We start from the raw sequence: 144,179 nt of genomic DNA, 5'->3' as shown, positions 1-144,179 counted from the left end.
CCCCATCAACAACTTTGGGATGAACTGGAACGCCGACTGTGAGCCAGGCCTGATCGCCCAACAACAGTGCCCGACCTCACTAATGCTCTCGTGGCTGAATGGAAGCAAATCCCTGCGCAGTGTTCCAACATCTAGTGAAAGCCTTCCCAGAAGAGTGGAGGCTGTGTATATTTATATGACTACATTTATATTTCATAAAACCTTCACTTGGAACATGGTTAGTTCTCTAGTCTGCATTTTATTTAATTGTAATGTAAATCACACAGGTCGCCCATTTCTGTGTACCATTGTTGGTTCAGCTTGGATCTGCACTATGAAGTCCTTTAAAATAATTGGTTTTGATGAAAAGTGCTGTATAATTTTAGTTATTGATATTGCCAAACAGTATATTTGTTTAGGTATAACGTAAAGTGCTGCTTTTAAAAGGATTGTCAAATCCATTTTTATTAGCAGAAAAAAAAAGAAAATACATAGCTTCCAACCTATTATAATTACAGCAAAAAGCATTTAGCATACCATTCAACATACCAAAAAATAATACCTTGGCAAAAAAAAGAAGAAGAAAAGAAACATTATACATAGACATTTGGGGGACTGCCTTTTCACCAGCAATTGCATTTCAAAAATAAATAAAATTAACAAGATAATTTAATTTGAACATATTAGTCCAGTAATTTTCTTTTTTTTCCTTGTTTATTATATTACAGGGCCATTCACATATATATTATCAATCAGAGTATGCCTACTAAAAGGTACATTTTCTGTGTTAATCAATCATAAAATGTGTTTCAGCTTATACATATGCTGTTTAATATTAATAAAAAAGAACCCACAAAATCTTAAACCATATCCCCATTATTCTGCTGATAAATAATTCTCTACAGGTTTGTACCGATTAATTACAACTATACACCTCATTACTAAACATTGTACCATTTGAACTTTAAATCTGCATTCCACCTTGTAAGCACAGAATAATGTGTGAGAACCAGCATCTTAAACATTTTGTTAAAGCTCAGATTAAATGTAGGAGGAGGAAGCATTGTTTTCCTTTCTGATTACACTTTGGAAACTAAATGAACTGAAAACCATTGCCATGACATGCTTATTCATGTGTGAAAATAAGTGCCAGTGTACTATCCCGATAATTAACACGTAGCCACCCGTTATTAAGGGGGGAAATATTTAAATAATGGATCATGCTGGGCTGTCTTTGTTATGAAACAGGGCTCAATGGAAAATTGAAATAATGAGTTTGTTTTAGTCTAACAATGTGCTCAAAACGTAGTCCAGCCTTGATCTAGAATAACTGAGTTGTGAGTCTAATTATTAGAAGTGTTTAGCCAAGACCACTTCAGCAATTACACAGGATGTATTAAATTAGCACTACTACCTGTTGAAATTCACAACACTTGTTCACTGTGTGTTGATCCAATACTAACTAGTTTGAAATTAAAAACATGGATTTCCAAAAAAGGAAAACAGAAGTTACATAGCAGTAAAGCACAAAAGCATACAACGTTTTAAAAACTCAAATGAATGAGTGAAAATATTCAGCCAGGTACATGGCAACTGTTCAGTGCTCTGGGACATTAAAGGCTGTGCTTATCTATAAGCATATTAATATATAGGATCACGAAACCATCGTTATTGGTCTTGATTTACATTAAAGCAAACGTCACCGAACAACAGATCAGGAGTCATCTGTGTGGTTTTCTGCAGTCAGGAAGCAGTATGTAGCAGTATCAACTTTCAAACAAAGATTTATACACACACAAAACCAAACAAGAACATATATGTATAAAACATAGTCAAGCAGACCACACAGAATCCATTAAATAATAAAAATAAAAAAAACAGGAAGGGGCAGATGATATACAGTAACCTCATAAAGTACCCTATAGAAGCCTAAACAATACATAAGACAGACTGAATGCAGCAGAAGTATGCACACGTGGAACAGCAAACATGTTTTAGTTTGATGTCCCTACCAGATGACTTAAATAGCAGAATGGAAAAGTGCTTTATCAGACCAATATGAACTTGGCCAAGGCTTTTCTGGAATACTTTCCTGCTGAGCATTTAAAAAATTGAAAATGGACTGAGGACAGTGTAATAGTATGAAAATTGGTAAGAGAAGAGTTTATTTCAGCAGAATATATACAGATGGGTGGAAGGAAAAACCTGAAGAAATGAGTGGAGGAACATAACGAATGCAGATGCCTCCAAACAGGTGTACTGCATGATACAATTAAGCAATTAACATCCTGTCATGCTCTGTGGCATGTATACAAATGCAGAGCAGTCCCAGCTGACCTTGATTTTGGATCAAGATGCCAGTGCATAAACCCCTCAATACAAAGACAAACACACATTTGAGAGTTCAGTGGTGCAAGAACCCACTGGTCTACAGAGATGTAGAGAAAATTGATCTGGTCAGATAAGTCATCCTTCATCATATTCTTGACGAGTGGGCGAGTGCATGTGTGGCGACACCAAGAGAACGGTACAGGCCTGACTGCTTGACCCCTACAGTGAGGGGGTCCAGAGGCTCTGTTATGCTGTGGGGGCCATTTTCCTGGCATGGTTTGGGTCCACTTGTCCCCTTAGAGGGAAGGGTCACTGCAAATCATGACAAAGTTATTCTGAGTGATCACCTTCATCCTGTGGAGAAACATTTCTATCCTGATGGGAGTGGTCTCTTCCGGGATGACAATGCCCCATCCACAGGGCACGAGGGCTCACTGATGGTTTGATGAGTATGAAAATGATGTGACTCATATGCTATGGCCTTCACAGTCACCAGATCTCAACCCAATTGAACACCTATGGGAGATTTTGGACTGACGTGTTAGACAGCGCTCTCCACCACCATCATCAAAACCCCAATGAGGGAATATCTCTTGGAAGAATGGTGTTCATCCCTCCAGTAGAGTCCAGAGACTCATAGAATCTGTGCCAAGAGCATTGAAGCTGTTCTGGTGGCTCATGGTGCCCAACACCTTACTGAGACACTTTGTTACTGTTGCTGTTGTTTTTTCCTTTAATTTGTCACCCATCTGTATTTTGTAAGGTATATCCACCCTTGTTAGCAGTGTCTAGAATTAAACTGAAGAAATGGTTCAGAAAATGTAGCATTTTACTTTACTTTTTTCCAGTTTTGGAGACACTGCAAGTAACAAATATTGTATTGATAGATTAGTCGTATTTTAAACTAGCAGGTTATGCATCAAACACTAGTTTCTATTTGAACATAATTATTTCATTCTTCAGGGTTCTTTTCAGGGTTCTGCAAAAGAATAATAATCAGAATTAGTTTTGGTATAACATATTACATAAAAAGTGAAGCATACTCTGCAAATCAAAAGGATCTGATGATTTGATTACTTAAAGGAAGCTGGTCACACCCACATCTGTTCTAACTTAGGGTTCAGATCTGTACTCTGCATGGTTCTGCAATACGTGAAGAAGTTATGAATTAGTCAATGACATGCAAACAGGTGCGTATTGCTTGGAAGATTTGTTACAATTATGTTCAGGTTGATGTAAATGCAAGAAAAAGCTCTCCAGCATTCAAATTATTATCCCTTCATAACCATTCCAGGATTTCTCACTTGAAAGGTGTCTTTTAGAGTATTACAATAATAATTTGTCTGCCAAATCTTGGAAGATAGACACTGACACTAAGGAACAGCAGATTTCATTTCAGCCCAGATGCTGTCTCAAACTAAGAGTCTTGAAACGGTTCCCATTCCTCACAGTCAAGTTGTCATTAAAGCCAGCAGAACTGGAAAGTGTGTGCAGACTTGGCATCTCAGCTCCCAGGGCCACTTGACTGTACTTCTGAAACTGTCTGGCTCTTATTTACTGTTTTCTGTGGAAGGGGGTCAACTATGCATGGTTAGCTATTATTAGTTGGACTCCAATTTGGGAGAGGGCACAGAATACAAAATTCATAGTACAGTTTGAATTCACTGATTCTTATATATGTATAAATTACTGATGCCACATGCTTTAAATTATGATTTATAAATATGTTAAGCTAATTCTGTTTCTGTCTGACAACATAACTATGCATATTAATGATATTTAATGCATAGTAGAGAGGTAATACTCTACTTATCAATTCTTATCAATCTATTTTGAAACCCATGACATGCTAACCAAATGAGTGACACAGTTGAATTAGGTATTTCCATCTTTAAAAAAACAACATACAATGTAAACATGCGACCATTTTCCTAAATAAAAAGGATTTCAGTGACAGAATTGTTATATATATGCATGTACAAACTATACAAAATGTACCAACTACATCGATATAATTATTTGGTTTATTGATCATATAATGAATTAGAAACTATTAAGATATATATATATATATATATATATATGAGCAACAGCTTACAGATATCCATATATGAAATAACAAGAATACTGAAAAAAAACAGGCAAAATTATGATATTAGTTTCTATTATTATATTATATATATTTCCTAGCAGACACGATTTAAAATTATTAATAATAGATCACTTTATTTGTACATATAATTACCCATTTATATGTCTGGGTTTTTAGTGGGGCACTCTTGGTAAATTACCATACTCAAGGGTACAACTGCAGTGTTCCTGCTTTGGACCTAACCACTACTCCACACTACTGACACTATGCCTGGATTGTCCTGGGATTTTAGTTATACTATCTATACTGTACTATCTGGGATGTCGATATTTTAGATTCCGAATTTTAACACAGGATTCTCTAGCCTGCTTTTGTGCCACATATAATCTCTTCCTCATCAGTGGAAAGGATTTGCATTCACTGAATAGCCAAACTGTGTGGAATCCTAACCGCAACAACAGCCTATGCCAATTACGTGCTCTTTGTCTTTGGCCATGAAATTGTATAACAGACACGTTTTCGAAAGACCGGACAGGTTGGGTTTTGTCGGAAGAGGAGTGTTAGATGCAATTAATTATTTCAACCATTTCAGGGACAAAATTAAAGTTTTTTTTGTTTTTCATATTCATATAAAAGAAAGTCAGGATATTTTAATTTGGATGGGAATGAAATCAATTAATCCAGCTGCTTTGTTAACTAGACAAATATGTCTCCAATAAAGGTATTCCTGGTTGAGAGCTATTATTAGAGCTTGCATGCATGTTGCAATGGAGCTTGTGTGGAAAGCTAAGGAAATAGACAAGGGCACACACTGCATTAGGTGTGGATGCTGTCATATTAAAATGTGTCAACCATGGTTTGATATGGTTTCTAGATCAATGAGATGCAAATAAAATTGAGTTAAGCATCATGGCTCCAATGCACTCCTCACACTTAGAAGGTAATCATAAAGGTATTAGTAGTATTTATATTGTTTGGGATTCTCAAAATAAGTTCTATGAAACATTTAAGGATATGTCTATACAGTATACAGTTTCACTCTTCCATCATCTATATTGTGAAGCAGGACAAGGTTTAAAATGGCTTTGACTCATGACTATTAAATATTTGCTGTTTAGAAAATAGAAATTACATTGGAAATTGATTACTAGACCATAATGAACAATTTAGTGTACTAATGTAGATTATAATAGGCCTATTTTTGGCATGCTATCCAAAGAGCATAAAACACTGCAGACATCTGAAAGGGCATTATCCTTGCACTAAGACAAGAACCTTATGGGATGAAGTCATTGTTAACAAGATATCTGCTAATTGTAACAGATGCATTTTAATTTTATATTTTTTAAATGATTTCCAGAGTTTTTATTTTTGTATCTTTTTTTCCCCCTCATAATTTACACTTTTAATTCCTTTTCATCTCTTTATTTCTGTATAAATGTCCCTCAAATATTCCAATAAAGGGTTCAAATACAAGACTTGAAAGTGATGTCTTTTGATGACATTTATTTTTCTGTGGTAAAGCTGTTTTGTTACAGAGAAGTTTAATCAGCTTTGTAAAAGTTTGTGACACTGTTAGGTTTTGAGGGAAGTTTTCAATAAAGCTTTACTAATGCAAGGAAAATCAAGAATACAACGTGTATTTTGTGTTTCAGATTGTTCATTAAAAATTCCCATGTTTGATCTGTGAAGACAATGGTTATCTATGATCTTAAAAACATAGAAGTCTGGTGAGGTATTTCAGTTGTTTCAATTGATTTGTGAAGATTGGAGTAAAGGTCATAAAAAACATCTAAAGAAAGAAAACACTAAACAGTCCCATAGATAAAGGTAGGTTAGTGGTGATTGCTGTTAGATTACAGAGGCCAGAGACTTGTTTGCAAGTGTGTTTGTCTGTGTGTGTTTGCTTCTATATGTAAAAGTCTAGTATTAAAGGATCTCTTCTGGAGATCTACAGAGAACTTGCAAGTATTCTATATTACTTTCATGTTTTTAATACAATGGACATTTTTATTTTTGAACCTGTTTCTCCGAAAAATCCTTACACTAAGGTATACAACTGAAAAAATAAATCTACTTTGCTGCCAATTTGTGTGACATATACAGCATGCGTCAATGGCTATATATATATATATCTTGAGGAAACACACTATTCAGATTGACAACAGAACAGAAATTGCCAGAACAGGCCTGTGGCTGGTATTGCTATCCCCTTACATTAAAAATTCTTGGGCACAAAATTAAACAACCACAACGTCTATTACTGTTTTGTTAGTGTTACGAATATTTATATAACCATTATTTTGTATTTATTCAGTTATGAAAAGGACATATTGTAAGGCCATTCTGAAGAAAAGCTCTTTTTTATGCCTAGACCTCAGTACAGAAGTGGAATGGAAAAAGCTCCTGTTCTGGTTAAACTTAACTTTGTTTTTCAGGAAGAAGAGACCTGCCGTGTCCTCAAGTCAACTAAATCTATTATACATTTTTTCTGATCGGTCTATCATTTAAGTTGAAACCATTTCAAGCCACAAGCATTTGTAATTTATTCCTAGGACATGTTTGTCAGTCCAAAAAAACTAAATGAACCTTTGGGAATTCACAATGAATCTTGAAGGACTTTTTAACGGAGATGAGAAGAACATCCCGTAGAAAAATTGATCTTAAAACAAAATGCAGGCAAATCTGGTTTATTAGTTTTAAATCATAGTTAGGCTTTTAAATAATAACAAAATATACATAAATGTATTCGGCAACACATACTGTACAGAAAATATTGGATCTTTCATTTCCCCTAAGCTTCAGATGTTGCCAGATACCATTTCCCTGCCATATTTATTTTCTGCTGCTATTACTACTACAATTACTGTTTAGCATGATATAATTAAAACAAATTATTTTTATGTTTTTATTTATTTTTTTATTTAATAAATGGACATTTCAATGTATTAGACATCATTTTTAAGTCTACAGTTGCTGTTCGAAAGTATAGCATTTGTATGAAGATAGTCTAAATTGTGCCGTTTTTGGATCTAAAAAAGTGCATTGCTTGTAAAAAGTAGGGAGTGTAGGATGTGTTTAACAGATGATGTATTATGAAGGAGATTCCTATCGAGGGAGCTGCTGCTATCTGGCCTTTCTTCATGTTTTTTTCTTAGATTTTTTAATATGTTTCATATAGCAGAAAGTATAAAACAGAAATTAGTGGCCAGGAGTCCTGTACAGTTAAGAAGGTGAACAGAATTCAATCCATCAAATTCTTGCAAAAACATGTGTTTTCCTGTTTTGAGAGGATTTCAAACTGTTTCACTGGTGGTCACAATTATGGGGTTACATGGAAATCTCACTGAAGTCCTATTAATAAAGGAAAATTACATATAAGCCAGTTACTTTGTGAAATCACTCTAAAAAGAAAATAAAACAGTGCAGTGGATATGTTTCACCAGCATCAGGTATGATCATGTACTTGTGTCCCTGATAGGATTTTATGGTTAGTTACACTGACCACTGTATACATGTTTTCCCTAGACATGGAAAGATATTCTGTGAGAGCATTATCAGTCAACCCTTAACTCCCACACATTGCCTTCACCAAAGAGCTGAAATGACAATTGTTGTGCCATTTGTCCATAACACTCTGTCTAGGCATGTTTTATCATTTGATTTCCCCAACATAGTTACTTAAAGATGACTCTTTACTGTGTCTTTTGAAATGTAAAGATTTGATATTATACTGACCTTGCCACAGTACTGTAAAGGGATGTAGTGGGGTTGCCCTGGGCAGATTCGGAGGGGCAGGGAGTTTCTGGTGTTTTGGCACGAATCCGTGCCTGTTTGTCTTCCGGGGATCTGCCAATTATGAGCGTGCATAATTGATTGTTTAGCAGTGCGTGCTTGTAGTTGGCGGGTACTGGGGAAGACAGGGTCAGGTTCAGGGGGGAGTTATTGAAGACATTAAAGTTATTATTATTAAAGGTCAGAGTGGTCCATATTCTAGCTGAGTATGTTAAAGAGCAATCAGAATTATGGTAGTTACTGTTTTTTTGGGGTTTTTTTTTGGTTAGCATTCTATATTTTAGTAGCTTTATGTTTAACTTGCAAAAACACTTGTCTTTGAGTATGGTTATAAAGCCTCTGCGTACCTTATTCCAAAAACTTTACAATATGTTATGAGGATCAGCATCAAGAGGAGTACTGGATTAGACTTGGACTTTCAGACAATCAGTCACATTTCTTCTGGTTTTACTATTGTTTCCCATTTTTGTTTGCATATCCATCACATAAGGTGACAGAGCACAGACCTTGCAGGGAGAGAAAAGCAGAGTGAAGCGGTAAAGAAGTGAGGTGTAAGGATGTGAGGTGTTCAGTCGGGGTTGGCATGGAGTGAAGGAGGACATAGCATTGTTTTTGTGGAGAAAACTCTCCCCCTTGAGTTTACAGCGTGTCTTCACCTGATTGAGCCATAAGGGGTCCTGATGAATAGAAGGAAAGTCTGCTGAGAAGTGCTACCCAGAAGAGTCTGGAAGCCAGTGGAGTCAGAGGCACTTATCTGGATGAACCTGAGAAGGCATATCCAAAAGCCTGATAAACATTATTGCACATTTGTTGTATAAGCTTGATTAATTCAATTGCTGCTGTGTTTTGGTTTAGGTGAATAGTACATAGGTTTTAGCTTAATTTAGTTTGTTTTGCATTGGTTATATGTCTTTTCGGGTAGGGTTTAAATGGGTGTTTTATTAGCCCATTTTTATTAAACTTTTTCCGCCCCCAGAGGTTATAACATTGCAGACTTCTCACCCTGCATGCTTATTGTAAAATATTTTTTTACAGTGTGTAAAACTGAAATAAATACTTTAATGTTCTGGCATCATGACCGGACCTGCATGGGGAAGGGTGATTGTGAGGCCCCTTATCCTCATAATTTAATTATCTGGGGTGGCGTAGTCATGTTATTGACGCTGTGTTGTTGTCTACCCAAGACATACCTACCCATTTCTCTGCTTCTGTTGAGTGAGATTTGTACTGCATTCTGCAAAACATTTGGTCTTGTAATTCCACTAACAGATTTACCTTTTTTGTGGAGGATTATAGTGGAAACTTCATAATTGTATCTCTTTAATGTATGACATGTCATCTCAGTATACAATACTATAAGGCATAACAGTGTCATGTGAGAAACTGTGATAAAATGAAAGTATATATCCGGTGTTATATATCATGCAAGACCCCCTGGGTTTGATTAAAGGGGCTAACAAGCCTGTTCTTTTTATCTTCTGTTCCCACCTAATATGTTGTGTGCAAAAAGCAAGAAAAGGACTGTGATTGCACAGGAGGTAGATACACACACACACAAGGGTGCAGAGTGTACATCCCCACCCCTGCACTATCAGCTACCTAACCCCATAACACTCAGTCTAAGGAACATAACATGAACCAAATCAAACTTTATCATAAACACATTACAGGGACTAATTTTAGCAGGGGACCCTCCGACCATTATAACACACTCCCATTGCATGCAGCTTATTCCTATGCCAATATGTAAGGAAGTGTAATCCACAAAAAACACAAACCATATGCAACTTGTCCTAAAACATTGTACATACTCCCCTGACACCCTATAATATTTTCTTTAGTAATGAGTAATTCATTTTTGCAATACCAATGGTTTATGTATAATTTTCTTTGTTTTTGTAGAATTTCAGTACTATTTCCAGGTGATCCAATCATTTTGTCCACTGGTGCATGTTTTTAATATATTAAATATCCATTGTTCCATTCCAATTCCAATAGAGCTTACAGCTTTATTTAAATTTTTTAACAAAAACCATTGGAAATTAATTGGAATTTATACCACATGTAGAATGCAGATTAATTGGGATTTGTGTTTTATCTTAAATTGATATTCCCATCATCATTACATCATGCTCATTACAGGCTAATCCTTTAGACAGCAAACTCGGCCGAGGATTGTTTGTATTACTTAGCATTACTGCAAAGACCTTGGAAACAACAGGATGGCCTAGGAATTGCCTCACACTTCTTAGCATACACAACAATTGCCTGGTGCGTGTACATCTTTAACATCTGATCATTCAGGAGCATTGGCGGAAGCCTTATAAGACTTTGATGAATGGAGTGTAATCATGTTTGTAGATTTGTCTTGAATTCACTTGGCTGAGGGAAACAATGTACCCCCATGGTGTGGATTAGCCAGGAAGTTTGTTGCAAAGGCAGTATTTGGGGAGGATAAGGGGATGTGGGATGAGGGAAAGTAGGGTTTGAGCACCTTATTTATATGTCTTACTGTCAGAGGGATTAGGTTGTGACCCCTTTCCCTGTATTGTGGGGGAGAAACACCCTATTTATTGTCAACCACATTTTTTTTGGATATTTAGGATTATAGAAAAACTTGAATACAGAATCAGACATTATACCTATAATATATCATGTACATCATGGGTCATAACATATTGTGTAGGTCAGGGATCTCCAGTTATGGTCTTTGGGAACTATGGGGTCTTCTAATTTTAGGTTATGGCTCTCAGTTATGTACATTGATAATTATTGCTATAAATGTTCAAGGTTGTCCTTAGTGGATGATTGAGGAGATAAGACCTCAAGGATTAGGGTTCTCCAGGACTAGGGCTGGAGACCACTGATATAGATTGTAGATTCCTATACTATAAAAGTAATTGATCTAAACTGGAAATATCTTCAATAGATATCATAGATGTCATAAAACATGTCTGAAAACACCAAGGCAGGAAGTGAAACAAAATTATATCTAACATATCAAGCATCATTTCAAAGGTTTTGAGGAAGAAAAGATACTGTGATTTAGTTCGATGTCCTTCAGTTTATTTAAAGCCTCGTGTTCCTCACTCTTATCTCAATATCCTGAGCACAGTAAAAGTGTATTTGGCTGAACTTGGCAGTGACAAAGTGACTGACTGATCTCATGCTTGGCCTAGCCTCTGGTTACTACTTAACAGCTGATTTATAAAGAACATCATGCCTTTTAATCACTGTTTCTCAAAGACAGAGAATGTAACCATTTATCTCATGATAAAGAGCACGCTTCTCAAATCAGAACCTTGATTAAAAAAAGTCTCCCTCTATATGCAGAAGGTCACAGTACTGATACAAACTGTGTTGCCCATTGTTTAGTTTTTCACCTGGCTTACAGACATCTTCGTTCACTTTTTTCAACTCTTACTTTGTTGGGATTGCTATGTCTTTCTAGGCAGGGGCATACTCTTTTGAACTGCGGCAATAAATATTATTACATGGTAGCAGTTCTAACTTTTTTCCAAGTATATTTTATTGCTGGTGCTGTCTTTATTTTATATAAAGAACAATGATGTGTTTGTTAAGGCCTGGAATTCAGTCATTTTGAAAAAATACTGGCATGTTTCCATACTGCCTGTAGCATATTAAAATAAGTTAGAGGAGCCACATCAAATGACTAGAAATTAGTAGACAATTGTTGCTCTTTTGCTGCTGTTGTGGCAGGCATCTTGTGGAAATCTATGTGTCTTGAAGGGGTCCTGCACAGGAGAGAAGCCAGCTGTTGTACTGTGAGATCAGCTGTGTCCTGTTAATAAGTGCACTGTACTTGGGGACAAACAATAGCATTTTTCTGCACACACCAATTTTCTGACATTTGTGTCTTAAGGATGAGAAATTCAAATCTGTAATGGCTCAGAAACTTGACTCCTTTGTGGCTACTTTGTTTTAATGTTTAGTTTCAGAGTTAGTCAGAAATTACATCCTCTAGGATAAATTGTTCTGTTTTGAATCCTAAGGAAATCTGAACACACTGGTTCACAGTAAATAATGTGAAGCATTAAATTAACCAAGGGTACAATAACCATCTATAATAAATAGGAGGGGAAAGGGTTTAATGAGAATATCTTAACATACAAACAAACAAACAAAAACATTACAGGGGGTGTTTAACTTTAGTATTATATATATCGCCTTGCCTTTATATGAGAACTTAAGATTCAGTTGGTGGAACTGCATTGACGCAATTTGTGGCATCTAGTGGCATCTAGCTAATTGAGACTGCACAGTACATCACAGAGCAGAAATTGAGTTTTAATAAACTTTAGCATTGTGTCTCTTCAACACAACTTTTATTCTTAGAATTAATTCTACTCTATATCCACCATAACAAATATATGTTTGGTTTTTTTTTAATTTTCTTTAGAAAACATTACTGGCTGTTGACTTTGCAGGGTACAGGACAATCATTGTGTAGCAAAAACAATAGTGTCTTCCTCTAACTTTAACATTTGGATAGGTACTGAAATGAACAATAAAGGAGACATTCAATAACAACAGTGGGATATTGTTAGTCGTCTTTTGCTGTGACTGACTCAGAAAATGTCTGGAATATCTCACTCTTTGCTCCACCCAAGAGTGGCTTAATGCTATATTTGGCGGTATGTTGTTTTACGACCTTTACCTGGAATATTTTATGTTAGTTGTGTATGTTTGTTTGACTATGTTTGTATTTTTGACAACACTATTTAAATGTATATGCTTGACCTATTTTGAGAAACTCCATAGCACACAAGGTATATTACAGGAGAGGCTAGTCAGAAGGCCCCAGATGTCTGCAAAGCGATAAAGTGATAACTGTATTTTTGCAGGTAACCTTAGAAGTTACCTACCTTTGAGATTTTCTTTTAAGATTTGGGTAACACTTTATAATAAGATGCTGTGATTCCTCATTAATATATGAATACCATAGGATTTAAACATGAATACCTCATAATTATCATCTGAGTTCTGATGTTGAGCACATGAACCTGCACTTACCCTAACCCTAACCCTAACCATGTTATACATGTGATTAGCATAAGAACTAAGATGAAGTGCATGATATGTTCATGTGTTTATCCTGTGGTTTTCATATATTAATTAATGCAGAATCACTGTACCTTATTCAATAATGCCTTTATTATAATCTATACTGTCACTGTGATCAGTAGGAACACAAGAACAATATGATTCTGATCAACTGCAAAATAAAGCAATTGCTTCACTAGAAGAACTCTGTTTGAGTGTAGCTGTCTACTTAGTCTGTATACATAGTATGGCCTTGAAATCTGACAGGGTAGTGAAGTTTAACATCTGTTCTGCAGGGAAATGCATAAAGTATCAGATTTTGAGGTTTTCTACAATGATGAACATGATGTGTTCTGCAGAAGTGTCCAACTATGAACTGTAAAACAGGCATACAGTCCTTTTGTCAGATCTCTAAGCAGGAGAATGGGCCTTGAGCAGTTCCCTAGTTTAGAAACAACTAACTAAATGAACAGTACAAAACACCTAAGAAGGGGTTAAAATGCTGGATAATTCAGAATTCAAAAACATGCTACAGCACTTTGAAGATGTTTTCTTTCAATGATGAGCTGTGCTAAAATTAAGATAAAATAATGAACTCTCCTACAAGTTCAGCAGCAAGAGATGTATGACTTCATGCTCGTGTATTATGAAAAAAAACAGTGCTTGCCACTATAACAAAATGTAGTTGAACATCCTAGTTATTTTTGCTCTTCTGTCATTTGCACATTCCATATTACTGATGTAAGCAGATGAAGAAAACAAACAGATTACATTTTTGCTTGATATGCACACATACTTCTATACACACATGTATCTCCCGGGACATTTGAAAACAGCTGTAAAATTATGAGTGAGTGATCTATTCACTCACAGAGGATACTGAAGGAAGGTGGTAAATTATTATAGTAGAAAATGTGTACAAAGTTGTGACAATACTGTATTATGCAGCACTTCCAGCTCAGTTAGGAATGTCACACTGGTTTCCTGTAAATGGTTTAGTCTAATTTTAACTCGTTGGATTCCAAGAATATAGCAACTTTGAATGAAGCAGTGGTCAGAATGTAATATGTATTAGTTATCCTTCTGTTAGGTCTCCAAACATAATGGTATACATATGAAAAATAATATTTTTATTTTTTTAAAGATTGCATATGCTAATGAATCACACTTTGTTTTTTCTCATCAGCATTTTTAAAACAAGACATTTTCCTTGCATTTAAGTTCCCTGTTCATTGAAAGATATCACATTCAAGGCCAGAGTTTACTGACTTCACCTGACATGACATTCATCCATGGCCAAATAATCAGTAGGGCTTGATAAACTATCCCCACGATCCTGAAAGACAATGTATTCCCACTATCTATTTTCATCAGTATGACAGAATGCAAGGTTGTTACAAAATTGAAACAATATAATTTGACAAATAGTGGGCAGCATTGTAGTGCCTGAGTTTAACAGTTAAAATCTAAACCTTTCCAGCTTCCATTTATAGTGAAACCCTGTTTCCTGCCATTGTATGCCAGGAAAACCCAGGCCTCTTGGCTGTTCTCATGTGTCCTGTTCCTCTTGTAACTTCCCTCCCTCCTCAATGGAATGTGTTTTACAATCGGCTAAATTAACAGGAAGAGAAAGTTGTTACTTCATCTCACAGAACAGCCAATGTGTTTTCAAAGGAGGGGGATGAGTTGCATCGGAAAAAGCCATCCAATTGCTTCACCTTGTAAGTGATCAAATCTGAGCACTGATGCCGCATTCGTGCAGTTGGGTTCCTTAGAAAGCACAGTAATATTTTCTGTGCCTTAGAGAAGATATGCTTTACCAGGCAAAACATTGAACAAGCAAGCTAAAGAATACAAGAGTAAAATATTTACGATTAAAGGAAAAATGTGTTCCTTGATTTGTCAGTTTCTTACTGTATTACTCATGTATTTTTTTTTTATTGAAGGTGAACATTTGTAATTTTAGGAAATGTGTTCCACACAGTTATAAATTGTACAGGCCTTGTTCATTTTGTGTAAATATGAACACAAATGGAATTTACCTTGGTGTTCCCAAAAGCCTGCCCAATGTGTTACTGGGGAAAGAGTAATCTAGGCTCATCTAGGTACTCAATAAGCTCTGACCATCAACTTTATTTTAATATGTATTCTATCTTGGTTACGTTCGAATGTGTACATCTTAATTTTGACCTGTAACAGCCAAAATGCAACTGTATGATACCACTGACTGATTAAGGTCATTAACCAAATATGTAAAAAGTTAACAACATTTGGAGTAAAAATTTGGTGCTTAGTTGACTGATAATCTCATTATCATGGCACCTGTCAGTGGGTGGGATATATTAGGCATTAAGTGAACATTTTGTCCTCAAAGCTGATCTGTTAGAAGCAGGAAAAATGGGCAAGCGTAAGGATCTGAGCGACTTTGACAAGGCCCAAATTGTGATGGCTAGATGACTGGGTCAGAGCATCTCCAAAACTGCAGCTCTTGTGGGGTGTTCCCGGTCTGCATTGGTCAGTACCTATCAAAAGTGGTCCAAGGAAGGAAAAGCGGTGAACCAGCAACAGGGTCATGGGCAGCCAAGGCTCATTGATGCACGTGGGGAGTGAAGGCTGAACCGTGTGGTCCGATCCAACAGACGAGGTACTGTAGCTCAAATTGCTGAAAAAGTTAATGCTGGTTCTGATAGAAAGGTGTCAGAACACACAGTGCATCGCAGTTTGTTGCGTATGGGGCTGCGTAGCCGCAGACCCGTCAGGGTGCCCATGCTGACCCCTGTCCACTGCCGAAAACGCCTACAATGAGCATGTGAGCATCAGAACTGGACCACGGAGCAATGGAAAAAGGTGGTCTGGTCTGATGAATCACCAGTTCAAGGTGTTGATTTGGCCTCCAAATTCCCTAGATCTCAATCCAATCGAGCATCTGTGGGATGTGCTGGACAAACAAGTCTGATCCATGGAGGCCCCACCTCGCAGCTTACAGGACTTAAAGGATCTGCTGCTAATGTCTTGATGCCAGATACCACAGCACACCTTCAGAGGTCTAGTGGAGTCCATGCCTCGACGGGTCAGGGCTGTTTTGGTGGCAAAAGGGGGACCTACACAATATTAGGCAGGTGGTCATAATGTTATGGCTGATCGGTGTATATATATATTGAAAGAGTGAAGACATTAAAATGCTGATAAACCAAACATAATGTGAAATAAATTAATCAGATATGGACTAAAGCAGCTATGGAGTCCCAGGAGACTAAAAAGGATCAAAAAGAACATGGGAAAACTAGGTCTGAAACTGACATTACGTGGAAATTATTTGAAAGTCTTGGGGAAGGCCTTCATTCAGCAGTGGATCAACAAAGACTAATGGTGATAATGATACATTGAGTGTGTGTGTTATTTAAAAACAATTAATGAACAACTTAAATAGAAAGACATATCCTCATTGCTGTTACATTGCTGTAAATATTTTTTCACATGTTTTTATTCTGCAGATCTCAACAGAAACAATTTGCTGACTGTGATTAAAAAAAAACCATATGCATAGGAAACACAATTTTGTTATTAAGAAGATCTCCTTGTGGTAGTTGAAGGGGGAGATGTAGAACTCAAAGTATCTGGAGAAGCCATACAAATTGAAACATTCTGAAATCTCAATTTACTGCACACCCCATATTGAATGACATATTATCTTTAGTTATGCTTTCCATTAATTCAGCAGAATTCATAGTCTCTTATTCATCTTCTTATTCTGGAGGAAAGCCAGTTTTGAGCAACATCTTTACACATAAGCATGGATAAAAACACCATATATATATATATATATATATATATATATATATATATATATATATATATATATATATATATATATATATATATACAAAGGAGAAATATAAATCTATCACAGGAACAACCCATTTCTCCATACCTTATGCTAGTGTTTAGAAAGATGTGTTCAAAGATAGACGTATTTCTTACCCCAGTCTTAATGAAAATGATTAGAAAAGAAAAGCAATGTGTATGCATCAAGTTTTGTGTGAAACAGAAATCCTCCAAATGTGAAGAATTGCCTTTGGTGATGATTGGTTGATTAAGGCTGTCGTTTATCAGTGGATAAAACAGTCAAAGATGACTTATGTTCAGGACGACTGCCAACATCATGCACTGATAGATTTTGAAGTGACCGAAAATTAACCATCCGGGAATTTGCTAATGAACTGGAAATCTCCTTTGGATCATTTCATGCGATTTTGACTCAAAACCTTGGCATGTGTCAAGTATCTTGAAAAAATGTGTTCCAAGATTGTTGACGGATGATCAAAGTGTGTGAGGATCTGAAAAGAAGACTAGAAATCGATCCTAATTTCATCACCAGTAATAAAGCAGTTAATGAGACATGGGTTTATGGGTAGCAAAACGAAACTCCAGTTCTCTCAATGGAAGTCCCTATCATCGCCTCGTCCGAAATAAGCATGACAATGTCAATCAAATGTGAAGACAATGTTCATCAAGTTTTTTGATGTTTGAGGTATTGTTCATCAGGAATTTGTACCTAAACAGTCAATAAAGGTTTTTATAAAGAGGTCTTAATTTGATTGAAGGATAAAGTTAGGAGAAACCGCACAAGCTGTGGGAAAATGGTCATTGGTTTTTGCACCACGACACCGCACATTCACACATGTAAGCCGGGGCTCAGGAAACCAGCAGGTAAATCATGCAAATGTGGTGCTTTATTTACAGGACACAGAGTGTATGCTTCAAAACATGCACAAAACTAAATAAACAACTGCTCTCAAGCCTAACTAACACATATAAATTGATCCCTCTCTGCACACAACTAATCATAAACATGAACACTCACAAGACAGCAACCAAGTCCAACCCACATTCCAATCCGTAATCCAACGTTTATGGATTTCCTCCACAAATCTTATTTTATTTTATTTGAATTGTCATGAGATGAATTACATGTTGCCAGGTATTTTTGTGCACAAAACCATTATTGTGGACGAAATGTAGCATGACACAAATGGTGCCTCATAGTCATTTTATAGTTATAGTCCGTCATGTACTCATGTGACCAATTTACGCTTATTGTAATCGTGTTTTATTTGTTAACAGTGCGATGACTTCCAAACCACACTCTCTTTTCCATCATACATTCACATAATGTGCACAATCTGTGTCATTAGTGTGTGGCACGTCATGACTCTGGTGATTAACAGAAGTCTGGATCGTAGTCTGTACAGTCAGAAAGAGTAGGAAAGTTGCTGATTTAAGCCAGAAACATTCATTGACTTTCAGTACAGTGTGCCAGGATTGCCACCCTTTTTGCTGTCACACTTAGGATCACGAACCTGGCTCTCAATATTCTCCAAAACAGTGAAGAAAATGTGGGGTTTGGAGCTTCCTTTCCAATACCTTTTTATTCTGCTATGTACTGTGGGTTTTGGGAGGAATACGGTTTTGGAGTTGAATTATTGCCCATTGTACAATCTGTAATAAAAAATTCAAGTCACAAAGTATCTATGAACCGTTCCTTAAATGCCTGTAGATATTTAAAAATAAAGTAATAAAGAATTGGCTAAACATTACATCAGACAAACTTTTTTTTTTTCCACTGGACATAAGGGTTTGCGGATGGCCAGTTTCCCAGTCGCAGCATCATCTTGCGGTCAAAAAGCCTTCAACATGGCTGGGAGATTTGCCTATTATTTATTTATTTATGTTTCTTGTGAAGAGGCAGTAGAGCGCAGGACAATCACAGGGGCTTGCTGTTTGTGTAATGAGCGGGTGCCAAAGCATGATCCAGGCTGTGTGAAACCGGTGTCTTTTACGTAAGGTGTACAGTAGTGCCAGAGTTCATAAGATTTAAATAAGTGAAACATTCGCTTACCATCATTGTGTCCCTGTGTCCAAGGTTTAGCCAGTTTCCAAATGGAAATGCATATGGAAGGTTTCAAAAGTTGTTTTTCTTCCATGTAATTTTGTAATTAAAGACGTTGTCATTTTATTATGTCACTGCTGTTTTGTAGGGGGCTTTTGTTATCAGAGCTGGCAGACATAAAACATACAACGCTTCAATATAATTGATATAGACAACAGTAATAAGGAGTACATCTCCCAGTTGGCCCGCCACCTGTGAAAACAACACTTACATTTTCAATTCCAATTGCTGACTTCTGAACAGTCAATTACAGGGTGTTTTCTGAGAGTTAAACAGTGGAAATCTGTTTTCAAATAACAGCTTATTATGTGTGCCATTGAGTAGCTCTGATCCACTTGGTTTTGGGTCCGTATGTTCAGTTCATGCATGACTTTACAATGATGTCATATCTTCACGTTGCTTAATAGAAGACACCTGGTCGTGAAAGGAAGAGGGGGAAAAATGAAGAAAAACATATAATAAATGTACATTAAAGTAACAATGGGGAATTTAATTAATGTGCTCCTTAGGTCACCTGCACATCAATCTACATATGTTCATATGTTCAGTGATTTGATTCACACTTACAAAAATATAATGCAGCACACCACCAGTATATTTATCTTACTCTGGTTACGAAAATCAGTCAGCTGTGGAATTAGCCAGTGTTCTCCATAGCCGCAGTAAAAGTAGGTCCTCCATTGCGATAAGTCATCAACAATGAATCACAGTCTCCTGCAGATGCTCCTTTTGCGCTGCCATGCACATTTTCTACAAATCATCAGAAGGATTGTTGAGAATCTTTTCTGACCAGACCACCACTGGGGAATAGAATTTCTCAAAAGGATTGGTCAGCACAAAGTTGCACCATGTCATTTAAGACCATTTTAAACAGCTTTCACCAAATGACTGCCTGCCGTTGTTCTGTGAAAGCTCTGCTGTTAACTATTTACATTGGACTTGATTGTAACTTCAGTCTCTCTGAAGTAAGCTACTAGTTATCTGAACTATTTGGACACTTGGACATCAAGAATAGGTCACTCTGTATCCTTATTTTATGATTTTACTTAACCTCGCTTTTACTGGATGTTGAAAAAAACAACAACTTCAGGTTAAATAAGGTAACGAACAGACTGTAATACACAATCATGAAAAGGGAAATACTTTTTTTAAAGGATTTCTTTAAATTGCAATATAAAAATACTTGAACATACTCCAAGATCCAGTAGGTCACATATTAGGAGAAGAATTTTGTAATGGGTCTCAATAATGAGCAAATAATTAAGACCTTCTGAAGTTTGTGAGCAGTTATGACACTAACATTTGTATCTCAAAAGCAATTGGTGCTATAAATCGTGCTTTTGTATTACGCCTTGCACCTATAAGACGTTTATATGTATCAGCCCATACTTTATCTCTTGAAGTACAGAAACTAAATAAGGGAAAGATGCGGTCTCCAAAAAAAGCAGCTGCACTCGTCAAATACAAACCAGGTGTGCTATTGGAGAGCCTTCACAAGGCAGTCTCACCACTGGATTTTTAACAGCCTGATGAGATTTAAAACACAGACCTTCCCAGCTGCCCCATATGAGTGTGACACTCACCATTCAGAAATGGGTGTAGAAATGTGCCAAATTATTTCAACATTATTTACAATTGACGACATTTTAGCAAATAGCAGGTGAGGCATTACATTATGTCAACAACTTTGTAATATATATATAGGTGTGTGTATATATATATATATATATATATATATATATATTTTTTTTTTTTTTTCATATATAAACCTACTCCTCTTGCAAAAACACATTGTTTATTATTATTATTATTATTATTATTATTATTATTATTATTATTGTCATTATGCAGGTTTGAGTAGTGGCTATTTGTGTAGTGGTGGGAGTTTAATCAACTTAGGAACCTATCTCTGTGGTGCCATGGGATGCAGTTTCCATCCTCTTTAAACTGTGCTCGCACGGAGAAAGCACGACAGGAATGTTATAAGTAAGAGATTAAAATGGAAAATGGAATGCATTAGAAAGGTTTTCTCTCTTCTTGACAGGAGCCAGCAATCTAATCTGGAGCAATATTTTATTATTTTACATTTTGTTTTCACAAAAGAAAGTATTTTAACTCAAAACACTTGCACCCCGTAATGTTCCGAGTTATTTGTGACGTATGATGTACATCTGAACAATGCACAGCAAATGTTTTTGTTATGCAGTGTAAAGGAATGTACAAAGTAATGCAGGGGGGTGAGTTCAAGATAATATTTATTCTACAGAGCAGAATAGAAAAGCTAATCAGTTCACAAGGTCATTCCTCAGAATCATATGTTGTATCGTAGAAGGTTTACTTATTAAAAAAAAGAAGAAGAAAACAAAATGCACAGCAGAGTTTGCATGCATCCGGACTGGTCTCTGCAGCATCTGTTGCATTCTTTAAGATGCATTTAAATGCATTAGGTTTCCATTAATTTACACTATGTGTAGTGTAACGGATCATTTGAAAGTTGTCTATTTGTCTAAAAATCTATAAAATAAAAACAAGGGGCCGGATTAAATCAAAACTTTGACCTACCTGCTAATAGAAAACTACAAATCTATACATAGTAGCGGTTACATTTATGATTAGAAAAAAGTGGCATCTTATTCAAAATGAAGCCGCAACTGAGTAGTACAGTGCTGTAGTTTACTATTAGCAGGTAGGTCACACTTTTGATATAATCCGGCCCAAGGTCCAAAAGTTGGAAAAATAGGATCATCACCTTCAGCATGTTACATCTACCCCCCTTAACCCCCTTCCCCTCACACAAACAAACTCAATTGTGCATTGTAAGAGATCGGTCACACACATATTTTGTAACAGATGTATGTGTTAATGTTTGGTTATTGAAACTGTCTTCAATTTCAATATCACAACAGAATATAGATAAGAAACCCAGTCAATGGCACTGTAATCAATACTGCTTTATAAAGGAGTCAGACCTACTTTGAAGACAAGTATTGGTGCTTTTATCTGATTGCATTTCCTAGGTGCACCTCTGCTTCTTCCCAACAGAGGACACTCTAATCATACACCCTTCCCTAGTCTACATACTATGAGCACGGTGGAGTTAAGCAGCTTATACTGCACATAATCAACTAATCATGTAATCTTGCATACATTGTTATACATCTCAATTAGATCCATGAATGAATTGTACAATAACAATAGAAATGAGATGTCAATGTTAAAATGAACAGAGACCTACAAAATACATATTTTCAAAATACTGAAAACCAACTCGCACACTTCTGAGTGTAATTTAATTCCACACCAGGCTATTTTGTTTACAGTCCACGTTCGGGAATCACTGATGTATTGTTTTTGATTTTGTTTGTACCACTGCATTGTTTTATCTAAACTTAGAATACCCTTACTCATTGTGGCAAGAGTGCTTACAATGTTGCACAATAGCCTTCAAATACAAGACAACCGGGGGAAAACATATATATAGCTTTTGAACATGTACAATGAAAAACACACATTAGCCAAGAGGCCCAGTCCCCCACTTAACAAACATTTTAGTTCCCGTTGACAGCAGAAACCACAGCCAACTTCTATTATATAGATATATGGCTTTCAGCTTGGAAAAACAGGTAATGAAAACCGATAGTTCTGTATTTTTTCTTTTTTTAATCTATCCATTCCTTTCCTAACAGGCTCACATTTCTGTACATACGTGCTTAGAAATGCTCTTCTTCCCTCTAATAAAACTGAAATGTCCAAATCTGATTAACTCATGTTCAAATCAGATGTTTAATTCTTGTTTTATGTACTTCAAATCAAATTAAATAAAAGGGCAAAGGACTCTGTTGTGTTTGTATTAGGACATTGCCCTAGGTTCCCAGGAAGAAGGCTTCAAACAAGAGCATGGTAGATATTACTCTTTGTATTCCCTTTTTGGTGTCTTCAGAGCTCTCACCAAGCTTCCTCTGCTCAGGACAAATCCAAAGCATCGCTATGTAATTCCTACACACTTCAAAGTGAACTTATCACAGCCCAACAAACCTCTGCATTGAGCCATCACTTATCTGTGACTCCCCTGCTACATGTTACACGTCATGGAAACACACCTTGCTATCTGTACTGTCCCGTCATGGAACAGGCAGCTCCCTGTCCCTTTCCCTAATACCCCTACAGATGTGATAGCACATTTGTTTCAGGGAAAGTTAGTTCCCCACAGTCTAAACTTGGCTATTGGAGATCTTCTGTGACTCCAGGGTGAGGTAACAATCACACTTGTGTTTATCTCATCAGTAGCTAAGTGCTCTCTCCCCGTCCGTGTCATTGCCTCCTGGTATCTCTCTTTCGGAAAGGCTAATGGTTCCCATGACCCAGTCTACATTTGCCTCTAATGAAGACAGCTTTTGTCAATAAAAAGTATCTGTCTTTTCTTGACTGAAAGTTATCACTGCTATAATTGCATTTTTCTCTTGTTTTTTCTTAAATGATTGATCAAAAACTTTTGATGGGGTTTCAATTTAACATAATTAGGAATATTTTAGTACTGTTAAGGGAATGATCTATGGATATGGATTTTGTGTAAACAACAAAAATAATAATTTTAAATATTTAAAACACTACTGTAATGTGCATAAAATGGGATACATGAAATTACATGTAGGAATGAAAATAGATTTGAGAGGATCTGGAACAAACTACCCAGCCATGCAGTTGAACCTAACTCTCTGGATTCCTTCAGAAAATGTGTGGAGGAAATTCTGGGATCAATTAGCTACTAGAATCCACAAAAGCAATGTGAAATGAATGGCCTCCTTTTGTTAATTCTGTTTTTTGTTTACATACACTTTATACTCAACTCATATTTGCAATTAGAATTATTAAAATTAACAATGCAGTGCTTTATTTGAAGTATATATTTAAATTTTAAAGGCAGATTAATAAAAAATAGCAGTGGACTCTATGTGTGGACTATGAAAGACATGCATAGCATTCATGGAAATTAGATGTTATCAGCACATTAAAGTGGTTGCTGATTTGGAGTTCGGTTCTCTAAGATTTTTAAACAATTATAGTGACATAACTGGATTCTGCCATATAACTGAAATCGGTACCAGGTTATACATAGGAAGATACTTCCTCTTACTTGCTAATTGCTAATTACTTAATTTTCGTATGTGCTTTAATTGGATATAACAACTGCCAGGAGCCACTTTCAGGTAACAGAATACAAAATAAAAATAAACAATGAAAGGACGCTTGGACTCTGCTGAGGCTGAGAGTACCAATGGCAATACACTTAATTCCTCTGCCATTTTAACTGCTGATCCGCTGAGGTGGCTTTTGGTGCGGCTGTGAAGGAGATCATGTTTATGAATGTCTGCATTAAGTCTGACAGTGGATATTGTATTGCACAGCTTATGGTACATAGATTGTCAGTGGTATAGTTATTTTTTTGTTTTAAGATGTACATACCAGCTGTATCCCACTTTCCAAGCACACTGTATTTTATTGATTGTAACTCCTACACAAGCAGACGGCTTGGTCTGAATATCATATTACATTATGCTCTACCCATTCCTTAGTTTTCCATTCTACTCCTAACTTGTATCTTGTCTGCTACGATGTCATGCTTGTGTCACCATTTCTTTCCCTTTCCATTCCTTTCTTATAAAGCCACAAAAATCCTTCTCAGTTCATGAAACAGGAAAAATCCATTCTAAGGTTTGTAGATTTTACAGAAGATCGTTAAAAATGTTCGACGTACACAACATTATAATGTGACAAAATAGCCCCACTGTGTAGGTTTAGTGTACATTTGTATAGTTATTTACAATATACAATACAATACATATAGTTAAAGTTAACAGTGGAAAAAAAAAAAAGGATACATATTTTTTTCAGTGGGCAAAAAAAGTTTTTCCCCATAAAATAGCAAATGTACCCTATAACTGATTTGAAGATTGTTTTGACCTAAGAGGCACATCGTGTCCCTGAATTGCGTGGTCCCAGGTCAAATTCTAAGATTCCTGAAGACTGGCCTTTGCCCTTCAACAGGCTCCGCTCAAACCATAGTGTTTAATTACTGTACCTCAACTCTGGAATCCAACCCTGAAGCGTATTATTGAGTGTGCTCCGAATGAAGTTAAAAATCACATTCCTGGACCTTAGGCAAGCTAAGTATAGTCTGTACAACAGCCGTCTACTATGATAGCCAGCTCTAGTCTTCCAGGTACGCTATCTCATGGGTTTTCTAGGAACATTTTTTGTGAAAATTGCTGATCTGTGTTTCAAGAACAGCAACGTTTTTTGTTTTCATAGCACATCTTTAGGCCATGTGTTTCTTCAGTGGTATGTATGGTGAGATAAAAGGCAATTCTTACCAAATGGACTAGAATAATGCATTTCACAATTGATTGATTGCTTCATTGATGCTTCCAATATATATATATCAATGCAAAAGTGTCTAATGGTAGCCTCACCATAGTGGGATTAAGCCTAAAATGTATGTCAATTCCCAATGAAGCAAATGGTTATGCACAGCTATTTAAAATACATTAAAACTACACAAATATCACGGGTTTCCCTTAAAAACATTAACTTTTACCCTCCCTTAAAGCAGCCACAACAATGAATACAATAAAATATAAATGTGGAATATAAGACATTTAAAACAGTGAAATACAATATGATCAGTGATAAACAGCCCCGGGTTAAAAGTTAACCATTTAAAACTGTGGACCTAGCCATGCAGGGACCATCAATTGTGAAAAGGTTAAGAATGCTAACACAATAAAAATGTGAGGGCAGCGCTCTGAAATACAGAGGTCGGGAGGGGAAGAGTTATTTACTGGGAGAGGGATCCAAAGATCACCAGGAAAAACTTTATTTTGCACTTAACTTCAAAGTGCTACATTGTTAGGCCACATTATAACGACTGTATTGATGATGTTTAAGTGGGATGATAATACTCTGACATTATTATACAGGGTGACTTTTGGTAAAGATATTACCTTCAGACAGAAACATGTTGGAAAATGTACATTTCAAACATTCTCATTGAAAATCTTTCCTTCTTGTCACTTATGTCCAGTGTCGATGTAGACATACTCTACTACTCTGAAGTACTACAAACAAATGTTTCTTAATTAGATTGACATTTTGTTATACAGAATATAATAACTTTATTTGAGTGTTAGGAATCAGCCAGGTTAGATTTTCTTCTGCTACTCCTGCTTTGGCCTTGCTTTGTGTTAGCAGCTGCTATTCTGTCTTCGGTGAACATCTTGGACATTAGTCATTCAAAAGTGTTCCCTAATATGACTATACTTTAGGTAACACAGCTGTTTGAGCGGTTTCCCACTGGTATTAAGAGTTATTTAGAATATACAGTTATTTGGTGAGTCACTGGTTATTGGTTACATGACTATGGGCCTAATATTGTTGTGCTGCATGTGTTGTAAGGGAGATTTTTCACACTACACTGAAAAGCAATTTTGCATATAAATCACTTAAAACTGGTTACACAACTATTCACTATTGTGCAGTACTGCCTTTATGGACAATCTCTGTTTATGCTTAATAAGAGTGAGCATGGCTTCCAAACAGCTATATCTGAGCATGTTAGCTGAGCAACAGAAGCAAGAAAGTATATACAGATGACACATAACTGTCCATATTCACAAGATTTCACACAAAAAGCTAAGGGTCTTTTTTATTTGACATATTGAGAAGATGCTGCACAAATGCTGTTCTCATATTATTTAGCTATGGGCACCTTCCAGGCACCAGCACTAGACTTAAACCTCTGCCCAGTAAAATAGTATGTCTGCTGTTCTGTACAGAAGTAATATCGTGAAAACACAAATTCTCAAAGCTTGCGTTGGTTGTGATTGTGTTCAATAACTGATTTGTGTATGTAATTGATTACCTGCTTTAATTAAAGTTAAAAAGCATTAAACCTTCTTGCTCTACAGCACCAAGTTTGGAGACTCTTGGTATAAGCTTTTGTTAATGCACTTAACTATGTACAGATTACATTTATGATTATAGGTAATTGTTTCAGTGTTTAAACTTCAACACTGCTTCTTCGGACAACTTGAGTGGATTATCTAGATCTCCTGTTTTGTATACTGTAATTGAAAATAAATAAGACAGGGTCAAAGTTAGTCTACTTAATGTCAGTTCAACCCAGTTTACCTTGAATTGACTCTACGTGTCCCAGACTTTAGTGTTACCACACCACATTACAGCAGCCTAGTCTTACTGTGTCTGTGGGTCGACTACATTCTAAAAGCCAGACTATTTCTTTTATATCACGTTTAACGAGGGGATTGCCATCATTTGCGATGGTTCTGTGTGCAGGCATCTCAATTGACTTGCAATTAACTCCAGCTGTACTCGTTTCAAGCCATGAATCGTGCTCCTGCAGCTTGAATCATCTGACAGGACTGGAATTGAAATAAGCTAGCCCTGTGTGCACTGAAGTTTCTGGGCAGGTTTCCTCCACCCTTTCACATGAGGATATTATATGTCTATGGATTATGCTGAAAATAATCATAATTGGCTAGGGGCACAGAACCGTTTTATAAAGGCTGAGAATCTCATTATTTGTCTCGGCAAACTTGTCCAGTGACTACTCCCTAGAATAGCATGTTAAACAATTTAAATAACTGAGAGAAAGATAATGTAACAAATACACAAGAGAAAGCTTATCGCGAACCCACAATGTATACCCTGGAATCTGCATTAATAACTCTAAAAATAAGTCATATGTCTTGTTGGTAGAGAAGAATAGGCCCTATTTGACAATCCACATTTAAATCTGTCAACAATGAGCTTTCAAAATAAAGTCTTCACAGGGTATAGCTGAAAACTCTGCAACTTCCTTGGAGATAAATAATATTTGATAAGTTGAACAGGTAGTGTTGTATGGGACTGATAGATTTCTACTTATGGAAATGCCTCTGGTACCTGCTAGATCAGTGTCCTGTAACATTGTGCCAGTGGGCCAAAGCTACAGGGGCAGTTTGATAATGTTGTAAATACATTACAGCCAGGGATGCTGTTTCCACTGTTTCCAGCAGATTTTCTCCTTTCATCACAACATGTGTTTTTTGTTTTTCCACTTGTACCACTTTTGCTAGCAGGGTCACAGATAGAACCTGAGCGTGTATATATTGAAAAGAAAGTTACAGTTCAAATACAGTGCTTAATTATGTGTTCCCCCATAATTCATAGAAAGTTTAATATTTGCCTGCAGACAAATTCTGTAAGGACCAGTGTGCCAGATGGGATTCTGGAATCAATTACCTAATAGAGTCTGTTCTACCTTGCCTCTTCTCTCTGTAACATGTCTACAATTTATTATATTTATTTAAATCTCTAGTACTATATTGGAAGACATACTGATTGGGGAGAGTAACCTATTGATTGCTATTAAGTAATGAAGGGCAATATATTCTTCATTCAATTCAGAGGATTCTATTTCAGTGGCAACTGATGTAGTGCAATGTAGCAGGGTAGGATTTGAGGAGACATTAGCGGAAATTACTAAAACATGCTTAATTCTATCTATCTCACATATATACACTCACCTAAAGGATTATTAGGAACACCATACTAATACTGTGTTTGACCCCCTTTCGCCTTCAGAACTGCCTTAATTCTACGTGGCATTGATTCAACAAGGTGCTGAAAGCATTCTTTAGAAATGTTGGCCCATATTGATAGGATAGCATCTTGCAGTTGATGGAGATTTGTGGGATGCACATCCAGGGCACAAAGCTCCCGTTCCACCACATCCCAAAGATGCTCTATTGGGTTGAGATCTGGTGACTGTGGGGGCCAGTTTAGTACAGTGAACTCATTGTCATGTTCAAGAAACCAATTTGAAATGATTCGACCTTTGTGACATGGTGCATTATCCTGCTGGAAGTAGCCATCAGAGGATGGGTACATGGTGGTCATAAAGGGATGGACATGGTCAGAAACAATGCTCAGGTAGGCCGTGGCATTTAAACGATGCCCAATTGGCACTAAGGGGCCTAAAGTGTGCCAAGAAAACATCCCCCACACCATTACACCACCACCACCAGCCTGCACAGTGGTAACAAGGCATGATGGATCCATGTTCTCATTCTGTTTACGCCAAATTCTGACTCTACCATCTGAATGTCTCAACAGAAATCGAGACTCATCAGACCAGGCAACATTTTTCCAGTCTTCAACTGTCCAATTTTGGTGAGCTTGTGCAAATTGTAGCCTCTTTTTCCTATTTGTAGTGGAGATGAGTGGTACCCGGTGGGGTCTTCTGCTGCTGTAGCCCATCCGCCTCAAGGTTGTACGTGTTGTGGCTTCACAAATGCTTTGCTGCATACCTCGGTTGTAACAAGTGGTTATTTCAGTCAAAATTGCTCTTCTATCAGCTTGAATCAGTCGGCCCATTCTCCTCTGACCTCTAGCATCAACAAGGCATTTTCGCCCACAGGACTGCCGCATACTGGATGTTTTTCCCTTTTCACACCATTCTTTGTAAACCCTAGAAATGGTTGTGCGTGAAAATCCCAGTAACTGAGCAGATTGTGAAATACTCAGACCGGCCCGTCTGGCACCAACAACCATGCCACGCTCAAAATTGCTTAAATCACCTTTCTTTCCCATTCAGACATTCAGTTTGGAGTTCAGGAGATTGTCTTGACCAGGACCACACCCCTAAATGCATTGAAGCAACTGCCATGTGATTGGTTGGTTAGATAATTGCATTAATGAGAAATTGAACAGGTGTTCCTAATAATCCTTTAGGTGAGTGTATATATATATATATATATATATATATATATATATGTGTGTGTGTGTGTGTGTGTGTGTGTACATACATAAAGTGCCTATAGAAAGTCTTCACCCCCTTTCAAAATGTTCACCTTTTGTTGCCTTATAGCCTGAAATTAAAAGTTTTTTTGTTTTTCTTGTATCTACATATCCTACCCAACAACTTCCAAGTGAAAATAATATTCTAGAAATGTGTTATATATGTAATGGGGATGTTTCTCATCAGCAGGGACTGACATACTTGTCAGTATTGAAAAAAAATGAGTGGAGGAGAAAAGTCATTGAGGAAAACCTGCTGCCCCCCGAAGTTCTTCATTATATTCATGAAACTGAGGCGCTGACACAGCAGAATGTGAAAAACGTTTATGGAGGTATAGACTTTCTATAGGCACAGTAATGTACACTGAATGTCCACTTTATTAGGTACACCTCCTATTTCCATGAAATAGACTGCACAGTCAGTGACAGCATCATGTGTTCAGACTGTGCTATTTAAAGCAGGTAGGCAGGTAACCTACCAACTACCAGGCTGAATTCAAAGTTTTAAGCAACTTTGAATTCAGCCTGGTAGTTGGTGCCATATGCACCAGTATGAATATGTCAAGAAACGGCACCCCTGCCAGGGGTTTTCATGCATAACAGTATCACGGGTGTATTGAGAAAAAAACATCCAGCCAACGCAGGTCCTATGGTTAGAAACAACTCGTTGATGAAATAGGCCAATCGAGGCTGACACGACTTGTGTAACAGAGGGGTTGCAGTGAGTCAAATAACAGCTGAGTACAACAGTGGTGCCAGAAAAGGCATATTAGAAAGTACAACTCGTGGTACTTTGTCATGAATGGCGTATGGAAGCTGATGACCTAACCAAGTTCCACTCCTGTCAGCGAAAAACAAGAAACTGTGCTTGCAGTGGGACACAAGGAACACAAACACTGGAAAATGGAGAATTGGAAAAATTATGAATCCTGGTTCCTGCTGTTTCATGCTGATGGGAGGACCAGGATATGGTGTAAAACTGCAGGGGTCCATGGATCCATCCTGCCGGTTGTCAAAAATGCAAGCTGGTGGTGGCGGTGTGATGGCATCGGGTGTGTTTTCTTGGCACACATTGAGTCCCTTGATATGTGTAGAGCAAACGTTTGAATGACACATGATAGCTGATCAGGTGCATCCTTTCGTGGCAGCAGTGTATCCATCTGCGAATGGATTCTTTTAGCAAGATAATACTCCATACCACAAGGCTAGGATTTTCCAGGAATGGTTCCATGAATTCAGCTCACTGCAGTGGTCTGCCCAGTCACCAGATCTCAATCCAACCAAGCATCTGTGGGATGAGATGGAATGAGTTATTTGGAGTAGAGATCCACCATCAGTCAATTTGCAATAAATGGGAAGCAATGGAGTCAACATGGGCCAGCATCCCTGTGGTTCACTTCCGACACCTTTTTGAGGCCTTGCCCCGAATAATTCAGACTGTTCTGAGGGACAATGGGGGAGCAACTCGTTATTAAGTTGGCCACTCTTGTCTGTGTGTGAGAGTGTATTTATATATACACACACATATATAACTAGTACCTATGCACAGTTTACTCAGAGATTTTTGTAAATGCCACCTACAAAACTATAAATCAAATGAAAAACTGCAATAGGAATTGAATGGAAAGTTCAACTTTAGTTCAGCTATAAATGGCAAAGAAAAGAAAGCCTTAATTCTCAGTCCAAATGTACTTCATGGTTTGGAAAAAAATGCTTTTGAAACGATGAAATCATGTATTAAAGGAAGGAAAAGTGGACTAATATTTACTTTACTTTGACTGACACACGATGATAGGTTCATTTATGATACAAAGCTATTACTCAACCCTCAGCCCTTTTACTGCTAGATGGTGTATTCCCTGCTCTCTCTTTTTTAGGGGGCTGAAATGCTAGCTAAATCTTGCCCATGCAGTTTTATAGAAATGGGTCGTTTCTATATCACAAACCATCTTGAATTTCTTGGGCAACATTTAGTGAGTTTTGTAAAAGACATAATAACATTAGTTAAAGCTTATGGAAGAGGAATATTAATTTCGTACCCCTGGAGAGTCTACACCACACAAACCACCTGAAATATCAACAGAAAAGAGGAGCATCTGGGTTAACATCAACAAGGTTCCCCCTTTAAAATGGATGGAAATTACAATTAAGTCATTTTTGGCATACTAATGGTGTAATGACATCAACAGTGAGCAAGGGAAACTTTAAAAGCTTAAAAAATAACATGTATAGCTTATTATTTTAACCTTGATGCTGAAACTGGAGATTATAAATTGGAATCATATGAATTAAAATCAACCAAGAAATGAAAACCCACAATGCAGAACAAAGCGTGTTGTTTGGAAACTCTTCAGTGCTTTGTAACTTTATTTTTTTATTACAGTGTGGACAAATTACCCTTTAATTACATGTATAATGCATAAGACAACTCTATTTAATGAGGAGAAAGAAACAAATCAAGGATATTACAACATATTAGAAATGAGAAACAAAAGGAGGCCATTTTGACAACCATGCTCTTTACATGAGTTTACAATGTTAATGACTAAGGGATGTCATGAATTTGGTCGTTGAAAGGTCAGCAGAAATCATGGCTTATTAATTTGTTTACACAAAGAAATGCCTTGTAGCTTTATTCTGTCATCTGCCTCCACTTCATTTCTAAAGCTTGTTTCTTTTTAAAGTGTCTGTGGTGGAATCCTTCTATATTTTTTTTTCCTGTATCCAGTTAACATATCATCATCACTCCACTTTAGCAATTCCCCCACTTCATTATCCTGTCCTTGAAGGTTAGAAAATGTTAGGAGAATAGAGGCAATGTTTACCTTCTTCACTAATATTTCAGACAGAAAACAATTTTCCTAACAATATTTACATTCCTCCTGCTGTTTAGAAATTACAGCCAAATAGCAACATAGTATTTTAAACATTTACTTTAACTATTAAATATTTATTAAGTTTGTTGTCCGATGTTGTTTTCAAATTCCATATAACTATACACGTTTGCGAAAAGGTCATCACAATAAGATATATTAGCTGAGGCAAACATCTGACCTGGAAATGTAAACACATATTCTTTGCATAGAAAAATTATAAAGAAAAAACACTGAAGTGAACAGTCCTTTTCTGTTTGTTTATTAACATGGCACGGCCAGTAGGAGCAATAATTGGTGCTCTGAAAAGTGCCCTGAAATCTGTCATTCTTTTGGTGTGACAAATGTTTGATTTGTACTACTTCAGTCAACAGTTTTGTACATGTGTTTTTGTCCATCCTTGAGGAATGTTTGTTCTTGTTGTTAAAAAAGAAATGCATAGAATATTCGCCTTGTTCTAGACACAATTTCCTAAAGTGCCTGGGAAAGCTGCTCCCTCTATCAGCAATCAGAATCATCCAATACATCAACATTATGAGAGCTTTCCAGACCCGAATAGCCAGCTGGAAAAGGTGCAAGGATCATTATCGGTCATATCCAGGAAGATATACTCTTAATATATGAGCAATGGGGTGGTGGAGCCAGGATGTGCACATCTGAGCTTGTAGCCTGAACATCAGGCAGTGTACATCAGGCAAACGACTCAAGGAAAAGGAAAAGACAGCATGAGAGACAATTACAATCAGGTTCTACCAAAGAAACATGCAAGTTTCCCAAAAAATTTTAAACACTGGGAATTTACTAGTCGTAAATATTCAGGGTGTTTTCTGCAATTAGCTTTTTGTTTGTTTTTCTGAATACATTGTATAATCGTTCCACAATTGTATAAATTTAAGTGCTGGACTTGTCCTTCCCTGTGAAAAGCTTTGGGGAGAATGGAAGTTAAACATATTAATATTTAAATGGTGTAAATGTATCTTAAAATAAATAAAAAACATATCTGCTTTGCCGCTGTCTCTGGAAAATATATTAACTGAAAACTCAATGAATAAAAACTAATAGAATAACGTGCCTTCAACACCCTCAGCAAGCCTATCTTTCCATTTTATAATGACATACAGTAATTAATTACCTGCAACTTCCAAAGAGATTGGACAGAGCCATGCTGAAAAAAGAAAACAAAAATGAAATTACCAGGTGCTAGGCAGATCCTGGCAAAGTAGCAATTTGGCACTATTTCACTTACTGTCTGAGAATAATCTCAGTTCTATACTTTCCCGGATCACATTTCAGACTTCTACTTTAAGTCATAGTATATGATTACATCTGTCTTTACTGAAACCAAATGGTTATCAGTATGTTTATTTTATGTACACAATACTTATTGCTCTATCTTAATGTACTGACTGATTTGCTGAAACATCTCTCAAATGCCTGTCAGGTGTTTCCCTTCTGCTGCATGTCCATATCCAAATATGTCTTTAACAGGATGAAGACTAAAGCTACCAATAACTGACCAGGGTGATCAAAAGCAGACCAAATAAAATACAATAAATCAGTCTTCCCAATACATTAGTGCTCTTACAAAGCAGTTGAACACAGTTAGACTTAATCCCATTACAGTCGACTTTTGAATCTCTCTTAAACCAAATCCTAATGTACAAAGTAGGTCATAGGAAAAAGTGACTTTGAATACTTGATGAAAAAGAAAGCACTGGCATTTACACCTAATGTTGTTTTAATAAAATGGGGTCCCATCTTCCAAATGTAACAGAATTTATAGTGTATGAGCCTGTTAGAGTAACGTCATCTCTCTGAACCTGGTAGAGCATTCAAACCCCCCTTGTCTCGGGTCTGGTCTTTTGGCAAAGTGGGCTTATTGTTCCGTTGGTGCTATGCAGATAGGCACTCTGAGGTAAGCCTGAAACAGCAGTTTGAATCTGAGCTGGGATCCGACCTTATACTGAACAAGGGTTTCGTGAACTGGATCAACAAGATTCATTCCATTCAGTCACGTGCAAAATTATTAATCTCAATTCTGGAGCAGCCAGAGCAATCATTCATCACTCATTCATTCACTCATTCACTGTGCAAGCTGAACAACAACACTGATATGGACGTGTACATCTTCTGTAAGTCAGTACTTAAACAGGATAGGGGTTCACATGATAGTCCGGTATGTACATTTCTAAACTTGAGAGACAAAATGTATAAGCTACATGTTGGTTAATTAGGAACAGTCAACTCACATTGCTAACTCAATTGTACATCATTCAAGAAGTTAAAGTGGAGGTTCCATGAATAAAGGTTCAGAATAATGTAATCAAAACAATGAATCAGCCACCATTTCTAAATCACAAACCCAATACTTTATTATGATTTATTTAGCATGTACCCAATGGAAAAGTATGTTTGTGTTTTTTTTCGTCAATGGCGAGTTGAAAGTTTGAAGGTTTCCTGACCAAAGAGTTAATTAATGTATTTCTGAAGTTGATTATCTTTAATATATATATATATATATATATATACACAGACGGTTGACAAATTAAAAGAAAAAACAACATAAAGTGTCTCAGTAAGGTGTTGGGCCACCACCACGAGCCACCAATGCTCTTGGCACAGATTCTACGAGTCTCTGGACTCTACTGGAGGGATGAACAAAATTCTTCCAAAAGATTTTCCCTCATTTGGTGTTTTGATGATGGTGGTGGCGCTGTCTAACACGTCGGTCCACAATCTCCCATAGATGTTCAATTGGCTTAAATTGACTGTGAAGGCCACAGCATATGATTCACATCATTTTCATACTCATCAGACCATTCAGTGACCTCTCGTTCCCTGTGGATGGGGAATTGTCATCCTGGAAGAGATCACTCCCATCAGGATAGAAATGTTTCTCCACAGGATAAAGGTGATCACTTTGTAATGATTTGCAGTGTCCCTTCCCTCTAAGGGGACAAGTGGACCCAAACCATGCCAGGAAAATGCCCCCCACAGCATAACAGAGCCTCCGGACCCCCTCACTGTAGGGGTCCAACATTCAGGCCTTCCCTGTTCTCTTGGTGTCCCACACATGCACTCGCCCACTTGTCGAGAACACTAGCCAGTTGAGCGTCTTTGTGACTGAAGCTCCTGCAATTCGTGCCCCAAAAATGACTCCTCTTTCAAAGTCACTTAGATCCTTTCCTCTTACCATCTTGATCCAAAATCGAGGTCAACTGGGCCTGCTCAGCATTTTGGTAATTGCTTAATTGTATCATGCAGTACACGTGTTTGGAGGCATCTGCATCCGTTATGTTCCTCTACTCATTTATTCAGGTTTTTCCTTTAATTTGTCACCTGTCTGTATTTGTATTACAAATCATAATAAACAGCCTTGGAGCAGGCCCAATGGAGCACGTAGGATATTCATTTAGTAGTTTACTTAAAAAAATACAATCAGTCCCATTTAATAACAATGTTAAACCGATAACAGAATGAAACTTTGTGTGCTATTATACACACAGCCCGCTTTTCACTTAACCCAAATCATAAAATGTTTTGAAATGTAAAAATGAGCCTAAATGTTTTCAAAGGCTGTTCCCTGTTATATTAAAAACATCTCCCTCACTGGGTGCTTCCCAAGCATAGCAAACACTGCTTGTTGCTTAACAACAACCTTAGCAGAACAGAACTGTTACACATAATCACAGATATCTTTATTTACATACCCGTGTCAGCCCTTTCTATTTCATTGGAAACATGATCGTAGACCAGTCCAGATTGCTAACAGCATGTGCACATTGTTACAACCCTCTCATATTGTTTACTAGTTTTGTCAGTCTTTAAAAATCAAGCCTGGTAGAAACTGCATGTTCAAAACGGATAGAACTCATATATCGCATGGTATTATTTAATTTAGTAATGTTCCTACAGAAGCATCTTTACATCTATAGTAAAACTAATTTGGTGCTGACCAAAATGACTTCCAACCAGTTCTATAAACTTGGGCTGATTGTGAAAAAACAAAAACAAACAAACAAAAAACAGAATGCTCTTGATTGAGTCTGAGGCCTTTATCGTTCATCACTGGAGCAGAGCAGCCTTGCTTGCATAGGTTTGTGTAAAGTTATGAAATCACTGAATTGCAGCTGTTGAGTGGTGGCAGTGGTTTCTGAACTACAGGTTCAAAAAGCTTGATAATTTATATTTCCCATAAGAGCAGCATAAAGGGATCAACGCTGGAGAATGGAAGCAGTCTATGAGTAATGCCATTAAGTACAGTCAAATGGAGCTGGTTTAAAAGTGGTAAAGTCTAACTGCTGCAGTGCTGAAGTCATAGAATTTTAAATCATTACAACCTACCACAATTTTCAATTTTCCAAAGATGACAGGTATGTGTTAAATATGCCCTTTACTACCAGATGCCAAGGAAATCTACTCATGGTCCTTTTTGGTGCACTTAATGTATTTCTTACACCCAAAATATGCTGTAAAGGGAGGTAAATGAGAGTTCACAATGCCACATTTACATAGCTCACCTTGAACAGATTAATGAGTGGAAAGAATCTGATTAAGCATATCTTAGTCAGCATGACACAACTCTAAATGTACTCAATTGATGCCACGTCAGATTCCTTTCAGATTGCAGTAAAATTAAGCTGTTAGCCTGACCTGGCAATGATTAAATCACCATAAAATGTGCTTTACCTATGAAAAGACATAAAAAAGTACAGTCACCTCCAAAAAGTATTGGAAACCTTGATAAAGATCAGAAAAACAGGCTGTATAAAATAATCAACACATGTAATGAGCGATATTTTAAGCTTATAAATATGAGAAAACTATATTATTTTATACTAATACAATTGCTCAAAGAAATAAAAAAAAATGATCTAAAAGATAGGTGCCAAACATATTCTAATAAATAAAATCTGCATTAGCATTCTACTTTTTCCTTACAGGAACTGTATTGTTGCCTTCCATGATTTTGTTTCACGTGTTAAATCCATTTGTCAACTATCAACATGGAATTCCCAAATGAAAATAGTCAAATGGTTGTTAAACTTCATAATTCAGGCAATGGGCTCAAAATAATTGCTAAAAAAACTATTAATACCATTGATCACTACTAGGACATTGTATAGGATGTAGGTGCATCTTGCCCCCAAGCACAGTGAGGAAGATGGTTCGGGAGGCAAAGAAGAATCCAAGGGCCACAGTTGGAGAATTACAGAACTTGGTTGCATCTCAGGGTCACCAAGTCTCCAAATTTACAATTAGACGCCACCTCCATGCCAATAGCCTATTTGGAAGGGTTTCCAGAAAAAAGCATTTATTGAAAGCAACCAACAAATGTAAGCATCAGGAGTTTGCTAAATGGCATTGGCACTTGGATTGGAACCAGGTGCTATGGTCAGATGAGACAAAAATAGAGCTCATTGACTACACATACCAGCGACGTGCAAAAAACCTGGTTGCCTCTGTGGAAGTGGATCTTCCAGACAGGTAATGATCCCAAACCCACAGCAAAATCCACAAATGGTTAACTGACCACAAAATCAACATTTTGCAATGGCCATCAGTGTCTCTGGACTGGAATCCCTTTAAAAATCTGTGGTTTGAGTTGAAGAGGGCAGTCCATAAGTGCAGACTGAAGGTTATAAAGGATCTGGAAAGATTCTGAAATGAGGAATGGTCTAAGATCCCTTCCAGTGTGTCCTCCAATCTCATATTTTCTTTTTAGAAAATGGCTCAGTGCCACGGGGAGGGTGCACAAAGTATTGAAAACAAGGGTGCCACAATTTGTTTTTTGGAAATAAATTGATCATTTGACAAATGTAGAATTGTGGTTGATTTGCTTGAATCATTATTAATACAATATTGTAGCAGGTCAACAAGTGCTACTTGCGGTGCTATAGGGTAAGTCGTATGTGATTAATGTTGTTGTGGACTAATTCTTATATAGAGAGTATTTGTGGGGGATTTGGGTGTCCCATTCATCTGGAGCTACACCCTGTCTGTTTGTTTGGGTTGCCACGAGGCAAGCAAGTAATAATTAAACCCCTTGAGAAGAATTTTGAGATTAGAACTGCATTCTTTTCCCCGCAAATGTTACAAAATACACCGATCAGCCCTAACATTATGACCACCTGCCTAATATTGTGTAGGTCCCAAAGCAGCCCTGACCCGTCGAGACATGGACTCCACTAGACCTCTGAAGGTGTGCTGTGGCACCAAGACGTTAGCAGCAGATCCTTTAAGTTCTGTAAGTTGCGAGGTGGGGCCTCCATGGATCGGACTTGTTTGGCCAGCACATCCCACAGATGCTCGATTGGATTGAGATCTGGGGAATTTGGAGGCCAAATCAACACCTTGAACTTGTGATTCATCAGACCAGGCCACCTTCTTCCATTGCTCCGTGGTCCAGTTCTGATGCTCACGTGCTCATTGTAGGCGCTTTCGGCAGTGGACAGGGGTCAGCATGGGAACCCTGACTGGTCTGCAGCTACGCAGCCCCATACGCAACAAACTGCGACGCACTGTGTGTTCTGACACCTTTCTATTAGAACCAGCATTAACTTTTTCAGCAATTTGAGCTACAGTAGCTCGTCTTTTTGATCGGATCATACGGGCCAGCCTTCGCTCCCCACGTGCATCAATGAGCCTTGGCCGCCCTTGGCCGCTTTTCCTTCCTTGGACCACTTTTGATAGGTACCGACCACTGCGACCACTGACCCCACAAGAGCTGCAGTTTTGGAGATGCTCTAACCCAGTCGTCTAGCCATCATAATTTGGCCCTTGTCAAAGTCGCTCAGATCCTTACGCTTGCCCATTTTTCCTGCTTCTAACATATCAACTTTGAGGACAAAATGTTCACTTGCTGCCTAATATATCCCACCCACTGACAGGTGCCATGATAACAAGATTATCAGTGTTATTCACTTCACCTGTCAGTGGTCATAATGTTAAGGCTGATCGGTGTATATTCTACATTTTGAAAAATAACAATATACCTCATTAACTTTCTATTACAGCATTTTTTGTGTATCTTTATCAACTGAGACAATAATTTTGGAGGTAACTGTGTATGTATATATATATATATATATATATATATATATATATATATATATATATATATATATATATATATATATTCAGCCATATCTTAGCTAGTAGGGGGATACAAGTTGTGAAGGGTGAAGTTGTGTTCAGTATATAGATAGCAATGTGCTTCCAATTGATCTGGTGCTGCAGAACTGAACAATGTCAAGAGGCCTGCAAGAGTAAGATGGAAGTGATCCAAAATCAGTATAGTCTGGCATCTCTTTTTGTGTGTGGAATAGAAAAGTGGTACAGAGTTAATGGTCAACAATTTGAACTTTTATTATTATGTTTTTCAAAATCCCTATGGGGCATGACTTTTGTGACCCGCTGTTTATCGAGGAAGAGGTTCAGCAGGTTGATTTAAGAGCCATAGGCTTTATGAGATCCACTGCCTGCCCTCTTTCAGGAATGCTGAACTTGAGCCTATTCAGAACAGCATGAGCTCTAATTCATTTTTATCACACATTGCTAGACCAACAAAATATGAACATGCTCTTATTTGATATTACGCTGTTTGTTGTGGTATGAGCATATTTGTTTTCACAGTTTGAATTGAGATATGAGCATCACAGACAGATTTCACAGTACTCCAGTTTGTGGTATTGCTTGGTTTTAAATGGGCGATAACACAATCTTAAGCAACTCAGCAAACTTGAGCTGAGAGCCACACAGGCACTATGTTATGTTTTCTTTCCAGAAGCAGAATTTATCTGTATAAGAATGTAAGAAAACTGGATGCCAGTGCCTTATTCTTTGATTTCTGAATCTGATGTCAAGTACAAATATTATAATTTATACTCCCTTTGACATAAAACATTTATTTCTATTAATTGTTTTCAGCTTTCAGGAATTGCAGCATTTACTACTCTGTCAGGGATGCAGGTAGTCATCTAAAGTGACCATCAGGGAAATTGAAATTTAAGAGACAAGGGACCAGATTAAATCAAAACTTTGACCCACCCGCTGATAGAAAACTACAGAACTGTACTCAGTTGCAGCTTAATTTCTAGTTAGATGCCACTTTCTTCTAATCATAAATGTATGATGTACAGGTTTGTAGTTTGCTTTTAGCGGTTGGGTCAAAGTATTGATTTAATCCAGCCCAACTGTACAAAGAACAAAAAAATGAAGGCTGAACATAATTACATTATTTAATTAATACATTTGGTTAAAAAAAAAAAAAACAGCTCTGGTATATCTTTCTAATTTACTGTACGTCACCCTCTAGAGTCTAGACAACTATGAAAGAGTTGCCCTCTGTGTAAGATTTAGAAATACATTTATAAAATTACCATTAACCTTCATCATATATGGTAATTATTTTTAACTTCTGTCACAACTAAAAGAAATACACATACATACACTTGGCTTTTGTGCAATTCCCTTGTGCTTGCTCTTTGATACAAATCAAAATAAATCAAAATACAAAAACATGCACATTAAACATATAATAATAATCTGTCACAGTCACAGAATTCATCGGACTATTACAATGAATCTGTTTTTTTTACAACTGAGATAAGAAGGATTATAATGTACATTATGTTCCATAAACAAAAACAGATGTGACCATTGCATGAAAAAGTAAATATTTGCCCCTAATTTTAATTACTCTCCAATTGTACTCTGAAATTAAGCATTTAAATCATAACTCAAGCAAACAATGAATGTTGACTTCTTTAAAGTGTACATGCAGCAACACCCCCCGAAACACACGTGTTTGTATGTATATATATATATATATACACACAGACACACACACACACACACATATATATATATATATATATATATATATATATATATATAAAATTATATGGAAACAATTTGGGTTAATTAGGCTTTTATTTTTGGTCTAATAATTGGGAGCATTTCAGTTGTTGGTGATGCTTTTTTCTGATTTTTTTGTTTTTACTTTCCCTTTTTTGCTCCCCTTCTAAGAGAAGATCAAAGAGTCTCTAGTTGAATAGATGTTAATGATGCATGAATTTCATTTCTTCGCTCCAAGCCGCTGAAATCTATGAACATTAGAAAAAGCAAGCAATTTAGAGGCTGTACAGGCATGATTAGCACTATTTTGGGGCTTTTTCTGTGAAAGAGACCCTTTAACCCACCAGAGAGGCATCTTTGTCTACCTCTGAACTATAGTTTTCATAACCCTTGCTCTGTCCCCATTAGATTTTTTTTTTAAGTTTGTGTTTTTAACAAACCAATGAATTATTCATGAGATTTGTTTCCAATGAGTTGACATCAATGGCACAGTAAGTACATATTTTTTTTCTAGACAGTTGTCCATATCTAAAAGAAAGACAAAGAAACAATCAACTCAAGCACCAAGATGTGTTGCAGAGCGTAACTGGCAGGGCTCCTTTAAAGGGCTTTACAAAGTTATTTCACTCAATCACTCAAAGTTTTTGTGAATGTTTTCTAAGGTCCTTGCTACAAATAGCTAAGCATGTGCATTGAGTGCATTTTAATTTGCCAAGGCACGCAGTTGCTGCATACAGCTCAAATGAGCGATTGGCCAGCTATTCATCGCAGTGTCTGAGCTTGACGTGAGTATGTGTGCAGAGAATTGTTCATCAGCTATGTACTTGGGAGCTCAAATTAATTAAATACTACCTGCCAATTCAGAAAACTCTAAATTCTAAATTATACCCTAATGGAACTGCTGAAATGTCTATTAAAATACCCTAGGGTTGTTCGTGTTAAACATATTTAGAGTTTGCCATGGTGTGGGGGAAAAAAAACAACAACAAACAACAAACAAAAAACACCAATACAAATGTAATCTTATGTAGGGATTTTAAAACACAAATAAAAGTGCATCTTTTTCCTTCGAAAACATTTTCAAATTAAGAACACTTGGCTGTCAGTACTGTTGACATACATCGATGAATCAAAGCAGTGTAACTTCATAAGCCACAGCATTACAGCTTCAGTTGTCAGCCGTAGTGCCGTTGCAATCAAGGCCTTTAGAATACTAATCAGCTGAATAAGCCATTTGTGCAATATGCAGCTCCTCAGGACGTAGCTTGACAGTAAAATATCTCAGTGTGTTGGTATCATGAGTGAAAGAGGAAACAAGGTGCATTATGTAGGTGGGAGGAAACAGAAGCATTGAAAAACAATTAGCAAGAAGACCAGACCTTGAAAAATAGCACGAGGCCCTGGTAAAAGAGTGTGACAGAATGAAAAGATTCGACTTTGAGAAAAGATAGTGGGGCATGGGAAAAAAACTGAACCGGGAGATTATACAATTGATTGAAGTGCTTAATGAGCAGGAGGACAATGATCTAATTAATGGTACTGTGAAAATGTATTTTCTTTAAACAGCTGCCAAATCTCCATGTATTTCTAAATGTAAGGAGGAAAAGTGTTTTTTTTTCTATTAATCTTAAAATAATATATAGTCTAGTAAATGAAATTGGAGAAGAATAATGCTTCACCTTTTCAAGTTCAGTGCAGGGTCTGATCTAGTGAGAAAAATAAATCTTACCAGTTTATTTTTAGTATTCACTATTACCATAACAAATACACCCTTTCTTATGTATTCTTCTGCTGTTGTATTGAGTTCTGTTCTGTTTCCTGTTATTAAACATATTCTGCCCTTTTACTAGTGGGCATCTTTGTGGAATACATGTTAGGCAGTACTGTGTATTTTGGTATGCATTGCAAAAATACAAAATATGCACAGAATAATTATGTTAAATAGAGCCATCTTGAGATACAGTCAACATAATTGTATACAAATAAATTAAATTACTGTAACCATATAATCAGAGGACCTACAGTTAAACACTAAAAACAGGAGAAATTTCTTTATATGAAGATATTTGAGAGTCTGGACCAAAGTACCCAGTCAAATTATTGAACCCAACTCTACTACACATGATTGCTCAAGGAACCTCTGAGATCTATTAGCTACTGGAAGTCAAACAAACAAGATTGGCTAAATCTTAAAAACCTTTATCAAGTTCACATTCAATGATTGTTCTTTGCCTTAAGGAAACTGTGGTTGCAGAGGTACATATTACCTTATGAGTAACAATAGCTAGTTAGTAACAAATGGTCAGGCAATGCCCAAGCTGTTATATAAATAGATAGTCCGCATCTAACAGTGCTTGCCCCAAATCCAGGGGTCACAAGGTGAGTACACTAAGCCTACAGACAATGTCAATAATGAGGATTCTCGAAACAGACCAGGACATGCCGACAATCCTTGTGCGGTGATGAGTGACCTGTGCAGGTGTCTGTCGGGCTGCCCTGGGTTAAAGCCTCCCTGATTGCCTCGATGACCCGTGGAGAAAATGCGCGTGGCCTCTGGGTTCACAGCCATAACAAATGAACAGCTGTTTATCCACAGCCTGAGCCTGGCCAGTGTAGAATTCCAGCAACCTTAGACATTCGACAAGTATGACAGAAAATAATTATTTTTACTTTGTGCTATTTTCACACCAAGAGACTATATATGTGCGTGTGCATGTGCGTGTGTGTTAATGCAACATGTCTCCAGACCTGAGCATTATAGCTCCACATATACTTTGATCTCAAACTGTTCTAATGCAACTGGATAATAAAGTCAATTCACTCTCTGGTGCTGGTTGTGCATTAGTGAAAATCCACTTACTTGAATTGGGCACCCACTGGATGAGTTTGTGGGGAGGCAGTTGGTCCTTCCCCTGCCCACAGATGACATCTCTGACAGCATGGTTATATCAATTAAATGTGCATGCTTATGTCCTGGAGTTAAAGTGGTTAATGTTTTATGTATTCTTTTTTTGTTTAGAAAAAGGGATCGTAACAAATATACCAAAGCAAAATTCAATTATGATCATGGTGACATAAGAATGTTCCGTTTCTGTAATTTTGGAAGTAATAACTGTGGGCTCGAGCTTGGTCCTGCCAAGTCAACATTTTCCAGGGGGGAATACTTATCTCTTGGGCAACTGGCTCTCATTCGTTGTGGATACTGCCCAAGCCAAGAACTCAATGGTTTTTAAGCAGATCAATGGTGAATCAACTTCTGTCACCACAAAAAAATGTCAAATTTCCCATAGTTTTCCCTGCCTCTATACTTGCAGCTTTTTGTTACTACCATAACCTGAATCTGCTGACTTCCTTTAAGTTATAAACCGCATGCAATTGTAGACACTCTGTGGATCAATGCTTCAGATGTGACAGATCAACCAGTTTTTACATTTGAGATATTTTCTGTGAATCTTTACATATAACTAAATTGCAGCTTTTTCCTAATGAGTAATGCATATGTAATTTTCACTCTGAAATGGGCTTGCAAACATTCACCCGCAATCTGTTTACAAATGTCCTGCAGATCGCATGTTACAAACCCTATTTTTATATTTATAAAAACACTCACACACAGTACTAAAAAATGGCTCCTGGCAATAAATTAAACCGTGATAGGGTACAATTTTGTAATTTGCAATCTATGGGTTGGACAAAGTTTTTATATGGTCTAGGCCTAAGACTGATTGACAAGGATGAAAGTAGTTAGAACTGACTGTGGAATTTCAATTCTATTGTTGGTTATCTTTACTGTAACAAAATATTACTGGAACCAGTAACTAAGCGAGCATGGCCTGATGATTTATACCAGACGTAGTGCTGTTAGTGGTTGTTGTTGTTTTGCTTTGGTCACATACCATTAATGAAAGCAGGATTGTGTTCCCTGTGGATCACTCTGTAACCTTGGAGTTCTTGTTTCTGTTTTCTTGTTTGTTCTGTGGACAGGCTGGTTGTATTTGTTGTCCCACCATGTTAGAATTCTTTTAAAGTTGTGCGTCCACAGATTTATTGCAGGGGTGGGGGGTAAACATTTAGACAGGCGACTTGCCCGCTAAAGCATTATGGTACCAAGTGTTTACATGAGATGGCTACGTTCAGCATGGGTTCCAGTGCTGTTGTTTTTGCACTTTATTTACTGTGGCGTTACCACATTATTTGTGAAATCATCTGGTTTGGCTACTGACCACTGTTGTTTTGATAAGCCTTTCCTTTGTGAAAAAGATCACTTCTGAGAAAGTCTCGGGGATCCCCATTGCTGTTTATGTATGCACTATTCTAATTGCATGACACATTGTTTACAGCTGGGTTGCCATTACATCCTACCAGAGGCACTTCAACTGGAGTGTAATTAGATGACAGGCACACACAATAAAAGATCTGGCTTTTGTGACTCAGAGTCATCTAACTTTAGCTGTTTTTGAGTTTTGGCAAATTAATGATTAATTATCAGTCTAGCCACTTGAGAATAATGGAAAAAAAAAAAAAAACTTGAAATGAAACAATTAGATTTTGAGGAACTTTTCAAAGACTCAAACTTGCAAATTGATCACAATCCACCAAGAACATCTGGAATTATATGAACACATTGTTTATATCTTCTATGTGACTGAAAGTCATCCTTGGTTCATAACTAAGCAATTCCACCTCATCATGAAAACATGAAAAAAACCTGAACAACAGCCTGAATGTCACCAGAATCGACCAGTGCAGTCTAAACTCATTCAGCCATTTTAATGTCTGATTTAAAAATTCCACATATATCAGCCTTATTTCTATTTGAAATCCTTTGCATGATGTTTCCATTTTCTTGGAATATATGGAAATACTTTCCACTGTATAACATCTTATAATGTCTGACTGATATGTCCTTCTAAATCAAAACATATTTTGACAAGTTTTTCACAGTCAAATCAAAGCTGGGAAATAGCATTGCAATAGTAGGCAGATAAAGAACTGCATATCAGTGAAGCTAGGGGTATTCAGTAATCATTTTGCAAATCTTATAAAGTTCTTCCCTGGCTGAGATGGCCCTGGTAAAGTGGTTTTGAGTCCTGTATCTTGTCTGTTGGGAAACTCTGAGATTTGCAATCAGGCTATTCTGCTCTGGATGATCATATTGTCATTTTAACAAGGAAAGCTTGATAATTGTGTTGGATTGTGTCTAACGCGTCTCTTAGAATGTTGTCATCCTGTGGATGCACTGGCACCAGAACAAGAGTACAAATGTGTTAACAGAAAAGCATAAAGCTAACACTGGTTATAATAATAAATACAATAATAATAATAATAATAATAATAATAATAATAATAATAATAATAATAATAATAATAAGCCTACCTACATTACTTACACAAGATGCTAAAATCACTATATGAGACAGAAAAGGCAACTATAGGTCACGGATATAGTATGCTCAAACAAGCAGAAATCGATCATGCATATTTGGGAACACAATGCTTTGGTTACTGTAGTGCCCTCAGCTTTTTGTAATGGACAGTATCACACAATGCCAAACCAGAGAGCTAAGCTGCACTTAAGTCAGCATTCTCCTGAATTAAAAAGAAAAGGAAAAAAAACTGCTGAAACAGCAGTTTGCGTGTAAGAATTCAAAACAGATGTATCGGATTGTGCTGCGCAGAGACTGATGTTGAAGTCTACTGACAGAATTGTGACAGAGGAGTTTTGGACCAGTGCTTTCTGCAATATACCTATCTTAAAGGACACCTCGACCTCAGTTGTTTGGCATCTCAACGCTGTATGAGAATGTAAAACATAATTCTAAAGCAAGAGAAATAAAAGCCAGGGAAGAACAGACGACGTTTCTCCACTCACTGTGAAAGCCACAGAGATGTTTATAGAAAAAATAATTCAAAAGACTGGCAGTGGTACATAAGTAAGAATGTTTGTTTTTAATTTCCCATGGTTTAATTCTCTGTTGCTTTTATGTATGTTGAAAGGCATCACTTGGCTTCAGTACACTTGGTATTTAACAAAAATATCTAAACCGAACCCACAGCTTTTTTACAGATGTGAGTTTAAGCACCCCTTAAGACCGGGTGATAATTTGTAGATCTGCTGTTATTTCAGATGTAAGTACTTACATACAAATGGGTGTCCTCCTGGCCATTTGTCTTAGATTAGAATGCTTTTCAGTTTCGGGTGGTTCCCGGTAGCAGCTGCCTTTGAGATACACAAGTCCATTTCCCTGTGCTGACCTTTAAATATTTGTTAAAGTCAAGTACAACTGTTCAAGAGGGCTCAAGGATCCACAGAGTTAGATGCACATGAGACCCCAGTCATTTACAGTGCAGCTTTAATTATTAAATGAGCGGAGCTGTTCTCAAATATGCCCATTCTAAGGTTTCAAAGACAATTTGATTGTATATCCATAACCTACATATTCAATATGTAGTGCAGACTTTCCTACAGGAAGAATAAAGCGTGAGTTGGAAAGTTCATGCTGATTTAGGATAATTTTTTTGGTGTAATGCTTTGTTATGGATTTATACTACAGATTACCTGAAGGCACAATGTCAAACTTTCGAAATTATCTCAACCACAATCACTACATGCTGATTAACAACGCCATTTGTTGTGTTTTGTTTTTGTATCCCATGGTTTAGTCATGAGAAACCAGTCTCATCCACCTCTGCAATGCAATGTGGCAACCATTAGCTTATGCACTGACCTCAGGGCAAATCATTTCCAATACCTACACTAACGTCGTCCATTCACACGAGAGAAATGGAATTCATGAAGTCACACAAAGTTCAGAGGTAAAATATCTCCTTTGCATCCATTTTCTGTCCTTTTAAATCAGATTAATACTATCAAAGTCATAGTGTACCCCAAGCCACTGAAAAGATGGTGCTTTCTTGCTCCCAAGCAATTCAACCTTTTGATATTAGTTGGTATGGATGGTAGTTGGCGATGAAGATGTCCTTCACAGCTTGTTTTCTGCTCTCTGAACAAAAAGAAAAATGTACAATACATATACCAACAACATTGTTTCAGTTTACATCAAGTTATCAGGATATACATTCGTTTTAATTGTTACATTTCCCCTCCATTAATGTACTATATTCCATTCAACAAACAGAAATCCAATTTCCAGGGGCCCCACAAAAGTGACAGACAATGTAAGAACAACGAGACAGCCTATAGGGTTAATCTCTCCATTTATTTTTGGAGTTTTTATGCTCTTGGGAGGGTTACATCCATTACAGCTTCCCGAAAAATGTGTGTCGGAATTCCAGCATATTTGACCATTGTGCACCAAATTATGAATCAGTAGCTACACATTTTAGTATATAATTTTAGTTTCTGTTTTGAAGATTGAGATACAAGATTTCAGCCTTGGACGATTTTCAAGTCATTAAAAGGCCAACAAAGTAAATCCTGCTAGTTCAAATATACACGTACTATAGCCAAGAGGACCAGAGGCTATTGTAAACTGCAGCATGCAGGACTGAACAAAGGAAAACCTTCTCTAAAACTGTGTATTACTTCAGCAACTGAGGAGATGAACATTTGGGACCCAATATGTATGTGTCGATATGTAAGTAATGGCTACCTTTGCATGTTTAATTATGTTCTTACATCATTTTTAGTTCCTCCACCAACACTGAGAACTTTTTGATCATCCCCAGTGTCAAAAATGGCTGCTATTAACTCTCCTGAACAAACTTTCTCCCAGGTAGACTGTTTTCACTGTTTATTACATTCACACCTACATCTTACCCCAAATGTATCAAGCTATAGGGTGCACCCTTACCAACACATAGAACAGAACACTAACACGCTACAACCACACTCACAGTAGACCCATGCATGCTCCTTTGAAATAGCTTTCCTTTTATTGTTCCTGCAAAACCCAATAAGCACTGACAAGTCATTGCTATTAAGAATTACTGCTCATACTTCTGTGCATATTCATCGTATTGCCTATTATATGCAGAATACATTGATAGGTTGGTTGTACAGTGATTTCGTTGAACCCCTGTGTATAACACTTTCTCATTTAGTCTCAGTTATCTTCAGCATATCACAACAAGAACATGTCTTTTCAGCATTTGACTTTCCTCAGCCAGACCCTCAGACCTCCGTTACACAGATTTTCATTGTCACTCCTCACAGGCTACGCTTCCAGCTTTCTCAAGCTCAGAGTGCTGATGAGGGAAAAGATAAGCATGGCATGCACAGAATCAGTGGTCTCTCACAAATGTTCTGCTCAATAGGCCAGATGTAAATAATTGTTGAAAGCAATACAGGTCTGCATTGTGGACCTTGTGAATGTTGAACTTGGCCAGGAGCACTATAGCTCAGTTTCTGTGAGGTTCTCAATGGTCTTTAAACGGTTTTATTCAATTCAGTATGGACTGGATTTCAACCCAGGTCAGACAGAGGTAGTGTCCTTTGGGTGTAAACATACCTTACCACCCACATAACCAAATGCAGCTTTTCTAAAATATACGGACGCACATATATATGTCAGCTAATGATACAACGATGTAAGATTGTCTATGTTACACAGTTGATGTTATCTTTTCCCCTCTGGATTACTGTTACTTGAGTTCTATTATGAACTGGAACTGCCATTTGTAAATAAATATTTTTATTCTGTTATTGGCCTTTACATGTATAAAGCATACAGTATGTTACAGTTTTATCAAAAAGTGGAAAATACTGATGTTACATAAGTAACCAATGTAAAAAATAAGTACTTCATCTTACTTTCCCTGAAAGTAAGAACATTATTTTCAGCATACGAAAATACCCATACAAACACAGCTTAAGCAATTTAAGTTATTAAACAGTACAAAAAGTAGAAACATTAACATTTTCAAAACCGAACAATGAAAAGTCCTTCAAGAATTTCATTTGAGTCAAATTTACACATGTTCATAGTCTGGTAGAAGCTTACATCCAGATCCACCAGGCACACTTTAGATTTCCCTTTTTCAGGCCTCAGAGAAACAAGAAACCTAGATGACTGTGGCAGTAACATTTGCAAACATCTCATTCCAAAAATGAAATGAAGGAACGTTTCTGGTTGTCTAGAAAATCCTTGTGTCTATAAGGCAGTGGTTTATTAGTCTCTGCTCTTAAAATGCTTAACTGATCTTCTGAGTGAAAACATACAGTATAACAGGCAGTTTTGAAGCCTTCACCTAATATTGGCAGGAGTGATTTAAAGTGCTGGCCAACTTTTATGCTCTTTTTAGCACTAACGGGTGAATAATATACATCATGTCCCGGAGATCAAACACACATGCTGCTTTGAAAACATGAAAGAAAACACTGTCGCTGAAACGGAATGGAAGAATTTGTCATGTAAATTGTACTATCATATTGTCATACAGCATATGTATAATTAAACCAGATATTGGGGTTCAGCAAGGCAAAGTACAGTTTATAACCAATAACCAGATTTGATGGAAATGCAGTACACCAGGTAATTGAGAAATGGCTGCATTTGCATGTTTTTAGAATTCACTTGCTTCTTATGGATAAACAATTAGGTGAAAGCTTCAAAGATGATTATCATTATTGAAGGAGTGAAATCAAAATGTGTAGGCTATTTTGAGCTGGATTTCGATCAAGTTCAGATTTCACAATCAAGATGAATGGTCATCCCATTTGAACAACAACAAAAACAAAGGAATGAAAAATAAATGGTGTATTCAGAGTTCATTGTTCATTGAATTAATTTTTTTCATAGTCAGAAAACTTGAATTGTTCAGTCTATATAAATAACGTCTTATACGTATTGTTCTGCCTCTCCTTCATTTGAAATGGCTACAGCTCCGTCACCACTGTTCATTTCAATATCTTTTGAAGGCGCATTTTCTGGAAGTAAAGCCAGATCCTTAAAGACATCGACATAATGTCCAAACCCAGGACCCCAGTTCAACAGGTTGTCCCAATTAAAACTCCCAGCTTGGGCACCTAGTTTATGGGGTAAGGTATAATGTTCAGTCGAGGGCAATTGTGAGGTGCTTGGGCCTCCTTCTGCTCTGCGACTTGAGTACCTCCTCTGCTTTAGCCTGCCGCCATAATCTTCATCATCTGCATCCGACTCGTTGACCTGAGACAGTTTAGGCATCCTGGAGCTGTAAGCCATGGGCTTCTCTCGGTCGTACTCCATCTCAGAGCAGGTGAAGGAGTCGTGTGAGTCGCTCTCCGAGGAGGACTCTGGGGCAGGAATTCCATCAGCTGGATTCCTGATCCTGGAGAGAGGTCTCCTGCAGTCATCTTCTGAGGAAGATCTCCCGTGATCGGCGCTGCAGATACTGGGGTTTCTCGGCCGAGGGGTATTCAGCCTCTCTACTTCCTCTATAGAGAGTCCGACCGGAGGTCCTGTCTCAAGAGGAATCTGCTCTATTGGCTGTTTAAGGCGACTCCCTGGCCTGGAACCGTGACCCGCCATCGTCTGGGGGCTCTTGCTTCTCCTTCCCAGGCGGGTGGCGTAGTTGAACATTCCAGGCTGGCACACCTCACCATGTAAGTCCAAGGGACTCCCCTCTCTCCTCGCGAGATTCAGTTCCCGCGCTGGGCTGTTGCGGTAGAAGGACGATGGCTTGGAAAAAGGAGCTGGACTGTGCCGAGAGAGAGGATTAGGGGTTGGGCAGGTGGAGTGGCTCAGTGGGGTTGATCTAAGACCCTGGCTGTATGAAGGCTGGTAAGTGTAACTACTTGCTCCCAGTGGTAAAGGGGACTGCCGTGCAAACCCTAGTGGACTATGTCTTTGAATTGAGAATTTGGGTGTGTGGCTCCTGAATTGTTTATAGTGCTGAATGATATCGGCATCAGAAGGGGCAATGCTACTGGCATTATCAATGTCGTAATGCTCAATGTCGGCTTCAGTGCCAACACAGGGAGCACAGGGGGCACTGGGTACAGTCTCTGTATTGTGAGGAATGTCTGTTTCATCATATATAAGGTAAGGATTTTCCCTTTCGATTATATCAGGTTTGGGGTTGCCTTCGGGCTGCTTTCTCACGGTCATGTCATCGCCATAAGGAGGGATATTATCTGGGTCGTCAAAGGCCACATTCTCACTCCCTTTTTTCTTTTTTTCTTTTGGTTTCTTCTCCTCTTTTGGCACCGTGGTCTTTCGCCCCCTACAATGGTTACACAAGATCAAACTCAAAACCACCAGTGCTAAGGCTGTGGCGCAACTTCCAACAATGGCAGGTACTGCCCATATGGGTAAGGACAGTTCATCTGGTCCTTTAGTGGTACTGCAGGTAAAGCCTCCATTGTTACCCATCATGCATAGAGTTCCTTGTGGACACTGCACTCCAAGGCAAGCCACAACAGTCTCACAGGTCCTTCCGGTGTAAAACTCAGGGCAGGTGCAGGTAAAGCCAGCATGGGGACTGGGTTCACAGCTGCCTCCGTTGTGACAGGGGTTGGAGGAGCAGTGCCCTGGGGGAACACACTCGTAGGCGTACCACTGATTGACACACATGAGATCATCCCAACAAGGACTACTGGCACACACATTGGGTCCCCTGCAGCCGATCTTGACAGAAGGATGTGTTTTTGATATTGTAACAGAGCTGTGCTCCCCACTGAAAGGCAGGTTTTCCCCCTTGTATTTAACATAAGCAAAGCAGCCATCGAAACCTAAAAAAAGGAAAAAGAAAAATAAATTCAGATAAGGGAAGTCTTATTTTCATAAATAAATATTATGTATGGGCTTATTTCTACTGTTCCTACATGCTTCCAATTTCCATTGTTAGTCCATGTTAGTTTCTCAATTAAGTCACAGAGATTGAATGACAAATTAGGCATTTATTAATTGTTTTTATTTTTATTAATTACCCTTAAAAAAAAAAAACTTCACTTTAAACTGCAATCTGCTGATACAGGTCAACGCACATATTACAGTAATAAACTAGTCAGTCGGTATGCCATTGTGTAATTCATCCAGTGAAAAGAGACTAAAGCAAATCCTGCAAATAAATTTTTAAATAAAAGTAGTAAAATAGAGTTTTTTCAAAAATAAATACCAAAAAGTACCACGCTCAATCATTTTTGAGTTAAATTAAAGCAATTATTTTTGTTAATGTGTAATGATATTGACTAATTAGATCAACAAGAACAGGAAACATGATTTATTGTTAGAATTATTGGTTAAATGATTGCAAAATCAAAAACAAATATTCCCAATCATAATTTAAGGCAAAATGATTTGGAAATTAAAGAACATATTTTCTACATTGACCTTTGTTGATAAAGAATGCAAAAAAAAAAAAAATAATAATAATAGATGTATCTCTAAGTGTTTTTTTTTTCTTACAAAAATATGTAAATATATATGATTAGTTACATAATATAGAATTATATACAGTTGATTGAGAATAAGGCTTATACTAAAAAAAGAAGAGACAATCCGGCCAGTAGCCAATTTTAACTCTGGCATACACATGTTGCTATAAATAACACGACAAGACACTACAGTTTGTTGTATTGTGGAAGCTGCACTGGGTAATAGATAAGAATTACATCATATAAGCCTGTTAAAATGCTGTGTACCTTAAAGCCATTAAGATGCAATTTTAGAAACTGAAGGTTCTGGCACACAAGTACACTATTAAATCACCAACTACTATGATCTAAGTATCTGATATTGCATATTATATATCTATCATATTGAATACGTTTATTCATTTTCACTCTCAGATAAAACAGGTCACTCTTAGGTTGTGTATTTAAATTCTATTTTTTGAAGTAAATCTGCAGAATATCGGTTTTTCTCAGCCATTTATAATTTACTATGTTAAAAAAAAAAAAAATGTATTCCCCAATACCCTAATCCTAAAAAATATCCTACAAGGATATTGTTAAAATCCCACATCTTTGGGAAATATGTTCAGTCATTCCGCATATTAACCAGGGAACAATTAGGAAGAATTATGGTAATTAAATCTCTTTTAAATTGTGACTTATTATTGTTTCCTAGCTCAAAGCCTTATTCTTGGCCTCATAAGGAAACACTGATCTACAGCTTATTACTGACATCATGATTATCTTATGCCTGGTTGATGCTGCCTGAATAAAATAAAACGTGGAACCAAAACATGTTACTTCACTGTATACAGTCATGGACAACAAAAAGAAACAACCAATCACAAACACGAATAATTAATATTTTGCACATAAAAATTGTACATTTAGAACAATATAAACAAAAACAGGGTATATAACTGATGCACAGTTATTTGAGCCGCTGTTTGTTTAGTATATCAGCAGCGAAGGTTATTGAACTCACCCATGGGTGTTTTCTGTTGAGTTGGTCCCGGTGGAATTCCCCCCAGTGAGAGCGTTAACACATTGACTCCTCCTAAATCCTGAGTCTGGTGAAGTATTTCCTTTAAGTAGGAACCGTCGACACGGAGAGAAGTAATAGAGCCATTCTTCTGCAGCTGGAGCGTATGCCAATGGCCATCTGAGACCATTAATTCTGAGACAGTTCTTTCCACCTTTCCTCCCACACCAGCATCAGAAGTGTAATGCACATTGCCATTCTTGATCTAAAATAAAATAGATTGAGAATGTCAGTGGATTCCCATACACTCAACAAATGTACTTATCAATTACGTATGGTCATTGCAGTCAAATCATTTTAATACTCCCTGAATACATTATTAAGTTGATTAAGATGCATAGGTATTACATACATCAATTTATATTACAATAATCTATAATAAACCATGCTGAACATTCATATTTTGACATTCATGCAATCTTTGTTATGACCTACATAATGCAAACCATGACATTTTTTTATATATGTTGAGAATTAAATCCATGTTTATTTCTGACATTAAAATATAATTTGTATACCCTAATAAAATTACATCTGCAAATATTTGATTTGAGTCCCATCAAAAATAGAAAATGTTACCTTCAATACAATCCCTCTGAACCAATGAAAGGACATAAAAGGCTATCTGGGAAACACATTTAACTGTATCTATTTTGCATCTTTGTTATTATATTTATTAAGTAAGATATCGGATATTATTACTTTAGACCTTACAGTAGTTGTATTCTGGAGTCTAGTCAAAATCTTTGTAAAACAAAACCAAAAGAGACCTCTGTGTCCCCTGGAAAGGACTGGGGAATAGTTAAGAAGATGAATGAGTTTTGTGCTTCTGGAAAAATGCCCAGTTTAAGTCAGACCTCTAATACTGTGAAATAAAAGAGCATGGGGTAATGGAAGAGGTGATAAGGACACACAACACTGCAGCAGTCCAATCACATCAGCTCAGCGTTGGCTTTAATCTTACCTTCACAGTAGTATAATTGCTGCTTTCCTGAACATGAAATAAAATTCCACTTTTGCTCCTTGTTCTGAACTTCACGTCCACATTGTTCAGGCTCACTGGATCATTAAGGGCCGGTCCTCTTAAACTCTGCCCCAGCAGAAAGTCGCGTTTCTTTTTCTGGTTCAAGGAGTAGTCCAGACGGCCACTGCCATCCAGAGACAGGGCTGTGTCAACCGTGATGACTGTAGGAAGAAAAACAGAGCAGGCAAATAAGAAGACCTTCAATACCAGAGAACATGTTGCAGATTATAAACAGTTACACATTTTTTGTGCAATGTATTGAATTGGGAGTTGTTCGGTTAAACTTTTACCCGGTTAAAATTACAGAAGCTAAGAATCCTTCAAATATTCCTTAATGTGCCAGTTAATAAGTATTTAAGGATTCACTTCAAGAACTAAAGCTTAACTTCAATTAATACATTATTTAAATCTGATATGAAACCATAACTGTCATACATTTACAAAGTTGGAAGATGCCACTATTTGCTTTTTAAAATTTTGTTTTTATTGTTCTTCTGGAAAATAAAAGTTTACTTGTCATTTCTTGTATGCACATTGATAAATAAAGTAATGAAAGGAACCAAAAAGGATTCTCACATTTTTCGCAGTATTTTCCAGTAAACCCTTCTGTGCATTTACACTGTTGCCATGACCAGTAGTCCACACAGGTGCCTCCATGCTTACAAACATTTGCTGAACAAGCGCCTTCCAGTCTTGGACATCTAAGGAACAGAAGAAAAATAAATGTAATGAAGAAAAAATAAGACTTTCAGAATGCAGACATTCTCATCCAAGATAAGAGAAAAACTGGCAATATCTGGGGAAAAAGTGCCAGACCTGTCAAGGATCCCATGGGACGCTAAAGCCTGACTCGGCTCCAGAGGTCGTCCATTAACAGCAAACTCCATTATGCAGCCGACAAAGTCGTGGGTTGCAACTTGTCCTTTGCGCCGAAGAACTGGCTCTATTGACCTGACACCTCCTACTGTGAGTCTGTTGGGCTGCACATCCAGCGTCCTAACAACGACAAAAAGCCAATGGGAAATGGGAAAATGCAGAAAACACAGCACACAAACGATAGCTACTCTTGAAATAGACTTTGGGACGACAATGTGTATGTGTGTCGAATCATCTAGTTAACTACAGTATAAGTATCCACAGCAACGACAACACAATGTACATTGAATTAATTCTTTCTGTGCTGTATAATCCGACTATAAACCAGGATTGTATTATAAAAAAGGAAACTGCAGGTTCCCTCACCAGTCAGCATGAACGGCCACATTGCTCACAGTGCAATACCCAGGGTCCTGATCCTCAGAGCACACGTCTACGGTCAGGGACGCGGCCTGAAAACACAAGCAAACAAACAAAACACATTTAGTGCTGGCATGGCAACATCCTCCACATAGTAAAATGAACTTTACTTTGACTGAAACACCTTTTAATAATAATAATAATTCACCATTTAATCCTCTTCCTCAAGCTGTCTGCTATATTTCACTGCTTCTTTTTGGACATAGTACATGCAGATATCTCAAATGTTTAAACAAGATGTTTTGTTAAATGTATTTGGCAGTACTTTTAGCGTCAGATAATCTACATGCATTAATGCAATTACAAAACAAGAGTTATGAAAACAAATGGAGATCATGAGGTAGTTTATATCTATATAAATAATTTAACATATTATGATTTTTGTATCATATTCATCCACTACCAAAAGCAATGAACAAAAACACAGTAGTCTGCTCCAGAAAGAAAGATTCATTTCACTAACTTCAGCTTTTTAATTTTAGTTTAGTAATGATTTCAGAGTTCAATGTTCACAATATACATGGAGTCAAACAGATATCATCATTGCAATGATGTTTCACATTTGTAGTACACTTTACAGAGGGTTTACAGATTTCCTTAGGGCATCTTTGCAGGCTTTTGTGCACAAGCAAATCAATACCTCAAATGCCATTTGTGTTTTTTGCTTTACACTGTTATGACTTTTTTGATTGATTATAAATTAATTAATTATTAATGTATTAAGTCAGCTAATTTTACAAGCAAGCAATTCATATCAAACCAGATTAGCACAAAAACATAACCCATAAATTGCATTCATTTTATAACTCCTGTAGACAATGAATAAGCTGCTGGGCTGACTTTGTCTCTGGTTTGAGTTAAAAGCTCCGGGTTCTGTTTTGTTCAGTCCACAGTGTGTGTGGTTTATGAACCCTAGCAATGGAAAAGGATCATACGGAAATGGAAACTGCATGGATGTATTGGGAAAACACAAATTCCGTTCCCCCACCTGCTCTGGATCACATATAAACATTGCTCAAGGGTATAAAGCGAACGCCAACTATCCAGAAGATGTGAAAACCCTATAAAATGCAACACTGTAATCACTAATGCAGATACCATTTTTTTATAGAAACGGTGACACAAATAGAGATGCTTGGTTTGTGTAAAGGTTTTACTAAGATCAAATTAAAGATACTTTGGTATGTAATGTATGGGCACAAACACATTGCTCCAAAAGCTGGAAACACATTGGGCACTCGATTAATGCATTTCTCCAGCCCATGGCAAAGCATGAAACCATAGACTACACATGCTGTCAGATTTCTCCCACTACTGCAAAGTCTGTCTTTAAAATGCCTTTTAAATTAATATCAAATGCTCCTTTCTGACAGAAGACTGGGAGCAAGTTTGTGTTTAGTTAACATTCAGAGCACTGTATAAACACTTTAAATTAGGAGTGGGGCAGCTTTTCTGCAATAAAATGTCATTTGCTCTGACTGAGGCTAAATTCACTCAACAGCACAATTAGAGACATGCTCATGTTCCTACAAATCACTGTATTTAATTTCCATTAACACTGAAGGTACCAAAGAAAAAAGTGCTTTCTCAATTATATTACATTTGTGTCCGTGACAGAGCACAGCAGAATTATCAAATTTCGAAAACCAAAGTCAACATTATTCTAAAAAACATTTTATTGCAGGACCATTCAATAATGACACATTAAGTTGACTTTTCTCAAAGTGTATGTACAATAAATAATACATTAAATAAATAAATAGCCACTTTTGTGTGGTGTTTTCTTAGAACGATGCACACGGGAGAGACGTGTATATTTACTTTACAGTTAGTTTAAAATTAGGTAGAAAAACTTAAAAATGCCTTTACAGGAACACCTTAATGACCCGCATCACCTTTTCCAAACATGGCAGTCAGATTTGCTTTATACTACCTAAGGGAATTTGCACTTAAAGTACATGCATGCTCTTTTATTCGGTCTGGAGCTTTAACATGGTAATTTCTCAGTCTACACATACTATTGCTGGTATAGTGGGGTGGAATTACAGTCCTCGATACATGTTGTGTACCTTTCCATTGTGTCACTCTGCACTATCTCAAAACTGACAATTTAACGATTTTACCAGTTTCCTAAGAAATCCCAGCGCGCTGTAGGAAATGACAGATTTGAAATCCTGCAGGGGGCTTACATTATACATTTTTTGACATGCTGGTGATTTTTTTTCCTATCTCAGAAAATGACTGAAGAAAGGGTTGATTCTTAGCAATACTAATGCATTACACTGCTGAACCAGTCAGAGACATTTCATGGTCTCTAATGTAAATCTATACAAGCCCAATTACAACCTGAGAAACCTGCAAGCAAAACTCCCAGCATGGGCAGTGTAATTATACATGGAAAGCAATTAGTTCTAATAGATGCAAAAAGCCACTTCCAGACCCTATAGGGTGGAATTAAAATGTATTATTATTATTATTATTATTATTATTATTATTATTATTATTATTATATCCCACAACTTCCAAGTAAGACATTTGTAGAAAATGCATTAAACATAAAAACTGAAATGGCTTGGTTGGATAAGTGTCCACTCCCCTTGTAATAGCAATCCTAAATTAGCTCAGGTGTAAGCAATCACCTTCAGACTCACACACCAAGTTAAGTGCTCTCCACCTGTGTAACAATGTAGTGATTTACATGCTTCCAGGACAAATTCAGCAGTTCCTGTAAGTTCCTGCTGCATTTTAAAGCAAACACCAAGGAGCTTTAAAAATAACTCAGAGGCACAGATCAGGGGATGGGTATAAAAAAGACCAATGGCAATTTTAAAAGAGAGTTACATGATTTGATTGGCAAACTTTGCATGGGACAAAGATATCCCAAGCACACCAGAAATCTGGCCTGTATGGTACTTGAGACATCCCACCTTGAATCTCATTTGAAGTATGCAAAAAGAAAAACATTTTAAAGAAGAATGGTCAAATGTTTTGTATATATATTTCAAAATCAATTTTATCATAGAAGTGGAGTATGGTGTGTAGATAAGTGGAAACAATAATCATTTAAATCATGAAACTCTAGGGAAGAAGTTAAAGGGGGTATAGACTTTCATTACACACTTTGTGTATATATATATATATATATATATATATATATATATATATTTATAATAAAAATCTAGCATTGAGGAACCTTTTTTTTTAAGCAATTCTTTATACTTTTAAATCCTGCTTCCTTGTGAAACAAAATGTATGTGATAATTGTACAGTAAGACAGTATAAAACATATTTCTCACCATTCCTGCTCTCCTTGCAATGACTGTGTGAAACTGTCCATCGGAGACCTTTTTCATCGCCATTAGTTTATAGGTCCCGCTTCCTAAGTTAAAGGAGAATCTCATTCTTCCCTCAAAAATCTCCAGAGCCAGGAACTCCGACTTGTCTCCAGTCTGATTGTCATGGTTGTACATCAAAAGAGCATTGCTCTGAATAGTAGCAAACTTGATGTAGATGTAGTTATTATTGGGATCCAGACTGGGAAACTCCATGTAGGACAACTCCTCAAAGCCATAGCTATTCAGCTCACAGTGCTTTCCAAAGACACCTGAGAAAAGAAAATGGAAGAGGACTTATTTACTGACAATAATGTAGCCCTACAGAGCTTTGTAGATTTTCTATTACAGGAAATCTTAAACACGTTAAGGTAAATACACGTATATACTGCATGTTCAATAACTGTCAACACAATTTAAAAAATATAAATACTCTAACAGCTTTGTTAGCATTATTGTTCAATACAGCAAACAAAGAAATCTATCTATCTCCCACAGGTGAAGGAATAATCATTATACTTAATGTGTTGCAGTAAAAACCTTTATGGTTGTATTTACAAATACTAAGTAAGGTTCATAAATGGTGATTTAAACGGTCTTATTTAATCACAATCTTGTGAGTCTCTAAGGGAACTGGGACTAGGAACTTATTTTCATGTTACAGAAGCTCAGTTCAGTTAATTATATTAAATGATCTATTCAAGGGGATGAAGAATGAAGCGGATTATGAGCACAGCTTCGGGACAAAATGTACACAGATATCACAAACTAAAATACAATAAGACCAAGAGACAATGCCAACGAATACAACCAAAACAGGACAAGACAAATCACAGCTCCATTAATTTAAACACTGAAATGACCACTTCTAGGAGAAACTCAGACCAGGTCTTGTAAGTAGTACTTCTGTTGACCTCAGACGTTCCAATTTAAGCCAGAACTCCAGATAAATTTGACATATTGCATTTTATATGGGCAGTCCAATTTGTTAGGTTTCATTTATCACTTACCAAATGGACAATGACAGTAATATCCATCCACACCATTCTGACAGGATCCCCCATTAAAACAAGGATTACATTCACAGTAATTGATGGCAGACTCACAAGTTTTTCCTAGGTTCACAAAACAACACAAATTAAAATGAAAGATATGGGATGAAGTGACAAAACAAAATCATATCACACACAAGCAGAACTGGATTTGTCTAAATTTTAAAAAGGTATTGATATCATGAAATACTATACATTAAATCAGGCACAAGGTCTATATGGTGGGTGCATTTAGACCAGGTTTTAGTGATTCCCACAGCCTTTAAATGAAGCCCTTCTGAAAGGATGTATAGCAATAAAAATAGAGTAACTATTGTTCCTTGTGAGCTGATGTAATTTACTAAAAACTATTCTGTCTAATACTGAAGGCAAACATTGCTGTCAAGACAATGTGACGGGTAAGATTTGTTCTATAATGGTAGCATAGGTCAAAGGTCAAAAAAGTTAAATAAGAGGATGAAAACAAATCATGTCAATGGGAAAAAAAAACATTCAATAAACGCAGACAGTACAGTATGGAAACGTGTGTATATATATATATATATATATATATATATATATATAAAAAGACAATATACAGAATACACAGTGCAGATGTACGATGTTCCAATGCTAGGTTTATTTTTACAACGTGCAGGCTCTGATTTCTTCAATTTAAAACAAATAACTTAATGAAAGGACATTCCTTCACCATAACCAGGGAAGCAAAACAGGAAATGAAGGGTTCATAGGAAGGGCATACAAACTACTGTAAGTCAAAAGGTATATTTCTTTAAGAAAATACATTCTTCTCCAAACATAGCTAGAAAGGCTCATGGTCATCGGTAATGGTCATACTGCTCAAATATAGTGATGACTAAAGTGTACAATGCTGATGTAATATATCTTCATAGCTCTATCCTGAAATATTATTAGGCTGTCTCCAGGACATGAAGGAAACAGCTGACCAAATAAAATCAATCCAGTAGTTTAATACATCAAAATCTATCTTCGCAGTCTAGGCAGAGGGAATATTACAAACTGAAATTGGCACATATTGTGTGTTTATAAATGTCCTATTTCTTGCTTTTAATATTCATACATTTTTAAAAACACGTGTAGTGTGCATTAGTCTACTTAATTTCAGGTTGATTATTTGGTCACTTTTTTTTCAAATTAGCATACCTGAAAATTAAGTGTGAGACTGTAAACTAGCATCATCTCTTAAAACAAATTAATAAACATGGCAAACTGGTATGATACCCTCCTTTAATCCTAAAAACTCTGGATGGCAACAGTTCTGCATTCACTTGCTGGTGATTTTTCTGTTTTTGGATTTTAGGTGCAAAGCATGTAAGTATTTCTGGAAAAAACATCTGTCGTTTGGCTGCATGATAGATCTCTGTAAGTTTCATTAAATAAAACAATACCTGTAAATCCAGATTTGCAGAGACAGTTGAAACCTCCTGGGAAATTCTGGCAAAGTGCCCCATTCTTGCAAGGGTTTGATAGGCACTCATTGACATCCCTCTCACAAGCCATTCCTGTGAATCCCTCTGGACAGCTGCAGGAAAACCCCCCAACCAGGTTGTGGCAGGTTCCACCGTTGTGGCAGGGAGACGGAAGGCACTCATCAATGTCAGTCTCACACAGGCTTCCGGCATATCCTGGCATGCAGTTACAGACGTAGGGCTGGAGAGGTTCGTTTGAAACGAGGATGACAGGGATGCTCTCCTCAGCCTTCATTTTGGGACTCACACTGAGGTGCTTCTTGCAGCTTCCTCTATTCTGACATGGGCTGTGTGTGCAGGGGTCATGGTCCACCGAGTCGATGCGCACTCCACTCTGCCTGTGAAGGATGTCTTTTATACTTTCAAAAAACGTGGCTACTCCACTGGGGTTGACATACAGATTTTGGCCTCGCTTTACAGCAGCCATTAGGAAGGTCTTGTTATTTTGTTCAAAAGCCCCATAGAGCTGCACAGCAGTTCCCAGGCCAGCGAGCTGAGAGTTCGCTATGCGTAGGAAACTAAGATAGTTATTGGTGAAAAAGTCTCTAACATTTTGCACATTTAGACGGATTAAAATGCTGTTATCAACAGTGATGTTGTTAAATCCCACAAAGAAAACACGGATGTTGCTGTTGACAGCTCCGTGCACCCCATCACTGCTGCGAACTGTAAACTCAAAAGTCCCATCTGTAGACCTCGGATTGGAATTCAAATCGCATGTACCTGCAGTGATGCTGAAAAGATTTGGGACTGCTGACGTGAGAGAACAGCGGAAACTGTCCTGCACATCTGGGTCTTGTGGTTTCACGCTACCCAAACTTCCACCAGGAAACTGGTTACCAAAATAGTGGACAAAGATCTCCACTGTTCTAGCTTCTGACGGGTTGTCATTCTGGTCATTGACCTTGACGTGGACTGTTTCCGTGGAGGACATCTGTGGGACGCCCGAGTCCTTTGTCACCACTGACAGGTAGAAATCACTGATCTGCTCTCTGTCAATCTCTCTGCTCGTGCTCAGCACTCCTGCAGGACTAAGGCTGAAATAGCTTGTGGCAGATCCAGTGCTTTGTAAACTATATGTAAACGGTCCCTGGTTTGGAGGTAGATCGGGATCTGTAGAGCTAAGTTTCATTACAATGGTTCCTGCACGCTGATTCTCTGTCACCTCTCCTCTTGTCATGATCAGTGTGGGGCCATTGTCATTGATATCCTCTAATGTAACGATCAGGCTCGCACTCCCAGTAGCAGAAGGAGAACCGGAATCAACTGCCAGGACAGTCAGATTGTAAACAGGTGTGGACTCTCTATCAAGCTCTGCAGCTACTGAAACCTGACCTGTCTGGGGATTAATTGCAAAAGCATTTTTCTCATTATCAGAGCCCATGAAATAGGAGAACCTGCTCCAGCTGGGTACGGAGTCTGAATCCTCTGCACTCACAAAGGTAACAAGACTTCCAGGGGGGATGCCCTCACTGATCTGCACGTTGTATGATTCCGAAGTGAAGACAGGAGGATCATTAGCATCCAGAATAGTGATATTAACAAAAACTTCATCGATATCTGCCCCCTTTATGCTTCCGGCATTTTTTGCAAGAACTTTCAAATAGATTTTTTCTTCTTTTTCGCGGTCAAGAGGCCCAGACACATAAATCTGTCCAGACTTTTTATTGATGCTGAAGCCCTTCTTTCTGCTTCTGCCAAATATAAGGTAAAGGACTTCTCCATCCACTCCAAGATCTCGGTCACTTGCAAATACTTCTCCTACTATCGTCCCTCTCGGAGCAGCCTCAGACACCTCAAAATAGTACTGCTTGGAGACGAACCGGGGAACATATTCATTTGCGCCCTTTAACTGGATATTGACATTAGCAAAGCTGCAGCGCTCCTCGTCTGGAACGTTGAAAGCCTTCACTGTTAAATGATAAACCTGTTTTGATTCATAGTCCAGGAAACCCTGGGTAGTAATAATGCCTGTATTTGGATCAATCACGAACAAGTCACTATCGGAAGACTGAATGACATACGCCATTACGGAATTTGGTCCAGAATCTTTGTCGGTTGCGTTCATGCGGACAACAGTGGTGCCACTGGGGACGTTTTCTTGCACAACTGGGAAATATTCATCAGCATCAAAGACAGGGGCATTATCGTTTACGTCAGTCACATGAATCGTTATAGTAACATAGCCAGTCTTTGCAATCCAGCCCCCGTCTGTGGCGGTTACTTTGAGTTCGAGATTTTGTTGTTCTTCGTAGTCCAGAGGCTTTGCTAAGCTTAAGGCACCTGACTTACTATTTATCGTGAAAAGGCCTACTTCGTTGCCTGAAGATATATTGTATGTAATGAGCCCATTCATTTCTTTGTCCTTATCTCGAGCTGAAACTGTCCTGATAACTGTGCCCACAGTAAGGCTCTCTGGGATGGACATACTGATGTGGGTTTGGGAGAACTCTGGCGTGTGGTGATTCTCCTCTGTCACTGCAACACGGAGTCTAGCGTGCGACGAGAGTGGAGGGTTTCCTTTGTCTTTTGCAGTGACTTCAATCATGAAAATCTTATTCACATCGGCCGTGAGCAAAGAGGCTACAGTCACCCATCCATTTTGTCTTTCCAGACGGAACTTATTGGAACTATTGCCACCTGATATTAAGTACTCAACTTCCGAATTAAGGCCAAAGTCTTTCTTATCAGTGGCGACAACTCTAATGAGTTTTGTACCGACCTTAACACTCTTTGTGACAGGTGTGAAATAATCGGTTGCTTCAAACTGAGGTGGATTATCATTGCTGTCCACTATATTTACGATGACGGTTGTTTCGCTCATCAGAGGTCTAGCCCCCCTGTCTGAAGCAGTTACAATGAAACTGTGTCGGTTGATGTTCACGTTGCTCACTCCTGATGAATTCTGATATTTTAACCGCTGCTTGATGAAAATCTCTCCAGTGCTAGAATTGATCCTAAAGAATTCAGACTGCGACCGGATGAAATAAAAGATCTTTCCATTGATGCCTTCGTCCGGGTCTGTTGCTGAGACTTGAGTTACGAGTGATCCGATGTCTGTGAGCTCGGGGTATTCTAGGTAGTAGGATGGGCGACTGAAACGAGGAGCGTTATCATTGATGTCTGACACAAATATAGTGACATCGGTGCTGACTGTCCAGCTGTAATCGCGAGCAGAGACTTTGACAATATATCTTTCCATGTCTTCTCTATTCAGTGGCCTACTAATGGTTATGTCACCGGTGTTGGGATTGATAGAGAAGGGAAGACTTGTGTCGCTGATTGAGTATCGGCTTATGGCATTTGCCCCAGCATCCTCATCAGACGTTGTGACATGGGTCACAGTGTAACCTATAGGGGCGTTTTCAGGTACCGTGGCGCTGAAAATCTTTGAAAACCTTGGTGCATTATCATTTACATCCAGCACATTGATAAAAACCTTTACAGCAGTGCTTTTAGGAGGAGAACCCCTGTCGGTGGCTTTAACATTTAACACATACTGAGCCTCCTTCTCCCTATCCAGTGGCCTTGTGCTTCGGATTTCTCCAGTCGCTCTGTTGATACTGAAGCTATTCTCTTTGTTTCCATCGATAATTGCATATTCCAATTGCCCATTCTGGACACTGTCTTCATCAACTGCTGAAACAATAAGCACTCTCTGTGGAGACAAGTTTTCTAAGATATCAGCCTTGAAGGATTCCTTTTCAAAAGTTGGATAGTTGTCATTGACATCCATTATGTTTATTTCTACTTTTTCGTAGGATGAAAAGGGAGGAAAGCCTTGATCTCTGGCTTCAATCCAAAGCACATACTTTGGTATGTTTTCAAAATCCAGAGCCTGTTTGATGGAGAGCTCTCCTGTCTGCTGGTCAACATGAAATGCATCGTCAAGATTTCCGCTGGCAATGTAGTACGACAAGGGTCCCCTTCTGGTAGACGATCCAGAGATTGTAGTAACTAAAGTATGAACTCCCTGGTTTTCAGGAAATTTGAAAACAGTCTGTCCTGGCTTGATGACTGGAAAATCTTCCCCTGTCACAAATCTCACGGTCACAGTTGTTGTGTCTGTTTTGGGGTTTGCCCCACCGTCTTTCACCCGGACAGTGAAGGTAACTTCAGAGCCCCCGGCGAGCATCTCATTTGCCGTGATGGCACCTCGCACGGGATCAATCTTAAACTTCTCGGAGTTCCTGCCCACCAGCGAATAGTGAAGCTGGGCGTTCGATCCTGAATCCTCATCTGTCACTGTGACCGCAAACACAAGGGAACCTAGCAACAGCAACAAAAACACAAAAAGATGGAGTTACAGGATGCTACAAATATCTCTTGATGTATATGGCTCATTTTGAAGTAGAAAAATATATTTATCACAGATTATGTATTAAATGCACCTGATGTGAAAATACTCATTGGAGCAATAACACATTAAACGATAATAGATATAAAAGTATATTGTAGTTCTTCAAAATATGAAGTCATGAAGTACCATGAATTAAATTACTGCACATTGAAATTGAAACTAAATCAATTAGTTCCATTCAATTTCCTCAAGTTATCCCCATTTCTTCACGTTTATAGTACAGAAGCAAGGTTTGGATCATTTTCAAGCACATTGTGTGCACCGAACTAAGTACATACATTCCTGAAATAATATATTTTCATTATCCTAGTGAATGCCAGTGTTTATCGTTTTGTATGGTCTGGTGGACTAAATGCATGGTACCTACAAGTTACTTTAAAGAATGCATTAGCTTATATATATATATATATATATATATATATATATGCTTTATATGTTTTCCAAGGCGATGGCATTTTCTCATGCAATACCATAACTGTGCTATGTTGCCGACTGACTAAGACTGACCTGCAGAAGTAGACGCTGGGACGTGAGTGACATAGGGATGGTGATGGAATCGTGGAGGGTTGTCGTTAACGTCTGCTATCACAACAGAAACCGTGGCAGAGCTTGACATGGCGAGGGGATGCCCACCATCAGAGGCCACAACTACCAGCTGATAATTGCTCTTGATCTCCCTGTCCAGCAGGGTGCTCGTGATGATCTGTCCAGTAGCTGGGTTGATGGAAAATTGACCATTTCCTCCAGTCAGGCTGTAGCTGTCATGAAAATAGTAATACAAAAAGTTAAAATGTGATTAAAACAAATACCGTATAGTATAAATCTAAAACAAGATGTAAAAATGCAGTGGTTTCAGTAAATTGCTCTTATTGTTCATAAATGATTGGCTACACACCAGTGCAAACAGTATCATATAGAGGGCACTACTGGGACCACTTTGCACAAGTCTGGTATCTTAATTCATGTGTAAAATAAACAGAACTAAAGACAGTACCCTCTTAAGTGCCACTTAAGGCAGTCACAATAAATCATAACATTTCACAAAATGCTGAAACCATCAAAGGAAACCCTGCTCTTTGCACTCTTTTTAGTCAATCATTTTCTTCCTGGTGGCTTCTAACCTGGAACAAATACTCAGCACTTATCTAGAAATTGTTCTCTGTATATATATATATATATATACATACATATATTTATATATAAAAAAAACCCTAACAACTTCTCGACAAAGAAGTCATACATTTTAGTTTTCAACAAGTGGCAGAGTATTGTGTTTCACTTTATTTGCACCATGTTCAAATACAATCCAGCTGGTCTGTCAGCATATTCATATTTGAATTTTTCTTCATACTCCGTCTAAAGAATTCCTTAAAACTGAATGACAATTTAGTTAACAAAGTGTGAATTAAAGCATTTTATGTCACTGACTTTTAGTTTCTATGAATATCCAACCTTATATTGTTAAAAAAAGGGGGAAAACAGCTGAGAAGGATTACTTAATAAAACTAATAACTAATTGAGACTAGTGTTGTATTCCATTAAGCACAAGTCAACTCTTGATGGGCACTTCTTGTTCTGTCACAGCCACTTAACATCCTCATTACTACATTTGCTAAATGAGTGTTTTCTCTATCCTAAAGCCAGGGATGTCCCAGTGGGGGGACGCAAATTAAAGAATAAAAGGCTAAATCTGAGTCACGCTCCGACAACGTAGAAGCAGTATCCGCTCTGCACACAGCGGGCAGTATAGACTTACCTGACCACTGCGTTCATGCCTGCGTCGGCGTCGGAGGAGTTGACGAGCAGGACATCGGTTCCTGTCGGTGCATCTTCAGGGACAGTGGTGTGGAATGCGAGTGACGCGAAGACTGGGATGTTGTCATTGATGTCGTCTACTTGAATGGTTACGATGCCGGTACCGGTGAGAGCTGGAGATCCTGAGGGAGAGGGAGAGGGAGAGAGAGATTAATACCTATGTCAAACTGATAGTAGACTATTTAGCCTGTGTTGTGTTTTCTTGTCAGTAACCTATACATCAGAATGTTTCTGTAAAGTCTTTTGACCCTGCTTCATAAAGGCAGACTTTTGATTCTTTAACACAACGGAGAGTTACACCACAAGCTGAATACATTTTAGAGTATTTTAAGTTCTTTTCTGAAGCCTCCTAGCACAAGCAAAGCAGTTCTGACTGAAAAAACAAACCATATTTTCTGCCCCAAGTTGTAACAAGAGTGACACCCACATTACATTTAATAAAATCCACTAGGTTGTTGTTAAATGGATGTCAGATATAAGTATCTACACCAGTTATCTTATGCATAAAATGACACTTTAACTTCAACTGGACTATTGCATTGCCTTATAATACAGTCCCTGTATTATAAAGCACACACCGATAACATTAAACACATATCATTATATTCTGTAGAGTACTAACAGAAGAAGAAAAAATCCTGGCAAGAAACAATTTCACATTTTTCTTCTCGAGTCAAGCATGATCGTTAAGAAAAATGTAAGACAGGGATCACCCAAGGGACACTTTCAATGCATCGTTTTGCTCTAAACGTACACTGGCTGTTTAAGCACATAGTAATTAACACCATGTGCCTTTTCATTCCAAGGACCTTGATTTTATTTATTTTTTTGCATGGCCACAAAATTAACCCTTTGAGGTTCAGCCCTTACATACAAGTGGGTCCTGGGAATTGTACGCACTTAAGGAATGAGCTAAAGAAAATAAAAACCTGAACCAAAGAATCAAGGCCAATTCTTTAGACCATGACAGACATTTTCTTAGGGGGGAAACATCTCTATGTTTTTGTTCTATCTTTATTCCAGAGATCACTTTAAAAAAGAAGACAGTTTAACTGTAGTAGACTGTGCAGCAAACTTCTTAAATTCCAGTAACCTAACATATTTCTGCTTCATAATCAATCTTAAACCTATGGAATATCAATAAATATTCCCAAAATCAACCTTAGAATTTCATTGTAGTACTTTGTACAGATGGATACATTCAAATTGACAACTCCTAAGATTAACTCAACTGAGTTTCTCTCCCCCCCCTTTCACACAAGCTTTCTATGTTGCACCTTTTTGATGAAGCACAGGCCTGGCCTCTTTTCTTCTCAGTCGAGCATTGTCCTTGAAAATGTATAATTGGCAAGGTAGAGATTTCATACAACTGCAAATAATTAGAACTTGTTTCTCGTTGGATCATTACACTGTCCTTGCACCTTGGTCCAAATGAAAGCAAGGAAACAAATCTAAAATGAGGAATTCACATACGGATATACTTTCCAGCATTTTTTCACTTTGTGTACAGGCACACCCCGCTAACTGTCGCCCCTCTCTATGTTGTTCACAAGTTACATTGTTGATTTATTAGTGCCAGTGCTTTACTGACCATCGCCATACACCGATTGTACCGACTGAAGACCATAGACATATACAAGAACTAATAACAAGAACTGCTTCTGAAAGTGCTGTGCCAAACATTTACCAGGTGCAAAGGTCTCAAACCCAGTTCCTCCAGTGTTCCAACTGGAGCTCTCAATTATATAATTAACCTATTCATTTTTTCCAAATACAACATTGTTTAACATTTAAACATTTAAAAGATGGGTTGCTTCAAATGCATTACCTGCAGCTTGTAGATAAGTGATTCATTCACCCAGTTAATCAGCTAATCAAACCGATTAAGTTACTGGAAACTTGAACAAAAGCCTTAAGTCACCGTGGCCCTCGTGTGAGTGCACTGTTTTTGTGTTGTAACACTGAAGGCAAACTTTGTTAGACTGGGAATGTGACTCCTGCCTCATGAGGCCCATACTTACAGCCCTGCCACAGGAGCTGTTTATTTTGACCTTACTGTACTAGTAGTGTATTTGGCTGGACTTCAGGACCCAGGTTTGGATCCTTCTTAGAACGCAGAGCAGTGTCCTCAGTACAGGGTTCAGCAGTTGTACCATTGCAACGTGCCACATAATCCTATTAATTTTATGACCATCCATGACACATATTTAAACGGGTTACCATAAGCAATGGATGAGTCATAATAAGAAGGAAGTTTCCATCTGATACACCTGAGCTGTAATGGAACAAATAATTCTGTAAATGTAAATCTCCTGTAAAGATCATCTGTAGGTCAGCACCTCTGATGAGTTGCGCTAGTACAGCAATATATTATGCTTGTATATTTGTAGTTGAAAGTGTTGACATGGCTCATCCGGAATTAATGTTCGTGATTAATTTAGCTTACAAAAAAATATAGCAGCATAGTAAAAGTACCCTTTAAATTCATGTGCATGTTAAATGCAGAAACAAACCCTTTCCCCACATGGATTCTCTTCTCCTTTATGGAAACATCTGTACTAATATTTACCGTACCTAGTCTGTGCAAAGTGCATTGTTCATATCATCCAGTACTACCACCAAAATAAGTAACCATTTCCCCTCATTTCATCTCACATGTTTTGTCGGGTCCCAGTAAACCAGATTGCGTCAAATTCTACACCTTTATAAAAGTAACACATCTTACATTTGGTTATTCGTTTGACTCGGATACAATAGGTTGGATATGAATTCCCGACCTGTATATCCACAGGGAGAATGAGACACTAATGCCATGGCTGCCCCCATTAACGAACCCCTGCAACCTTGCACTCGATTGAACTCCCAACGAGGCTGTGAGAAGCCAGTTCTGTGTCAAAGCCTCTTCTAATCCCCTCTCTTTCTGTGGGAATTTGTTCTTGCTCTTCATGGACCTGAACTGGGGTTGAACCAATGGCGCCGAAGTGAAGGGTTCAAATGCGAACATTTTTGGAATAGTTTGGCTTTTCCATGTATGAATTTCGGAGAAGAACTGACAGCATTCTAACCTAAGAAGGTTAATTAATACCAGTGATGTGTCAAGTTATTCATGTATCTGTTTCAAATCAGTATTAACAAACACAGTGGATTTCTATCCTTCTGCTAGATTTCAGTTGACCTGTACATTATTTTCTGAACTTCCTACAGCCTCCATTTTAATTGCATTGTAAACAGATGCATTTTTGTTATTTACCCTCACATATATACCTGGTGTAAGAATTAAAAAAAAAAAAAAAAAAGAAATAATAAGGTCTCAAAATCTGCTACAGGTACACTATAAGAGAAGATCACCTCTGTGACTCATCGTTGATGCATTATATGGGGTCAAGGATAGGACTGTATATGGCATATGCCATGAATGAGATTATTTAATAATTTAGGATGGATTTGATGGCAATTATACAAAAATAAACACTCGAATGAAGTCCATGGATTGAACAAAGTACTTTTTGCTAGCTTAGTCCAAGTTTCTGTGGTTTGACCTTGATGTATGTGTTCTGCTGGAACCCTGTGAGAATATCACGAATAAGATCCAAAATTATTGAATTAAGATATGTGAACTTCATACTGTGGCACTTAATATTGATCTACAGGGATATTGTAGTATAGCTAGAATATCTATTGCGCTGGCTGCACACACTGTACTAGTTGAGAGATAAATGGCAGATTACATCATTTAGCCATGGAAAGTAAAATTGTGGAAATTTGCACTGTTAGTCTGTTCTGAGACTGACTGCCATGTATTGTGGTGAGAAATATTGTTTCCATAGGCAGGCTGAGTTCCCAGAATGCCTTTTTTTTCGCTGTACCAGCAGTTCTATGTATTTTGTGCTATTTATGAGCTACCAGAAAACCACAAGCTCTTTTTCCATGTCTCCCCGACAGTCCTCCGTGGTAAACGCTACCGACCCCAGAAGCTAGTAGAAGTAAATGAAGCCCACGGACCCCGTCGTGTGAAATCAGCAGCGATAGGCCCCGCGATGTGTAATTTTATTTAGAATTCCATTGAAATGACTAAGGTGAATTACAGTGTATGCATCTGGTTCCGTGGCTTGTGGTAGTTTTCATGGCAAAATTACTGCATCGTTTTCAGTTACACTTGGGAACACATTAGTCTGAAAGGTTTTTGTGTGTAGCTTCAGAAGGGGGGGAAAAAATTACATAAAATATTCAGAACTGTTTTAATGTGGCATACTCCAATTGAACATAAAAATCCATCGAGTAAAGCTATGAGGCAATGGCATTTTTTTGTTTCAATCTCTCCAAACAGACAAGAACTCTCAGTAGAACCCAGCCTTCACCTCTCATTAATTTATGTAAACTTTTTTGCCAGGTCACTGTAGGTTATTTATAGAAAAATTATCTAAAGACCTGGTTTCTCCAAGCTGAATAGTTATTTTATTTAAAGAAGTTGTACAGTTCAACTATAATCACTATAATTCCTCTTAATTACAAAAATAAACTGTATATCTGTTGCATATAAGATTGGAGTTTCAATTTGATCTAAACCATATTGCAAACAAGTTGTTTTCCTGTTAAGCAAACATCTGAATAAAGACAACATACATTACCAAGCTATACTTCTGAAAAGAGATGTTGTGTTTAATAGCTAACAACACTAAAATGATGCTGTATGAATTCCTGTTCCATGAGTCAAATACTGTAAAGATCTGTGTTCACATCCAAGCAAAACAGAACATGGGTATTAATACAGAACTGGACAGGTCTCTATGTACTGCTGGGACCTTTTTCCATAAAAAATTTGATCTGTTTTATGGAGACCTAAAATGATCATGTTTGGATTAACTGCATGATGCCAATGGATATTACCATACTATGGAATTAGAAAGTAATGTTTCAATGTGTAAATTGTATAGTATATAAATTAAAAGGAGAATTACGCACACAAGTGGCAATTTTGTATAGTTTTGCTCTACTGACATACATACATGCTATTGTTTATTTTTGTTATAGCATATTTGGAATAAGGCATTAAAGCACACCATGCCATCTGTTTCGCTGCTTTATCTTAAACGCATGGAGACGGCTTTCTTTGTTAAACCACCTTAAGCCTTCATTGCAAAGCACTGTCTAGCATAAACATATGGTCAAGTCTAAATACCTTATTAGTATATATTACAGGAGAACCAATTAAGTTTGTTTTAAGCAGTGTGGTATTGTCAACTATTAAATTAAGTTCACGTTTGTGTGTAAATTAAAAATGAGCATGCAAATTGAGAAAAAAAAATGTATTAATTAATTAATAAGAATGCACTTAAAATAAATGTATCAAAGTGGTCTGAACTAACAGCCATGACATGATCACTGCATGGTTCTACAATTTATCTTAAAATTTGGTCTAAACCAGAATCTAAAAGTTCAAAAGTTTATTAGAGTACTGGACTGTAGTTTCTTCACATTGTACTATATTTTAAATCAATCAACCATTCAACTTGGGATCAACTGGTTTATTTAGTGAGACAGATGAATATGTAAATCTATGAGACAGCCATCTGCACAACAGATTAGGGGCTAAACTGTTAATTACGCTTTATGGAGTCCTGTTAGATTGTACTCTTAAGGGGTGCTGTAAATAAAACACATAATTATTCCTAAAAATAGACAGCAATTTTCGGGAAATGGACATTTTTCCCGTTCATGAAATCTGTTGCTTTGCGACAAAGCTGCTTTTGATGCTGCAGTCAAACACTGCTGAATAGATCGCTAAGTTGGAAGTGGTGTGTGAGTTATTAGAGTATTAGGTTTGCCAAACGTAACGAAGTAAACAAGGTTTTTCACACAGTAGATGAGCCAATCTCTCCAAAGGGCATTCCAACACTGCAGTTAAGTTGCGGCCAGACAGTGCAATTTATATATATATATATATATATATATATATATATATATATATATTAACTTGTGAAAACACTAAGTGCTTGAGATGTCTCTCATAAAATAGTACACGTCTTAATTCGTATCCATTTGTTTGTGGAGAGAATGTCTTTTTTGAACGTGCATATTGTTCCCATGTGTTAAACAGAATGTATAATTGTTAGACATCACAGTAAATAATTTTCACTGAAACACATGCAGACTTTGTCAGTTTGTGTTAGTCTGATGCACAAGAACATTTAGCTACATTACATATACAGGATCAATGTATTATAGTTGATTTCAAAGTACATTTTCCAGAATATATTTCTTTAAAACCACGTAGCCTAAATGATAAGAGAAATAAGCATGGAACACACATCTATCTAAATAGCCTGGCCCTCCATTGTACAAAATGATTTGAGTTTGGTTCTGTTTTCTCTCCCTGTTTGTTTCCTAGACAATGGAGTATATTATCCTAAAGTCGAGGAAAGAATACGTACACCTTGGCAATTCCTTTGCAGCTTTTACCAAACTTTATAAGTGATTTGCTGTGAGATGATACAAGGTGAAGTAACTTGACCAGGGTCACACAGTAAGTGAGTGGCTGAGCTGGAATTTGAAACAAGGATCTCCTGGCTTCCAGACAACACTAATCACCCCACCACACTGCCTCTTAAAAATCTTATTAGATACTTTAAAACTATTTACACTAATGATGTGTTCCAGCAATTGTTAAACCTTCCAAAACCAGAAAAAAAGTATAGGAAAAAGGCTCCAAGACCACATTGTTACTGTGCAATTTCTAAAAGCTGATACAGAACGTTACAGGTCTGTAAAAGTTCATTTTAGGAACCTGATATTTGATTTGGCTTGCATGTTGTTGTTGTTAGACCAACTGGCTGAAAATTTCAGAAACTGACCCTATTAAAGGTTTATCGTGGCAAATTTGGACAGTAATTTGGCAAACTCTCACCATACTTTTTATTGCACATTTACCACTATTTATCGATATTTCATCAGCTTTGGCTACGCTTTAGCAAATACACTTAACTGAATTATGTGCAAGTATAGGAAGTGAGAAATACTTAACAGAATACTTTACTAATAATCATATTATATATAAATATACATGCATAAATATTTAAAGATTACTTTTTGTCTGTGTGAGAACTGAGAATTGCTGTAATGTGCTGGAAAAGTCGTTTTTTAATCAATTTGATGGTTCACAATCCTACTTTACGAACAGTATTGTACGGAATAAAAGGGCCAGACTTTTAATACGGTGGTCATTAAAATTCTTTATCTGTTAAGCATTCGTTTAGGCCAGAAAAGTAGAAGTGCAAACAATTTGGCTTCTCCAGAGACGTGCAAGAATGTCATTCCATCCCAGCAAAATTACAGAACAGGGGCAAGGACACTCACTTCAGTCTTTTTGCACAAAATGTGGTCAAACAAATGTGGAAATACCGTGTATAGCCAAAGACTTTCTCACTGGATTTATAAATTAGTCAGTCCCTGCTCACTTCACAAAACATGCAATTTAATTAGGCAACGAAAGAGAACAAACTATACCAAATATTTGAAAACACATGAGAAAATAATTAAGTCCCTCTGTGATTCCTGAAAATAGATTAAAAAAGAATTAAGTTATAGACAAGGAGATTTAAGTGTCTGACATTTACATAAATTTTTATGATGTGAAACAATAACATGCCATCAGATTGGATGTTTCAGAATAAACATTAACAAAAAACAAGAAAACAACAGTATAATTACATTCCATAATACTTTATATGCTACATAACCCTATAAGTAGGCTAATTAGAATGCAACATACTAAATAGTCTTTCCTTTTGATTTTCAGGAAAGGATCTCTAGTCATCCACAACCTGCCACTCCGTTACTTCGGAAGTTTTCAAGGAGAATGTTAAAAGGTGGTCGGGCTCTATTCTAACTTGGCAAATGCTCAAAAAGCTGTTGGCTTTCTGGTCCAAATAGACTGGCCCATTCATTCCTGGGCAGTAGCATAACTGTTTAAAACTTGTGCAGTTTTCCTACAGGTGAAGGTTATAATGCTAATAAAATATTATGCATGCAGGAGTTTAGATAGATACTTGAGATCCCAAATGGGAAAGAAATATTCTCACTTTGGATTCCTAGCTGTCTTCCCCTGTAAAATTCTCTCTTCATTTTGCCTTCTGTAACCACATATTCTCCAACACATTAAGGCATAATGGACCAGTTAGACTGCAGACAATTCATTGTACTTTGGGCAGACAAATATATGCTAAAAATATAGATTCAGTACAACTTAATACATCACTTTGTTTCTTTGCAATATTCAAAACTGTTACAAAAACTTAAAGAAAATAAGACATGAAAAATGGTTGTAAACAATGTCATTCCTGTAGCAAAATAAACAATAATAACTGCTGTAATAAGAAAAATGTTCTAAATATAATACGAATTTGTAGATTATATACACAACTCCTTCCAAATATTTTGAGATTATGACATGTACAGTAAACAATGATCTATATTGAATGGTCTTCGAGCTCTTTACTTTTAACCTCGACATGGAAGCTGCATAAAGTCACCAAAGAAATGAGTTAATGTCTTCGGTATTTAAACATATTTACTACCATTAATCCGATAATTTATTGTGGCTGCATCTAACTGTGGTTTTAAAGGAAACCATGGATTCACAGAAAAGGCGTTTTCCATGCAGCTCTTAGTCTGCATACCAGGGCAGCAACCAGACCGATTTAAGCAAACTGGCAGATGTGGGGACATTAAACACACAAAACACATTTAGCTCCAAATACAACTTCATATTATTACAACTAGTTCTATTCCAAAGTTGTCAAATAACAATAGGTAATATGACACTATATTCTATTCTACTAACATTATTATATTATTTTACTGAGGGTATTGCCTGCTGTTAAACAACTGGTGTTTGAGAAATGTGTTTTATAACATGATAATGTTGCTGGACATACAGCCGGACTAGATCTACATTCAAAGCAAAAAATCATTTTCAGTGTCTCGCATGAATTTTTAATATCACATTAAAAATGAAACAAAAGCAATACATCACTATCCATATTATACTTATTATGAGCCTTTAAAGCAAAAGATGCTACTTTAAGTATAATGCATTTTATAAACAAATAAATTGTGGTATTAGGAAATTAAGAGAGCTGGTTTTTAGTCTTCTGTGCTATGGATATGGGAACAGTTAGCAGTGTAGCAGCTGTGTGTCAATGCAACTAATAAATTAAGCAATGATACTAGGAATGCTAATATTTTCTCCAGAAACTGTTTGAGAGTTAGGGATAGGTCTCAAAGGTTCAAAGGTACCGCTGTTGTCTGCCTGCCAAGCTGCAATACCTGCCTCTTAAACATGCTCTTCCAGATGGTATTCACTTTTCCAAAATACTATGCATAAACAGAGATTACATTAGCTTGGACAATAATATGACACTAAATAAGACTAAAATGTCCAAGTGTGGCAAAACTCCTCTCCTTTTGGATTTAAAATACATGTCTTAATAACAAGGTTAAGGTGATCCAAGACATGTGTGCCTTTTTAAGCAAAAGTTACAACAAATAAAATCATGCATAAATTCTTGTACTTTATTATACCCGTAACCTGAAAACCTGAAACAAAGTAAGTGGACTCTTGTTGCTTACATGTAATGTCTCTTCAGGGAGCACAAACCTAAAGGAGCTATGAGCAAGTTCCACATAACTATAACAGAAATATGCTACAGCCCTTAAACACTATTATTTACTGCTAGTCTGAACATTGTTTTGAAAGGCAAATACAGTCAAAAATAAAGTAAAGAAGGGCTAGGTTTTGGTTAAGGTGCACTGGGGGACATCTTAGGAAGTTGGATGAGGGTAACTCAAGGTTACAGACTCGCATATTTTCTTTTAAATTGATCTCAAGTAATATGGTGGTCTTTCAAATTGAATCAATCTCCTAAGTAAGGGTCTGAAACAATTATGGGAATATTGATTGCGAGCTTCTTAGATGCTTTTTCATCGAAGGACTAATCTGCAAGCAGCAGAAACCAGATGTTACCTCTCTGTTAAAGTGGCCTGTGACTCGGGTGTTCTTATCTCTCTCAAGGCCCTTTTTTTCTCTCAGAAATGCTGCCAACAACTTTCCATTGTAAAGTTCTTTATTTTCAAGTTCCCTAGAACAAGCCTCTTTGTAAAACACCTTTATGCGTGTTGTATTTGCGCCACATCCAGTTCAGTACACGGATTTCTAAATAATGACACAGACATGCCAAATTCTGTTCTTCCTGCCAGAAGCCATTATAGCTAAATCAGAACCATACACATTTTTTTAGCAAACACTTTTATTGCAAATTTCACTTTCCAGCCCAAACTCAGAATTCTGTAAAGTATTCTACTTCATTTAATCTTAAAGCTTTGTATCTTTTGTATATTAAACGTATTACTGCGGGAATATTCCTACTGCTATCCCTATGTAACATCTAAATCAAACCGTTAAGAAAATAAAAAAAAACTTATCAAAAATACAATTTTTCTGTTGTCTGAAAAGGAAGTAATAAGACATTTCCAAGAGTGCAAGGGCTGCAGAAAGTTTCTACATGTCTACCTATTGGAGTTTCTTGCCAGTTACTGAAAGGGATAATCATTCCCCTACTGTCTAAGTCTTAAAAATGCCAGGAAAATATTAGAGGGTAATTCATACTGTTCAATAATTACAGTTTTTTATATTTTTATATTTTATACAAATAGCTCCTTTCTGGTTTCTGTTACTGGTATATGGGACAAAGAAACATTCTAACAAGCTGTCAATAATGGAAGGCTTGTTTTCAGGCACAGTGTAATGCATTGTTTCACATTAGTTGAAAAGCTAATTTTTATAATTTATTCTTGTTGTTTTACTACCATGTTCTCGAAACATTCAGCAAAGATTACGTATATATATATATATATATATATATATATATATATTTAAATCCAGCGATATCATACAAAGGCTACACAATGACCCACTTTTTCCATTTTCTTGTAGTATAAACTGCCAAGACCGAATTTCTATAACTTCAACAGAGCTTTTGTCAGTAGTTGCATAAACAATCCAAGTTAACGAAACAGATTTGGTTTAGAATACAATTGCACAGTGTGCTCGTGCTATTTTCCTGTGGAAGAGAGAAACTCAGATGGAGACAATTAAAACGCATTAGGTTCAGCAAGCTCTGATTCTCAACAGCAAACTAGCACTTTTACTTTCTCTTGGCAGAAACCGAGCACTAATGAAGCCCAACAACAGGTCGTTTCCTCCAATCTCAGTCTTCTTTAAGCCTATTTTACCAGCCCGACTCTGCTATTGATTACGCTTGTATAACAGTCCATGAGATTCACTGTATACAAAACCCCCACTGTCACAATTATTCCCTCATATCTTTGCTCTATAATGGGCAAAAATGTCAAAACTATTCTTCAGAAGGTACCACAAAGCTCTTACTAGACTGCCATAAAAGCCTTGTGGTGTTAACTTTGGAATTAAAAGCAGCTGTTTCAATAAACTTTGGTAACAAAAGCCTGAATGGACATGGTACAGGCAATTTTGGATTCATTCTGATAATACATATTTTTAACGACACTATAATCTTTAAGGAGTCCCTCACTTTAAATAATTCAACACGACTGAGCTAACAAAAGTTTAAGACATGTCACAAACACCCTGTATGTATTTAAATGGCATATTACACAGTTCAATTAAACTAACACTAAACTAGGCAACATTGCCATACTGCAGATTGGGAACAAACCTATTGGGTCTGCACAGTGATGTACTCTCAGACAGGAGAAAACATCTTCAGCATATTAAATGAAAAACCTGTAACATACCTGAATCTGCAGCTGTGATGATCAATGTGTATTTTTCCTTTGCTTCTCGGTCAAGACTTTTCATAAGGCTTAGGTGCCCACTGGCAGACAGGCTGAAGGCACCATCTTCATTCCCTCCAATAAGTGTATAGGTCAGCTTGTTGTTTGGTCCCTGGTCATCATCCCGGGCTATGACCTTTGGTACAATGGTACAAGTCATTAAATAGATTAACAGAAATGTTTCATTCAATAGATAATGACATTTATGTTCCGGAAAGGAAACCAGACATCTTTTTTTTTTCATTCTCCTTGACTTGATGGTGACCATAAATCTTTACACCACAGATCTCATTACTAAGTCCCCAAGCAACATGAGCCCTAAACCCCTGCTGCCATGCCACATAGGATAATCGCCATGTTGGCGTACGGAAGTGCTCTTGTGTGGCGTCCGCACGACCACTGGCCCGCTTCCCAGACCAGCAGCTGCTGCTTATTTTCATTAGGTAAAGGTAAGGGAAGTTCATTTATTTTACCTTTGTCACAGGAGACAGGTAGTTTAATAACTTATTAAGTAGTTTTGTAGGTCTGGATTGTTAATTCTTTGCAGTCGTTTAACAAATTGCTTTCCATCTGTGGAATGCTGTACTATTTGCTGCTGGATTGTTTGGACTTACGAGACCTTCAATGACAACCAATGCCAATTTATTCAACACAGTATAAACACACTAACAACTCATGTTTCTTCTTGTTTTCATTTGTGATTCTATTTAAACCCTCGGCACTGTTGTGTTTTTGACTTTACTACGTTGTGATTCTGAATAAAATCGTTTGGTGCTTGGCCTTATTACTTAAGCAATATCATCAAAATGCCATGCTCATCATATACTAATGTTCCTCTGCAATGAGAAACCATTTTTAATCAGTTTCAGTTGCATACTGTAGACGCATTATCTAAAGATACAAAAATAATAGGATATCTTGAAGTGTACTGACCTGTAACACATCCTGTGGGAGACTTTTTAAGTTCTCCTGAACATTTGCAGTGTAAGGGGAGAGCTCAAACACCGGCGTGCAATCGTTTACATCCAGTAACACTATATTAACCGTGGCTCTGTCAGTCCTCGGGCTGCTTCCACGATCTGCTGCTTGAACCACCAAAGAATAGGAGGACCTCACCTCCCGGTCCAGCTGCCTAGCCACCGAGATCATGCCTGTGACCGAGTCGATCCTAAAATCAGAGTTTGCATTCCCACCAATGAGAGAGAAGCGAATCTGCCCATTTGTGCCCTCGTCAGCGTCGCTGGCAAACACCTGCACTAGGTCGGTGCCGGTCAGGGTGTTCTCCTCGATTTCCATGTCGTAGATGTTCTGGGAAAAGCTAGGAGTGTTGTCGTTAACATCCAGGACTATCACAGAGACGTCCATTGATGAGGATAGGGGAGGCTCGCCTTTGTCGGTTGCTACGATAGTTAGTGTGTAGTTAGAGAGCTCCTCCCTGTCGAGCTCGCCTGTGAGTCTAACTTTGCCATCGATGGTCCCAATGCTGAACTTGTTCCCTAGAGAGCTAAGCAGGGAGTACTCGACATAGCTGTTGGGTCCGCTGTCTGAGTCACTGGCCTGGGCTGTAAACACCACGGTGTCCACTGGGGTGTTCTCTTGGATGTAGGTCATCTTTTGAGAAGTAAAGCTGGGTGGGCAATCGTTGACATCCAGCAGAATGATGGACACCTGGGCCGTGCTGGTGAAGCGTGGCATCGGCGGAACGGCCAGGTCGTGAACTCGGACCATAAGGTTGTAGAAGGATTGTGTCTCCCTGTCCAGAGGTTGCTTGGTTTTCACAACTCCCATGCTGTCGATGTCAAACTGAGCCAGAGGATCCCCCGACGCAATGCTGTAGGCCATCTGAGCATTTGGACCTAGAATAATTCAATATATAATTACAAAAAAATCAGATATAAAACAATATAAAACACCAGGGCATTTTAAAGTAAGGCTCCCATTCAGTGGATTTAATTTTTTTTTTTTTTTGGGGGGGTTGGGGGTGGCGGTTGGGTCTTCTATTGAAAAGTGTATAGAGACTGTGATAAATTGTATATGCCTCACCCTTGAACAAATGAGGAATGCTTGAACAACTCAGGAAATTACTATATGTTACAGATATAATTTTGTACATGTAAACCATACAGCCATTTGACACACATGTGTATGTTTTTATATAAAATACTGAGATTGCTGTGTTTGTGTGGTGTGTATCATATAAATTAATTCTGACATTTTAAAACTCTACGTTAGAACAGGTTTTTCTCTTTCCTTAACAAAAATGGGAACATAGTCTAAACATGTACAAGATTTAAGGAGATTGATTGTTTTTAAAAAGGCATTTTAAGCCAAATTCTTCCTTACCATTTTCCATAACTGTTACAAACATTGCAATATACATTTCCATTACATAAAAATGCAACTTCCTTCGAAAGGGATTTAAATCTGACAGTGTAATCCCAAACACCCAAGGGGACGTGACATGGTACAAGCTGGCATCTTGCCACGTAGGCTTTCCATTTCCCGTACACAAACCATTTCTTATCAAAGACCGCTTATAATTTTATCTCTCGACCATCGTACAATATTTACAATAGAAGCTACAGCCCTGCTTTGTTTAGGTCAAGGTTCAGGAAGCTACAACAATAATGTTTTGTGAATGAAAACAATCACTACTTTGCTATATTGGACACATGGAAAGAAGCTGAGTAACGGCCTTGTTTGCTCCAGAGGTGAGGAACACAGAAACAGCATTATTCCTTATTATTTCTGAAGACATGATATTCTATTCATGGGGTGAACTAAATATGGGATATTTATCTATCTGTATCTTTATCTTTCTCTCTCTCTCTTTTTTAATGATTTTTGTGGTTAACTGTGGTTAAGACAAGGTCAAGTCTGCATTGCCTTCCGTTGCATTACTACACACAAATAGTTGACAAAATAGAAGTAGAAGACAACATATTCAATAACAATCATGAAAAAACAAATATAGACAATAATAACTAGATTACTATATAAAGGTTCAGAAAACATCCAAGCGCAGGGTTTTAACATCCAACAACACCTCTTTTAAAATCAGTAACACATATTAAGGATGAGTAATCGCTTCCAATGACAGAGTTCAGTGTGGATCATATCTTGATTTGCTTTTTTCTCTTCTGCCATATGTTTGCGATATTATATAAATAACAATACTTCTTATAATGTTATGACTTTAGCTATTGGAGGAATAAGGACATTTGTTCAACCTGTAAAATGGCCATTGCGTATGTATAATGTAATATGCCAATACAAATATAAATAAATAAGTTTGTTACTGAAAAAGATGAAAACCAAAGATAAAAACGTTAAGACTAAACTCAAGCAATGTGTGTGTACAGTTTCATCTTACAGATTTAAGGTTCACAGATGTTATTATCTGTTACTCATCTGGTTTGAGTAGCAGGGGTAATGCAGATGTTTCATCAGTTTTTGTATGTGTGACTTCAGTCTGTGTTTAATAAACCTAGCACGCTCAATATGCATTAGTGCTAATAACATATAAATATATACTTGAAACACACACACACACACACACACACTATAGACTGTTTTGGCTTTTACCACATTTTATCTTTGAAATAACACAACTGCCCTGAAAGATGTGAAAATACAAAGATGTTCTTTATATGTTTTGTTACACTATTTAAAAAGTTGTAGTGCTCTGTTACTTATCTGTCAGCACCTTGCTTTCAAATAAGCTTAATAAATCACAGAAAAAACAACTCCTTCATTGCACAACACAGTACCTCAGCAAAGCCCCTAACAACAGACTACAGTGTATCCATACTGTCCTATTTTATAACATCTATCAATTTGTTTATGTATTTTATTCATTAAAAGCATACCGTCATCAGCGTCACTGGCTTTCACAGTGATGATGCTGGATCCTGAAGGCAGGTTCTCCATCACAGATGTGCTGTAGGAGGTGGTGTTGAACACGGGCGAGTTGTCATTGACATCGAGGATGTTGAAGTAGACTCTGACAGAGCTGAACTGGCCGCCCCCGTCCTCGGCCCGCACCGTGAGGATGTAGTACTGCTGGCTTTCGAAATCCAAGGGCCGCGTCACGTTGAAGACGCCCGTCACGGGGTTCAGGAGGAACGCAGCATCCTCGTCATCGTCGTCCAGGGAGTACGTTATCTCACCGTTGAGGCCAGAGTCGGCATCGCTTGCCAGGATCGCTGCCACTATGGAGCCTGAAACGTAACGACCGGAAAAATGTCAAGTATGGGTCTCAGAAAGGGGCATTTAATAAAGACAGCCATGCCTGATTCATGCACATTTCTGCCTAAAAGTGAGATTTGATCATATTGAGAACAAAAACATAAAACAATCCTCAAATAACCCAGACATACATATATCAATACAAATTCTGATGTAATGACCAGAATGACCGCCGAGTGGAAATACACAAGCTTTTGCTTTGTGTATGAGAGGAGGTATTCAGTTCTTACTGCTGTTCATCTACATTATTTCGATGAAACACTGTACATACAGATGATCTCATTTAGCATTTAGTAAGATTAAGCTCCTTTTGGCTGTACCTGGTGTTGTGTCCTCTGGTATGTCAAAGGAGTAGACGTTCCTGGAGAATTTCGGGGTGTGGTCGTTGACATCACTGACCGTGATATTAACTCTCATGTCTGAGGACTGTTTTCCATCGTCTGCTCGCACCAGCAGAGAGTATTTGGACCGGTGCTCTCTGTCCAGACGTTTGGTGGCTATTAGGTCTCCTGATTCGGGGTCAATGCGGAAGCTGTCATCTGCTCCACTGATTATTGTATATGTCACTAGTGCATTTGGTCCCTGATAGAAAACAAAATTATTGTGCATTATGTGTACTTTAAAACATCCATCCAAAACATATCCAAAATAATAACAATTACAACAGCAGAAGTAGAAAAAGTGTATGAGTACCAAATTATTCAAAGTAAAAAGTGTGCTCTCATATTTTGCAAATAAAGTTATATTATATAATATGCATACTACATTTAATTGTTTTCTGTATTTTTTAATTGAATTTATATTCCTTATTTGCATTTCAATGTATGTGACAATGACACTGTGGCACTTCATCATTTAATGCGAACATTTAATATTCCATAATGATGATTTAGTAGTCTGTAGAATCAATTAATCTCTTTTCAGCATTACTAATGTACTGCTTTGGTGCAGCAGCCACTTCCTTCCCTACATATTTTTGCTGTGGTTGAAAACATAGTGAGCTCAATCTTCTTGGAAAAGAGAACTCTCTTAAATCAGGAGGACTGTAATATTTCATACATGATGGCAACAATTGAATAGATTGGAGATGGAGCATTGACGTTTTTATCTGAGGATGAGGTTTTTGGAAGCAGAATTAGTGTATATAGTTACATAAGCCACACTTTGGTAAAAATGCCACTGTACATGTGATTGACATGCAGATCTCATAGTCATACCATAACAATTAAGACACACATCTCAATTTGCATTCAGTTTACACAAAGCAATGCTATGATGTATTATGTGAAACATCAGTTCGAGTGAAACAATGCTTGAAAAAAAATATTGTACAAACTAGACACATGCTGCATACATACATACATACATGATTTTGGTTAGATTTTAAACTGTATTAGTCACAGATCTGTGGAAAGAATTAAATCAAAGCAGAAGCGTATGGGGAACATAGAATATCCTTCAGCACTAGAGCAAGCCTTTATACTTTCCACTTCAATAATAACAAATCTGAAATGGCTAAATATCAGATTCCCCTTTATGGCTGGTGTTGCATTCTTCTGAAAAAGGTGTTCACTGACTGATTTAAAATATGGACCCCTTACCATACACATTAACACAAGTTTAAATATCACTCATCAGTTTTGGTATAGATATTGTACTTACTAATGTTCATCATACTATAGAAGACAGTTATTAAATCATTCCCACAGAATACTTAATTGTTCCAAACCAAACATTAAATCCTGTACATGGGATAATTAAACGGTTCCTACGAAATACTGAATCTTTCCCACAAGTAACACAATTGTTCCCTTGAGATACTAAAACATTCCCTATAGATGCTAAATTGTAGACAATTGTACACAAATTAATGAAGAAATTGGAAGCTCGATGTCATTATTGAGTTTTGGCACACAGCCGGTCTTTGGAATCCATGGCTTCAGTGTTCCTCAATAAATTCAACAAATAGATCCCTTGGCAACAGGGAAACGTACAGTTGGTACACATCAAATACCTACAGCAAGCATAGCTTTGGCTTTAGTAAAATTATATGAATTATATAATTCAGCATTTATATCTGTCCCGAGGCTGTAGATCCAGACATCTGTGTTTTCAGATTCTTTTTTTAGAAACAAAGCTTTGTATTTACAGGTGTAGCTTCTCACTTAATTTCCAGAAAATGTCTTGTTAATTATAACCGGACCGAACGAGGATTTTCATTTATTTCTTTTCTTCTCGGTGCGCATACTGCAGCCTGTTTGGATATTTCTGATCTTTCATTCTTTCTCTAATAAGCACCAGCTATATAAGCAACTGCCTAATGTTAATCTTTAAAGATAAGTAACTCCCTGTATCACATAGCACACAAGAGAAGTGCAAGCCAAGAAAGACAAGCCTGTCTTCATCATCATAATATTAATTAGGAAATGGTACAACACAAAGACATTTTCTTGGATTCGCTCCGAAATGCCCAGGAAGAAATACACACGGTATTTTGTCCCCTGAAGGACTTTGTAGAGGGTATAGTAGTGAAGTTAACATCCGAATAAAGCCGCATTTCCCTGCCATTTCAGTTTAAGAGTTTTTTCTTTCATCAATCAGGCTTGGTCTGGTAACTGCATCAACCACCTGGATGGGGACTGCTGTGGCTTGTGAAAATGAAAGGATTGTGGACACCTTCCCACAGAAAACATACTCTCCCAGCAAAATAATTCCTCAATGGGGTTCAAAGGAACTCTGTGGTGGTTAGCTTTGACCATTTCACTGACCTTTACTGGGAAAAAACTTTTTATTTTCTCCATTCATTGAAATCTTTCCTGCATGTAAAAACAATGGAGGCTGATTTAAATTAGAGGTTCCAGACAACTTCATGTGACTATAAACGTTATTTGTACAGAATATTACAAAGGGTGAGGCAGTACAATTTTAACTCCCTTGTAAGGAATATGAAAATAGTGACCATGAATGCTATGTTGCTATTAAGTTATGCACCATCATAAAATCTATGTAATGTTTAATTAGTTATACCTATTGATTTAGTGCATGCATAGAAGACAATGGCTAGCAACTGTTACCCTTAAAGGTATGGATAGTAATGATCACTTTTTAATGTTTCAAATGTTCCCACTGCTCTGTAAGAAAGGTCTGATAATGTGCCTCAATACATTTACAGTGACCGTGAATAAACCTTATGTTATTGGAAACGTTTGTATTTGTAGGTAATTAAAGAGTAATCACTAATCAAATGGATTCCAAACACGCAAAAGTTCTTACCAGCATTACTGTGGCTCAGCAATCTACTTTTTCTTTTATCTTTACTTTAACTATTTTGCCAGCCAGCATCTCAGGAACTTGGCTATAGCACTGTCTGTAGCACATGTGGCTGTTTTAATGTGCTCAGGGCTTTCATGTCACTGAAGCTTGGTTTCTGTATACCAGGATGTGGGCACTTGTTGGGTTTTCTGATATAAATCTTTGAACTAAAATAGCTTCAATAAAATAAAAGAAATATGCATTCATTGTATATATGTAAGAGTAAATTTAACAGCATTCCCCCCCACCACCCCCAAGATTTGCACAATCTCTAAACAATACAAATATCTGACAGCTGCATCAAAGTGTTGTCTTTTTATTATTACAGTTAAATTCCTGTGTCACTTGTGATGCACAGGAATATTTTCATTGACTTCTACTTGTTTTTACAGTGCTAATGAATAGTGTTAGTCTAAATTTCACTGGCGGAATATGAACACTAATTATTTAGCTCATCCAGCGGTGGAAAAACTAGTTTGCACCACCTTACCCCCTACATTATTATTAAAAAAATTAAGCAGATAAAGCAACAGTTTAATACATTTCAGATATTAATTTGTAAACCATATGTTACCCGTCATTGGTGAATTCACTGAAATGCATTAAGCAATGCTGGCGTTTTCTCACATTATAATTTCAGCAAGTGGTGAGGTAATGGCTTGGTAATAAAATCTGTCTCCTTTTAAGTGACTATAAAGTATTTGTGGCCATACTCTCACACAATCCCTTTCCTAATCCTCCTCTACAATGGCTGCAATTCTTTACTCCTAGTGAAAGCCTTCACGTATCATTGGCTCGATTAATAACTATACGTCTGTGAGATGCTTGGGCTTCAAGATTTTCCCTCAGTTGTGGATTTTATGTCCATATCCTGCTGAAGTTGTGAAAGATTAAGTCTTTTTCTAATCAACAGTGAAGTCAATGATGTAATGTGAACTACAGAGGACGCACAGGGACCATCGACACAATGTGAGGAATCAATTGTTGCTCATTCTGCTCAAGCTCCTGAGCTATGGCCTCCAGACATCTCAGGTAACAACACACTGTGAGCATTCTGGACATCCTGTCCCTCGCTGTCGAAATCACAATTTACCTTTCAGAATCACTCAACTTTTAGTGCAACACTGCATGGCTTAACTCTACAAGACTTAAACATATTAGGTGGATAATGTGGGAACTGTTTTCCCATTTTGATTCTTAAAACTGCCTTTTTGGTTAGTTTTTTTATAGTTTTTTCAGTAATATCAAAGGCAGCCTACAATTAATCTATCTTAAAGTGTAAATATACTGTACTGGAGATATATGACAATTAAATTATATTAGTGGCACCAGAAATGTGGTGCAGAAAAACAATACAGAACATAAAGAAAACATGCAGTATAAGTTACATTGCCTGTGATTTCTTCAAAGATGTATATGGTTATTTTAGTTACACAAGTTATGCATTCAAAAATAATATATAGTATTCAGCTCTTTCATGGTCGATCATTTTCTCACTAGACAAGGCAATATGCACATAAATAAACTGCAAGAAAAGTAACAAGATGTAAGGCGAAAATTGTACCTCATCAGCATCTGTAGCTGTTAGCTGCATTATCTTAAATCCATCCCCAATATTCTCCTCAATTGTTAGATCAAGCATATCAGTTGGAAAAACAGGTGGGTTGTCGTTGACATCCTGCAGTGTTATTTCCACCTGGAAAGGAAAAAAAAAATACAAGAATCAAAAAGCCAGCTCTGAACAATGACTGTTACAGTACTTAAGTACTTTGAAACATCCTCCTTACATTTCTGCCTAATGGAAAACAGACATTAAACCATTACAGTTCTCCAACATATCATTTGATTTAAAAAATATGTATGTGTGTGGGGGGGAAGGCGACCTGTACAAATATAAAGCTTACACTTACATTTTAAACAATAATTCATTTATCCAACAACAAAACCGAATAATTTATTCACAGACGCAGTAGGAATCCAAAGCATAAATACAATTTATTGGAGCTGTTGATGTTAAACGATTTCCAGTGATCATTGTCTCGTTTATATTGGATTAGATCCACTGATCTACCATCAGGGTTTTTCCCAAGCGTCATGTCAGGCTGCCAAAGGTTTAAGCTACATCACTCAACCATTAAATGCTGTCTGACGGAAAGATGAGATAGTGTAAAATTCCTTCCTGTATGTTTACGTTTTTGCAACTGACCCAAAAACATAGCATTTGTCGCTGATGTTATTAAATCATTTACATTTGATCCCTTAACGTCTCTTAAAGTAAACACGCATTCTATAAAGCACCAAACAATGGGACATTGAAATCATAACCAAACATTCGCTCTGCATTTATTGTTTATAGGTTTTATAAATAAAAAAGGCACTGTTTGAAAAGTCTCAGCGCAATGTTGCCTATTGCTGCTGTCAGTGATTACAGATATACATTGTCTTGCATCCATTGACACTGATATTTTAGTGCCTACTCTTGTATCTTCCACTTTAATTAGGCTATAGATGCCAGTTAATTTATAGGAGGTGAGACAGAAACAGCTGCCTTACATCCAGAATGAACACGTTATATCAAACTGAAGGTTTCCCAAGTACTTATTACAAAGACAATAGACTCTAATGCAACTGAGACCACCAAGGAGATGGTCCATTTTATTCCAGCACTGAAGGATGGTTTCTGAAGAATGTACTTTAGTATTAATCCTACATTATGGGAAAGCTTGGAAGATTACCAAACTTCTTTGGTTGTTTGTACAGTAACTGGGCAGTACTTTATCTAATGGTCTTGGCGTTAGGTATTTCACAAGATACAACAAAACCTTCATTTTGGTCAGTTGAAATATGTACTAATCTGCACTCTATAAGTGGACATCTATGCATTTTTATACTCTATGGGGTACAGGCTGCCAAGCGGAGAATTTATCTAAATCTCCACTTGGCAAAGCACTTAAAATGATACCCAGACAGATCTACAGTGAAGCTTACAGTTTAGTTAGAGAGTTGCCTCTGTAGATGTATGGTTGTACAAGCTTCTCTATTGAGCTCAATGACTGGGTTGGCTGAGAAATCAGTTCAGTGTCTGTCTTTAAGTTAGACAATAAATAAATGATTACAAATACTTGATATCTCATTTAATACCATTCAAAATGCTATTAAATGGAAGGATGGATTGACAATATGTGATAACCTTTTGGGTACAATTTAGCCACGGTGCAAGACACCTAGCAGTTGCCTTATAGTCCACAAATTAAAACATTCCACACCAACGAGACTGATTCTGATACTAGGGTAAAAAACACAGCTAGATTTGTTTCAGTATACCGTCCATGAGTGATGTGATGAACTTTAAGAAGCAGAATTACAGAACATGTTGTATCAGATTTTGCGCTGACCTACTGCAAGCCATATGCCATGTATAATGGGGGAAATAAATCTGTTGAAAACTGCACACTCAAAGTGCAAGGGTACGTCCAAAGTCAACAAGCAATGAATATTTATTTTTACACTCTTGTCCTCTTGATGTGTAAATAATGCAGCACAGTTTCGAATCAAACTAATTAGGAGAAGTGTGGTTATGAGAAATAATTATGCCCTGCGTTTTAGTTTATATTACCAAACCTCCCCCGAGATATTCATTTCAAAGGGAGCTGTGGTGAAAAATGCATTGCGAGAAGGGAGGGAGAAGGGAAGAGATGGAAGATGAAGACAGGGCTTTCTATACTATACCTGTCACTTGGGACTCTCGACCCTCGGTTGGCACAGGTGAAACACATTGGTTTACACTAAAACTATTACATTTCACCTCCTACAGTTTCAGGGTGCAGCTGCTCAGTAGAACTGCAGTTCCATTATTCATACCATATGAATGATTAACAAACAGTTATACGTGTGCATTGACAAACATAATAACAAACAAAGTGAGATCAATATTATTTTCCAGTTTGAATTGCATTCACCAAATCTTGGGAAACAGCAAAACTGACTTGTATGAAAGATGAAGGTCTGCTTGACAAAAAAAAAAAAAATACTGTTACTTAAATAGAAAATGCAATGTTATGTTATAGGTAGGCACTTAATTTGTGCAAAATATCAATGCTAACCCCATTTAAAGCAATCTATTTGAAGACAAAATGAATCTCTTGGGCCTAAACGTACCTGCTGACACCAAATCTATAGATAAGATGACTCTGCCCTCAATCTGACCAGCTTCCTATAAATGTACAGGCTTCTTTGAAACCAACCAACATAATGTGTATGTTACATTAATTAATCTCACCTTATAGTTCACTGACTTCAAACTCCATTTGTAACCAACACCAAGGCAACACCACAAACCAAGTAATGCTATCTCTTTACTGCTTTAAACTAATTTATTAAGCACTTGTTTTGTAGGTAGCCAGTTAAACTTGTGACATCCTCTTAACTTTCAATGTTAGGTATCAATCAACACAACAGTTCTATCAATTGTACAACATATAAGTATGTTGTTGTTTTAACAATAATACATTTTAAATCACTACATATAAGATGAGGACACTTACTGTGACAAAAATAATGACAGGTCTAAATAATGCTCAATATAGAAGACATGTATTGATAAGCAATACATTACTTATTAAGACACCTGAACTGGGAATATACACTCACCTAAAGGATTATTAGGAACACCATACTAATACTGTATTTGACCCCCTTTCGCCTTCAGAACTGCCTTAATTCTACGTGGCATTGATTCAACAAGGTGCTGAAAGCATTCTTTAGAAATGTTGGCCCATATTGATAGGATAGCATCTTGCAGTTGATGGAGATTTGTGGGATGCACATCCAGGACACGAAGCTCCCGTTCCACCACATCCCAAAGATGCTCTATTGGGTTGAGATCTGGTGACTGTGGGGGCCAGTTTAGTACAGTGAACTCATTGTCATGTTCAAGAAACCAATTTGAAATGATTTGACCTTTGTGACGTGGTGGCTGCTGGAAGTAGCCATCAGAGGATGGGTACATGGTGGTCATAAAGGGATGGACATGGTCAGAAACAATGCTCAGGTAGGCCGTGGCATTTAAACGATGCCCAATTGGCACTAAGGGGCCTAAAGTGTGCCAAGAAAACATCCCCCACACCATTACACCACCACCACCAGCCTGCACAGTGGTAACAAGGCATGATGGATCCATGTTCTCATTCTGTTTACGCCAAATTCTGACTCTACCATCTGAATGTCTCAACAGAAATCGAGACTCATCAGACCAGGCAACATTTCTCCAGTCTTCAACTGTCCAATTTTGGTGAGCTTGTGCAAATTGTAGCCTCTTTTTCCTATTTGTAGTGGAGATGAGTGGTACCCGGTGGGGTCTTCTGCTGTTGTAGCCCATCCGCCTCAAGGTTGTACGTGTTGTGGCTTCACAAATGCTTTGCTGCATACCTCGGTTGTAACGAGTGGTTATTTCAGTCAAAGTTGCTCTTCTATCAGCTTGAATCAGTCGGCCCATTCTCCTCTGACCTCTAGCATCAACAAGGCATTTTCGCCCACAGGACTGCCGCATACTGGATGTTTTTCCCTTTTTACACCATTCTTTGTAAATACTAGACATGGTTGTGCGTGAAAATCCCAGTAACTGAGCAGATTGTGAAATACTCAGACCGGCCCGTCTGGCACCAACAACCATGCCACGCTCAAAATTGCTTAAATCACCTTTCTTTCCCATTCAGACATTCAGTTTGGAGTTCAGGAGATTGTCTTGACCAGGACCACACCCCTAAATGCATTGAAGCAACTGCCATGTGATTGGTTGGTTAGATAATTGCATTAATGAGAAATTGAACAGGTGTTCCTAATAATCCTTTAGGTGAGTGTATATTTTTACATAATGAAGACCTACACATTTAAGATTTGGACTAATAAGGGGCCGGATTAAATCAAAACTTTGACCCACCCTTTAATAGAAAACTACAAACCTGTGGTTACATTTATGATTATTTAACTGAAAATGAAGCCGCAACTCAGTTCACTTCTGAAGTTTTCTATTAGCTGGTAGGTCAAAGTTTAGATTTAATCCCAGCCAAGATCTCATTCCACACTTTCTATATAAAATGTAACCATATAAATATACAAAAAGGCACAACTACATATTATAAAATAACTGATTTAAAAATCAATCAATCAAAAGTTTATATTTAATTCAGTTTAATGGCTTCATGTGGTTCAATGATGTCAGTAAACTAGATTTTAGTTCCTGTTTGCACCTTGATGCTGACATAGCAGATAATACAACTCTGAGAAATCTGCTTCATCTGTGCTTGTTATTTTTAAAATGTTTGTCTGCCCTGAGACATGCATTCCAATTACTGCTGTACATCCATTATTTTATTAGAAGTTGTGCTGAGTCAACACTTATATTTGAACAAACAGCTTTGATTTTAAATTCAGATATACTTCCTGTAGTTCATAAAGTTCATAACAATGTTCGAAATCTATCTTAGGGGTTGCCTTATTTTACCACTCTTTATAGATTTGTTTAATGCCAATTTAGAAAGTCTTATTATGGGTGACTCTCAGTATCTTTAACCAAAATATACCATATTTTAATATTATTGATCTGATTTATAATACATCCTATTTGACTCCAATACAGTATTACAAAATGAATTACCATTCCAGGAGTATCTATGTCACTGGATGAATATGGTTCACTGGATTACAGATCATCAAATTATTTGATACTGTGTCATGAATTGAAAAGGATATATTATTGCCAGTATAACTAAACCTGCGGTGGACCGTGTCTAGATGTCTATGCGCCAAATACTATCAGCATGCTACCTGCTTAGTAGTAGATTGATTTCAACCTTTTTCTAGAAATGTTTTTCAAAGAAAGCCTTAATAATTGTTTTAAATATTCTGGATAAAAAGGTGTAAGAATTTTTCAGAGGCAGTGAGCAGACAGGGAATAAAAGCATAGGGAACCTGGATCACTTAGTCTATTGCATATATAACACTTAATTATATAGTAAAGCCAAAAACTATTACTGCTAAAATGACTCAGACTTTGGCTATAAATAAAATAAATGGTAAGAAGATTTTTTTATTTTATTTTTTCAAGCCAGAAAACAAAATAAATACTAAAACCATGAGCACAGATGCTGATTCTATTAAAATCATATTTTTGGCCAAACATGGTATTTATTGGTAACGTATGGATTTTTTGGTCAACAAATAAGATGGCGTCTTTGTAGGAGCAGAAAAACAGAAAATTGTAACACAAGCCCTTTGAATATGTGGGGAATTTGTTCCTGGAGATGAGAGAAAACCAAATGATCTAATATGGCTTACCAGGGGAAATTAACCAGGGAGGCTGATGGCAGACTAATGCCTTGATTCCATATGTAACAGAGATTGCGTCGATTGTGTCCATTTTCACATGAGGACTGTAGTCCCTTCAGCGACCACATGTTTACAACAAATGTCATAGGTTATCTGAAGTCACTATTTCAAAACACCTTTCTTATAAACCAAAAAGGCTTCTGAACGGGATCTGTATAACATCATGCAGAACGAAAACCTAACATTCGACACAATCGTTTGTTTGCATTGGGTCAGTGCAAGTGTCGAGTGGAGAAATATCAGTTACAAAACAGACCCAAACATGCACTGTACCAGCTGGAATAGAACTGTTGGAATAGAACAGAAAGGATTTCGGATGAAGCCCAAATCGCTTTCGGCAGTAAGTCAGATATATTAAGATCTGTCTGTATGAAGAAATGCTGCACAGATCTCCCCACTGAATTCTCCGAATCCAAGTCTGAAATCTGAATCTTCTCTACCTTCCCTTTCTTATAGATTATAACCAATGCACCACTTTTGAAAAATGGAAACATTAATGAAACTTTTCAGAACTCCCTTTATTATAGAAAAGTCAAATGCAGGATACTTTCATAGCCTTTATTTCTTTTTCACTACACATATTGCATTAGTTTTATGTATTGTCTTCTAGAGGAAAATACATGTTAGGACTCTTTATTTTTAATGGCTACTTTTGAACTATTTACCTCAATCCATTATTGTTCTCTTCTATTTTTTACAAAGGTCTCAATAGCCAAATTATTAATGTGCTCCATACTGCAGAACTAGATCTCCAAATTGTATTGAGTTCCAAACATGGGATAGAAGATACTTTATAATTAAACCCATAAGTGCTGTCTGTAGATATAGATATGTAATGCAGTACATGAAATAGACTCAATAATGTTGGAAAGGAGATCTTAGATCATTTTGCAACCACTTTTTTGTGCATAATCATCAGTAGGAAAAAGCTCATTAAAGTTAGCCTACAATAAATAATGTTAGAACTTTGTATATGGGATATAAAATTACACGACCTGCCATAGATCTAAAAGAACAGAAAACAGTGTAAAGGTTTAGTTTACAGTGATCTGTTTCTTTTAGAAGAAATGGCAAAGCTTTGGAATGTCAGCGTGACTTTTCTCCTTCTTCTTCTGCTCACCAATTAGACACCAATTAGCCTAAAATAACAAAAGTCCTTAACATTGTTTGCATTAGTTAATCTCAAGAAATTAAGGCGCAAGAGCAGCACACTTGATTAATATCCTGACATATCTCTAACAAAATAAAGGCACCATATACAGTAATATGACTGTGTTTGCAGCATAATTCATTTCCTGTGACTTGCACTTGTAGACAAAGACCATCTTTATTTCACATCTTCACTCTCCTGCCTTTCTCCCTTTCTCATTGAACTGTTTAAATATAATGTCTAGCCATTTCGCCGAAAGATTTATGGTGATGTTAGCTTAAGCACCCTTGGGTTTCACAGGTCAAACACACAATTCTAAGTACCATTTCAGCTCAATTTTTAAAGGAAAGGAAACAAAAGCAAATAATAATAAGGGCAATGTGCCAGATATAAATTATCTGCTCTCCATGCTTTTTACACGTATGCAATCATGACTAGCTTGATTTGTCAAACAAAAGCAATTATGACGATTAATCTTCAGACAGCGAGACGTCTCTGAACAGTCAGCAACATGTGCTCCAGAGACGTGAACTTGTCCTTCCTGGGATAAGAAAGGGCCGGAGGAGCAGACAGAGCTGGAGCCGTGCCAGATGAAACCAGAGCACTGAGAGCAGTGAAGGATACGTTTCCCTCCCCAAGCCGAAATCTTCTCAAAAACTCTGAGTGTCTGCGGACGATCACAAAGCACCTCTTCTTATGTAACCAACAATGCAGAAAAAAGTCAACATTGGACAAGTGTTTTTAATAAAGGGAACCAGCGCCCTCTCAGAGGAGTACTTCAGCTGGCCTGAGATGTCAGTTAATCCTGTGCAGACTGCTGGTTGGACTATTCCTTAAATTCACCATATTTTCACCATAGATTTGGGGAACAGATATATACAATCAGCGACAATTATACAATACCATCTTTTTAAAGCTTTGTTAGCCCTTGCTGTGTTTTTAAGAATAGTTTGTGTGTAGGTATACTTAATATATGATTCTCAGATAAAGCATTAGGCACTTTCACAATAGGCGCTTTTGTTAAGCTAGTTGCAAGAAAGGTCCAGTATCCCATCAGTACAATGCCACAGAATTATTGTAATTAAAAATGTATCTTTTTGTTCAGGTGGAAACACTCCCAAACTGGGGACAAATTATTCCACCAAACCCCAAGCATTGTGTGAACTCAAGTGTCTTATCACATTTGCTTTCTCCTGAATGGCACAAGATGATGACATCCAGCGGCTGTCAAGTTAATGGTCTGTAAAAATTAAATAAAATAAATGCAGCATATTCATGTGAAATGAACCCTGACAAAACACTGTTTTACCCTGATGCATGCTACAACAATACTACTACAAATAAACCACTGGTATCATATTAGTGCCATCTCTGTAGTACATTTTTACAATTTGCAGCTAATTTTATAGTTTAAAATGTAAAATGTTCCAGAAAATGCCTATGATTGATTTCAACTTCAGTTCCAGGAATACAAGAGAAAACCTAATAAATCTACACAAGGCATGTCTTTCAAGCCAGTGGATTGAAACTGTGACTTTTAAGCGTATTTCAGCATCTGTTTAATAGCAGCTGTCAATCCTATAATGAATGCACAGGATTTTAAGGAGCAGACTCTTAACAACAACATTTGTGATAACCTTCCTGAAGCCAATTGTATTCTACAAACAGAGGAGACTATCCTAGTTTAGATGTATACGAACCATACTCAAAATGTCCTCAAACATACCCAGGCATTAAGTTGGGCCAACAATAAATGGAGAGCATCAATCATCAAGAGCAAAGGGCAAAGAGGCTGGTGGGCCAATGATAACAGCTACTGAGAAAGACTAATTGATTTTAGTTTGTGAAAAGGAACAAAACGTTTCACTCTAGCAATGCAAAGCAAGACAGTGGCTCACAAAGCAGTACGATGAAGAGAATTCAGTTTCTAAAGTAGTAATTTATTCCATTTTACAACTGAAACCCTTTCAGATTCTCATAAATTCACAGAAGAACCTATTCATTTATAAATGTATTGATGTATTCATTTATATATAAAGAAGAGACCCATTTCTAAACTTGTAATTACCACAATGACAATTTTAGAAAATGAATTCTTTATTATACTGATAAATAAATGGAGACATGCATGCTTTTTTGAGTGACTTTTAAGCGACTTCTCACCTACCAATCGCAAAGTCTAACCCCGAAACTAGCTTTCCAGCAGACAGAAGAAGACTGACGCACACAGAAACCTTCTATCGATTAGAAGTTTTAATCTGTAATTGGTGACTGGACCAATGTTTTGATTACATTTGGGCCTTAGACTGGGAATCAATCAAAAGTTCAACCCGCCCACTAATAAAAAAGACCTATACTCAGCTGCAGCTTCATTTTGAGTAAGATGCTACTTTCTTCAAAACATAAAGGTAACCGCTATGATACAGTATACAAATGTGTAGGTTTGTTGATTTATTTCTGCCATTAGTCTCATAAATCATTTTTCTTTGTGTATTAAAATAGTATTGTTTTATTTTATTACTGTTAGTTACTTATTATGCAATGGCAGTTGAGACCTGTACCACATTCAATCACCATGGCTTGCTTTGTTGTAGTTAAAATGTGTAACAAATATACATTAATGTTCGGTTGAAATTGAAAAACTATCAACAGACACACACTTGAATTGCACTTAATCATATCTGGGGGAAAAAAAAAAATAATAAGCTATGATAGGTGTCTTTTTTAATAAATTACCAACTGAATGACTCAGCTGTAGAACAATAGTGGTTTACTGTAACTTCACCACAGTATTTTAACATGCCCCTCTGGGACAAGATGGACAACATAATAAACTGCATAAACACTCAGAGCCTGATCTGTAATTCAGAGCATGTGTATATCAATTAAGGCAGTCCTTTCAGATAAGGAATTTTTACACAGCTCTGGACAATGCCTTCATTATCTGGCCAGACACCGCAATGTGGGTAATGTGTGGTTTCTAGAATTACCTCAGATTATTATGCAGCATTTCACAAAGCCACACAGGGTTGATCTTCCTGTACGAATTAAAAAAAAAAAGTTACTAATCACACACACATTTATTCTGGAATCTGCTCATTTAGGAGAATTAAAATGTCCCTTGCTTACATAAAACATACCAGTATTTAGAGAACGGTTTTGTAAATCAATCAATCCACCCAGCACAGAAAATGTCTAAATTCTGTGTCATAAAAAGGCACTATGCTTTTCAAATGTGAGGTCTTTCTGTCTTCTACATTTTTGGAAAGGGAGAATGTAATTCAAGATTGAAAAATATAAAACTACTTAATCTATATAACATCTTTAAAACTAAGTGTCTTTTTATTGAGAACTTAGAAATGGACATCACACCATCTTTTAATTTGTGTCCCCTATATTTGGACACTAACAGCATCTATGAATCCGTGCGCGGGTTACAGGCCTTTCTAGGTGTGAGTTGATTTCTACCACATGCCTCACAGTTTGGTTGCACAGGGGGTCTGGAGCTCTGAATAGAGAATGTCAGGGGATTAGTCAGTGGGAGGGAAATACGAATTAAAACTTTAATAAGAGGACCGTCTCTTCAAGAAAAGTACAGGCACCCCACAGCCTGTGTTTATATGAAACTGCAGAAAACAGTAACAATAGGAAAACCTCAGCAGTGGGCACATAATCAGGAGTTTTGCAGGGGGAGAAATGTAAACCTCTCACTGTTTAACAACCCTGGAGGGAGGTCTAAGAAAACCGTACTGTACTACCGTCTCCACACAAAAGTTCAGGCATCGCAAAGACCAAAATGAGGCACTCAAAATCTACAATCACACCTTTGTTTCATTTATAGTCGGTCATATGTTCATACTTCACATATATAACATTTTGCTCATTTTGTGTGTTGGCTGGGCCTGGCTGGAGTTTAAAAAGAGCCATATTACGGCAAATGTGGAAATATGTTTCTCGTTTACTTGTGCTGTCTTTAATGAAGGAGGAAACCACTGTCAGATTTCCAGCAGTGTAGAGAATGGGAATGTTAACACAATGTTAATCTGCTGCAGGTAACGGGGTGTGAGAGACTATTGGCGAATTTAAGAGAACTGCAGTGTGAATGGTCATTGATGTTAGTGTCTAGCGGACACACTCCTAAACAATAACACATATAATTGCCTTAATATGGATGTGAGACTTTCAAACTAGAGCAGCACTCATCTGGGCTGACATAGGGTATGTTCAGTACCAGCTCTACATTTTCTGTCCCTAACACTAAATCCGAAAGGGGCTTTTTATTGTTGGCACTATTACTCATTTAACATACCATATTGTGCCATTCACTTAGTACCTAACAGGAAATGTTTGGCAAGACAATCTGATGTGAAGATATTCTGAAACAAAATGTTGATATATTTAGCATAAGGCTGTTTGAAGAATTCTGCCAAATAACTTGACAATAAGTGAAGTTTCCCCCTACTGAGGCGATTCATGGAAACAGATTTCAGATTTGGTCTGGCACTTTAAAGAGGTCTGGTTTTCAGTAACCTCACACAAAGAGGTTTTGTTGGGTTCATATGTTCTATCGATATTTTTGAATACTTGACATTAAACTACACTTTATTTCATATTAAAATCAAAATAGTCAGAACAGAAAAGAAAACAATGCGTGCGTGTTTGTGTGTAAAAACAGGTTTACCGCAGGTTTTACATGTCAATTCATAGGTTAGGCATTTTGGACTGCATTTTGATTAAATGAACAAGTTTGACATTTGTTTGCTATTATTGCTTGCTTTTATCAAGAATAAAAAGCATAATATACTGTCCCTTTTATTTATTTTTTAATATTATTTCTGAGTTACTGAATGCATGCAGAATAACATAAGACTGGTAAATCATTATAATAAAATTAGTATTCTTAAGAGGTAAGCTTAACACACACACACACACACACACACACACACACACACACACACACACACACACACACACACACAGAAATAAATGTGTCTCTAATGAAGTGCAGCTCTGTTGTATTTCTGCACAGATACTTTCCACATCATTTGAAGCATTCTCTACTTGATTTACAGCCTACACCATAAAAAGGCTGAGAAAGTCATGCCTTCTAGTGGCCACTTAAGTAAAATGAATACAATTAGCATTCTCTCTCGGCTTCCTTTAAGTAACATTGGACACAAAGATAAAAATAAAAAGCTAATAAAAAGCTAAGCAGAAACATTTTCGGGAATTTTTGGGAAAAGTGGTATTTCAACAAAGTCATTTTTGATTAATGAAATTATGAAATGGAGAACACTTTCCTGCCATTTGCCATTCAAAAGGGCTCTTAAAAGCATCCACTATATTCTAGTAAGTAAAATCTCTACACATATTGAGAATAACTAGAGGCTATAGCAGTGGGGTCTTTTCTACAAGCTTTTGGTGAGTACAAAAAACATTCAGAAAGCCTTATGGTAATTCTGTTTCATGGCTGCTGTGTTTTGTTCACCACATGCTTGAATGCAGCTGAATAGTTTAAAAAAACAAGCAATCTCAATTCAAATTCAAGAACTTATTGATAGTAAATGTTCTGCTTATAAAACCTGCAATGAGCCTTAAGAGACAAAAACAGCCTTAAATATTTCCCACGTAATAAGTTTGTCTTCTCTCCTTTTCTGCCACAAGTAGTCATGAAACCTATGAAAATGTGCCATTTATGCCGCTTTCTGTATAAATGTTATTGGGGCTGAAGGTCGCCATTAATCCCCATAGCAATGACATTCCTTGCATCTCTGACTTCTCTAGGGTCAGGTCTTTGGTACAACAAAACTTGGCCATTTGTTATTTTGCCTCTAATTCTGTTCTGACATCTATTTTGCAGCTCAAGAGCCCCCACCTCCTTCCCTTATCAATGGTGTAAACTGAAGAAAGGCCATTGGCCCTGTTGTTGATGCGCTTACTTTTTAAAACCTCCCCCGCATTTTCTAAGCTATCAGACAAACTGCACAGAGGGCAAGCCTTGAGGACTCCAGGGATTTCTCAGAGCCGTCAAACACTCCAGCTCAACTAAATTATTTAACCTTAATGAATGCTGGGACACTCCTGAGAAGCAAAAGCATGTTTGTCCAGCAATCTTTCACTGGCTGGTCCCATTGATGTGTACTACAATTTGTTCTTTGGAGATCACATATGTTTCAAGGGTTGGAATAAAAAGCATATGACAATAAATAAATCAGAATTTTGGAATAATGCATGTTCAATATATCACACAATGTTTTCATCATTCATCAGTGTAGACTCAATAACTCTGATTCAGTTCCTTCTCAAAATATTTTAGATTGAAATATCCTTAGGTGAACATTCACTTAGTAGATTAACTATGCCAGAGCTTTCACTGCCATCTCATTATTTGTTTGAGTTGTTTCATTGCTAGGAATTCTAGTACAGAGATATTTTGAAGTTCTACAAATGAAGAATCATGGGAAAGAAAGTTACAAATAGTCTATCAAAAGTTAGGTCAATGCAAATATAATTCAGTGTTATTTTATTTTTCAAATGCAGAATTAACTTAAAATAAGCACAGAATGAACTACGCTCTGCTTTACAGCTACACATAATTGATTCACTGAGCAGAACAGAAGCAAAGTAATAAATACATTCCTAAATATATAGGCTATGTATTTGTGTATTTGTTGTATTACTCATTGTTCAGTTTGGTTTAAACCTTTTCACTGCCACTGGGCAAATATAAATGTTTTCCTGACAATGTTGTGTTGCTGGTAAATCAGCTGTCGTTAGTCTATTACTTGAAATAGCAGAAAATAATTCTGGGAAAAAGAGAACTGCAACTGTGGAACAATAAGGCAATAAGGTTGAATTTATGGTATGTAATATACCCAGTTGCTAAAAGGCCTATTGAAAGCTGAAAAAGGGGCAAATCCGAAGAGTAACGGTTAATGGTTCTAGTGAAACTTCTAGTGAAAAAGTTACAGTGGCCCTTCATGCAGAAGACCACATTAATCCTGAGTCTGGGGCCTGTCAATCAACAAAGTAAAGGGATTACTGAGAGGCTGTCGAGGGGTTAAAAGGCTTACTGTGTCACATACGATCTTCTCAGGGACAGGACTATTCAGCACTACCCCCACACAAGCTCAAACAGCTGAAACCAAGACTGGCATGATAGCTTCCAAGCGATTCAAAATGGTCCAGGCACACTGTATAAACTGTTTGTTCAGTTGTGATAACCTGAGCACAATACACCCTTCTTAAGTTTCACTTTGGACTAATTTTAAGCATCATTTGCTGCTTTGAAAAATGATCATATCTTCTGCTCTAGCACGATAAGTCCTAACACTGGTAAAAAGTGGCCCTAGTAGGCATCTAATAAAAAAACATACAAAAAATCATTGGATTCTGTTTATTCCACACAAAAAAAAAAACGAATACAAAACAAATGGACTGTGCAAAGAAATGCTAAATAAAAAAAAATAAAAAATAACATACTGTAATGCAATCCCACTAAACCACTTACCATAATTTTGAATTGACTTAGAGGAAGAATGGAGAGTGATTTCAAATTTGGAATTGATTTTATCCACAATATAACATGATTAAGAATGAATCATTCTTAAAGAACATTTAATTTGGTTCAGCATTACAAAAGAGAGTTCCACAAAGTTCTCACTGACAAATACCTATCCAAATATATTTAATGCAAAAATATTCCTATATTGTTAATATGAATGTATTTTCAGATAGTGACTAAAAGTCTAGGCAGCTACGTTTTCTGGATGGAGATCACTGATCCAGATTAGAAGACACCAGACTGTGGATGCCAGTTATACTCAAAGTCTGTGTCAAGCGAGTTCATTCGAAACGTACACTAATGCGGAATGGAAGAAAGTATTTCCTGCTGTAACTGAGTTCCTGCTACTCCCCTGTGCATCTTTCAAAGACATTAAATATAAAATAACCAGGATATTTGAAAATACATTAAGGATGTAATAAATGCACTTTTTATGGACTTTGACAGATTTTAAAATATAGTGTACTTTTAATAACTTTATTTTACAAATTGTTTTATATGATATACTTGACTAAATTATTTTTTCTTAAATCATAATATGACCAGTAGAAATTATGCTTGTAATTTATCAAATGATTTGTGGTCTCCGGATCCACAAATACATTACATTTGGTCTCCCTGCAGTCCAGGATGAAGTCCTCAAAACTTGGCATCCATGTTGTCCAGAAAGTGTATGGTGAGTCTCACCAGCTTTTTTATCTCTGTGAATCACAGTTGTTTAAATACACTTTGTCGGGCGCCACCTGATGACTTTAAGTACAGTTCGGATAGGCTCACCGGTGGGCCATCCGGGGAATGAAATAACGTGCCCATTGATGTGCATTTCTGAAGGGTGTTTACACGATCAAGGGAAAAGGAAGACACTTGAAGGAATGTCTATGGAGTAGCAGTAACACTTAACACAATGTTTGTCCTTGTTTTCTCTAGGCTGAATTAGAACACTCAAAATATATCATTTATAAATAGGTAACAGATAATATTTCTAAAACTAAATGTGTCATGTTGTTTTGTACATACACACACACGTCATTTAACATAAAACATACTACTTACAAGAAAGATGAATATACAAACAGAACATTTTTCTCCTCAAATAAAATGACTGTCAATGTGTCTCACTGAAGTCTTAACACATTGCTAAAGGTATCCCGTCTGCTCTTATTCTAGCTATTTAAAATAAATATTGACAAACTACCATAATTGTGCTTTATAACTGAAGTGTTGTAACCCAGTGAAAATTGCATTCTGATGTGCCTTCTTTTCATCAACATTTGGCAAAGTGGGACATCTGGATAGACTTAAGCATGTGTGCATCAAACATGAAGGCAAATGAAATGCAAATGTACAAATAAATACATAAAAACAATATTAAACATTGTTCTAAAAGTTATTGACTTAGTTCTCAAGTATTAAAGAAAGCTAAATTCAATTCTGTACAGCTGTCATCTTCAGTTTAGATAATAGATTTCAAATTGTTTTGGTGCGACTCCCAGAGATCTGCTGTTTTTTTTCTGAATATACAGTTAATAGGTTCACTATTGTGTTTTAATTTATGTCACATTTATCTGCATGACCGTAAAGTAATGCATCCTTAATCGCACCTGATGATCTCTTCTGTGTTTTAGGCAGATTCTCTGGTGAGGATCCAAAAAATCAGATGCATTTCAGCAGAGATGCTAAAGTTTATTTACTGTGCTCTCTTTTGAGGAGAAAAAATGGCATTTCGTAAAGCAGCTGTGTTTGGAGAAGGAAATCGTTTTTAAACATGGCGTAATAAATGGCTCCCATTTCTAAAAGAACGCCTCATGTTCTGCATCTCATCATCACTTTTTGTCTGAATCCATCACTTTCTCCGAGACAGATACAGTGCAGAGGGGTTTAAGCAATTAATATATTAACAGCTGTAAAAGCCATTTAACCTCACAGCATTATTTCATTATTTCTTATCTGTTTACAATAAAGTATTCACTGTGGGGAAATCTGAATGTTCCTGTAATTAATTTTGTCATGTTATTACCCCTAGGGACTTTTATACAACAATAAATATCCACTGTCAGTTTACCAAAAAAAAAAAAGGCTTACTATCCAGGGTTTTATTTATTTAATTTACTTTAACTTTTATTTATAATGTAATTTATGTTCTCATGTCATCTGAAGGAACACAATCAAAAGATGTACTGGAATTCAAAATCTGAATATTTTATTTGAGACGAAAGGGTTTTCCACTAAAAAACACAATGAAAACAAAACAACAACAACCAAAACGAATTGAAAGTGGCACAGAAGGTTTGCGTTACTCCAGTTCACTGCAAATATTCTTCAGTTTGTATTTGTTTGCAGTAAATTACTGGTATACGAAACAAACACTGGCCTGTTGATTTTGTTGTGTGTGTGTCATTCCCTGGTTATTTTGCCTGCAACTATATGGATCGCAAATTTAGTGGAGGCCAGGCGTATACTGCTGTTTTTCATAAGTGCTTTAACAGCATTACAAAATGTGATCAGAATTGTTGCTACACAAGTAAGTGTGCTACTCAACTTTAAAATATAAACGCTATGTCTTTAAAATGTACAGGATATGTTGCAGAAGGATGGATCCTAGTATAAAGCTATGTTTACCTGTGAGTTTCAGTTACAAATAAGGTCCAATCAGAAATATCTAAAACAAAGACCGTCACGAGGGGCCTCAGTAGATGCCTTTGCATTATATAGGATGATGCAATAAGATTTAAAGTCACCCTTAGACAGAGCAGGTTTCTAGCTTTTATAAAACAGGAAATTCTTTGATATTAATCAGTACAAGCTGCCTCACTTAATGGATAGCCGCATTAAGATTTAATTAAGACACACGATCCATTCAATCCTTATGGTTGTTACTGTATGGATATAAACACAGTGGAGCCTCATTTGTATCGGCTCTTATGGCCCAGGAAACTAGAACTATGTCACACCCTTCTTTCTGAACAGAGCAAATAAGTCAAGACAATCAGCAGACTTTGCACATATAAACACAAATATTACGAAGAATATTTCCCATAGATTTTTTTTTCCCATATTTAAATTGCAAAGATCTTTAAATCTTTGCTAATTGGCAAAGATGATTTTTCAAAGTAAACAAAATAAAACATACCAATCTAAAACTGAAATAGGAAAGTACATAAACAGAGGAATCATTTCTGGTAGCTCATTTATTAAATTACACTTTCCAACAACATTGTTGGAAAGTGTAATTTAATAAATGAACAAATTAATAATTAAATAGATAAATGAGAAGTAAGTGATGAACATATCTAACTTCTTGGAAACAGTGTCTTAATACGTGTTGAATTCAAAAGCACGTATTTTGTTATTAAAAGTGATGATTCTATTATTCAGAGAAAATATATAGCTTTTTGGTGTAGATAAGACAATCACACCCTTTTTCTGAAAGATTTTCTTAAACTTTTAAGAAGCAAAGCCTTCATATATGTGATAGAAGTCATCGTAGAATGGAAAGGTCTTTGGTTTGTTTATTCCATTCCACTTACCAAGGTTTTAACACTATGAATTGATTGATTCATTTAAAACATGATGGTTTATGCTTATAAAATAAAGACTATAGGTCAGTATTGAAAATCTGTGTTTCATCTCTGAATAGATTAGCGGAAATGTCACAGTTCCTGTCTACTAAATGTCCTTTGTTTTTCACTTCACACATACACTATTTCCTGGTTACTAATGGCCTCTGTGTTGTAAGCAAGGATTGTACTAGAAGTTAGTTAGTTTAGTTTCCTAGCACCCTAGTGCCACTGCTAAATAATGAATGCACACTTTAATGAAACACTTTAAAAAATAAGTGCCACAGTGCTAAAACACATCAACACATCAACAGACATTTTGCCTTAACTTGATACTCTTTTTGATGTTAATCTCTTTTCATTGTTTAACGAAACTATCAATCTTGCAGAAAGTTTACTGAAGGAAACGCTTTGTACACTGATTCGAAAACTGTCTACTTTGATTTACCAGACAGACACACACTGCTTAAAGAGGGGATCCCAAAAGATTTCTCAAGCATGTGCACTCCTCCTCACACACTTGAGCGTGACAACAATAATTTTTTGGTCGAGTTCAGCAAAGGCCATAAAACTACACTTTCTGAACTGCAGGCTCCCTTAGCTGTTATTTTTGGCAGGCTGGTGCGCTGGCAACGAAACGTAGTGATGCTGTTTTCTGTTGAAGATACTTTTTGTATTATTTGCATGAAATGTTATATGTTAAAACAGATTTTCTCTTGTAAAGTGTGGAATAAAACTGATGCTCTATAAGCACTTATTTTTCTTTGAAAGTGTGTTCATTTCAAGTTTGTAATCCCCGAGATATGCTGATACTTAACCGTGAAAAATCATGTCTTTAGTATAGTTTGTTTTTGTGACATAATTTAAATATAAAAAAGCTCAGCAGAAAATTAACTATACCAGCTTGTCTAACTGAAGTGAGAAAAAGAACCAATACTGTGCCAATTAATCTAAGAGTAATATGCATTTATTTAAGAAAAGTAATTCTAAATTACCCTCTATTACACCCCGGTCATTTCCCACACATTCCAAAAGGATAATATAGGCTACATGTTTATTTTACACTGTATGCCACACATAAGCCCTGCCATTAGAACAAATGGGATAATTAAACAGCTATTGATGCTAATTAAGGCTCTGCAGACATTGTGATTCTGTAAATAAACAGTGTTTGGACCTCCCTAAATTGGTGCTATTGCCTGGCTGACAGCGCTGCGAATTTGAAATTCAGAGACTCTTGCGTTACTTTGTAGTAGTTAGATGGCAAATTAGGTGGGTTTATATTATTAATGACTTAATGTAATGTATTTACTTAAAAGATCAATGAAAATCATAACGCACTATACACACTGGAGTAAATATCTCCTTTCTGACGACCTACATTGGTGTAACTCATCAGGAAGAAAACATATTTTTAACCCTGATTGGTTCCTGCTGTGACAGGCTCTGAGAAAAGATTGGAATCACTGCCAATTTGTTCTATGGTTGGGTCAGACTTCCTGTTATTTGTTTTCTAATAAATAGCAACACTGTCTGGTTGAATGTAAGGCACCAACAGGTCCTTAATGGCTGACAGTCTTCCCTTCAGGTCCCTGGTGACAAGTGACAGCTATAGAGTGCCGATCACTGGCAACTTGATGGAGTGTAACAGGTATATGGGCTCTCTTCACCTCATCTAAACTTAACGGTCCATTACACTCCTCCACATTATCTGGTGACTTTTCCGTCAGGTTGAAAAAAAAAAGAACAGACGAGAGGCAAATGGAACTCGGCCAGCACTATCCACATATGAATCTGCTGAACTACTGCACCGCAAATCACAAACGTGAGTGGCCATTCATTTACCAGTCAGAATTATTCATTTTCATTAGGCTTTCTTTCTTCCTCTTCAGCCCCTAATTGGCTAAGTTTATAACCCCCAGCTCTGTTTAACAACCTTCCCCCCCCACTCCACAAACATTTAAAGTGAGGCCTTTAAAGGGGGAATTCATAGCTACCTGTAGTCAATTTAATTGTGTTACAAGTCTATTAAGCAGCGTCTGGCACAATCCCGGGCTGTTTAATTTCAAGAGGCAGACAGAACACAGCTCTCCACAGCTATTTCCAGTTCAACATCCAAAATGGGTACAAAAGTGGAATTCACTCATTGTACGCTCAGACAAACCTGCTCAGTACATTGTCTCAACAACACTCTTAACATTTTGTAGTATTTCATCACGTTAATGGAGCTATCACATTAATCTGTAGTAAGAATTTGGTTCTGACAATGCTGTACTCCCAAATGATGGCTTGTTATTTATCTATGTATCCAAAAATAGAAAAAAAAAAAATGTGAATACTATTCTAGGATCTACAAGCATGCTTATCTTGGGACTCCTTAATATTAGATCAGGTAGGGGGTAAACTGAGTTAAAACAAACAATGGCATTGTTGTAAATGTGAAGATAATTCCATTCGCTATTAACATCTATATTAATTTATATTTGTAAATGCTTAGTTCACATCACTAAATCTGTAATTTTGGTTATTCAAAAAGTTAATTAATATAGCCTAAATAAATAAATATACGTTACACTCAGTTCTTCATTATGGTCAGTGCGCATGCATTTTCTATTACAGTTCTGTTATGAAATAAACAATTTCGATACCCAGCATTAAAAGCAGAACAAAGACTAACATTTGAAACTGGTCTAGTTATGAGGCAAACCCTCCAATACTGTTGTGTCCTTGCTTTGAATATGAGGACTGTGTGACCTCACCATGAAGTCTCCTAGTAAAACTTAAAAGATGTAATCAGCAAGATAAATGTTAATGTCGTAGTGCAAAACAGAACACTGTTTTTATTTTACAATTTTGTTTTTATTTATTACCAGTTTTTTCAAGTGAAATCCCCCTCCTGTTCATGTAACAAAGTAAAACAGATGAAACATGCAAAGTATAAACATGTTCCCATTAAGATCTGGCACTAAATCAGCAGTGCCTCAAATTTCTGGTTTTGTTGTATTATACACTCAAGAGGATTTAACAGAGATTTTTTTTATTTTAATCTACAGAACCTATTTAGTTCCCTACATTCTAAAATGAAAATAATTTAAATTAGTTTAATGGTGAAAACACATTAAAATTAATAATGGAATAGAGGAATTCAATTAATATTTTTTTAACTAACTGGTGGTTTGGAAAATAAGATTATATTGAGTTGGAGTAAGTGTATCAAATAGACTTCATCCTGTTAAATGTAAAATAACCCCAAGGTGTATTCCAAATCTAATTACAATGTATGTAGTTTCATCTTAAGAATGAGTAATTAATGTATCATTTGACATGTAATGCTGCATAGTACAGGTCATCTGTTTGAGTTGTGATCTGTGTAATCAAATTGAAAATGTTTCAAGTTTATAAAACTAATTTGAAATTGAGTTGAACTATTGCAATGTGCCATAAAATATACTTCATCACATCTGCAATGGGCCATAAAAATGTACTTCATAATAACTGAGATGAATGGATTTAGTCCTAGGTATACACTACCAGTTGTCTACATTTTAAATTCCTTTGTTCAAATTGGATATCTCTACTCAGGAGACACCATGGACATATCAAAATACTTCAGCATCATTGGACCAGTTTACAACTATATAAAAGTGTTGTCACATAGCTCTGGTGCTGTAAATCAGTAGCCTCTTGGCCATACTCTGAAGTAATATAAAACAGGTTAACCTCAAACGCAAAATGAAGGACTTCACCATATCATAAATTAGAACTGAGTTACACTAATAAAAGGCAGAGTGGTGAACATTGGGAATTGTGCGCAAGCTTGGCTATTGTGTTTCTACCATGGGGACGCAACAACAATTTTTACGTTTTACATCTTAAATAACTCACAGTATTATAACTGTGGAGGAAGACATTTGCATTCTGGTAAGTTTACCTGTTTTTTAGACATATGTGTGCTATATATTTTAAAAAACGAAGAATTATAACCTCTGACATGTAAGCAACTCAGCCGGAATAACATAATTCAAACTTAGCTGAACAGAGCCATGAGAGATATAGTATAGTGATATAGGCTGTTTAACAAAGCATGGCACATTTATCCTTTTATGTTATTCACTGAGGGAACTGCACAACTTTTCTGAGGATTTATTTTGAGGATTTGCGGCTTCGTTTTTCAACTTTCTTTCAATATCTTTCATGCTGTTCCTCACCATCGCGGTCCGCATTTGCATTTACATACCAGTTACAAGCTTTTTTTATTTTTGCTTACTAAACTGCTTATCGGGTTCTGCTCCCAATCTAGCAGAAATCTGAGGATTAAATAACTTCAAAAAGGAAAAATGCCGACGGGTTGAAAAGAAAAGCACCTATAGAAATGCTAAGGAAGTGGCCTTTTTTTGTGCTGCAGGGTAGGAAGTTCCCAGCTCTGCCACTTCATTAATTCATGCTATTTAACAAGCAGGGCTCTAGGGCTTCCTCGGCCCCCTTCACACCAATGGAACAACAGTGCCATCAGTAACTGACAACCCCCCGGGCAGCAAAGCTATGCCCTCAGAGAACCAGGCTGCAAACAGAACCGCAGGACACAGAACCTTGCCATTCAAGAGTTCAGCCTTTATTTGTCATACTTCTTCCCTCAATCACAAGCCTGTGGAAGAATACTCTGTTTCCTATTAGTGCATGTCAGCAAAATCAGTATGCTCATCCATAACTTCAAACACTCAACCATAGCTGCATGAAAGCCCCGTCCGGCAGGCAAACGTTTCGGAGTCGTCAGGTCTCTTTGAAAACAAAATGCGACTTTCTGTCCCCGATGTTGCATTTTAATTCAGTGTTCCGAGTTATGAAACTATGTATCTGCACTGAAGAAATGTATGGGAACTGTAATCATTCCGATATAGAATGTTACCACAAATGTGAAGTAAATACCAGAAAGGCTATTTTTATGTTTCAAGGCGATGTGCTTGAGGTTTATGTTGTATATCATTATGTCCAAAACAATCAAATTGCATATTGCTGTCTGTTACGTAATCTCCTTGCAGATTTCTGTTAACATTAAACCCTCCATTACAAATTGCTAGAAACAATGTAACCTCCCATTCTTATAAACCTCTGTAAAATATCAAATAATATGCATTCCCTTACAGGCATGTGTAAAAACATATATTTCATAGGAACCAATTACACGAGTGAATCATAGAGTCTCCAGATGTTCAAAGAAATGTTCCAGAGATCTACATGTAATAGATTAAAACACATTGAATATTTCGCAGAATTATAATTGAATGTAAATTAGAAATTATGCTTAATTATTAATTAATAAACCAATCAATGAAATACATACATAATGTGAACATGCATAATAAGGTCATAAGCACCAATAAATTACATCTTTCTTCATCTTTAACTTATATTATGATGCTCTAGGTAGGCGGACCATAACACAATGTATTACTGAACAACTTAAAAATATATATTCTATATATATAAGCAACAGTAACGGCCTTAATTACTTGTGCACTTATTAATGGAGATAACTGAAAAGGGACCACAGAGTTAGGATTGTGTCGGCATTATCACAGCTGCTTTTTCAATCCCTTTAAATCCTATGAAGGAGAGGCTCAGTGTCAGAAGAGCTTTTGTCATCTTCTCACCCTGTTCAATTGAAACCATGGCAGGGGTCTTGCAATACACTGGAGACAGCAAAGGACAACATAATCATTACAGGCTGAGCCTCGGACTTTATAAATATACAGCAAAAAGACAGGGGAATGAAGCACAAATGCTCGGTGTGGTCAAAATTGTATCACTGATGATGAAAACCTTGCATCTTACTTGTATTGTCGAAAGGGAATTTGAATCCTGCCAATCCACAATAGACACACATCAATCTGAAGAAGTGGGAAAGGGACCTTTGAATACATTAATTTGTTCTGAATAAGCTTGACAGTGAACGTGCTAAAGCTATTCTCAGTTCAAAAATAAGAGGCAATAAAAGGACTTGCATCAACACACTCACAAATGAAAGCCCTCTACTAAATAATTAACATATCTTGTCAGGTACTGTAATTGTGCTAGAGTCTTAAATGATACACCAACAGTAATTACTATGGTAGTACCAAAGCACATAGCACAGTAGGACACAGCTACAGATCTAAGGTTTATAAGAACAATAATGCTAACACACATCCCCCTCTTTAACATAATATTCATTGCTCTGCTTTCCTTCCTCAATTGAATAAGCTCATAAATACTCTCAGCTGTGGACTGTTATGGATGTTAATGTTCAGTTGTGGGCCTGGGATTGTAAAAGTTAATGTATCTTGTAAAGATTGTGTTTTGATGTTTAAGAGAATTAATGAGTTTGAGCATGAGTTGGGCACAGGGAAGCTGGGCAATGTTGGCTGCAAAAAACTCTTAAACAATAAGACATGTCTTCACAAAGTCACAATAACTTATTGCATAAGGAAGAATTCGACCAACAAAGATCCTTAAGCCATTTTGTATCCAATTTTTTTTGTAAATGTTATTCACACATTGTCTGTTCTCTTTTCATGAAACACTATGGTTAGTAGTTTGTAATAGTAGTATTTGTATTGCTGATGCTACTTATCATCCTTGTATTACTGTGTTGTGTTGGAGAGAAGGTTTGGCACGCTTTCTGTGTTAAGTAAGTGTATGACACTGAAGTGAAAATCACTTTTCTCTCATTGGTATTTAGTTGTAAATATAGACAAGGTTGGATAAATCTTTTCTGAATGAAGAAATGACAATTACAACTGTTTTGCTTGTCTTTTCTGGGGATAGCTTGTGTGGCTGATGGCAAAAACACACCAAAATGAACTTGCCAAGTTTCTCCCAAGTTAAACAAAGGGAAATGCCTGTGATTTACCTGTCATTTTCCTCAGATTGTTAATAACAGAGACCAGGCATTGTCGGTAAATTGTGAACACTAACTCAAACAGGAATCGAGAATGACTTACAATATGCCCCTAAAGGAACATGCAATCACCATATTTAAACACATGAATCCAATATTTCATGAACTCTTAAGTTCTTATTCAGTGGCGCAATGGTGCTTACAACAACAACAAAAAAACTCAAAAACATTTCCGTCTGCTGCTCACACCATTTTAAACATGCCAATTAATTTAGCAGTGCAACGATGAAAAATGATTGCATTGTAAAAAATATTTTAATATACACACAACAATATAATAGAAATATAAGAGAAACAGTTTTCTGATTAGTGGTTATCTTTTATTCATTATTATCGTAATTCAATGTTCCTTCACAGATAGAAAACAGGCGTACATGCAAAACTGCCCTGTTTCAAATTATGTATTATTGATGACCATAAAAGCAGTTGCATTTTTTCATTTGGCTAGGGCAAGTTAACCAGAGCACTGGGTCAAAATACTTTTTAATGTAAATTCATTATCATTGCAGCCAGTGCTTTATTAACAGACGCCATTCTTCACTGAATCTAATACAGGGAGAGATTCGAATCACTGGCACCCATTTAAAAAGGAGTCTTGGAGGAATATCTGCTCAAGAAATTATGGAGAGCACAGGAAAGAAAAAAATGTGATTTCATCCATGGAAACAAACTTTGGTCACACAGCTTTCTCTCTCTAATTCTTGATGAAACATGATAATGAGCGGTGGAAACGAATGGCAAGGATCCTTTGAAGCACACAGAGGCCACCATGTGACATCTCAGCCTGGTAATAAATAATCTCATTCGTTCCAAGCAGTGCCATTATCTGAAACTGTAGATCACAGGCTCTCCTCTGTGCTAGCTCAGGCTACACTTAGCCCTTCTAATTTGAAGGAAACATTCAAAAGCAGACTGAATGCATGTAACAGAAAATATTACACTCAATTTGTTAGCTTTAAGAATCCCTTACACGAAAATCCACTTCAAGGCAACTACTGAAGTGTTGACATATAAACCCGACAAATACTGTACATTGAAACTTGATACCATGAATTAAGACAATTAGGCTGAAATATCAATGCATTGCCTTCAAAGCTGTAGTAATCCTCTTGCTATGTGAAGTAGTAGTTTTTAAAGTGTGGAAATAAACATTTTGCACATATGAATATGAAAAAGGGTATGAACACAAGCACTAGAGGTTGATTTTTATTATAGAAGCTGTTTGTATAGTCAACAAAGTATATTAAATATGGAATTTCCATATATATGGGGAATATTAGCAACCATACAAGTGTGTTGTATTATATCTCAGGATATTTTCACTAATTAAAGAATGTTGCGTGCCACTAACATGAAAAACTGAATATCACAGTGCCACTTCTAGATTATATATCTAACGGCTGCGAGACAACCGTTGCTTCCAAAATGGGCAGGCAGTGAAAAACGGCACTGCGAACCACTCACATCAGTAGTTAGCTAAAACAGAGCTGCAAAAAGTCTGTGTAACAGACTACACAGACTATTATTATTATGTAGTTCTTAGTAGATGCCCTTAACTTAGGGTGACTTACAGTTTTCACAAGAACTATTTTCTAAACATACAATCAGTACAAAATACAACAGGCATACATTCTAGTATAAATGAGTATTTATGTCCCTGCTATGTTCTAAGGGGTGGAATAGGCATGTAATAAAATAATTTACCAACCTGCTAATAGCAGACTACCGACCTGAATTTGAGAATATTTTTTTGTATAAGTAGAAGAAAATAGCAGTAGCATCTAACAGTAACTAACTGTAATAAAGCTGCCCCTGAGTAGACAGAATAATTTTCATCCAGAAGTGGTTGATGAAAATGTTAGGGGAAGGAAATTATTAATCCTTAACTAATAGCACTTATACAGGAAATATAGCCTATATATTTGTAAGGCATAGAAGAGGGGTCTGGCAACATTGTAATCAGTGGTGAGGATTGGCTGCTACCCCTGAACAGAACAATATAATGAATATGGATATTAATGAATGTTTGCATTATCTTTCCCCCCTGGAAGAAAGTCAAGCTGTAAAAATACATGTTATATACCAGTTGCACAGGTTGAAGTGTATGTGATTCATTACTTTAAAAGTTGCCTTGACCTGCAACTGGTCACCCAGTAAGAAATACACCATTTCATGTTGGGAGCCACATCTCATTTGTTCATTTGGTCAACTCATTTTTTCACACCTTTACTTTACTAGATACATGTCAAGTTTAGACTCTGGATGTTTTACAAGAAAAAAGGTGGATTAAGAGGTTTTTCACAGTTTAGCACAGTAACCCAAATAACATACATGTGGTTTGGGGTTTACCTGACCTTCCCTACTTGAATTCAGCAAATAAGCAAAACCAAAACCAATCATACAGGCTCTCTCTCTCTCTCTCTCTCTCTCTCTCTCTCTCTCTCTCTCTCTCTCTCTCTCTCTCTCTCTCAGGGCCTTTTAGAAAGTAATGCATTTCACTAATACACCTATATGTTGAAATTGTTTTCCCCCCAGTTTCTTATACTACTATTAGCTGCAAGTAGCCTATACAATGTTCTCACAAACTGTGAAATGTGGCCTATGCAGTTATTACTACTACTACTACTGAAAGCTGTATACTTTAAAATGTGTAATCAGCCAACACTAAATCATGTAGAATATTTATAACGTGGTGATGTGTATAAATGGCAAAATAATCTGGTGCTTCAGTAATACAGTATTACTCTATTTCAGTACAGTACAAACTCTATTTGTGAACTTAAAAGTGTCAGCTTTTATTACATCAAAAATTAATGTTGTTTTTAGGAGATAGAATGCTTGATGAGATACTTCATTCTGCCAACACTCTGGATTCCGCCCAGAGAGTCTGGTTTTTAGACAGTGTCTCCAGCCTCAATCTTAAATCTTTGCCAATTTTTTTGTAATACAAAACATGTTAATTCAGCAAAGCTACCCCCTTTTGCAGAACCACAACTCAAAGAGGGAAGAACCCCCCACAAACAAAAACTGGCATAGGTTAACAACCAGTAACCCCCCCCATCCCCAAGGCCTGTGGCCAGTAAAATGGCTCTGTAGACCACCATTCTACACTCCATCTCCTGGTTCTCATGATTGCAATGTCGGTATACATTCTCAAGGACTACTGTAAAGTCAAAATTACAAACCAAACAAGCAAGCCAACAAACAACGGGATGTGAACGACTTTTGATTGGAAACGCAAACATTGATCTAGCCACTTGAGTGGAGTGAGTGAAATAAGGAGAGTAGCACTTCAACCAGCCAATGCAACAAGGCGCAGGCAGTCAGAAGCAGGACACAGAAGCTACTGTTTCCTTTCAAAGCTTTGTCTCCGATCGCTCTTGTTTTTTTCTCAACAAACCATGATACAATGCTGCTGCACGCTCCCCTCCCCAAACTGCAGCTGTCAATACTGGGCCTATCAGTCCCTGAATGCCCAAATAGTCTAGGATCAGTCTTCCCATGAAAATCAAGTCAATGACCTACCTCCCTGTCCCTTGTGAAGCTGATGACAGCCATCATTTTTAACTCCGTTTCTCACGTGTTGAGACTGTTCACTGTGCTCGTCAGCCAATATAAAATGCATTAATTCCTTCTCTGTGAGCTCACCGTGAATGATTTGATTGTGGCCGATTAGACATAGTTTTCTTTGCTGCCCCGAAAAAAAAATGCAGAGAATGTTAAGAAATTCTCAACCAAAGTCGACTCCATCCTTATGATCCAATCAAGTGGAAGAGAGGCCGTCTTTGTCTGCTTTGGCCCATCCAAAAAGTGCTGCAATAAAAAGTGTATAGATTTTGCCAACCTTTTGTCATGCTTAAAGGACCGGTTTAGTCAATTGCTGTCAGATCAAGAAAACAGAAAGAAAAACACTGCTGTAGCTGTTTATAAAAACACTTTCTCTCTGGCCAACTCAGAAGCCTGGTACACAGAATTACACAGTTACTTTTAAAGGATTTGCATTTAAAAGATTGTATACAGGCCTGAATACAGGTCGTTTCCCTGTGACCATAGAAACATTAGAAAAGGTGGAAAATTCAGTCCACTGAACTTCAAATGACTTTATTAAAGTGTCACTAATCAGAACCAAAAGACACAGGGTTTTAGTGTTTGGGCTAACATACTGAAAAACTCTCAAAAAGCCTAATGACCTCCTAAGAGCATTACTTTGGAAAGCCTTGTCGATGGCAAGTTAAAAAAGAAGAACTTCACCGCTCTCCTCAAAAAGATTAATACCCTGAAAATTGCAAGAAAGCTGTTGCTCCAAGTCACTGCAAGAATGCATTTCAGAAAATAAGGACGTTTTCGGGACTTTGGAAAATTCCATCTTTGCTACTAAATCTGCCTTCTCTGCTGATAACACCTTTCTAGACATTGGACTTAGATCTCCATGCCAATTCGCGAGGTTAAGCTCTTGCTCTGACAGAAGGAAATGATTGATTGTTCTCCCTTTAACCACAGTGCCACATATTTCATAAGACAGAATACGTATTGTCTCGTTTTGCAGCAGACATAAAATGGACATTTATCCCAAAGACATGTAGGCTAAGTGTGTATTTTGTTGTTCATGTTTTTGAGAAAGTAGGTGGTTCATTGTAGATTACTACATAGAAGTATACTACTGCTCACAAATTACATTTGTACTTGTCTCGTGATTCATTCACTCTGTCCAAATTCCAAAAGCAGAATATCTCTTCTGTAATTACTGGAAAATATGTATTTGAAAATATAATATGTGTGTGCATAAATATGTATGTGATGCTTAAAATGATTGGGAAGAGTTTTGTTAAGTACAGGACATTAATCTGAATCACTCAGAGTTGTTTCAAACACTACGAGTTTTCTCACAGGGTTAAGGTCAGATTATTTAAGAGACTGGCACATTCATTTCAGCACCGCTGTATTAAATCAAAACTTTGTCATGCCCACCAACCCCTCTGTAATTTTAAATTGTATATAGCACTTGAAATACACACAGTAGTTTGGAAACTATGCACTGTGAATCAAACACACAAGATGTTTGCAGTATAATCCAGAGTCAATGTCGCATAGGCAGTTTGGCCATTGTCTTCAAGTTTAGCTAAATCTGCTAAAGAATTTAGTATAGCAATACATTTGAAATTTGACACTAATCTATATGTCTATATGGTCAATAAGAAGATCTGGAAGTCTTTTTAGATTATTTTGTTAATCGCTGAAGTGGCTTAGCAGAAGAAGAGTTATGATTGAAACAGGATGTGTGTTCATCACTATTAATAAAATGAATTTCTTACAAAATACAGCGCACAATTATGGAATTAAACTGAGTGATTGATAGCCCTAGTTTAAAATCATTATTCTGCATACATCTAGAATTTAAAACAAAATGATTAAACCATACCTACAATCACACATATTTAAGCAAAGCTAAGATTTAATTTAGAACATGTAAAATTATATTCCTCATTATTATACATTGTATTTATATACTTGAATGCATGTAAATGTCAACGGATTACGGATTAGCATTACATATACAGGCAAAAGATACCAATAAATGCAGTAATTCTGCCTCATTGTATGTGTAATAATCTTTGCCATATTTGTTTTCCCTGGTCAGTTCAGGCAGAATTCAAACATTTTTCAAACTGAGAAAGAGCTGTTAAATGTACAAATGTGTCTACAAATCAGTCTTATTTCCAAAACATGGAATAATGTTAAGTCCAGGAAATAATTTGATTTTTAAATATATAATTTTCTTGACCCATAATAACATGTCGGTTATGTGAGGTTCACATTCTTCAAAACAGTAGGTACAATTACTATGAGCAATTTAATTCACTTCTCATGGAGTTCGAAACAAGCCTGTCTGTAGCCGGGCAATTTGTCCCGAATGTTTTAGGTACCTTGGGACCTTGCATTTGCAAGTTCTGGTCCTTCGTCTTGAAGTATTTTGTGCAGTTAGGAAAGGAGCATATTTTTACACCTACTAGTACAAGAAGCATTGTTACATAAAGCATATGTATTTAATCACGTTTTTCAAATATGGGGTAATTCAGGAAAAATGACAGATGCTGTGAATAAAGTGTCAAATTGTACAATACATAGTATGCCAATGTTTAAACACATAATATCTTGAAGGTGCATATTCGTATTCTGTCCGGTTAATGTCTGTGTTTGGAAAGGCAGTTCCTTGACATGCTGAAGCAATTGACAAACAAGGACTCAACATGCTGAGGCAAACAATAGACTTGACTCAAACCATGAAAAAACACAGATTACTTTATAATTGCGTATTGCATGTAAAAGAGTACGGCAATACCAAAACATGCAAACAAAAATATAACCATACAAATGATTCCGTTAACAAATTCTGCTCCAAATATATTGTATATATGATGTAATTATTTATAAAGATATAGGCTAGACATTATATTTTAATTATTATTATTTTATTGAGGCATAGTGTTTAAAATGTTTTTTTTCCCCTTTTTTCAGCTTAAAAGCAGAAAATTGCCAACATAACACAGTTTAATGGGATAACAACCACGCGCATAATCCCTAACTAACAATAGTAATGGTTTGAAAAGACACCCATGTTCTCCCTGCAGCTTGAACTATAATGCACACATTTTATGGCTGCTGAAACTATATGTAATCTTCAAACAAAAGCATTTGCAATGGAATCTCTCAAAAGGGCCTGCAGATGATAAAAGACTGTATCCCCTCCAGTAGCAAATCCCTGGTGTCAGAGGGAGAGACTCATTTGCATGAGATGAAACGGATTCAGACATCTATGTTCAAATGCAACAAAGCATACCCTGAAATATATTCTTTATTGGGGGCCCATTGATACCAATAATAAGGATTTAAAGTTCTTCTGATCTTGGAGCATGACATGATCATAAAACTTAAGGACTACCCTGGGATTTCAAACTGATTTTGTTAGTTTTAATTGGAATGTAAATTGAATGTGTTGCCTTTATGTATTAGTTAGACCAAATACATTACTGTGAAAAACAAGGAATCTGGAGTCCAATATTGCTTTGTGGTTGTGATTGGATGTAATGTTTAACAGAAGAGTGTTGTATATTTATTTGTAATCAATATTTCCTGAGAGAAAGCTCTTAAAAATCAAAAGTATTTATTTTCTCAAGGGAATATGAGCTGGTATCCAAAACTTGGTGATATATTTATAGGTTTCTGCCAGTACAGTTTGATATTGTTTTGCTTTCTCAAGGGAGTGAGTGTGACATGCAAACATGGTCTATTTCATGGTCTATTAGCCGATTTCTTGCAAACTTTGTGCTCTTCTGGTACCCAGTTCATTCTCTCAAGACATATATTACACTACACAAATTACATTAGCCATTCTGTTATCATTGCAGTCAATCTGGGGTTTTTCAGAAAACTCTCCACTTTTCGGTGGAGCTCAAGTAGAAGCTGCACTCCAGTCCTAAACTATTTTTATAGATAACAGATAATTGGCACTTGCTGTAAAAGAAAATGAAATGAAAAGCATCTGACAAATCAATAAAATGGCAAATAATCTGTGGAAGTGTATTAAAAATCCATAATATACAGTCATTTATCACAGCACTTACAACTCTGAAATTCATAATATTCTAATCATTTGGTTTCATACATTTCTTTTTTCACCATCAATCATCATCATATTATAACGTTATAATATGTTTTTTACATATCCATAACTTAATACACTATTTTGGAAAGCATTGCTCACTTTTAGACAAAATGTAAATGTAGTAGCAGTGGGAGAAAGGGGGGAAATCTAGAGTATGTGTCTCAATCAATGAGCAGATCAGGGTTTACGTACACACTAATATGCTTTTAAAAGCCCTGGGTTTGTAACTTAAGGAAACAGTGTCAGAAATTAATTTTGTCATAATAAACTAAACAAATAATAGATAAATAAAATCACCAAAAAAACAGTTATGTATTTGTAACTGCTTTCCAAAATATTTTATTTTATCTTAACATGCATAATGTTTTAGAATGACTCAAAGATCAATGTGCAAGTTAAACACACACCAATGGGAACTAGGCTAATTCACTAATTAATTTGCAACAGCATTGCTTAGCCTATAGATGCTAGATTTTTTTTAATGAGATTATTCCTCCTTTAAAGTTAGTGGGAGCACAAAATACCCTGCAATACAGCAGGACAAAGGAAAATAAAATTGTCCTAATTCCAAACAGGACTGTGTCTGAAACACTGAAATGAAACCTAATGTTGAGGGCAGACAGGTCATTTGACAGTCAGGAGATCAAACTACTGTTTTATGATGTGCTCCATATGGATAATCCAAGTAGCAGGCTAGCCTATATCAAACTGGTTCCAAAGCAACTGTGTTTGGCCTGCACAAAATCCAATAACCCAACTCTAAGGAACTTGGTGAACACGGCCTCTGAAAATGAAGATGAAGTTACCACTTAACTTCTGAATCTTTAATGTATGAAACAGTACACACATGCACACAGACACACTTCGGTATCACTGTGACCACTCAACCACCAAATCTCTTTCAGCTCTTATCCAAGCCACGCCAGAGGTTTCCATGTGGTAATACATTTCTAGTGGATGATTGTTTTACTTAAGAGTACAAGTAAATACGAGTAAACAAACAGGAGGAGAAAAAAACCCAGGCACTTTACCAGCTCTGGAGAAACTGCATTTTGCATCACAATCTAGGTCTAATTCTAACAATATCAGCAGACTTTATATACATGTTTTAAATAATTTTAAAAGTACTACAGTCTTTTACAGTGCAAAATGGTTTAAACCAATGAAAAGTAAGCTTTCTTAAACTGTAACAGGAAAGTGCATGGTATGTGTGACTCCTCTAACTGAATTCACAGCTGAGGCATACCTATCCGCTACAGTAATAAAGACTGGAAAGACTGACTGCTGCTTTTATGATTGAGTCTGTAAGGGATCTTGATGGGAAGTAATATGCAGATCATTATTAATGGATTTCTAAGCTTGTAAGACGTCAGACAAATAAAGGCGGCACGCAGAGATGTTGCTCTGCCAGTCACACTCTCCGCTGGTGCTTGTCTCACACAGCTGGTACAGTACCGCATTTGCCAAGGGCCAATGCTCAGCATGTGAAACACTTCCTACAGGAGCTGCCAAACCTGGGGCAAATTCTGAATTAGAAAAAGATGCAAACTGAAATTATTTTGTTTATCTCACTTAATAAAGAAATTGACAAAAACTGGGTTCAATTTTCCTTTTATTTATTCTCTTTTCACTTATTGTGTCACTGTAGGACCAAGTACTTTGCAAAGCATCTAATCTCAGTGTCCTATCCTATGATTATTTTGTTTCAGAATACTGCAATATAAACACATTTGTCTCCAAACCCTTATGAAAGTTTTCATTGTAAGTGCACAGACATGTTTGGCAGTTTCTTGACCCTGTACTTTGCTTCCCATAGTTTACCATACCGTTCTACATTTGACAATGATGTAACATGTTTTCCAACACTTTATGTTATGCTAAAGTACATTTTTACAAAGAATAGTAGGAAATGCACTCTAAGAACAGTGAAATATTTGCTTAATTTTAAACTCTCACCATACAATGTTTCTAAGTGTAACTAGACTAAGTCAAACACTCCCTTGCATAATTGAATCACAAACTGTCCAAAACTATGAGTCACGCTTCGGTAAGAACACATCTCATTAACAGCTAATAATCTCCCGAAGGAAAACAAAAAACCCTGAATTTGCGAATGTTCCAGAAATAAAAGATAGCATGCACTGCCTTGCTTGTCTGACTTTTGAAAAGAAAAAGACAAAAAGAAACATCAGGAAAAAAACTTTTCATCACGACCTTCAACTGTGTCAACTTGACCAAACAAGCTCTGTTTTCAATTATCAAGCCAGAAATATGTCAGAAACTGCACATCAGCTACAATACCTCAAAACAACACAACATAAGAATATTCTGTCAATGAGGTTCCACTATAGCCACAGGACAGTTCACATATTAGGAACATGTAGCCTAAATATTTCTATGCTGGCAGCTCTCTATGCAATCTATTCTTTACTAATGAAATCTCCAAGGTCAAAAAAACCCAAATGGGAAGGAAGAAGCAAGGTAAATCAATCCACAGCATTTTAAATGCAAGTTCAAGAAGTCTGGTTGAGCATGAGGGGAAGGAAGATATAGGGAAACAGTCTCGCTTAAAAAATGTGGTGTGTCTAATAGAATGAAAAAATAATCATCCTTTATAGTTAGGTGGAGTAATCTGGGAAATAATTGGCCATTCATACAATTCACCAATACTACACTGGTTAAAATTCACAGACTGTTCACTTAGGGATAAAGAGGGAAGAGAAATTAGCCAATCATTTACATAGCTCTTAATGCATAAAAGCCATTCTGTTTGTCCCAATTAATCAATGTCACAACTCACTACAATAAAAGTCTATGCAGTGTTAAATCCATTCACTCTCCTCTTAATCAAAGTTGAGAGGTTTGAACAAATTTGATGGGAAAAAAAAAAGGTCCGGCCTTAGTGTCTGAATGTTTAACCCACTATAGTGCATTTCAATGGCTCATCAAATACAACTTGATGGAACTTATTTCACAGTTGTTGTTCATCACAATTTCCAGTTATTCCCCACTCACTAAATCACCTTTTATAGATTCAAAGTTTTAATTAAAAGTTTCATGTTGTAACATGCTCCAAAAAATACATATTCTGACACCAACTATTTACAGATTTCCTGCTTAAGTCAAAATGTGATTTATTTATTTATTTATTTATGTATTTACGTATTGGCGTACGTTTTTTTGCAGCCACACACCTGCTCATTAAAAACTAAAAAAGCAATTACTTGGTTTACCAAATTGGCCCCGGTATTCACCCAGTGAACAACAGAATTATCTTCACCATCTGTTTTTTATAATAAAAAATATGTCTCCCCTCCCCCCTTTAGAAATACGTTCACAAAGAGGAAAGAAAAACTATGAAACAGTGTTACTGTTCAAATGCTATCAAATACCTCAGAAAATATCATAAGGTATCGTTTAATAAACTAAACTCCGCCCTGGCAACAGAGACTGAATGAAAAGCACAGGTACCCCAATCAAAGCTGAGATTTCAGTCACGTTGTTCAGGGCATTACAGCCTAATCTGATTCGCAGATGTTTTCAATTAGACAGTAAAACAGAGGAAAAAACAGGCAGTGCTTACCAAAATGACCAGCTATTTAAATTGAGTTTTTTTCTTTCTTTTTTTTCCATATCCCTCAAAGCAGCATTTGTTAAAGCCTAGTAAACGATGTGTTGTTTTGACTTGAGGTCATTAAAATAATGTGCTTCACATTAGAATTAGTTGAGTTCCATCCAGATTCTTCGGTTTTTGTTAGGATGTTTGTTTTCATATACTTTTTTTGCTTTGCTTTTTTATCGCTTGAGTACACCAACCTAAGAGCTTCATGCATACCTTTGCTGAAAAGATTTAAAATGGGTCCTTCACAATTGTACATTATACTGTGAACTAGACTCAAACTTTCACATTTAAGGAATGGCACATATCTTCTACACACATTTTCATATCAATTGTGTTCACTTGGTGTATTATATATTTTACAAATCCTGACATCAGTAAGCACTCTTGGCGATTTAAGAACAATCACAAGCAGTTGAAAGACGAAGCTTAGCTGGACTCGGAGCCTACAACATGAGAACTATCTAATCTGCGTCATGAAAGACAGTGAGGCCAAAAAGGTTACCAGAAAATCACAACACTGAAGTCAAATGGTGAAAGAGTCTGTTTCTGGACAGCCCACCCACACCCAAACCTGGATGGTCATTTTGTCTATTGACCACCTGCTTCGATTCGTCCGGTCTTCTAACTGACAGTAAACTTGAAGAAGAAGAAAAAAAAAGCTTTCACTACAGCATCAGGGTTCACTTCAAAGCACACTGTGCACGGCTTTTCCCTGTGGAAATAAACACCTGTTAATGTTACCAGACAAAATCCAAGTTTATTGTTGCACTTTTAAACTCATTGCTGTAGCCAGGAACAGGAGTCCACACAACATAAGAAAGAAATTCCTCTTTGGTGAAATTCACTCTATGGAAAACTCATAAAAAGAGATAATAATAACATTAACTTTCTTCTCTGGTGCCAGTCTATCTTTCCCTGTCTCCAACCTTAACTCTTGTAGACAATTGCAGGACTCACCCACAACAGTACATGAAACCCCTTTCTCCCACTGCTACTAAATTATCCGTCTGCCTCTAGAGATACCCTTCCTGTCTTGGATCTCCTTCCTAACCACAGACACACAGTATCAAGCTAAGTTATTGTCTGACATGTTTACCAGTCCCCAAAAGCAAATATTCTCCTTTTTCTTTTGGTCATTGAAGAAATCCTCTGCCAAAATCAATGCCAAAACTTCATAAGAACTTCAACATAGCCAATGTCAGTCCTGTCCTGATTTATTGTTTAATAGAAGTCTAAATCATGATATGCAAATGTAGAAAACATACGTAAAGCAAAAAGCACTCTTTAGGCAATGTACTTGTCTCTTAAATCAAACTGCTCTAGGAGAAATGTACTTCTAAGGTTTATGGATAGTGTAGAACCACTGCATTTAAAATATTTTGAAGGTGTCTGTAATTGTCTAGGTTATTTGCTCGTTTTACATGGTTTAAACTGAGATTTTCCAACTTTGTAAGACGTATAATAAAGTACAATATGAACCCTTTAAAACATTCCATGCGACTTTCACTAAAGCAAAACAGATATGAACGCATTTAATAGTACCATCCCAGGCCAAGTAGAGGCTTTAGCAGCATGTGGAATGTGAATGCAACATTAAAGGTAGAAAATAAACAACAGATGCAGAGAAAGCCAGGACCAGCTTGAATCATTTTTAAAAGTTAGCTGTGGATTATTAAAGCAGAAATTATGCTTGTCTTCACATATTTTGTATGAGAGGGCTCATATACAGTATGCACACATACATACAGTATATGCAGGCCTGGAAGTAATTATGTGAACACCCCACGAAGGTACTGAGTCATTCTATATGCAATTGATCAGGCTTCACTTTATACAATAAGCTTGGCCTTGTGCATCACAGAGAGCATTAACTGCAAAGCTGACACCAACTCCACAGGTCTAAGAACATAAGACATTAATCCACGTTTCTCTTGAAGGGACACTGGCTGTTTTGTTTTGCTCCAGACCCCTACAACTCTTTGTGCAAAGAAATGCACAATATGACAGATACCTTGAATTAAGGTATCTCACATTGTTTTAATGTAGCATATAAATAAACACAACATGACAATACAAATAATCACTTACATTACAGTGAATAACATTGAGTTCCCTTAATCTGTGCGCTCAGTGTTTTATTTTATTTTTGTTTATTGGACTCTTTGTAAAGCATCAACATATTCTATGTAGCATGATGACCAAAATTGTACACAATATTATGTTTCTCTTTGGGGGTATATTTCTTGAACAACTTGACATTTTCAAATGAATACATGTTTTATTCAGTCACTATATATATCTTTGTTCTGTAATTTTCTGTTAAACTCTGAGCCATGTGTAGCTCTAGAAAATTTGATTTCTTGCAAACCTAATGTGACAGTGTACCCGCTTGTATTGGAAGCACATCAGTCGTAGTATATTAAGTGACTTCAGCTCTTTGTCTGTGACTTGATTTATTAATTTTGACCCTTATAATAAAAGTGCATATCTTGAGACGGTGTCCTTGGTAAAATCATATTTAAAAGGCACCATTTTCTTTACTTCATTGTTTTATTTCTCCAGGAGTTTAACTTGAATTTAAAATATAAATAAACAAATACACATGCGCACATCCAATCGCTTAGTCTCAGATCAATTTAAAGAGGTTTATTTTGAATTTATTAGATTATATTACCCTCAGAGAAATCTGTTGGCTGTGTTGGTCTAGTGACCTGCTGAGCCTGTTTGCTCTGGGTGCATTGGCAACCTGCCTAATCAGTAACTGTTGCTGAACACACAGCCACATGGACAGTGCTAAGTGGGGACAGTTTACTATTGTAATTTAATCAGCTTTTCAAGAGAGTAACCTACTTGAACATTGCTAGCAGCACAAGTGGGTAACTTGAAAATATGCCCCCATAAACCTTATTGGTTTACTCACTTAAAAACAAGCAACCATATCTGGACAACAAAACATGCTTTTATTTTTCTGACAACTGCTGTTATCAGGATTGTCTGAGATGCACTGGTCAATCTCTAGATTTACTATAAATGTCCCTTTCCTCTTCAGAATACATAACTCAAACTGGAGAGCCTTTAACTATGTTTAATCTAACAGAAGCTGATATACTTTTGGTGAGATTTTGTTTGAATGTTGTTTGGTGTTCTGCAGCTTGCAGAGAAACGGGCATGCCACACACTGAGAGGAAAACATACAAAAAATATAGCTTACATGCACTGGCCATGTGTTCAGTAGACTAAAAATGCACTGCAAATGAGGCATGACAATCAAATTCACAGTAGAAAGAAATGTATCTCTGAAGTAAAAATAAACTTTCCACAAGAACTTTGGTGCATGTGCGGCTCAGGCCAGAACAATGCATTGTTTTTAACTCTTACAGGACTGACTCATTAAAGAGAATCCTTGCAAACAAAAATATGAACGCAACAATGAGTGTTCAATGTAAAGGGAATTGGTTTTAATAACAGTATTTAGACTGAAGTGGAATCTAATATACACATATCACATTGTGTGCTATTTACAATTCAAATATATTTTCTATTTTATCAGTGTGTAATGATGGGTGAGAGAGGGATACATTCTTTAGTGAGTATTATTTGATTGTATTATGATCAACTTTTCTATTGTGACAACTACCGCAACTTGTTATATCGAAAACTTGCACTGAGGGCAGGGAGGGTGTGTGTAAAACTCTGGGCTAGAAAGGATTATGGGAAAGGACTTGAATTGAAAGACAGCAAGAATGTACTCCAAGTTTGCACCCTGCTTTGACTCAAATTTGACCTAGAAGGACCACCTACATTGGGGATAACAGAGGGCTTGTTTTGTTGTCTGCCATTAGGTCTCTCATGTCTAGTCAAAAAGATCCCAAAAGATGTGGTGAATTTACTACCTGTAAAAGCTCTGAACATCTCAAGAGGTACAGGACCAACAGGCCAGACTAATACTCCAGACTCTTATTTCATGTTCCTTTCTTTGTATTTTGTTGTCCTTTCAATTTGCTCTCAATGCTGTAATTAGCATAGACTACAGATACCTATCGTAGGTTACTCATCATGCTGAAGTGGATTCAATCCAGGCAGTACTGTAGTTTTTTTTTGTGTACTGTAGCTAGGAAAATAGCTGCCCTTCCTTCCTCTCAAATAAATGATCTTTTTCCAACAGACATATCACATTGTCAAACACAATAAGCATAACGTATTTAGGTCAAGGGAAAGTGCAGAGTAAACAGAGACGCAAAAACGTGGGTCATTTAGTTTTTCTAATTACAGATTTCTGTCAAAGCTCTTTTTTCCAGCTGAATGATTTGTTGGCTTCTTTTCCTCTGCCCACAACATACCCTGCTTGGTATGCTGAGGCCGAGAGGTGGTAAAGACAAGGACAGTGAGACAAAGGGCTAGACCCAATCAAAACTTTGACCCATCCGCGAATCGCAAATAATTAAGTTGTACCCTTTCATCTTTTGATTTATACATACCGGAAAGTGGCTTCTAACGATAAAACGATAACGATTAAACTGTGATAGGGTACATATTTGGACTTTGTGATTTGCGAGTAAGTTATGCTTCAGTCTAGCCCAAAGTGTTGAGTTACATAAACAATAATAGGACACCTTTATCTACTATGGCCATCTGCGTTTCCTTCTGTGATATCCAAGAATATGACTGGGAATGTGGAAGCTCCCTTCTACACACCATCCAGCCCCCCACCCAGAAAAAAAAAACTTTACTCCCACTTCCTTCAGTCTGTCAGAAACAAGGGCTTCAACCAAAAACAATAGTGTGAATGCTTGAGAACCTTCCTAAAAAGGTGCCACTGCAGTGCCCAGTTCTGATGAGTTCAAAACAAAAACCACAAAATAAAAACAACAGCTGAACAATGCCTTTTGAAACCATTTTCTTTTAGTTGCCAAAGAAAGGTAAAACAAATGCTGTGCAGCACTGTGACCTTCCCAGCCCCCACCCCCTTTTTCTTGCATGAGCAAAGGGAAACAATTAAAAAAAAAACGTGTTATGTTAACCAATCAGAACCCCAGTCCCAATGGTCTCTAATCAATCCACAACCTAAGGCTACTCTAACCTCCTCAACTCCAAGCTAAGAAAGGGAAAATTCTGCTCCTTCAAAACATTTCACAAGCAATTTCCTTGTACAGCAAGCTCAGAGGGATTTAAAGTTGCTTAAGATCATAACCATTGATAAACACATTAAATAGAAGCCGCTTTGTAGTTCTTATCTCTCGGAAAACATCACATACAGTATTTAGCGATCATGCACAATAATTGCTACCTTTTTACCAATCGATAGGAAACAACCAAACCATTTTGCCTGGCTTTACAACAGAGAAAGCTAATAAAGAACTTTGTAAGATTAAAAGTTGTTCTTTAATGTTTGCAGTCTGTCATTTTCATTGGCAGGTCAGAAGGATTTTTCCCAATGATGTTTAACGACATTTCTCCTTTGTGATATCTGATTTTTTTTGGTTTCATCCACTTTTTTCTACTCTCCCTTTTGAAAACAGGACAGTGGACATCAGCTTTTGTTAGGTGTGCTTAAAACCCTGCATTGTGGCTTCAATCCCTGTTTTGATTTTGATTCTGTCATTAAAAATATTGAAAATGAAGTAAAATAAAAACTCAAAGGTTAAGAGTAAGAACTGCATCACTTCTTGTCTGATCGAATAAGCGTCTGGTAATTTTACAGTCAAACAACAGACAACTCCAACCTACAATCTCATGTTCTGCCTAAGCTATTTTTACTAGAGTAGTTTATGTAACAAATCACTATTGATTTTACAAGATATGTGGAGCGAATTTTTCACTGGAATGAAAACTCAGAAAATGTTAACTGTAATCAAAGTAAAACAACACAAACCAGGATCCTGCTGTTATTCTTTCCATTTAAACTTCAGCCGTGACATTTTCTGCTACATAACTGAAAATTGTGAATGTTTTTCTCATTTCTAGCCAAATGGGCACATTTAAAGTATCTTTCTATTTACATAACACATTTGCTAGGGTTCTGCAACATTATTCTGGATGTTAATAATGTTTGACTTTTTGTCAAAGTACAGTATCTTAGTATGACATATCGATGTTGACGTCCCTAGGTTAAACTGTAAAAATGTCATTTGAAAAAAAAAAAAAAAGTTAAACCATTTTATTATATCCATTCTCTTAAAATCTTAAAAGTTGTCAGCTAGTTTTAAAGTGATAATGTGAAACACATTTTTGAAGGAAGCTGCAGAAAAATCATTTTGGTTGCACTCAAAAAATAGGAATTTATAAACTCATAACATCAAGCCTATAATAACATGAAATTTTAGCTTCCAGTTGAAATTTCCAAAAACGCATATAGAATCACATTTGTTTTTCATTTTAGGAGTGGCTGGTGCTCAGCCACCCAAACTAGGTTTAGAATTTCAGTTTTCTACTTCAGAGAGCTCACTCTATCCCACAGGGAAAATTAAAAAGCAGCTTAAGAGGTGCATCATATAATGCACATTGAATGTAAAGCTTAGGTTTCAGCATTAAAGTATATTTTAAAAATAATCTATTCATGAAGTCTTAAAAGGTTGCACAATTTTATGGTCACTTACTCCCTGCAGAGCAACGCCAATGACAAGAAAACTACTGGAAGACCACCCTGTTCTAACATGGATGCAAGCAAAAATCCCCAGTAATCTATCCCTAACCTACGTCCCCCCTTCCCCCCGTCCCCGCCACCCCCCATTTCTAAGAGATTATTATATCTCTTTAAACATCTAATGCATTTTTCTGCACATAAGTTCTTGCTCATGTGAACATGGCACTACATCAGAATTGATTACGGAGATTAGAAAAACTGTACAAATTATTATTATTAGATAATTTAGCTGTAATATTAAGGATATTGAAGTTAATAACAAGTGGTCCTTGGTTAAGAACAACTATGCTGCACTAATTTCCCTTTCTCAGAAAGTTCAGACACAGCCTATACCTTCAATACTGTTCTAGTCTCTCTTTCTTGGAAACCGAAACAATACGGCTAGACTGCCAAACCCGATCTCTGTTCAAAGGCAACTATTACTTAATAAAATACAGCATTTCTCAAAATAAAAAAAGAATTTAATTAATCTGGATAGAAATGCAATATTATATGTAGGGAAATAGTATGTATTACTTTCTTAGATATTGCAAAGGAAGACTGAGACGCTGCATTCAAAAGTTGAATAAACACATAAATCAAAAAACCCTTTGGAAGATGCATTTCCTGCAAGTGGATACCATCCTACAGCAGAATCTACACATCAAGACCTTTAAAATGTTTATTTAAGAGCTGAATTCCACACCTCCCCTTGTCAACTGATGGTACTGCTACCAATGAATAAATGATGGAATAATCTCTTACCTCAGCTCTCTGTGTCCGGGGCAAGCTGGCATCTGTCTCTATGGCATACACATCCACAAGATAGAGGTCGGAGCCCTGCTCCCTGTCCAGTTCTGCAGCCGTCTGGATGACTCCAGTGTGACGTCCTATGGTGAAGAGCCGGCCAACGGGTTTCCCAGCACAGTGGACTGACACAATGTAAAATTCCACCTTCGTTTCAGAGCCTCTAGGACTTGATGCATCCAGAGATATTACATCAGTGCCAGGTGGCTGCCCTTCTTTTAAAATAGTTATGTATTTTGGCTGTGAAAACACTGGTCCATCTGAGCCCTGGAGAATGATGGTGAGTTCTGTCCTGGCGGCTTTCCTTTCCGTCCCATGGTCAGAGGCTGCCACAGTAAGACTATAAACAAGTTTAGAAGGTACCAAAGGAGAAGCTACTCTGATGTCCCCACTGTAGCGGTCCATTATGAATGTGTTGGAGTCCCCTTTCACTAATTCATATTCAACTTCCCCATTAGCACCTTCGTCTGGGTCAAATGCTACAACTGTGGTAAGGATAGAGCCAATTACAATTGTGGACTCCGCAACTAGAGCATTTTGAGAAATAAATGTAGGGACGTTATCATTTTGATCTGTTACCCAAATAGTTACATTTTTTAAAGCAAAGCGCCGAAATTCAACTGGAACAGCCTGATCAATTGCTTTGACTGTCAGTTCAAACAGATTTGAAAATTCTCTGTCTATCTCTTTATGTGTATATATGGTTCCAGTAACAGCGTCTATGGTAAAATGGTTTCCTCTGGGTGTCTGCTGAATGATTGAGTATTCCAGCTGGCCATTAATGTCTGCATCGGTGTCATGAGCTGTCACAGTCATTACTGAGGAAGCCATGGGCAGGTTTTCAGAAATGGATTTAAAAATGTCACCAGGAGTGAAACTTGGAGGATTATCATTGAAATCTCTTACATGTATAATCACTGGCATTGATGATGACCTTGGCGGTCTCCCTTTGTCCTTTGCTGTAATGTTCAGCTTATAGAAAGACTGTGTTTCAAAATCCAGCTTTTTCACAAGAAAAATGCTTCCAGTGTTGGGGCTGATGCTAAATGTCCCGTGATTGTTAGTTGCTGTAATGCTGTACATGATTTCCGCATTGTCCCCCGAGTCCGAGTCAGTGGCGGTCACAGATGCAACCAGTTCTCCTATTCTCATATTCTCCAAAACATCGACAGTCAATGCAGACTTGGGGAACGAGGGAAAGTTGTCATTCTCATCCAGGACATTGATGCTCAGCATGCAAGATGAAGAGAGGGGAACACTCCCAGAATCCACTGCTAAAATTTTCAGAGAGTAAGAAGCAGTGGCTTCATAGTCCAGTTTGCCTACTAGGGTAACCTGACCTGTGCTGCTTTCAATTGTGAACTGTTTTTCTTCATTGCCCTCCTTAATATGATAGTGGAGCAGTCCGTTTGTATTCTCATCAACGTCTGAGGCAGACACTCTCAGCAGCTGTGTCATGTTCTGGGCCAATTCGGAAATGGATGCTTGGTAAATGTCTTTTGTAAATTTTGGTGGGTTGTCGTTAATGTCTCGGATATAAATCTGGACTTTAGCTTGATCTTTGAGTGGCTTGGGCAATCCTTGATCTGAAGAGATTACTGTAAAGCTGAACACTGCTGCACCTCTCTGTCTCATCAACAGCTCTCTGTCAAACTGCTGAGTGCTTGTCAGCTCCCCAGTTATAGTGTTTAGCTCAAAATTAGTCTGTGGTATCTCAAAAGTATACCGTATTTCACTATTTGGGCCATAATCTTTATCTTCTGCATATACTCGCCCTACCAGTGACCCTCTCTTTTGCTCTTCTTCAAAGTAAAATACATAATTTGTACTGTTAAACAGTGGCCGGTTGTCATTAACATCATCCAGAATCACAGTGACATTCACTGTGGCACTGAGTGGTTCCACTGCCCTGTCTCTTGCAACCAGCACCAAGTCATACTTCTCCTGCGCCTCCCTGTCTAATTCAGCTTTGATGTACAACTGCCCATCAGGAAAAATACCAAAGACATCCCTAGTGTTTCCTCCAGTGATGTCATATGAGATTTCTCCATTTAAGCCTGAGTCTTTGTCAGTGGCTTGAACTTTAAAAAACCTTGTGTTCACCGGTTCAGACTCTAATATTGTGACTTCATATGACAGCTGATCAAACACAGGTGTGTTGTCATTGACATCATACACACTGACGGTCAAAATGAGACTGGACTGGCGCTGAGGCACCCCCATATCAGACGCCAAAACCTCAACTTGATATGAACTTGTGGTGACTTCCAGGGGCCCAGTTAATGTAATAAGTCCGTGCTTTTCACTGATATGAAAAAGGCCTTTGGGGTTTTGTTTAAGGCTGTATAGCACCATGCCGTTTGTGCCTTCATCGGCATCCTCGGCTTTGGCTTGGAATATGTGATGCCCCGCTCCCCAGTTCTCAACTGCATTGACATGCTCAACAGCATGGGGGAATCGGGGGGCATTGTCATTTAAATCCTTTACTGTAATATTAACAAGAGCTTCCCCTGTCACTTCCCCTCCTCTTGCTATGACTTTGAGCTGATAAAATGCTTGCTCTTCTCTGTCTATCAGGCTGGATGCACTGATTTGACCTGTGCCTCTGTTAATAGAAAACAGGCCCCTTTGGTCTCCAGATGTGATTAAGTAGGTGATATTGGTGTTCAGATCAAGTGTGGAAGCAGACACTGTCCCAAAAATTGAGCCTACTTTAACATTTTCAAAAATAACAAAACTGTAGACACTCTGGCTAAAGGAAGGGGGGTTATCTTGAGTATCTATGACAGTAATTGTGACAATTGCCTGAGTGTGAGACCTAAGGTTTCCTCCATCAGCTGCTGTCACCTGCAGCTGGTAGGCTGTCTTCTCCTCTCTATCTAAAGAAACTAGTGTAGAGATCACTCCAGTATTGCTATTTATGTGAAATTTAAAAGTGTCTCCTGCTGTAATCATATATTTCACTGTTCCATTCTTCCCTAAATCAGGGTCTGTTGCTGACACAGTGGTGACATAAGAGTCCGGTGGTTCATTTTCCTTGATGTTAGCAAAATACTGCACTGGGTAGAAGACAGGGCTATTATCATTTATATCTTTCAATGTTATGTTTACTTTAGATACTGAATGAAGTGGAGGGCTGCCCGAGTCTCTTGCCTGGATGAATAACAGGTATTTTCCTTTCTCTTCCCTGTCTAATTCTGTGGCTGTACTTAATCTCCCAGAAACTGTATCCAGACGAAACAGATCCTGGAAATGGGGTGGGGTTTCGGGATCAAACGAGAACCTTATGGTTCCATTGGCTCCTAGATCCTCATCTGTAGCTGACAGCACTACTAACTCAGTGCCTGCCGGAGAATGCTCCAGTATAGATACATGGTAAACACTCTGCGTAAATGTAGGAACCTGATCATTGACATCATTTATGTTCACAATAAGTTTAGTGTATGAAAATTTGGGCTGGACCCCTTGATCTTTGGCACTGATGTTCAGCACAATTTCAGATGCAATTTCTCTATCTAATAATGCGGCACTGGTCACCAAACCACTGTTTTCACTAATGACAAACCAACCTAAACTGTTTCCAGACACTATAGAGTATCGCAAGTTGGCGTTCTGCCCAGAGTCACCATCTGTTGCTGAAACCCCTTTAATGTAGCTGCCTTTAGGTACATCTTCCCTGATGTCAACTGTGTACAAACTCTCCTCAAATATGGGTGGGTGATCATTTATATCATTCACAAATATAACTAAACTAGCAAAAGAGGACCTTGCCACGGGTGTGCCATTGTCAGATACAGAGACAGTGAGGTTGTAGGAAGAAATGCGTTCTCTGTCCAAAACACTGGCTACTTTGATCAAGCTCAAATTTGGAACTGGGGAAGTGTGAACCTCAAAGTGTCTTTGTTCATTTCCACCCAAAATTGAAACTGAAATATTTCCATTGGCTGAGGGTGAATCTGCATCTGAGACAGTCAGTAACGCTACCACTGTACCAATCTGGGCATTTTCATCAACAGACGCAAACTTGGAACTGGTGGGGAAATATCTGAATTTTACCACAGGGTCATTATCGTTAACATCCAGAAGTTTAATGGTGGCCTCAGACCTACCTGAGAGGGAAGGGACTCCATTGTCCACTGCATGAATTGTTAAGGAGTACTGTTTTTTGCTTTCATAATCCAACGTTTCTTTTATAGTGATAGTGCCTGCTTTAGGGTCAATTTGGAAAGGAGTGCCCTCATCCAAAAAATATCTGATATCTCCATTTGCCCCCTCATCCTGGTCTTTTGCTGTTATTTGTAAAACACTGGAACCAATTGCAGCATTCTCCAACACACTTTGCTGATAATGGTTTTCGTCAAAAATGGGAGGGTTATCATTAATATCTTGAATAGTTACATTTACTTGCAAGTAACCAAGTCTTTTAGGCTCACCTTTATCCTCAACTTCAACCAAGAGCTGGTAAAAGGGTGTGGATTCCCTGTCTAGTCCTCCAGTGGAAACCAGATGCACAAAAGCCCCTTCTCCACTAGGGTTTACTGTTATATCCAAACGAAATTTCCCTTCTTCGTTGCCATCTATTATTCTGTAGGTTGTATGGTCTACTCCGTTACTTCCAATGTCGGAATCGGTGGCGGTGTCCAGGATCACCTGCCTGCCACTGCTGGCATCTTCCTTGAAGGACACCACAATGGACGGGTCTGGGAAAACCGGGGAGTTGTCATTGATGTCCAGCACCACTATCCTGACCTCGGTGGGGTAGGTGGGCTGACTGGACAGGACCACTACGTTGATCACGCCACTTTGCAACAATTCCCTGTCAATCACGGACGTGGTGTAGATGACCCCCGTGGTCCCGTTAATTGCAAACAGCTTGTGGTTCTCGCTGAAGCGGTAGGTGAAGCTGGGCTTGGTCTCGATCGTGCCCACATGAGTGCCCACAGGCTGCTCCTCCAGCACCTGAAACTCCTGGCGAACTTGGTTGGCTGCAGCGTCCTGCCAGAAAGTCCACAGTGTGCACAAAAGCCAACAAAATCGGTTTAAACTCCTACCTGAAAACGCCATGGTCAAAGTCCCAGTCCACCTTTACCGGACAACGTCCTTGTCTACAATGCATCAACTTTGATTGCAATCACAAACAGCATCAACAGCATATTTCAGTTCTTGCACGTTAGTCAATATGCATGCCTCAGCTAGGGTGCAGGTACAGCTTCAACCTCTCTTCTTGGATGCGGTTTAATCCTTGTGTTTCATGCGCTCCTGTGCACGCTGGAAAGCAAAGCCAACACTGGATCCCGGCATCCTCAGGTAGTCTCCTCACGATCCCTTGCGTGTCAACTTACAGAAAGTCCCCAAACTATCCTCCTGGTCGTTTCTCTCATTATTTGGTGGTGATCACTGATGCCCTTCTTTTGGAAGTCCCATTCTGAATAATGCACAAAGAAGTGATCAGATCTGAAAGACGGGAGATTTGACTTTCTTTCCAAAAAATCGAATAAGCTGCAATCAAAGCAAAACAAAGGAGAGGAAGGGATGCTGAATGTTGTGATAGGCTACACTTGCATCTGAAGTAGCACTTTTGCTTATCAGCACCCCGGGATCAATGAGCACAGGCTCTCTGGCTGCTGTAGCTCCGCACAAGAAACTTCAGTCATTTAGGGCTGCAGTAACTTAGCCCAACAAAGCTGCACTTGGAAAAGCCCCACCCACGTAACACCCGATTGGTTAACGGCGAGTATGCCCCTCCCCTTTCCGTGCGCCCCTGCCTTCGGAGACCCAACCTCCCGCCGCGATTGGCTGACGGTCGCGTCAGTCAGCGGCAGCGCCGGGCACTTCGGAGGTGAGGGAGGAGGTGGTTTTAGCTGCGGGACCGCTAGGCTGTTATAATAATAACTCAAACGGGATTAGGAGGCTTGTCTTGGAATGCGACTATGGTCCGGTTTTATTAACTGTTTCACAGCGACGAAAGGTCGTCAAAAAGGTGACATTTTAGGGTCTTATTTTGTTGTGGGCGCTTTGCGACTGTCAGTGTGAATCAGGCCCGGAGTGGGACGGGGGTCGCCGGGTGCAGCGCTTCAGGTTCATACTAAATAATAATGCAGTATCCGTCTTTCCTTTGCACGTAACATTACCTTGTTTAAGGTTTGTATGCAGCTCAGTTGGCCAGCACTAATATGCAATGCACTGAGAAACAAACTTTACAGTCTCCTTTTTAATATTAGTACTACAGGTAATACTGCTCTACTAATATAAACGAGATAACAGTATAGCAATGCTAATTCTTACTTTTACAAGATGCTACAATACATCATACACTTAAACATGGCATGTATGCAAACTCTGAAACGCTTTGCAAGTGATCTGATTGAACCTCACGGAGTAAATGTAGGCTAAAGCTTTCCCCTCATCAATGAAAAGCCATTTTATATCACATTGCTTACAGCTTTCCTTCCTCTTCCAGTTGTTGTTCAAGTGAGCAGTGCCATCTAGTGTGCGTGTGTGTGGACCTCAGATCCGCTCACAAAGCAGTGCATGGGCGGTGATGGAGGGAAATGTAACCCGGTCCTGATCTTAAACAGCTTTCTCTAATCATAATCAAGAAGGGTAAGCCTCTGTTGACCTCAAGTGCCAGCCTCAGTGGCAACACATGAAACTTTTGCTCTCCACTTGTTACATTGCAGCAAGTAAACGCGTAAGTTAATTTCATTTATAATTAAGTAATACAAAATAAAGCCCTTCTACTAAACTCACCACTGCTAAGAGAAATACATGCATTATGTATTATACTTAAAGGTGTGTGTGTGTGTGTGTGTGTGTGTGTATGCCCAAAGCTTTGGTATAAATTATGTATTTCTTCATCACATTCATATTGATTGGATTCTTAAGGTGTAGCCTAGATGTGTATGAATAAGTGCCCAAAAATGATACACTCAGTAATATCTCTACTTTGTTCTCAGATCCCAGGTTGTCTTCTTTTACAATACATGTTAAACCTACTGTGCCAGACACTTACAGTGAAGTAGATTATGCACCTACACACACTTCATACTTTATGAGTCCTGTAACCTCCATAGGTTAAGCCTATGACAAAGTAGGATGCTTAATATCAAACACACTTTCTGTAGTAAGATGTGTAAGATGATGTGTAAATGTACAAACATAGGATTATTATTATTATTATTATTATTATTATTATTATTATTGTTATTATTATTATTATTATTATTATTATTATTCTTTTCTAATTGACCTGTTTTGTTTGTTTCACAATCTATTTAGTGTTTATATTTTTCCCATTTTCTCATTTTCTTCCTAGGACTAGTTTAGAAAACACATTTTTCATTTGTAAATTGATTGAACCATCATTTCCCAAATTGCGGTTGCATCCATAATGCTGTATTCAGGGAGACTTTTGATGTTGACCCATGCATTTCTTGTATGCCTTTCTTGACCAGATACCGTGCCCCCCCCATAAACATACTCTGTCATACACGTTTTGTAGAATATCAGTTTCTATTTTGAATCTATCAGGATCCATTCAATCCAACAGTTCATTAGAAAGAAAGGTCAGGAGACTTGTGTGCATCAGTGCAGTCTGGATATATATTTTGCTATTTCTATATTTCCTAGTGATTACTTGCACAATAGGACCTTTCTATAATTTTCATGTCAGTGTTATTAATACTAATTAATAACACTGACAACCTCCAAGCTTGTTACTGCTATTGGAGCTTGGTATTTTCATATACTGTATTGCTTTAATTCAAATGCAATTGCTTATATTCATGTTTTTGTTTGTTTGTTTACCACATGGTTTATCTGTAGAAGAAATATACTGTTGGTACCAGAGATACATCTTGAAACGATAAGTTCTGTTTTATTGTATGTACATCACTATACAGGGTTGGGATTTGTGTCTTTGAGGCTGCTGTCTGTTGAATAAATACCTTTCTCCAGTCTTTGATGCAGCAGAGGATCCTGCCGGTGGCATTTCTCCAGCAGTTTCAAATGGCATCAGACAGACAGCAGCTTCAAGGAGATGCCCCTACACACATGTCCGCTTGAAAGTGAGAGTGCTGGACATTTAAGTTGACTGTTGTTCAAGTAGTTGAACAGTAACAGGCAGGAATGTTGCTTTAACAGTTTTAGCTACACAGGGCGAAATATTGCAATATCATATGGAACTTTGCTACTTGTTTTTTAAGTCTCTGAATTACAGACTATACAGTGGCCTTAGGGGTACTTTGACTACATCTTACGCGTAATTTGGTTTCACTTCCACACTTCTAAAGTGTCAGGTCATTGTCTTTGTGACATCTTTTACATTAGCCATGATATGTTTGCTGTTTTGTAACATTGGCTTTCTTAAAAATAAATTTAGTTTAGTAATGACTCCTGTGCTGGTGAATTTCAAAAACATGTAGAAGTATAGGGTAATGTATTGATGGTGAAATTTAAAGGCCAGAAATAGATGACAGAACAAATTAATATAACAATTTTAACAATACAATTCATGTCTGTCTTAGCTTCATGAACTGCTTCCTTTTTCTCTGCTATTGTTAGGAAATTGTGATGGGATTTTAAGACCGTATTTTGTGTATATTTCCATCAAATAATTCTTTCAGATGAATGAAAACATGGTCCGACATGATGATCCACACCCAATAAAGATTTTCAATCCAAAATAAAGAAATAAATTCATACAAATGTGTTTGTATTAGCTAGAAAGGGGAAAAAAGTCAAACAAGAAGTCACCATGAAATATTGGAACTTCTGATCTGCAGATGGTTCAGTTTTGTATTTGGTCCAGGCCTATTTCATCACAATGCATATTTACTGAAACTGGCAAGAAAGCATGGAACATGTAATCTAATCTGCCTTCTCCAGGTAATATTTCTTACCTGGGAGAACTAATTTGTTTTCTTTCTCACGTCTGAAGTGCTTAACCTCACCAGCTCCTGAGGGGGTTACTGTCTGCAGTTTACCATAATTAATACAGCATGTAAGTTAACTATATAAACCTGGTAGTTTCTTTGACTCCATTATTAAATTTTTACTGCTGAGGGGAACACAGCTATAAAAAGAAAATATTACTTGTTAGATTATTATACTACTGTGCTTATTTTTTTGTTTTGTAAAGTGATACATTTAAACACTGATTCATTATAATACACATTTTCCGATTTATCAATTTTAAATTGTCCATATACAACACATCGTAATGTGTTTACCATATTTATTAATCATTCTATGGATATACAACAGCTACAGTCTAATTCAAATTAGAAAGGAAAATTAAAATTAAAATACATGTGTTTTCACAATGTGTTACTATAAAATAATTTTCCCTGTAATTTCCACTTGATTGTTTCAAACTTTGAGTCTAAACTGAAATATTTTCCAGAACACAATTTCTATGAAGTATTTAGATCAATACAATTATTTTTCTCTCTTGCTTTAGTTTGAAAGAATGAATTAACAACTAGAACAAACCATGTATGAAATATGTATATATCCATATGGAAAAAAATGAAATAAAATAATATATAGTTGATTTTAAATGTATGTAAATGTTAAGGGTGTATTGCAAATTGTGGGGAATTACAATATATGACTACTGTGTAATATTTAAAACTTGAAAAAATACCTAGTTCCTGCACAAGAGGTTTATACAGCTAAATCAGTAATCCATTAGGGGAATGGTGATTTTCTCTATAATACAAGTATACATGCACATATATCTATATATACAATGACATCTTTTAATAATAGGCAAATGTCATCTTTTTCAAAAGCATCAAATGTAGCCTTGTTTGCAATATTCATTTGAAAAAAATCTTGAAAGGTCCTGGCAGTAAAATGCGGAGGACTGGCTTTAATCTGCACATCGCTACATTGA

General features: G+C 37.1%; 1 protein-coding gene across 1 annotated transcript; it reads right to left on the bottom strand.

Moving 5' to 3' along the window:
* Positions 1–50,437: 50,437 nt before the first annotated feature.
* Positions 50,438–139,920, bottom strand: fat4 (FAT atypical cadherin 4). The gene is made up of 17 exons (XM_066719847.1): positions 134,240–139,920; positions 90,538–90,669; positions 85,982–86,243; positions 85,283–85,633; positions 82,347–83,269; positions 81,375–81,549; positions 69,487–69,667; positions 68,238–68,488; positions 63,290–67,639; positions 61,839–61,943; positions 60,793–61,100; positions 57,443–57,528; positions 57,017–57,196; positions 56,777–56,901; positions 56,141–56,361; positions 55,120–55,381; positions 50,438–53,471 (listed from the first exon to the last, which is right to left on the bottom strand). Exons 1-17 carry the CDS (start codon positions 139,343–139,345, stop codon positions 51,601–51,603), a joined length of 14,889 nt encoding a protein of 4,962 aa, XP_066575944.1. The 5' UTR covers positions 139,346–139,920; the 3' UTR covers positions 50,438–51,600.
* Between the last annotated feature and the right edge of the window lie 4,259 nt (positions 139,921–144,179).

Source organism: Amia ocellicauda, chromosome 13 (genome assembly GCF_036373705.1).
Source record: "Amia ocellicauda isolate fAmiCal2 chromosome 13, fAmiCal2.hap1, whole genome shotgun sequence".
Taxonomy (NCBI): domain Eukaryota; kingdom Metazoa; phylum Chordata; class Actinopteri; order Amiiformes; family Amiidae; genus Amia; species Amia ocellicauda.
The sequence above is the reverse complement of the archived record's forward strand: the minus strand, read 5'-3'. Positions and strand labels throughout refer to the sequence as shown.

Coding starts and splice junctions, on each gene's coding strand:
- fat4 (XM_066719847.1), bottom strand. CDS start 139,345: ATGGCGTTTTCAGGTAGGAGTTTAAACCGATTTTGTTGGCTTTTGTGC. Junction 69,668..81,374: donor CATCACAGCTGCAGATTCAG/GTATGTTACAGG, acceptor CCTCTCCCTCAG/GATCTCCAGCTCTCACCGGT. Junction 57,197..57,442: donor GTGGCCGTTCATGCTGACTG/GTGAGGGAACCT, acceptor TGTCGTTGTTAG/GACGCTGGATGTGCAGCCCA.